General features: G+C 43.2%; 4 protein-coding genes and 1 long non-coding RNA gene across 12 annotated transcripts in view; 4 read left to right on the forward strand and 1 right to left on the reverse strand.

Moving 5' to 3' along the window:
- lyrm2 (LYR motif containing 2) overlaps window positions 1–6,562 on the forward strand; it is a 43,056-nt gene extending 36,494 nt beyond the window's left edge. For all 3 annotated transcript variants that reach the window (XM_088285778.1, XM_088285777.1, XM_088285776.1), the window contains one exon: window positions 6,171–6,562. In XM_088285778.1, the coding sequence (XP_088141904.1) occupies window positions 6,171–6,251 (81 nt within the window). In that variant the 3' untranslated portion in view covers window positions 6,252–6,562. The remainder of the gene's footprint in view (window positions 1–6,170) is intronic.
- Window positions 6,563–24,051: 17,489 nt separating this feature from the next.
- Window positions 24,052–27,578, reverse strand: LOC148317001 (uncharacterized). Of its 3 annotated transcripts, none has more exons than XM_088285782.1 (3): window positions 27,504–27,578; window positions 27,215–27,281; window positions 24,052–25,808 (listed from the first exon to the last, which is right to left on the reverse strand). In XM_088285782.1, the coding sequence occupies exons 1-3, from the start codon at window positions 27,520–27,522 to the stop codon at window positions 25,259–25,261; spliced, it is 636 nt and encodes a 211-aa protein (XP_088141908.1). In that variant the 5' UTR covers window positions 27,523–27,578; the 3' UTR covers window positions 24,052–25,258. The 3 variants fall into 3 exon arrangements, with proteins under 3 accessions (XP_088141908.1, XP_088141909.1, XP_088141907.1); XM_088285783.1 differs by lacking the exon at window positions 27,504–27,578 and adding an exon at window positions 26,002–26,046 and having other exon boundaries at window positions 27,215–27,479; XM_088285781.1 differs by lacking the exon at window positions 27,504–27,578 and having other exon boundaries at window positions 27,215–27,479.
- Window positions 27,248–89,638, forward strand: cfap206 (cilia and flagella associated protein 206). Its single transcript, XM_088285780.1, has 11 exons — window positions 27,248–27,445; window positions 30,669–30,759; window positions 59,312–59,500; window positions 62,368–62,532; window positions 65,404–65,612; window positions 68,911–69,030; window positions 69,216–69,414; window positions 69,504–69,644; window positions 76,703–76,878; window positions 76,972–77,106; window positions 89,329–89,638. The coding sequence occupies exons 1-11, from the start codon at window positions 27,338–27,340 to the stop codon at window positions 89,548–89,550; spliced, it is 1,755 nt and encodes a 584-aa protein (XP_088141906.1). The 5' UTR covers window positions 27,248–27,337; the 3' UTR covers window positions 89,551–89,638.
- On the forward strand, window positions 80,947–84,664 carry LOC148317003 (uncharacterized). The gene is made up of 3 exons (XR_015840180.1): window positions 80,947–83,781; window positions 84,160–84,213; window positions 84,303–84,664. It is a non-coding gene; the product is annotated as an uncharacterized LOC148317003 (long non-coding RNA).
- Window positions 89,639–102,840: 13,202 nt separating the features above from the next.
- The window catches only part of ube2j1 (ubiquitin-conjugating enzyme E2, J1), an 89,838-nt gene continuing 80,178 nt past the window's right edge, over window positions 102,841–112,500 (forward strand). For 2 of the 4 annotated variants that reach the window (XM_088285449.1, XM_088285451.1), the window contains exons 1-2: window positions 102,844–103,222; window positions 111,772–111,845. In XM_088285449.1, coding sequence (XP_088141575.1) covers window positions 103,186–103,222; window positions 111,772–111,845 — 111 coding nt within the window. In that variant the 5' untranslated portion in view covers window positions 102,844–103,185. Of the gene's footprint in view, window positions 103,223–111,771; window positions 111,846–112,500 lie in introns of all 4 variants that reach the window. The other 2 variants (XM_088285452.1, XM_088285450.1) reach the window with 2 other exon arrangements.

Genomic DNA, 112,500 nt, shown 5'->3' on the forward strand with positions numbered 1-112,500 from the left:
GTTGAAAAGTCTGGATGTGGGAACAATTTCATATTACTCTTGACACACGGCTATGCTCGTGTGTCACTCTTGTGACTTTTCCAATCAATGAATTAGGCAGCCAGGATTTGCCATCTGCCAATTTGCTGATCCTGTCCTCAGCAATGTTTGCACCTTTGTTCTCCCAATGTGTGCGTTCAATTAGTGGTGCCTTTTTCCCTGGCGTGAGATCAAATTGTCAAGTTGATTTGCTGCGTGTGTGTGTGTGTGTGTTCATTTCCCTTTTATTAGTGCTGTGCCGACCTTGAGGTCATGACTTGGGCAGCAGCCTTGCTGCATTGTCAGCGAGGCAGTATTCAATTGTAATTGTATCATTTTCTGTTAAGAGAATTTTGCATTTACAAATAACTATTTAGACATGCTTTATGCACAACTTTTCTTTTCCTGTTGTGGTTTTAAAGCCCTTGTTTGCCCAATGTCGACAGAACACATGAACATTTATCTTGACTGTCAGTCCACATTGTAACCATACAACTCATACAAGATGGGAAACCCCAAATTTTGATTAGCTCACACCCGCCTACGCTCTTCCTGCTTATCCTAACAATTTCTCGCTTACAAGTTATCTGTTGGTATCACACTGCTAATACTCCCATCGCATAAAAGTCAGTGTGATTTCAGCCTGTGACCTTGGTTCTCAAGCACTTCTACATCTTATCAGTCTGGAATGTGCACCTGGTCTGCGTCTTACAAGTCTGATTTTCTCCAGTCGGGAGAAAAAAGAAAAAGGAAAAAAAAGTGTCCAATAAGGTCAAGTCGCGGTTTGGTGATAATTTGGACGGCTCCACAGTCGTGTGGCGCCTTCTAGATGGTGCGGGGAAAAAATGACGTAGGGCTGAAACGCACCGCACCTTATCAGTGTAATGTGTCCCTGTGACAATTAGGTCGCCGTGCAATGTGAATGTGGTGGGAAAAAAAGAATGTCATTTTTTTGATTCCTTAAAGCAGCAGTGAAGGCTCTTGATCACACTCTGACGTGGTTCTCGCCACGGAATCGAATTGTTGTGACTAATATGCAAATGAATTCACTTTGCCCTGGTTCCTGCAGTAACCCAGGCTAATGAAGTCATTTTTTGCAGTCACTGTTTGCTCAAATGGCTCATTATAATTTGGTAGTGCGTTAAGATGCTTTGTCGATACAATCTTGTAGTGTATCTTCACAAGGTCCAACATACACAACCCATTTTATGGCCATGACGATATTGTTGCTCTGAAGATTACCAAGGCTTGTTGGACCTCCCTAACACATAAATTTCATCCCTGAGAGGCACTGGGCCTCAACTTTATCTCCGAAGGGTCAGGGATTTAATAGGGGTCACTGAGGCGTCCCAAGGAAGGTGTTTACAGAAAAGTGGTCTGGCAATATCTTTTTTTTTTTCTTCTTTTTGCTTATCACTGACAATGTGCCCTTTTAAAGTTTTGACGTTTGTTTAAATTCGCCCTTGCTTATTGATTCTATTAAAGTCCAATTGTGTCAGTGTATCACGGCCTAATAAGTAAAACGCACGTTGATGTAGAACTCCTTCTACACACACTTTTCATATGTTTGTTTTTTTTATGTGACGTTTGTCCGTTGCTATCACGACTCATCCTGAAAAGTTAATGTTTATAACAAGACTCTCTGCTTCCTCCTTTTTTTTTCCTTCTCCTTCTGCTCAACACGTTCATGCTTTTTGTGCATAATTTAGAATTTTCTCTTCCATTTGACAAGTTGGCCAATTTAAATTAGGTTGTTTTATTTGAAAAGCCTGTAATTCTATTTTTATTTTTCACCTAATCACAAATTTCTTATCACAAAAGTGAACATGTTAATTTTATTTTATTTCCAATTTTTCAAATCTCATTTCACTTCAACCAGTTCCAACTCAAAGTGGACAAGTACACATCAATGTTATTTGTAGTGTCTAATTTCTTCTCTGCTTTAATGAAAATTATAGCCCTTCTAGTCAAATTTTTCCCTGTGTCATTTATATCTCTGCATCTCATTCCATTTCTGGTCTACCTTAATACAAACATCATCAACTGAAATATGAAATATAAAATATTTATTTCTTCAATTCACCAAAAATCAGAATCTAATTCCTATCCTCCTTCTCTCATTCAAATGACACATTTTTTAATCACTAAACTCTCTCTCTGGCCTTCTTCTCCTCACTTGGGACCTCTTCACAGAGCTGTTTCTTCAACACACTCATGATTTACGACCACACCTCCTCTTTGCCTCCTGTCAAACCTTTCCTCTGACCTTTCCTAATTTCCAAATTCACTGTAGCCTTGCCAAAACCACTCAAAACTATCAATGTGTCGAATCAAAAATGACAAAATCAGGAAACACCTATGCTCTTGCAAAGGTTTCTCATGTTCACTTTCAAAAGCATCATTCAATTGTTAAGTTTTCATAACACCTACTTCTCCCTTTCTGAAGGAGACACAAGTATACAATTAAGTAAAAACCATGATCAAAATGATATACCTTGTCTGGTGGATCATGTAAGTATAAATTGTGTCATCACTATTTTTTTCTGTAAATTAATCACATCCCCACAACTTGCGCTCTCATTGTTCTGTAAAAATAAAACTAAGTTCAATTCATGCAACCAACTCAGTGTCCTTCTGGGTACTTCAACCACACCGGTTCTAATTCTGTTACTCTATTCAGTTTTCCACTTGCAAATCTGACTATGACACCTTTCTCACTTGCCCTATCATTTGGAATTGATTTATTATAAGCAATCCTACATGCACCAGTGTCCCATAAAAAAGGTAATTGGTGACCCATTTACCAATACGGTTATTTCAGCTCAGTTCATCAACTCATCAAAGGCCAATATCTCTTGTAAATTTAGGAGGACCTCTTCATCTAGAAACTCTCATGGCAATCTCTTGCTATATGGCCTTCTTTACCACAACGCCAACAGCCTGATGTATTTCGCCTGTTTGCTTCTCTTCTTCCTCCTCTCTGTCGTCTGTTCCCGTCGTAAAAGTCATTTTATTTTATTTTCAAATTGGAATAAATGTCTGTTCCCTTTTATTGATTTCTTTTTGTAAATATTTGAATTATTTTCCTCAATAAGATCTCATCACTCCTAAGTAGCCTTTCGTTGGTTACTAATCATTGATTCCATTTTATCTTTACTTCATCAATCCTTTTACCACAATTCCAACCACTTTTATCACTCTCCCTGACATTTAGACACACAGACAGACACACAGACATATACATGGGCCCACAAAACGACACACACAGTTCTCAACACTGAACAACTACAGACAAGAAGAACATGTTAGTAATAACAGCAACACAATCCATCCTTATCTTTGGCCAATGATAAATTCTTCAATTCAACTACTATCTCTCTATTGAACTTTATTTATGCCAATGGATCCCAAATCCACTATTTATTCAATTAAATATCTCCTAAATTTATATATGCGCAGATTTCTCAATCCTTTTAGAGTTCTTCTTTGTCCTGTCTATGATTATTAATTCTGGCGGTACTGTGTAGTACCTTTTGTGAGTGTTTAACTAACCTCTGAATTTATATTAAATGTATTTAATTTTCCATTTAACCTAAATCTTTAATTTATTTTATTAAGATCCTGTTTTTTGTTTTTCTTCACATGCGTCCAATCCTTACACTGCAGCATATTTCTGGGTTTCATTTTACTACCTAATATCCCCATTTTAGAAAATTTGGACCAGTTTGTCAACACCTAGGGTGTTCTAAAAACTGGTTTCTCATCAGTAGGACAGCAACTCAAATTTCCTGTTGTGGTAATTCTCACTTCAACCTTTTCAGGTGGAGAATTCTTGCCTTTGCCTCCACACCAGTCTGCTGTTTATATATTATATATTACATGGGATAAAATACCAAATGGTATTTGTAATCCCCAATCACACCATTCACTCACTTTGCATACAGTTTTTCGCAAACATTCAAGCAAAATGTACATTGCACGTCCACTAATGTGTTTTTTCCCCTTTCTTATCTTCAGCTTTCTTTCTTCCATCAGCGCACTTCTTACTGCTTCGAAATTCGCCGGATCTTTCAGACGCGGCTTAAAATCATATTTCCTCACCCACTCCAGAAATTGGCAACAATCCGGGTCATACCGGTTCATAAACTTAACATCTGAATTTGCTTTCAACTCTTTGCCACGTTTTGACCCATTTTCCATTGTTGTCTGAAGTCCGCTATCTTTACTCACGCACACACAATCCCCCACACTATCACCGCTGCTCATCGCACACAGCTGCGCAGCCCCTCATTCACACACACTTCTCAGTCAAACGAGCAGTCTGCTTACCAAAGAAATTCAAATAAGAACCACCGAAAATAATGCCTTATTACTCCCTAAATTTAATGTGAAATTGTGAGTAGACCTTCTCGAGGTTTTTTTACATACCGAGGAACTTCTCTAGGCTGTCTTATTTTTTTTTCTTCTCTTCAATTTGCTCAGTTTCTCAACGAGTTATGGCCTAATTCGCTACCAATTTTTTTTTTTTCTTTTTTCGACACCGAGGAACACTACTCAATTTGTTCACCGTGCTATCCGTATCTCTTCAATTTGCTCAGTTTCTCAACGAGTTAAGGCCTAATTCGCTACCAATTTGTTTTTTTTCTTTCAATGAGTTATGGCCTAGTTTGCTACCGATTCTTTTTATATAACTCCTTGGACTAGCACGATGCAGTTTATTTTAACCGTACTGACTAAACGGTTAAGGCCCGGCCTCCGCGCGCGCTGTCTCACTCACCTCTTTCACTCCCCTTCCAATTGTTTTAACATTTTAAAATTTTAAAATGGTGGTACAAAATAATTTGAAAAACAATTCCTGGTTTCCCCATGATCAGCCTTGTCCGATAGGGAACCGACATCGGGCGGGCGGCCGAAGCGGAGTTTGGAGACCTTGCTTCCTCAATGGAGAAGCGCTGGCTCCAGTTTGCGGTGTCCGATGTCTCGCGACGGTCGCCGTCCGGATGTGGCTCCTGGGTGATCTGCACCAAATAAATGTCAGGTTTAAAATGCCCTGACGCCTTTCTTAGACTGAAAATAACTTACTAAAGGTGGCAGAAAACCAGAGCAAACCAGTTAAAGTTTTGTTTTTCACCATTCACGAATAGGGAGAACGAGCCAGGAGGAAACAAGCGTCTTGCTTAGTTCAATCCCTCGCACCCTCTCTCACTCGCTCACCCCCCGCTCGGTCTTTTTATTGAAGTGGCTCATACCTTAGCAGATAATGGGGGTCTGTCTCCAGGGAGACAGGAAAGCAGGCATAAATCACGTGTGAAGGTCAGTCAGGAATTCACACTGAAGCAAGGAAACCGAAACTTAAAGAAAAGCGTAAGTGTGTACGTGTGTGCTAAAGCAATAATGTAAGTGTCTGTGTGTGTGTGTCAAAACAACAACATAAGTGTCTGCGTGTGTGTTAAACATTAATGATACAGGCAGTGTATAAAAACATGATTATAAATACACAAACTCTTTACATATCCTCAGCCCATCTTACAGTAGCACAAAGGGACATCAACGCGACGTTCCATCAGATGCACACGTAACCTGTGTGTGCTAACTAGAGCTAGCTTCTAGACACGATAGTGCCTGTCATAAATGAAATAGGGCAGCACACACAATGTGCTTCCTTTTTCCTTTTAACACCGCTGTGCTGTTGTGAAAGGGGTTTACATCGTATTAAATAATCGTAAGTATGTTGTTTCTTTACAGCAGACACACGATGGAGCGGCTCTGGTTCATATGGCATGCATATCAAAATTAAAGCGTTAACTCAAGATTCATTTGATTTTTTAAATTTACAGGATTAAATATTTTAACTCATTTTATTTACTTCAAAAATGTATTTGCATATCTTGCAAAGCCTATCTATCTATATATATATATATATATATATATATATATATATATATATATAGTCACACACACAACATATGAGGAATGCTTTGTTAAGAAAAATTTAGGTGGGTGCAGTGGTAGCTATTCGGGGCCTAAATAACACTGTTTAGGATGTATTCACTAAAAAGTATGCAATCAAAATTCCGGAGGGACTGATTACACATCCTGATGATGTGCTTCCTACTATGCGCTCATGTTTTTCCTTTTGATTGTTCCAACAGGATGCCATCTGTATGATGATCACACAAGCTAACAACCATCTAGAGGCGCTTCGAAGATCACTGGCTTTGGCTGCTAGCTAAACACTAGCGAAACAAAGAACACCACTAAGGCTACTCATTTCCTGACAACTCAGAACAGATTGAAACCAGTGATTAGACTTCAGGGGTGACTGAACAGGACTTGAGGTTGATTAAACCAGTTATAAATGTTAATATGGAATACATGGTTTAGAACAGTGGTTCTCAATATTTCCTGTCATGCCCCCCCTACCAAGAAGAAAACAATTCGCGCCCCGCCACCACCATTTTTTTTTTTACATTTCGTACTAATGTACATGTTCTTTGTATATTAATGTTAGATTGTCAATAAAATATCCCTTAACCAAGCTAAATTGATAAAAAAAATATCATTTTGAGAACGAATATTGTGAGGATCTCGAAACTCAGTACTGTTGTGCAAATATTGATGAGATGATAAATATTTACTATACGTTTTTGTTTTGTTTGTTTTTTAACTATTAACATGAACAAACCAAACAGTTATTAATACATACATAATATAGAAAAGACAAAAAGAGCCAGGGGGATTTAAAACAAAAATTCTATATAAATAACATAAAGCAACAGTTTTAATGTTTACTATACTTTTTTTTTTTTATGTTTACAATACGTTTGACGTCGAACCTCTTCGTTGTGATGACGTCAGCCATTTCCGTGTTCCAGCCTGAGAGTGTCTGCTAAATTGCTAACGTAGCCGTCGTCTTATTTTATGTTTAGATACGTAATGGTTGCAATACAACATTTCTGTTCATAGCTGCTGTCTCTCCGCCCAAACGCGGTTCGAGTCAGACTTCTGTTAAAAGTCGAGCATACATCGAAGCAGTTCATTTTAGCGATTAACCCGCTCAGCGCCTCCTTGCTCGCCTCTTCGTTTAGCACGTTACTTGTTTACGGAGTCGTTTATTTGCCATCACGTAGCTTGTTGCTTCTGCTGTGCGCGGACTTATATATAGTTCAAATAAAGTCCGTTCTGCTGCGGCGCAAGATAGCTTGGCGTGGTGCATTTAAATAGCGGCGAAAGAAATCACTTCCGGGTCAATGAGCGACAGGGCAACGCTTTTTTTTAATCAGTACTGCGTGACAGGGCGACACTTTTTTTAAACCAGTACTGCGTGAACTAGGGGCACAAACAGCTTTGATGAGCTCAAACTCGTGTTGTCTGAGATCGCCTTTTTCTGGTCCCAAAACTATGCAAAAAAATCATGTTCCCCAGGGTCCCACGCGCCCCCCTCAGCATCGCACTATTTGAGAATCACTGGTTTAGAATTAACATGCACACAGCATGATGCACACACACACACAGGTCAAACATATCAGGGTACCTGATTAATAGTCTTGCAGGAACTGAAAAGGCTTTAGACCATTTTCTTCCCCCCATTAAACCGTCCTAGTGAGGTTCAGTACATGACACTGTTGTTGGACCAGAGGTCATGTCTCATACAGCTGCAGTGCAGTGGAAAATTGCCCTCCAAAATCATTGGCTCACCTATTAAAGTGCTTTAGCTTCTAATATATTTAGTTAGTATAGATCAGAGGTATTCAATTAAAAGTCACAGAGGTCCACGACTAAAATTTCTTCCAATTAAAAGGTCCGAACCAAAGTCCCACTTCCCTTAATGTCTAGCCTATGTTCACATTTTTATATAGTTTCAATATTTAGTCATTTTCAACAGAGCACACTTAAATCCTAAATATTTAGCAATGTTCCCACTAAACACCTTTGCCAGTCAAACAAATATAAGGTGTTTATTTCACATTCAAGAAAATGTGGCTCCAGGAACTTAAGTTTGCCACTTCCAGAAAAAAAACGGTCAAATATCTCCTGCAGAAATATATCAAGTCAGGGTTCGAAGTTAACTTTAAAAACTGCTTGCCCATAGGGCAAGTGCCACTAAAATTTGCCTTGCCCGAGTGGCCAAATTACTTGCCCAACTTGGGCAGGTGACAATTTTTTTTCTCTTGCCCGAAGATTAAATTACCTTGCCCTGAGTGACTTTTTGTATGACAAAGTGTCGAATTACAAATTGCATGAATTTTTTGTTCGGACAGTTCGTGCCTATAAAGAATTAAAAATATGTTACAATCATAAGGGTTGCTTATATAGAAATGTATCATGTATTAACACATTAATTAGGTGTCTGCTGACCCAGGATTATGTTATTCCTTCATGAGTTCTATGTTGCAGACATTGCAGGCATTAAGAAACAGTCAATGAAGCATATGTCCGTAAGGAGCTGGCAGGTAGAACTGATCCTGTGAAAGCTAGACTAAGAATAAAATGTTTATGGTTGTAAAATGTGTGCCACAAATGTAAATAAACATATAATCTGATAAACATAAATTAATCTTGTTTTCATCATCAACCATGAAACCCTGCTCACAACAGCATGTATCATCCTGTGCAGTTATTGAAAATGTTAATTGTAGTTTTAATAATGAACAAATCTGCATGTTAAATTGGGAAAATGATATGACAGCAATCCAGATTATCAATTTTAAGTCCAGGAGAGCCTATTAATTGAGTAATCACATGAGTAAATTATGAGTGTGGGAAATTTGTGTATTCCTTTAAGACCAGTGCCTGTGGTGCTGCCTCCATAAGTTTCATAGCATAAACAGAACACAGTCACTGACACTATGTCAGGTCACATCATGGAGCTAATGAATTAACAGCCAATAATCAAATATCACTCCCTTCCTTACTCACAACTGACTTGTCTACTCAAAAATATTCGAGCTATTTTAGTCATGTCAGAGGAATCCGAAATGTTCGGATTTGAACGAACTCGTCGCCACTTGTAAACATGCGCAGAAGGTAAGAAAACGTCCGGCTGTCAATTTTCGGTCGAAATATCGTAGGTTTTTGTTGTGTTTTTCAAACTTCAAATGAGGATGCATCTACAGCGAGTTCCAATACTGCGGGATTTATTGACGTTCACTTTAACATGACATTCACTGAACTAACTGATCCCCGTAGCGCCCGCCCATTGCCCCCGATAAGGCCAAAGGAACATACCACAACATAACGGGGTGTCTGGGTTAAACCATCACCATACAGTGAATACAAACAGATCACACCACAGTTTTCGTCGAAAATAAAGATATTTGGCTGCATAATTTCACCTTGCCCATGGCCAAATTTCACTTGCCCCGGGCAATCGGGAAGCGGTTAACCGCGAACCCTGCAAGTGCTAAGCATTGAGTTAACATCTTTTACCTTTTTTTCTTAAATCAAAGAGTTATCAGCCTAAAAAAAAACGGAAAGCCTAATTATCCAAGTAAAACAGATCAACATGTTCAGTACACAATCAATAAAAATGTCTGTCCTCATGAAAAACTAATTCAAAATGAGCTTTGACACCACCTTTTCTTTTGAATGTTTTTTTAACTTCTCTTAATGAGAAAAATGATTTTGTGACTGCCCTGCCAGTGACTTAAATCTGGGTTGGAACAGAGTCAAGGCCATTGGGATTTGGTAGATTATTTCACACAACTGGGCTTTGTGTTTTCCTTTAAATAATGTTTGTGCAACCGCATTTAAGCACTCCTCCAAACTTCCTTTTTTATGTTTTCCCCCAAATCCATGATAATTTCAATCACCTTTTTCAATTTGTTTGTGAAGCTTGTATCAGTCACTTGAATAATATATTGTATTTAACGTAAACCCACCAAATATTAAATCTATTTCAATTCCCAGACTGTTGTAAAAGCTTTCTTCGAATATATTCTAGACCGTGGCATCCTCACAGGCATTGCCCCCAGAAACAATTCTCCAACGTATAAATTTTGTTTTGCAGATAATCACCACAATCCAGCAGTGTTGGTTCGCAATAATGTTCTAATGATATGCAGCTAATATAGCACAATATTAGAATTTGGCTTCGCAACATGGGCAAATCATTCCTGAATTAAATAAAATTTAGTTCACTGAGTTCAAATATCTAACTGTGTTTAGGGATTACAAATTAAGACCAAGCTAACGCTCCAATTTTGACCGTTTTTTGACAAATCTTTAAAGCAACCCAAATGAAATCGTAACCCTTTATGATAAAAACAAAAAATAAAAAATCCCAAAACTATAATAACGCAGATACAAAATTAAACAATTTTTTATGGGAAGAATAGGTGCTCTCCAAGACATAGACAGCGGTCTTGGACCGCTGCAGTCTTCACCTCCTATTGTGTCCCGAATGCTTCAATCCACCTCCAGGCCGTGCCCACACTGATTCTGTCAACCTAGGGGAGGGTGTAGAGACAGTAAAAACAATCGCAGCGCTGTGGAGCCGAGCCCCAAATCAGTCGGGCCCTGGGTCCACAACTCCTCAAGCAGAGACACACACACAGAACTACCTCTTCCGAGTGACCCTTCTCTGGAAATTTTGAAATTTAGTGACGTTCCCAAAACCGAAGGATTTGTAGTGGGTGCTGAAGTATGATATCCTGATAGCGACGCGGAGTATTCAACAACTATGGGGCCTAGATCTTTAGTATGATGACGCGCATCGATAGTCAATGTGATTTGTAGCTCAGCGAAAGTAAACAATTCATACCATTTCCGCTGCTCAGGGCCAAGGCACACATGGAGGCAACGCCTGTAGACATAACAAATATATAATTCTAATGCAAGATGTACTCATGACTAAATTTGGATGAACGCATTTTGATAAACCAAATCATGTGTGTGATCACATGTACAATGTAATGTGTCATTTGGTGAATTGAATGGGTGGAGGTTGCTACACCACTCAGACCAGAGCAGGAACAGGGCATACCCACCGCGGGAGGATGGTGAACTAGGTTTCAGAGCTGCCCTCAGATGTTTCAGATCAATTCAGCCACTGGGAAGGCAAGTTCAGTCCCATCCGGAAATGCCACTCGAATTCCAGTGTTCGTTCAGTTTATGGCCGTGACTCAGGCAATCTCGAGAGTCCACAAGGAAGATAGTGTTGTTGCTCACTGGGAGATGAGGAAGAAGCTCACAGCGCGTGGAATATCTCGCTTCAGTATCAAGCACCATCGAAAAATTGTCCATCCACTGTCCCCGGAATGCAGGGACCTGCCAGTCCTCGAACGCTAAAGCTCCGCTGCCTCCTGTCAGGGAATGGGGTACCAGCAGGTTGGTGTCAAGAGTGCGTTGGGAGTGGGTAACGGTGGCGCCCCCTGCGCTGGTGGAGCTCTTTGCGACAGGTATGGCACCGGACCAGAGGATGGCAGATTCCAGAAAGTGGCTCAGTATGGACAGCTCATCACCCAGTGACCCCACACCCCGCAGGAAAAGCACACCCCACTCACAACCCCTGTCTATAACCTCCCCTACCTCTGTTACCGCAATCCCGACCTCGTTGACTGCCCTGCGATGGACAGCCAGTCTGCTGTGGCGCCGCGTCACCCGAACCTTGCCTAGGAGCAGCAGAAGCGGAAGGCGCAGGTGCAGTGGGAGCTGCATGCTGCTGCATTAGCTGCCCCACCTTTTGTTTTTTTTCTCACTTTTTTTATTAGCCCTCTTGGCCTCCTAAACCTGCAAGTACAACAATTTTTAGTAACGCTCCTTAATTCAATCCCATACTTTCCTTTTCTGATGTCGTGTAAAATTATGTAACAAATGCATTCTACTTAGACTGATTAGCAGTTTCTCATTGATGGACTGTTTTGCATGATGTCTGCAACCGGAAGGTACACGCCCTTGAGGACGGCCCACTGGAACAGCTGTGTAATGACGACATTATTGGACGGGTCACTTCCGGAAGGCTCACTCCATCAGCGTCTCGCCCTGGCCACATAGACCAGGCCTGTCTTCCTCTTCCCCACCTGAAAGATACAGCAACATCGGACCCAACAGCGCCAGAAATATCTGATGCACGGCACGTCCAATCTCACCTGAGGTGTCCCCATTCAGCCGATGACCATCATGCTGGTCAGCAGGTCTGGCCTCGGCCTCAAGTGAGGACAGTTCCTGTAAAGTAAATTTTGTCCCGCATGTAACTCTGTAATCCCCTCTACAAAGAACCTACCCTTGCATTAAGTGAGTGATTATTTCATAAAAACAGCGCCACATATCTGACATTAACTTCAAGTATCACTGCTGTGGTGCCGTACTACATGGAAAAGTCTAAATAATCCAACAAAATTTTGCCCTATCCTGGACTGGGTGTGTGTTATCTAGTCGTGCACCCAATGTGAATAATAAAACCTGCTGGGCACATGCGCAGGCTAAAGCAACAACTATATCTTAATCTGTTCCGTGGACCCTAAATTAGAATATCTTATATCTCCCTCCTTGTTGAGGAGAACCTCCGGGATGGGCGTGGTGAGGCGCTATTTGAAGCGTTCTCCGGCCTTCTGGTCACACAGGTCACATGTCACCTCAAACCTGTGGAGAGAACTGGAGGAGTGGCACATGCCAGTGAGAAGGGGTGAATTACCTCCCTTCTGAAACTTACAGTTTTGCATAAATTTTGTGTGATAACGTCAATCTATCGTTCACTTGATGCTTGAATTTAAATACTCCAATCTGTCTCCAATAACAATTTGAAAATCAACACTTGGGAGTGCAATAAGGATTCAGGTTGATCAGGTCTGTCCGCTCATTGCATCCTAAGTACTGTAAGGGCTTGCCGGTGCCCTTAAGCAGGTTTCTTTCCTTAGGCCCGTCCCTTAAACATTCACTCAAACCACATATACGCACAAACACTTTTTCTTTCACACTCTCATTCACCAAAAAGATACTTTCCAATTCCACACAGAGACCCCTCCCTCGGCGCGTCCGCCTTGATTACACTGAGATTTGTGCTGGCAGATCCTTAATTTTGCCTCAATTTAGGCAGCGAATGCCAAAGTTTACCACTGTGTGTTTGTGGATTTTCCCATTCAGTCCCCGTGATGTCGTTTCTCCTATATCTCCAGGATCTCCTGCACCTGTGACGTCAAACACCTCATAGATGTGGATGTTAGCAGTCTGGCATTTATGGAATGCTGTCATGTCCCTTAAAATTTGTCATGTCAGAGTTCGCGTCGTACAGTCATAAAACATCTGTCTTCCACCTTTGTCAGATTTAATACACATCAGTTAATAAATCATCTACAGAACTATTTAATCCAACTTTATATTTGGTAAACTAATCTCCGATCAAGGCTCATATTTTCTTATGGGGAACAAAAACTCCTCTTTATTTACCTTTATTTATGCCAATGGATCCTTAAAAAATTTCTTCATGCCACATAACAAGGAGAATCTAATTAACAATAACCTACAGAGAGTAGGCAGCAAAGAGAGTAAACAAAACTATAATAGACCAAACAACCAGCTATGTTTATCAGCCAAAGGGAACACAGACACACACACACACACACACACACAGTGAAACGAGGACTTGAGTGTCAGAAAAAGAGACAAACTGGGCTGTGAAGGGATGGGTTGTATGGAAACGAACATAGGGGCCGCGGGCCACTCAGGGCCTCAGTGTTTTCCCCTCCTATTTGTCTGGAATTATTAAAGGAAAAAAATATTAACTCAGAAAAATCATAAGTAAAATAAATAATGTTATCCGGCAATAGAACAGGAACATTTTACGTGACCATATTTAGAAAACTACTAAAATAATAGCAGGCCCATATCAATGACAATAGTCTCAAAATAAGTAGTTCTAACTAAACTTGTCAGTTTTCAAACTGTAATATTCAGAACAGTATTCTTAAAACGACTCCACTCTGGATGGCCGCAACCACGTGCTAACCAGCCGAGCCGAGCACCAAGCCACAAGCAAAGTGAGCTCAATCAATAATCTAACAAAACTTGAATAACTTTTGCCATTTTCTTTTTGCCTGGAAACCCCTGACATACATGATTGCCTACAAATATACGCCAAAGGTTCAACAACCAGTTCAATATCACCCTCTACCAATCTTGTCACTTGCACAACCCTCCACAGCATTCAACATCTCCTTTTTCTCACGTGCCTCTCCTTCTTATCCACTTTCACAACCTTTTCTTCCAATTTTATGTTTGCCAATGCTGTCGCCACTGTCGCCAATTGATGCACGCTACATCTGTCCTCCTCCACCATTGCCAATTCTTTTTCCATTTTACCTTTCCGAATCCATTTAGCTTTATCTTTTGCCTCTTTCAATTGTTTGATGTCATTCAACATTTTCCTCTTTCTTTTGCACCTGCTTAGCCAACTTAATCATATCCCATGTGGTCATCCTTTTGTAATTTCAAAAACACCTTCCGATACCTCTTTTTCTCTTTTTTTTTAAAAATCTTTTTCTCCTCAATTCCACTCATTAATTGCGTCTCCAACTTCACATAATGTCCATCAATTTCGTGCCTCACACCATCGCTTTCATACGGTTCATCGGAACCGAGCCCCATATCACAGCTATCTCCACTCCTCCTGAACAATCCACTCCCGTGCGTCCCAGCCAAATATCAAACAAAACAGTCCAAATTATATCACACTGCTTACACTTGCACACAAATTGCGATACGTAAATCCCAGATTTTACACCGTATCAATACCACATGTAGTCCCAGACTATTTTTGTAATAAGTAAATCCCAGAATTTACACCTTATTACGACTTCACGATACGTAAATCCCAGATTTTACACCGTATCAGAACCACAAATTTAGTAATAAGTAAATCGCAGATTTTTACACCTTATTACCGTGATACGTAAATCCCAGATTTTACACCGTATCACCGTGACACATAAATCCCAGATTTTACACCGTGTCACAATCCACAATTTTAATATTTAATGTCCCAATTATCCCCGCTTTCCTCTGTTAAATTTATTTTTCCCCAATTGTGCAGAATTCAGACATGTAGTAACAGGTATTCTGCGTACCTTTTAGATGTGGTACCACCAGAGGAAAACCGGTCTAAGTCGGGATTTCCTTTCCGTTCAACAAGTCGTCACTTGGTGTGGATATGGGTCCCTGACCCTTGGTCCCAGACCCTGTGGTTCTCTTATTTGAAGTTTGTGGATTTCTTTTGTAGTCCTCTCCCTCTCATCACGTCGGGGTCACCAGAAATTGTTGGAATTTTTAACTTTAAATGTACCAAAAGTTTACCAAAATAGTTTGAATCAATTATCTGACTCCATTAATGGTTAACCAAACACGACCTACATTCATCCAACAATTATGCGCGCTCGTTTTTGAGAGAAAGATGACCAGGAACTTCACACGGGAGCGGATTTATTCCTAACAGGAGATCTAATACAAAGGCTGGGGCTCGGTTCCTACCATTACAGTCCTGCGCGTCTCTGTACCCAACAGAAGACGACGACCCCCCCGAGTTGCCCAGGATCATTTATACATTTCAGCAAACAAAGCAAAGATATCCTACTATTCTACTATTGGCTATGTGTCATCTGCAGTTAACTTTAGCTTTCTCTTAGTGGACGTCTTCTGCCCGCATGATGACGTGTCGGCTCGTCCAATCTCACACAACAGCACCTTGGTGTCGGGAAGGCTCTGCGTCAGTACCCCCCGTTATCAGAAGTGCGGCTCGTCCTGTACAAAAAACATCTGCCACCTACGCATTCCACACAGCCTACCCAGACCTTCCTCTGCACATCGAATCACAGCACAATCAGCAAATATCTTTATTGCATTAAACTGAATACATGTAACTTGTAGTCAATCGTATAAAGTCTTTTATAGTCAAATGTATAAAATCCTTTACTCCCATGAGGCCGGTCCTCGGACATCCTCCTCCGAGAGAACACTTCATCCACGACCCGCGAGTGTCTCGGCCAGCGGAGAGATTGTCACAGGTCAGTGGGTGTATACAACAGATAGTAGGAAACTAGAGGTTTCTAGTTTTTGAAGACAAGATAGTATAGATTTAACTTATTTGGAAGACTCGGACAGTACAGAATTAACTGTTGTTTTTTCTGGAAGACAGATTAAGAGAAATCTAAAACTGACCGATGGTTGTGAGTAAAAACACCCAGGAAGTGTTGGGAGTAGAAGCTTAGTATTCGACCCAGATTCAGGCGCTTTGAATTTTTCTCAACACTGAGCAACCATAACTAGACATCTCGAATAATTAAGACCGTCGGAAAGGGCGGCAAAGTTGACCAAGAAAATTAACTGTCCACTTTACAAATCTGAAATAAAAGAAAAATGTTGTTTAGCTGAAATTGATAAAGAACGATAAAATTTAGCGAAAAGTGGCAAGAAAAATATGGATTTTCTGGGAATGTGGACAGCTGTGAAGAATTGGATAGACTTTAGTAAATTGTCTCTTAAAGACAAGCAGAAGAGAAAAGACAACACCCACGGTAACCAGTGGTTTTGTTGCAAATCCCTTCTTGATAGGGCTAGACAAATTTGAGGTTGTAAGACTGCAGAAAAGAAAAAGAAAGCAGATGACGACTTGATAACTACCATCATTAAACTAATTGATTAAGGTCGGAATGTGACACAAACACCACCAAGTCACACTCCGACCACAATTACGGAATTTGATAATGTAATGCCGAAGACACACAAGCAAAATTCTATCCGTCTTTGCCATCATATTATCAAACGACAGATAAAATATCTGAAGAACAAAAAAACAAACAAAAAAAATCATACGAGGCAAATCATGACCCAAACCAATATCAGACCCGTAAAAAGGTTCAATGGGTCAGTGGAGTCGTATTATTAATCCAACCACTCCACTGGTGCCAGACATGAGTTATCAACCGTATGATAATTACCAAATTAAGACCTACCCAATGGTGGAAATGAAGGATACTTTTTGAAACTATTGTCACTAACAACAGGGTCTAAATATGGCGTCATAGTTCAACAGTTTAATCCAAGAGAAAATGATGAACATTGTCAGGTTTGAATGCCCTGACGCTGTTTGGGAGAGCTTAGTTTACTGCAAAACTTAATGAAATTAAAAGGCGACTGGTTGCCAGGAGGAAGCAAGCATGGTTGTTCATTTTTACCGGCCGGCCGGGAGAGAGGCAGACAGAGCAGACAGGCGTCTTGCGCCGTTCAGCTCCGCGCACCCTCTCTCTGACCCCCCCTCCATGCCGCCTCTTCTTTTATTAGAGTTTGAAGCAGACTCATCACGAATCTCCAGGAAACAGAGCTTTAAACTCACAATGAAGGACAGTTTAGACGGAACAAATCTCCAGGAAACAGAAGCTTAAACTCACAAGGTCAGTTTAGACGACCCCAAACCCCAGAAAACAGGAACTTAACTCACAATGAAAGCAAGGAAATAGAAACTAAAGCAAAAATGTGAGTGCGTGTGCTAAAGCAAAAATGCACGTGTGTGTGTGTGTGCGCAATCATTAATGATACAAGTAGTGTATAAAAACATGATTAGAAATACACAAACTGATTACATAAAGTTACTTGAGATTAATGTGATCTTCAGGTTATTTTACAACAGTTCATTCCCTATGAAGAACTGACAAATCCCGACGGCGGACAGTTACGCCGAATTATGGAAAGATGCGCCGACGCGTTCAGAAAAAGCACTGATCCAAAGGAAATTGCGAAGTGCACCCAGTAACCAGAGGAGTCTGGAGATGATTTATTTCACACTGTTTTCAAATTGCACGGCGGGATTCCAGAGGATCAGCGGGAATTGTTTCACTCCCTTCTAAAGTAACACTTTCTGAATCAAGTTTGATAGGAAATTTGTAAACATTTAAATTGGCCGACTTGTCAAATGGAGGAAATCCTAAATCATGCACGAAATTATGAACGTGTCGATCAGAAAAAGAGAGGAAAGGAAGCAGAAAGTCCTGTTATAAACATTAATTTTTCAGGACCGAGTTGTGATAGCGACGGAGGATCACGTGACGTAAAAAACAAACAAAAAAAAAACAAATGTGGAAGAAGATTTTTTTTTTTTTTACTCTACTGGTCGTGAATGAGTTAATATCAGAGTCAATAAGCAGGGGCGAATTGAAACAAACGTCAAAATCTTAAAAGGGAACATTACTATTGGTCGCTACATTTGGAATGGAAGTAGCTCACAATAGAGTCCGATCAGGCAGTGACATGCAACACGTGGTCAGATACAAAGAATGCCCGAGTGCTGACCCCGAGTATACCAAAGTGTTCCTGAAATTGGCTGAACAGAGTGCTAATAAATCACATTTACTAGAAGGGGAAGTGGTGCTTTGCTACTGTTTGCCTGGTGCGCGCAAAGTGAAACCGTTACTTCCTCCTGGCCAGCATCCGCACATCTCACTCGCAAAGTAAGTGACTTACTTAGGCCACAATTTTGACTTAAAAAGGGCGCATTGTCAGTGATAAGCAAAAAGAAAATGTTGCCTGAGCTCTAAAACCAATAACAAATAAGTAAATTATGTTTTTTCTAGGTGTGTGCAATTATTGTCGGCCATGAATTGCAAATTACTCAGAAATCACACAACCATTGCTGGACATCATTTATGACAAGCCAATTACATTGCAGGACAAAAATTGTTTGGACACTTGTGGCTGACAAAGCTTTTTAACTTGTCAAGCATAAACTCATTGATTAAAGATAAAGATAAAGATGTCCTTTATTATTCCCACAATGGGGAAATTTGAAGTGTTACAGCAGCAAAGATATAGATCACACAGAGTCGGCGGCGTAATGTAGCCGTTAATGTATAACATTAGCAGCAGACATTCATAAAAAGCATGCAAATATACACAGTATAAACGTATCTAGTGTAAGGAAACACTCCTAATGCCTGTCCATTATACAGAGGGGGAAACACTGTAATGATAAAAACTACTGAATGATTGAAAATACTGCAATGATAAAGATATTACAATGATAAAAGTACTGTAATGGTGAGAGTACTGAAATGACAGGAAAGTACTGCAATGATAGAAAATACTGCAATGATAAAAGTACTGTAATGGTAAAAGTACTGCAATGATAAAATATACTGCAATGATAAAAGTACTGTAATAGTAAAAGTACTGCAACGATAGAAAAATACTGCAATGATGAAAGTATTGTAATAGTAAAAGTACCGCAATGATAGGAAATACAGTAATTATAAAAGTACTGCAATGATAAAAGTACTGTAATAGTGAACATCCTGCAGTGGTAGAAATACTACAGTGATAGAAGTATTGTCATAAGAATACTGTAATGGTAAACAAAATACATCATTGGTCCATGTTTAAGTACACCCTTGGCTGAAAGTACAGTAGTAGTGTATATTGCATCCTAGGACTGCACAATTGCACTAATGCCCTCCTGTTTGTAGGCCTGACCCAATGTTCTTGTTAAAAAGTCTAACAGCAGTCGGCAGGAAGGAGCGGCGAAATCTCTCTTTGGTACAGCGAGGGTGTAAAAGTCTGTCACTGAAGGAGCTGTAAAGTGTTCTCAGAATGTCATTGAGTGGGTGGGCTGGTTTGTCCAGCATTGATGACAGTTTTGCCATCATCCTCCTGCCCCCCACTGAGTCCACAGAGTCCAGGGAGCAGCCCAGGACAGAGCTGGACCTCCTCACTAGTTTGTTCAGTCTCTTTTTGTCCCGGCCCGAGATGCCTCCTGCCCAGGAGACCACTCCATAGAAGATGACCGGTGAAACCACCGAGTCATAGAAGTTTCTGAGGAGTGTTCCCCGAACGCCAAAGGACCTCAGCCTCCTGAGTAGGAAGAGTCTGCTCTGACCCTTCCTATAGAGAGCATCTGTGTTGTCGCTCCAGTCCAGTTTATTGTTCAGATGAACACCCAGGTACTTGTAAGTTGAGACCCTCTCAACGTCTGTTCCCTGGATATTCACTGGTGCAGGTGGAGAGTGCCGACGCTTGCGGAAATCCACCACCAGCTCTTTGGATTTCCCAGCGTTGATTTGGAGGCGGTTCTGCTGACACCAGTCCACGAACCCCTGCGTAACCCCTCTGTACTCCCGATTGTCACCGTCCGTGATGAGGCCGACAATCGCAGAGTCATCAGAGAACTTCTGCAGGTGACAGGTTGTGGAATTGTATTTATAGTCCGAGGTGTAGAGGGTGAACAGGAAGGGAGCCAGAACAGTTCCCTGCGGCGCTCCCGTGCTGCAGAGGAGCACGTCAGACACACATTCCTGTGTCCTCACGTACTGTGGCCGGTTTGTGAGGTAGTCGTGAATCCATGTGATGAGGTGGTGGGCCACTCCCGCCTGCTCCAGCTTGTCTCCCAATAAGGCGGGCTGGATGGTGTTGAAAGCACTTGAGAAATCAAAGAACATGATCCTCACCGTGCCCCCCGCCTTCTCCAGGTGGAAGAGTGAAGTGTGGAGCAGGTAGATGATGGCATCATCCACACTGATGCCAGGCTGGTATGCAAACTGGAGTGGGTCCATTGTGGAGCTGACCAGGGGGCGCAGATGGATGAGGACCAGTCTCTCCAGGGTCTTCATCAGATGAGACGTCAGCGCCACTGGTCTGAAGTTGCTGAGCTCCTTCGGATGGGGTGTCTTTGGAACCGGAACCAGGCAGGATGTTTTCCACAGCTGGGGGACTCTGCCCAGCTTCAAGCTCAGGTTGAACATGTGCTGGACGATTCCACACAGCTGGTCTGCGCAGGATTTGAGGAGCTGGGAGCTGATCCCATCTGGGCCTGCCGCCTTCCTCGCCTTCATCTTCCTCAGCTGGTTCTTCACCTGAGATGTTGTGAGGAACAAGGCTGAGCAGGAGGAAGTGGTGGTTGTCTGATGAGGCTGGGAACTGGAGCCTGTGGAGAGAGAGAGGGGCGGAGAGGGTCTTGTTCGCAGTGGCAGGAGGGGTGGGTGGGGGCTGCATCAGGGAAGCCTGAGCAGGGTCAGACATTTGATCAAACCTATTGAAAAATAGGTTCAACTCATTTGCCCACTGAAGCCCCCCCCCCTTCTGGGTCTTACCTGGTTGTCCGTGGCCTGAGATGGTCTTCAGGCCCCTCCAGACATCCCTGGCATTGTTCCGCTGCAGTTGTTCTTCCATCCGTATCCTGTAGGACTTTTTCCCCTCTCGGATCCTCCTTCTCAGCTGACGCTGCACTCTCTTCAGCTCGTCCTTGTCGCCTGAAACAAAAGCCCTCTTTTTCTCCTTCAGGAGAGCTTTAATGTCCGGTGTGATCCAGGGTTTGTTGTTGGAGAAACATCTTACAGTCCTGGTGGGAATGGTGTTCTCCATGCAGAAGTTAATATAGTCTGTAACTGTGTCTGTTAGACCATTAATGTCCTCACCGTGAGCTTCGCTGAATACCTCCCACACAGTTGTGTTGAAACAGTCCTTCAAGGCCTCCTCGGCTTCTCCGGACCATCGCTGAACTGTGCGTGTCACAGCTGGCTGCCTGCGGACGAGAGGTTTGTACACAGGCAGGAGAGCAACCAAGTTGTGGTCAGCTTTGCCCAGCGGGGGGAGGGGCAGTGACGTGTACGCCTCCTTGGTGTTGGCATAGAAGAGGTCCAATATTTTATTGTCTCTGGTGTGGCAGGTTACATATTGTGTGAATGAAGGCAGAGAGGAGGAAGGAGAAGCATGATTGAAGTCACCAGAGATAAGGAACAAGGCATTTGGGTACTGTGTTTGTAGCCTGCTCACAGCTGCATTCAGTACATCACAGGCTCTCTCACCGTTAGCAGAGGGTGGCACGTACGCCGCCACCGCGATCACATGACTGAACTCTCGCGGTAAATAGACCGGATGCATGCTAACAGCTATCATCTCAATGTCCCGACTGCAAAGTTGATCCTTAACAGTTATATGCCCAGGGTTACACCATCTATCATTAACAAACACAGCCAGCCCTCCCCCTTTTCTCTTACCGCTCTCCAGTGTCCTGTCCGCGCGTAGTATTTGGAAGCCGTCCAATTCCACGACGGCGTCCGGCGTTAGCTCTGTTAGCCCCGACTCCGTGAACACCAGCAAGCTAGCCTCCCGGACAATCCTCTCGTGCCGGGTTAGCGCTGTTAGCTCGTCCATTTTGTTGGGGAGGGATCGAACATTCCCCATAATAACGGACGGGAGGACGGGGTGATATCGTCTCCTCCTTGCCTGGCGTTTAGCCCCCGCACGACATCCCCGTCTCTTCCTCCTCAGCTCGCGGGGGATATCGGGTCTCGCTCCGGGAGCCCACGCGGGGTTAGCACGGAGTGCTAACAGCTGATCTCTTGTGTACACGATCGATCCGTAGCTCCGAGTTTCGTCTCCGGACACGATCGCGCAAAAAACAGCCCCCAACAGCAGTAAAACCACCGCAAGTTGGATGTCCATTGCTGAGGTGAGGTAAAAATAAAATAAAAAAGGGTAAAGGGAAAAAACACACGAAAAAGGCTGAATAGTGAGCCACGCTGCTGTAAACAGGCAGCCACTCGCGCGGCGCCGGAACCGGAAAATGCTGTATTAGCACAACAAAATTACTATGAACCATTTGAGCAAACAGTGACTGCAAAAAATGGTTTCATGACCCCCGTGTTGCTGCAGAAACACGGAGGAAAATTAAACCAGTTGCCTACTAGTCACAACAATTGGATCCCATGGCCAGAGTGTGTTCAAGCAGTCCTTACCGCTGCTTTAATGGCTGAGGCATCTGCGGAGATTATCTTGCTCCACAAATTAACATTGAAAGTGCCGCACAAAGTCGCGGCCCTTATTTTGGAATAAAAAAATGACATTTTTGTCCACCCCACGACATTCACATTGCACGGCGCCCTGATTGTCACAGGGACACATCACACTCTTAAAGGTGCGATGCGCTCAGCCCGGCATCACTTTTTCCCGCACCAGTAGAAGGCACGTGGAAGCCGCGTCCAAATTACCACCAAACCGCGACCTGACCTCATGCACACTTTTCTCCCGACTGGAGAGAGAGTTTTTTGACGGCCGCAACGGGGTGGGATTTTCTTTAACAACGCAAACCAAAATTTTGTTTCGAGGACACAAAAATCTGTATGTTCAGGACAAGCAGCAGAGTTTTCTGCGCTGATCCGGGCTTGTAAGATGTTTTCTAAAAAACATTTTACAATTTGGACTGACAGCCAAGATTTATGTTCATGTGTTCTGTCGACATTGGGCAAACAGGGGCTTTAAAACCACAAGAAGAAAAGAAGTTGTGCATAAAGCACGTCTAAGTAGCTATTTGTAAATGCGAAGCTCACTTAACAGGAAATGACCCAATTACAATTGGAAACCATGAAAAACATGTTTGACCGGAAAGAGACACAATGACTTGCCAGTGTGTTCTGATCCACAGACAGACCACGTCCGTGTGGGAGACCAAGTCTTCCTCAAGGTGTTGAAACGACCCCGTTGGGACAGTGAACGCTGGGACGACGCTCACCAGGTGATTGCAGTGACCCCTACGGCAGCAAAAGTCGAGGGGCGTGGCGGCTGGATCCACCAGTCGCAGTGGAATCTCCACCACATACACTCCAGTGTACCGACGAAAGACCACAATGGGAAAGAGGGTTTTCCGTGGTAAACACACCCGACTCGGAAAAATGGAGCGAACCACCGGACAGCGACTGGCCACAGCCCTGTCGACCAGATGCGTTATCTACTTCTTTGCAAGGCTGTGCCTGGTGGCAATCAGCGCACAACCTTGAGACTAGGACAGCATCAACGCAGAAAAGTTACCCAGCCGCAGATTGCTGTCTGCACTCGTCTCAAGAAACCAGCAGCTTTCGATTTGCTATTATTTTTTTGGTTATCTTTTTGTTGGCTTCTCGCTTGAGGCATGGGTTTCTACTCTTTTTGCCCAAAGTTACGGAATTTTGGGGTAGTTTTTCTCCCCCATCAAGCGACAGCCTTTGATATTTGAAACGTGATGAAAAGATAAAGATGTCCTTTATTAGTCCCACAATGGGGAAATTTGAAACGCGAGGGATTTGTTAAAGAAATTTAAGTTTGTAATGTTATCAAGTTTCAAACATATACTTACAGTCAGAACGTCACAAACTTAGCAGAAGTGTGAACCAAAAGATGTCTTGGAAACTGAAACTGTTAGAATAAACAGGCAGAGCGTGGGCGAGTGTGATAAAGTCAATGTTCAAGTTTAACATTCTGTATGAGTTGCATATTCAAATTGCTTTGCTGTTGTTGGAATTTTAACTATTATCTGACTCCATTAACCAAACACGACTTACATTCATCCAACAATTATGCGCGCTTGTTTTGAGAGAGAGATGACCAAGAAGCCGGTGATTTCACACGGGGCGGATTTATTCCTAACAGCAGATCTAGTACAAAGTCTGGGGCTCGGTTCCTACCATTACAGCTCTGCGCGTCTCTGTACCCAACAGAAGACCGCCCCCCCGAGTTGACCAGGATCATTTATACATTTCAACAAAACAAAGCAAAGACATCCTACTACTCCTATTTGCTATGTGTCATCTGCAGCTAACTTTAGCTTTCTCTTATTGGATATCTTCACCCCGCAGTATGGCGTGTCGGCTCTTCCCATGGGCGCGCGCCAAGGCAGTTGTTTGTGCGCTCAACTGCCCATGAGACACTGGATCTGTTATTCCGTTTTCACGGTCGACCGTCTGACCATCTCACACAACAGCGCCTTGATGTTTGGAACGTTCTGCGTCAGCACACTCAGTTCTCAGACGTGCGGCTCGTCCTGTACAAAACATCTGCCACCCATGCATTTTACATAGCCTGCCCTGACCTTTTATTGTACATTGAATTAAGCACAATCCGTAAATATCTTTATTGCATTAAACTGAATACATGTAACTTGTAGTCAATTGTATAAAATCCATTATAGCCAAATGTATAAGATCCTTTACTGTGATGCAAAAAAAAACCCACACGGGAGCAGGAAGCTTCAAATATTTCTCTGGGCCTTCTCACTGAAAAGGTCCGGAGGTCTGCTCCTCATGAGTGACAAAGACAATATTGGCTGGTTGATTCATTTGTTCAGGCTTGTTTTGATAGCAACATCCCTGACATTTTTTTTTTAATAATATAGGAACAAGAATTAAAAAGTGCATTTATTCAGTAAAATAAAATCCCTCAATAAATAATAATTTTACATAAAATTGTGTCCCACGAATATTTTATATTCATACTTTGTGAAATGCACTTTTGATTACAAAATAGCACTTAATCTTTTCCTATAAATTTTCCCAAGATGGTAAACAGAATGAGGGGGATCCTTCCGCGACCATTGCTCTTTGCACAATCTCTCTAAATCAGGGTCAGCAACAGAAAAGTCTTTAACACAATTAGCAGATGGGCACTTGCGGACGCTGTATCGGTCCGTCGTGGTGAAGAGGGAGCTGACCAAAAGGCGAAGCTCTCGATTTACCGGTCGATCTACGTTCCTACCCTCACCTATGGTCACAAGCTGTGCGTCGTGACCGAAAGAACAAGATCTCGGATACAAGCGGGCGAAATTAGTTTCCTCCGCAGGGTGTCTGGGCTCTCCCTTAGAGATAGGGTGAGAAGCTCGGCCATCCGGGAGGGACTCAGTGTCGAGCCGCTGCTCCTCCACGTTGAGAGGAGCCAGATGAGGTGGCTCGGGCATCTGATTGGGATGCCTCCTGGACTCCTCCCTGGTGAGGTGTTCCGGGCATGTCCCACCGGCAGGAGGCCCCGAGACGACCCAGGACACGCTGGAGAGACTCCCGGCTGGCCATCTAAGCAAGGTTTATTATTACATATAGGTGTGTCACTACCAGCCAAGTAAAAAAAAAAAAATAATAATTGATGTCTTTAACCGTCAATGGCAGTCAACGTGTTAATATAACCGAATAAACCTTTTTCTGTTTTCTTACTCACCCCACCTCTTTTCAATTGTTTCCTAATTTCTTCACAGTATCTTAGACTTACTTATATGTGTGCGGTCCATCCATGTGATTTTAAAAGTGAGCCATCCTGTAGATTAACACAATAAAAGATCCAATTTATTATAAATGATGTTACATTAATATTCTATTACTTCTGCGTCCGTCCATTCACGTGTTCTGGTCGGCCACGTTTCCTTTTTTTTTTTTAAACCACAAAACATTAAAGAAAACTAAAGTTATATTAATGTGTAACTTTTGTAGAGCATGAAGTGGACCTGTTTTCATGTAGTTGTAGATAGCTGGTTAGAACAAGATGAGGTGGGCATTATATTACATTTTGCTCATTTTTCGTGACGAACCGAATTGCAATCATCAGGGTGTCCGTCAGTGAAGTCTGTCACATGGTCTGTTGGAAGTCTGTTGGTCCGTCCGTCGAGCCCCAAAAAAGCGTCACCAAAACAGGCGTCCATCACTGATTTACGAGTAACTCCCTTACACTCACGGACACTATGAATGATGACCAATCTGACGAACAAAAATCCACTTCCGACAGTGCTTCATCCGTAATTCTTAAAAAGTGTCCCATCGTTAGTCAATCGCCAGCAAAACGGGCGTCTATCAGTCTGAAGGAATGCCCACCTCAGAGAACATGTCTGGCTGGACTTGTTTTCATTTAGTTCTGGAAAGATGGTTGAAACAGGCATGACTTAACATTTGTAAATAAATTAGTTTACTATCAAATGCCCATTTACAGTCTTCTCTTTATTGTGTCATGGTTTGAGGTGTCACAAAAGCAAAACAGACATCTAATTACTGCACTGACAGTCTGACACACAAAAATATCTGATGCGTCACTTGTACAAGACCTATTGTCAGTTCAGTCCTTATTCTTGTCAAAATTTTGCGAACAGGAAAACGGTACAATGTTATCTTTTTTTGTGAAATTTAATTTTGCTGACGAGAGCTGTATACAATTGACTGCAGAAGTTAATTTTCCTTTCTTATATTTTATACTTAATTACATTTCAGTATGTACTTTTTTAAAAGAGTTTAATCAGTAATTAGATTTAGTGACTGTGTGAGTATGCATTATACTAAAGTACAAATAAGGTCAGCGTGTGGGCTGGGTTTGCCATTTCTGGATTACCAAGAATTAACCCTAGTGAATATAAACGGTTCAGAGAATGGATGGGGAAAAAATATTCCTGTTGAATGGCATGAAAGCAATAATAAAATAATAATATGAAACAGTGTACCTGAAGCGCATTCTTCTAGGACATAGTCTGTCTCCGGTCCGGCCGCTGTTGCTTTGGCAACCAATTGCTAACAACACATCAGCACTTGGGTTTAAGCAAGCGACAGTTGTCACGATTATAAATATGGATCGGGCTCTGGTCGAAAGTGTTGTTAAAACCGTCATTCGGGAATTAATACACGAATGTACTGTAAGAGGAGATGCTTTGTCGACCGATATGAACGATTTAAAGGTAAGAACACATTAATTACATTCATGTTGTAGATGACTAGACAATGCCGTTATTTTACCCTGGTTAAATAAATTCATCTACGCGTCTCTGCAATGACGTAGTCCGGTTACGTCCGTTGCTGTGGTGGTCTCTGTGACGACTGCTCGGAAGAGTAACGCCAGCAACTCTTTGAAAAGAGTCGTGTCGCTCGCAGGCGGCGAGCATAAGTAAAAAACAATGCCATAATGCTGAGTTTACAAAGTGGCAAAGACTCAAGAACCCCACAAGGCTTTGAGAGTGCAAAACAGATTATTACACCAATATCTAAAGATGGCAGTTCACTCTCCACAAAGGTAACACTCCTTATAATGCAAATATATTGACCCTAGCATATAAAGAGAGAAAACAGCAACCTAACTGCTTAACTTTGAGCATTCTTCAGATAATTTTTAATCCTTTTTTTCCTCAATCTGGTGTACTTTGGGAGTCTTATACAGAACAAGAAGGTGCACTAAGTAGGTACATTTTGTGGAGTGCATTTTACTCTAAAAAGACATTTGGTTCCAGTAAGCAAAAAAAAAAAATGGTCATATTCTGTGAGAAATTTACTCTGAGAATTTTGTGCTGAATATTTTACTCTCACGAAACGGTGGGCGACTCACAGCGCAGAGATGCAGGGATTGATTCCAGCTCCGGCCTTTCTGTGTGGAGAGTGCATGTTCTCCCCATGCATGCGTGGGTTTCCTCCCACGTTCCAAAACATGCACAGCAGGTTGATTGGACACTCAAAATTGCTCCTAGGTATGAGTGTGAGTAAGGATGGTTGTTTGTCTATGTGTGCCCTCCGATTGGTTGGCAACCAGTTCAGGGTGTAGCCTGCCTACTGCCCAATGATAGCTGGGATAGGCTCCAGCACCCATGAGGCCTGAGTGAGGAAAAGCGGTTCAGAAAATGGGTGGATGGATTTTACTCTCAAATTTTACTCAATATTACTACGACTAAATATTGTCTTGTTAGAGTAAAATGTACACTATGGAATTTATTGTTTATAAAACAACAGCCTAGAGTATTGTTTCTCAAGTGTGGTATGATGCAAGACCGTCTAATACAGAAGTGTTTACTTTTTAAATTTTTTTTACATAAGTACAAATAATGATGGATCAGCCTTAAAAAAACAACATTTTCACTGTACTGGGTAGTGAAACTGCAGTCATTTAAAATCACTAGTAATAATTTTAATGATATGAACTTAAATTGACCATTTGCTAATGAGTTTACTGTTTCAGATAACTAAGAGACAGTTGTCATCACTTTGACCCCTGCGCCGTTCAGTGCTTATATGTGTGTATGTTCTGTGTCCGCAATTATCACTAAATGAGCAGATTGCGTGGGTACAATAATTGTACGCCCAGAAAAAACTGCGAATCGAATTTCCTGACTAATCCAAGGCTTTAAAGTGTATGGAAACCAAAGAAAATTACTCTAAAACCTTTTTTAAGGCCTAAAAAAACAACAAACAAAAAGAAACCCTCAATGTCTTTATGAGCTGGGTCTGCCCACTGGCCATTTGATCCAGCCGGTGCATCACTGGGTCAATGGGGTCACCTTCAGACTCTGAAGATTGTTGCTAAGTATAGGTTGCTCAGTTTTTATTGTTTAACAGAGAAGCAAAATGAATCAGAAGAAAATCCATGATGAGCACACTTAGGTCGAAGGTCACAGATGTGGGTTGATGACATCATACCCACTTTCCCCATGATTTCATTGTCAGTCTGACCCCGCACAAAAGATTATCATAGAGTAATGCTAATTGCATGATAACGTGTATCCATTTGAGAAACTGTTCATTGAGACAAGAAATATTATTGTTCAATAAATGTTAAAATTTGTATAAACCATGTCCCATACACTTTAACGTTTCCATATCTATCAAGTACATATGCATGCTAACAGCAGAGATGTATTTAAAGATCATTGTTTGTGTATGAAGAGACATGCGACACCATTCTGCATTCAAGCGTGCCTGCATTTCCTTATTCTGACAACATGTAACCCGCTCGTCCCAACTGCTACTGGGGCATAACCTTACAAGAGGGGGGGCAATATCACCACCCCTGTAAAAATAATTAGATTGTTAATTTACTATTCAAATCAGCTTAAATAATTGTGGGCTTTTTATGGTGGTGATTTATCAAACCAAAGCGGGTTAACATTCTGACTTCCACGCTGTTCTTTCGTCTGTGGAATTGTGTGTCGTGCTGCACACGTTCGCAACGTTTTATCCGCATGTGCAGAACGCAAGATCTGTGCATATATTATTAGTATTATTGGCAACTTCATGGTATTGTAGGGCATTCTGATGTCCATAAAACTCACTGATGAGCATGAGGGGTGACAAAGCTTTGAATGGGAACTTGCAAGCTACTTTGCACTGATCTTTGCAGCTTTCCCTCACGTCACATATTCTTTTGACAAATCAGTCACACTTTTTATTTTTTTATTTTCACCCCAAACCATGCCTCAAGGATAAATTGTTTTTATTTACCATCGCTACTGCGATGTGTAATAATCTCCAGTTTGCACATTCTTCCATAACTTCTGCAACACTCCTGCAACACTCCCCCCCACTACAACCTTCTGCGACGTGATCCTGGTGGATTTCTTACACCACTGCCTTCTCCTGGTTGATTTATACATGATTTACAATGCAGACAAAGATGATTCTCAGTCATAGGCTGTGTCAGAGCCTACTGTACACTATGGCGCAAAAAAAAAAGGTTAAGACGTATAGATATGTCTTTGGGAGGCGGGGACTAAGTTTTTGAAAACGTATATATGCGTCTAATGCAGTGGTGGGCAAACTTTTTGATTGGCGGGCCACAATGGGTTCTAAAATTTGACAGAGGGGGGCCGGACCAGGAGCAGATGGATGGAGTGTTTTGGTAACCTCACTTCATCGGAGGAAAAAAAAATACATTTCATTTTCAATGAAAGTGAACCAAAGCATTGCAATAATATATATGTCTTTGAAAAACCACAGTATTTAGAAAATAAAACATGAACAAGGTTTATTCATTTCATTTTTTTCAAGTTCGGCAGGCCGGATTAACACGCTTAACGGGCCGCATGTGGCCCCTGGCCGGGCCTTAGTTTGCCCACGCCTGGTCTAATGGATTGAGTGAGTTAAGCCCTTTCCTCACTAAGCGGCATTTTTACAGTATTCTTTTTGTTATATTCCTTACAGCTGTCCATGGAGACACTCACACCCACATGCAGTCCTTCCCTTGACACAATCAAGATGCAAGTGTATTTTGACATGAATTACACTTCTAGACGTAAGTGAATGTGTTTTCTCTGTTGCATGAATGTTTATATATTGACTAGACTTGTGTCAAGTGTAAAGAATACTACATTGTATATAGAACTAATCTAAACTCAAATGATGGCCAATCAACAAGTCTGTTAAACAGAGAAAAGCACCGTATTTTCCAGAACAAGTCCATGTGTTAAATATAACTACTTAAAAAAAGCATCTCAGTATTCTCAGTATGAACTAAAGAATTCTCACTGATCTTAAATGCATACATTGTCATACAATTGATCCAGAAAGTAGTCATTGCGCTTGTGTTAAAGCCGTATTCCAAAATTGATGACTCAATAAAATGGTTTGTTCAGTTCGACACAACACCCCATATAAAGTAACTGCCAGATGTTTGACTAAATATTAAAATAAAAAAACTGATAAAGTACACGTACATAAGTTCACCAGCATTTTAAAATTCACGGAAATTCACTCAAGTGCGTCCTGCTTTCATTGATCAGCCTTCAAATATTCCAGTTGTTCATTGGACATACTGTACCTGCATTTGCAAAAGCATACACACGTGTGTAAATGTAAGTTGGATAATGGTTGCCAATCTAATTATTTGAATGTCTGTAAAGGGGTTCCACGGGTGTCTGTTGTGGGAACACTGTGGTTTTATTTGCATATTAAAGATTTAAATTTTGGTTTAAATTATTGAATTTTTATGTCCTATATCGCCCTTACTTGGGTTATCCTTTTCCATATAAGCCCATTTTCCACTTTTTCCATTCTAACACTAACTTCCCTCATGTCTTCCCACACTACAAGTATAAATTTCTCTTAGGTCTTCCTCAAGGTCTCTTGCCTGGCAGCTCCACTCTCATTATCCTTCTGCCAAATGTACTGAATATCTCTCCTCCGGACGTGTCCAAATCTATCTAACTTTGTCCCCACAACATCTAAATTTGAGCTCATCTGTAATCCAATCCAACCTGGTCATTCTTAAAGTGAGCTTCCACTTCCTCCCTTCTGCCACCTCCAGCTCTGCTTCTTGTCTCTTGCCAATGTCTCTAAGCCGAACATCTGGCTCTTCTATCACATAAGCAGTGTTACAACAGTAAGCTGTACTTTGAAAAAGTCACATAATTGCTTTACTGGTTAATTGATCTTAAAAGTACTGTATCGTAGGTACTTTACCAATTAAATAACTTTAAAACTAATAAAGTTGGATGACAAGTTGCTTTTTAGTTACATTCAACAGCTGCCGATAACACCACCTCGACTGACAAATTATAAGCAGTTTTGCCCAATTTTATTGGAAGTGCATTTTTAAGAGTCATATTTAATAATGAATGTTAATGAACAACAATGTTTCTTGAAGAAAACTGTCAATCTTTCTTGATTTCACTGAACATGAATAACATTTTTTAAATGAAAACAAATATAAATAAAAAGTCTTCTAAGACCTGACGTAACATAAATTAATATTTATAAAATATAAAATGAAGACGTCACGAACTGATGAACCCTTCTCAGAGAAGAGGTAATAAAACCTCTTCTAAGACAAAAAAAGAGTCCTGTTGTGTTTTATTCACTGCCCTGAGAAAGAAATGACCTGGGAATATCTCCCATCTTCCATACTGCTTATCCTGTACCGGGTTGTGTGAGGGTGCTGAAGCCTGTCCCAGCTGACCAGGGGCAAAAGGCACACTACACCCTGAACTGGTCACCAGCCAGTCGCAGGATACACAAAGACACCATCACCGAGTGGGAACCGATCAAAGTCAGTGGGGCTATACCACTGCACCATCAGTGACCGAATAGGAATGTCCACAAGAAAAATAAAGACAGCATTTTTTTGACCAGACAAAGCTATTGGCAAAACTACTAATGGAAAAATGTAACATTTATAATGTACATTGTTTATAAATATAATCAGAGTGGAATATCTAGTTACAAACACATTTGTTTTATGTACCTAGAATACTTCTATTTACAAACTATTTGGGTTATATGAATGGTCGTTTCACGGATGAATGGAGGATCAATGTTGTAATTCTCATGCTATGCACCCATCATTGGCACGTGCATAAGACATTGCTGTGATTTGAAAACTAGTGATACTCCTCCGCGGCTTCATGCTTAAGCCGTTGCATATTTGGGTGGAACTTAGGCCTGCTTCCTTAATTATCCAATCACAAATCGCTAGTGCATTTGTGAAATCGGAAAATCATTACATTTTCGTCAAAAATCTATTCACATATTTTATTCTACAGCATTAATATTATTATATTCTACTCCTCATACTTTTATTATGTGCTACTTTTTCTACATTTCAATCAATTCTCAACATTCCAATTTCAACATATTCCAAAAATTCACAATAGGGGAACATTCATATTTCTCATCCCAAAAATGATTTACTGTATTGTAAAAATTCCTGGTTTTCCCAGAATTTCACATTTTTCACCCAAAAATTCATTTTCAATGTCAAATTAAAAATACAATTATAGTGTCAATTTGAAATGAAATATATTTACTTCTCAATTCATCTAAAACAATTCCCACACAAAAATGTAACATTTTCAGGATTAAAAAAAAACCACCCTTACAAAAAATCTTTCTAATTTGTAAATTTAATTTGTTTTTGACCGATTGAAGTTGTTCCAAATTTCAACTCTTGACCTTTTCCCTACCAATGCAAAAAATACCCACTTAGTAAAGTTTTTCTCATTAAAATACCCAGAAAAGACTTCTGGTGGAGAGGAAAAATGGAGTAAAGGCACGCATTGTGTGCTCCCACTCTGTCTTGATGAATCCTAACTTATTGTGACCCACTTTTTTTAAAATATGGTGCAAGAAAAAAAAACTGAGAAAGAATTATCCACTCGCCTCAGCTAACCAAGTTAGCATGGTAGCGCTCGCTGGCATGCAGGTGGAGCACCGCAAATCCATAGCTTTGGTGATGTCTGCGGTGTTCAAGTCGGCTTTTGCTTCTATGGTAACAAAATTGACTCTCTACAGGCTGTAGTTACAAGCTATCGTGAGCGGATTGTGAGTTTGGAGTCCGGCCTCAACCTAACTGATGACCGCGTTCTAAATTTTGAGGCTATGGTGCCCATGCTAATGTGGAGGCCTGCGCTAAGCTCAGCTCAAAGAGCTCATATCTGGAGGGGCAAAGCCAACGCAATAATATTAGAATTATTGGTCTTCCGGAGTCTTGCAGCCAAACCCCAACTTGGGGGCAAGCACGGGTGATCGCGTCTTTTCATCCATTTTAACTGAAGGAGCTAGTCATCTGAAAACCCCGCGGATGGAAGAACGAGCGGAAGTACAGTGATTCGCCAGTTTGCATCTACGACCAGCTTTGCTCTCCTGGGCGAGGCTCCAAATCACTTAGAAAGACGGTGTTAAAAAACTTTCCACTTCAGTTAAAGAGACTTCTGCCTTTTTGACTTATTTGAATGATTTGTAGTTCTGTGTTTTTTTTTCCGTTTAGTTTTTTCCCCTTCTAAATTGGCATGCCCAGTGACTATTTGTTTTGTTTGCAAGGCGGCTGTATTCGTCTGATGACTATTCTTTTTCAAGCTGCCGCTGGCGACCCAATCTTGTTCACGTAAGGGTGGCTGAACGGACAAAGGGATTATTTTGCTATTTAGGGTTGCTGTCATTGTTATGATTACTGTATTTGTTCATGATTATTTCCTTTTTTTATGTGAATTTTTTATGTTATGATACCATGCTATGGGGATCACTGGAGTCACAGGGGACTTTATTTTTGTTCTTTTCTTTTTTTTTCTTATATTTTATTCAAGAAGTGGGGTCCAAATCTTTGACTGTTTGTGAGAGCAGTAAAGGTTATCAAGAATGTATATAAACTGGGAGCTTCTTGGGGATAGAGAGTGCATTAATTTTTAAAACCTTATATTATCAATTGCATTTGTTTTATTATTTTTTTTACATTTTCCCCTCAATCTTTAGTTTTCTTCGTTCTTCTCTCATGTCCGTCGCACCTATTGTAAGAATCGTTTCTGACAATGCCCCTACCACGGTGGATATAAGTTTTCCAAACTATTCAGTCCTGAATACTATATGGAAGCTTTCCCCATTTTCTTTTGAGCAATTCAGATTTTTAACTTTTTTCCAACAAGAAATTTCCACCAATTTTCAAATAAGTGACACCCCGGACATCCCAAGAGGTGCTTTAGGGGAGGCGTTGTGGTAAATGTCGTTGTTGATGTGCGGGTCTGGCTCAGCACCCCTCCGGACAGGTCGCCAGGCAAGGTTGGCTTGGTGATGGAAAAAACGTCTGACACACACCGGTGGTTGGAAAAAGATTTTATTGATCTCAGCTGATGTCAGAAGTTCCCGAAAGCAAAAAAGGTGTCCCCCTCTCGAGCCTTCCCTTCTTACAGGGAAGGCAAACAAAAGACGTGAATATCTAATTCTCCCTTATTGCATATGCATTCTTATCCTGCTGCCCCTTAACTGAACTTTTCAACAGGCTCCTATGGGTGCGAGGTACGGACCCCCTCGCAGATGCGACTCCTTGGCGTCAGACCCCTTTTCTGTAAACACCTTCCTTGGGGCGTCGATGACCCCTGTTCAAATCCCTGACCCTTCGTAAATTATGTTGAGGCCCGATGCCTCTCAAGACTGTAACTTATGTATTCGGGAGGTCCAACCCAAGCCTTGGTATTCCTAAAAGCAACAATATCGTCATGGCCATAAAATAAATTGTATATGTTAGACCTTGTGAAAATACACTACATAATCCCCCCTTCGAGGCAAACCCAGATTGCCTCGACACTTAGTCAAGATAAAGCAAAAACGGCATCAGCATGAATTCAAAAATCTCATTCCAACATTTTATGCCAATCTCATGTCTACAATTTGAAAACCTATTTGACTAGATCCTAAATGATGCTCAAGGCATGTTACTTAAGGTTAACTTTAGACTAGGAAAAACTACATCTAATAAGGCCAAATCACTCTCTGATGGCACCCTAACACCTCCCACAGGACTACACACATCCGCAAGAATTAAAAAGATCGCCAATCAACCACCCCGGTCGCAGCAAAGTTACCCCTTGAGCAGTAATTCTTTTAGCAAACCGACATTAACATTAAGCAAATTTCGATGCAGTCCATACGGAAGTGTTAGGGATCCACCGAACCTCCGTCGGAAAAAAAACCCTCGTGTAGAGAGTGGGGAAAAAGAGGGAGGTCCTTTCTAACACATCCACAATCCAATCATAACACATCCACAATCCAATCAGGATGAAGGAACACTGTCACAAAGATAATAAACACATGACACAAAGTACAATAGCCGTAAACATCTAAAATGGAAATAAAGGCCAAATGTGACATGCATAAACATGTCTGAGACTGTCTGTGATTAAGGGCTATACAAATAAAATTGACTTGACTTGACAAACATAAGTGAAACAAACTAGTCATGCAGCAAATCCAAACAATATCAAAACATAGTAAAGATTTCCCACCAGCGTCGCGCTTCCTATGCGAGTGTCTGTGTGTGTGTGTATGTGGTGTACAGTCCATTGCACTGATAGAAAAGCACGCCGACAAACAGGACAATACTGGTAAGATTTACTGTCCCATCAACCGTCTGCAGGACCCTGAACAGCTCCACAGTATCCTGCAACAGTAAAACATCTGACAGTAGAAAGTAATGACAATAAACAAGAACCGTCAGTATCATATGTAAAAACACCACACTCAACAAAGACAGTCATGTTCAAAGTAAGACCCGCGGATAGAAATAAATGGACCCATTAAGACAATGATATCCGAACGCATAAGGCTAACGCTATGAACGCAACAAACCAACCATAAATCCCCTTAGACCCCCCTTGGATCCCATCCAACCTCACAACCATATTCAGGACATGACTGACTTGATCGGGTAACACTGTAGGAAAAAACAGATCTGATGTTCGCATCCTACAACACTCATAGGAGTCCTCCTTGTCGCTTGCTCCAAGTGAGGTTCCAATCTGCATCCACCTCCAGTTACACCCCACCTGAAATACAACAAGCAGAAACACTCCACACAAAATGGAGCACCTGAGATGCCAAATGGAATCATTTTCAACAAGAAAAACCGGCACATTCCAGGACGTGGATGGCTCCAAAGCCACTGCAGTCTTCAAGTCAGCCATCGTCTCCGGAATGCCCCCCTTCGCCCCCAAGCTGTACCATCACTGACTCTGTCAAATAGGGGAGGTGTCAGGTTCGTCAATCAGACATAGTATATTTTTAAAGTTTATCTTACCCCCGGTGTTCCGTGCTGTCCCTTCTGGTTCAGTCGGATGGTGACCGAGCCGCGCGTCGGGATGTTCTAGAGAGGCTGACCTCGAGATGAGGGTTTTAAATACTAGTTGCTGTGCACAGTCTTCCTCCAGCCGTCACTGTTCCCTCCGCTCGATCCAGTCACCATCCAGCCCGAACTTTGAAATGTCACAGAAGAATCAGAGACAAAATAGACACGGACACCAAGTGGCAAGAGTCTGGCAGCCAGGAGAGATGATACCCCAGTGATCGGGTCGGATCTCTGAAGCTTACTGCACCCCCCTGGGCCTTTTATTGAGATTCACGAGTTATATCACAATACAGGTTTACACAACAGATCAATGGTATGTTTATTCTGGTCGCAGCTGTTGTTGATCCTGCTCACGTCCGCACTTCTTTCATGTTGATTTTGAGTCGCCTTAACCTGGGTGCAGGTGGCTGTTCCCAGAGTTGTTAGTTAATGTGTGAACCAAAATTAGCAACAAAACCTATACCGTGTAGTTAATGTTGTGCCGTGTGATATCAACTTCTCTTTATTACATTTGTCAATAATTGTTCTTATGTTATTTCTCTGTAGCCACTTCATAAGAATTTCTTTATTATTCTCGACATTCTTCTTTAGCATAGGTGTCGTCGTAGTTGCAGCAGACTTCAGCAAACATCTCTTATCAGGATTCAGCACGATGTTGGTTGCGTCAGCTTTTCTCCTGCATTTCCACTCAAACTGCAAACACTCAAGCATAGTCTACTTCACTAGATTGCAACATGTTATATGCACTACGTATTAAAATAAAGCTGTGTCACGGCAAATGTATAATAACCTCTTAATATAATATAACAGGAGGGTGCAGAGACAGCAAAAAATTGGGGAAGCCGTGGAGCAGAGCCCAACATCAGTCGAACTCTGGGTCCACAACCCCTCCGGCAGAGATGCAAACAGGACTTTCGCTTCCGAGTGACCCATTCCCTGTATAGCATAATGTTGAGAAATTTGGTAATGTTCCAAGACAAAAGAATTTGTAATGGGGCTGAAATACACTACCCTGATAGTGAAACAGAGTATTCAACATCTGAACTGAAACCCGCCAGTCGTCTTTACCATGGGGCCTAAGTCTTTAGTATGATGATGCACACCGACAGTTAATGTGATTTGTGGCAGGCGAACGTAGACCATTCATACCGTCTACTCTGCTCCGGGGCAAGACACACATGCAAGGCAACGCTGGTAGACATTACAAACACATAATCCTAATGTAAGATCCATTTCTCACCCTCGATTTTGGGTGAATGCACACTGGCCAATCAAATCATCATAACTCAGTGTTCAATGCAAAGTACCAATTGGTGGTTTGAATGAGTGGGGGCGGCTACACCATGCAGACCAGAGCAGGAACAGGACATACAAACCACGGGAGGATGGAGACCCTGGTTTCAGAGCCGCCCAGTCTACTGGAACGGAGGAGAGCACAACATATGCTTCCCCCTGTGGATGTGCACAGTCAAATTCAGTCCCATCTGGTAATGCCACTCAAATTCCAGTGTTAGTTTCATATGTGCGGTGTCGGTCCACTGCAGTGACTCGGGCAATCTCGAGAAGTCCGCAAGGGTGACAGTGTTGTTGCTCACTGGGATATGCAGAGGGAGCTTGCAAAGCCTGGAATATCTTGTTCCACCATCAAAACTGTTGTCCATCAACCGTCACCGGAATGCCGGGACCTGCCAGTCCTTGAACGCTGAGGCTCCGCGGGCACCCCGATTGTGGACTGGGGGTCCCAATCTGGTTGAGGAGTCAAGTGTGTTTTGAGAGGCCATGGAAGCGTTGTCAGAGGAGTGGGTAGCGGTGGCGCCCCCTCGCTGGTGGAGCTCTTCGTGACAGGCATGGCACTGGACCACAGGATGGCACCTTTCAGGAAGTGGCTCAGTATGGACAGCTCATCACCCAGTGACCCAACACCCCACAGCAAGGGCACGTCCCACTCACAACCCATGTCTATAACCACTCCTACTTCTGTTACGTGACCTTGTTGACCGGCTGGTGCGGACAACATGCCTGCTGTGGCGCTGCATCACCAGAACCTGGCCCAGGAGCAGCAGAAACGGAAGGCGCCAGCACAGTGGGAGCTGCCTGTATTAGCCGCAGCATTAGCTGCTCCCCCCTCCCTTTTTTTTTTTCCTTTCCATATTCTTTTTCCTTTCCCAATGAATTAGCACTCTTGGCCCTCTGAACCCGCAAATGTACCAATTCTCTTTCTACATCCAAGACAATATTTTCTTTCATCATTCTTTCAAAATGACACGAAAATGTGTGCACTACTCAAACTGATTAGCAGTTTCTCATTGACGGACTATTCCGCATGACGTCAGTAACAGTAACACTTAAACATCTTTACATGCAAAAACAATTATGTGAACAAAATACTGCATCTATCTCCCCCCTTTGACACATGCCCCACATGTGTCAACACAAATACCAATAAAAACAGACAAAACTTAATTCGTTGACCAGCCGTCTCTCCTTCTGGAATGGACACTCACTTGAATGCTGAAACACAACTGGAAACAACTCACACTAACAAAATCACTTCCCATCCAGTAGCTGCTCCCGCAACCTGCTTGACATGGAAACGGCTCTTACAAAATACACCTCAATAAACAAACGACAACAAACCACATCTTACAGATCAAACATCACATAATCTCGGAACTGGAATCAGCAGCGTCCATCCTGTAAATCAGCCTGAATTCATCATGAACAAAATCAATCAACCATGAAAAATAAAGGGTTAGGGTTAAAAATTAACAAATACAGCATGTCATTCTCCCAGAAGGTGATCCACAACCTGCAAAATCAACATAAATCGTATAACCAACACAGCGTCTGCTCCTTTAGCAACAACTGAGCATTCACACTGAAAAGAACAGGTTAAAAAAACAAAACATTTCACCAAGTCACAATTGTCTTTTGGTCTCAGTCTCTGGCACGAATGCCATACATAGAGTCACCGTCCAAGTTTTTTCGTCTCATTGTCAACATCTGTGTCACCCCTCATTCAGTCCAAAGTCATTCACAGTTGGTACAGGTGTGTCCAGCAATATTACCGCAATAGGCCTTCTCCATTTGACTAATTTGGTTGTCAAATGATGCCATCAGCTATTCCACTTCCAAATTATTCGTCCACAAAGATTTGGTCAAGAACTGTCACCGATCAGTCAGTGTATCCCATTTGTTGAACCGCAGAGCATATGCAGTATATACTTCCAGGTGAGAGGAATTTATCCTCTTATCTTGATCACATCATCTCCAACTCTCAATGAACTTTTTCTGGAATATCTTCACACATGCCTCTTTAAGCATGCTACCTTTTATCAATTAAACAATTCACCACATGGTTGGTTGACTCCCATTCTGAATATATATAGTCTAAGTGTATTTTAATGGTGGCCACCCACACACACACGCACACAGACACACCGCAAACTAGTGACTGACACGTTTCCATCCTCTCTCGAACCTTTAATCACATGCAAATGAGTCATTTCACAGAATCAGAGCCAATTTTCTTCAATCAACAGCTCCAATCCACTATTACCAGTATTATTGCTTTCCCCAACTCCTTTCCAACTAATTGTAGTCCAATAGATCAGATGGATATCAATTGCAAGACCTAATTTACCTTGAAAACAACTCCGCCTCCTCATTGACTCTAATCTCCTCAATTTAATCCTAAAATGAATATCAAATTGTATGTTTAAAGTTCTTCCCGTGGCCTTCCAAAATACACCTATAATCCTAGAACATGGTTCAAATCCCCTCTTTGTTTGCTTCAATTGTTAAAAAACCTTAACACCTAAAGTTGTGCTGTATCTTCAAGTTCTTCTGTTTAATACCTCTTGGATTACAACTGTTCTTTTTTCTTCCCACATCTGTGTTTATCTTCTCATTTGTTGTCATCCCGAACCTCTCTTGCAGGTTGTCAAACTCTATTTTGTTTTGTCTTGATTTCTTATTCGTTTATTTAATTATTTGTATTTCCTCAACGTCAATTTACTACGCTCATGCCTCCCCTTTTCTAGTTCATTTTATTGTCTCTTGTGTGTAAATCCTTGGCGCTGTCACATGATCTAAATTACAGTAGTTAAATGTATATAATTTCTTTCTGTTTTGTAACCCCCCCTATAAGATATCTCCAACTTAAAGTTTGTGTTCATTCAAATTCACTGTTCGAGCTGCAAATTGTTCGTTCCTAATCAATCTACTAATGCTTTTTCCTCAAGAATTAATCTGTCTAGTTAACTATGGGAAACCTACAATGTCCCCCCTTTAGTGTTGCCTCAAATGAACAGTTTTTTATTTTATTTTTTTCCTTTTCCCATGCCGCTGTCAACCGAGAAAGTATTGATAGAAATGTATCGCCTAATCATCTGATCAAATCTGGTGACTTATAATTTACCACTGGCTATTTCCAACTGGCTATAACCACTGGCTATATTCAACTCTGCTGCATTAAGTCCCTCTGTTAGTTGTCGCCACGTGTATATTTTCCTTCTAATTTAATTTAATTCCATATGACTGCTACTCTTCTAAGATGTAACTCACGAGTATTTTAAAAATCAGTTGCCCTATACGAATAGTTAAATTGTGTCCTCTTACTAGATTTCGTATAGTTAGATTGAGTGATCGAACAGTCCAGCCTCCTGCAGACTGAATTGAAGACAGCTCAACTTCCATTACATATTCTAAGTTTCCCAATCAGGCCATTTGTACTCTGCTTCTTCTACCCGGGCTTCAGGAACCCAACTCAATGGGGGAGGCTGAGATCCCCCCTTTGAAACCCCTCGTTGTTCACTACCTCAAAGCAAAGGCCGAAGACATTTTCTGTTGGGGTCAGAAAAAGGAGGTGAATGCAGGATTCTGGATCTGCCTGCTAAAATATTTAGACACAATGTTAATTAACATTCTATTTATTAAAAGTCATTAGTTATGGCTAGCCTACCTGTAACTACATTTTCCAATTGGTGGAATTCCATGTTGTATACTCTAGTATTTCTGTAGTGCTGTATGGTTCTGGCCATATTTATCAAACATTATCCTGCCCCTGACCAATTAAATCCCCTAATACCACATGTAACTTACTCAACTTCCCCAAATTCCTTTTCTAACCGTTCTCCTGTCTGCCAAGAAAAGATTTCACTGAATCCCTTCAATAAGCATTAATTTTCCTTCGTTCTTCCTTAAAACGGTTCTCAATTCTCCATTTTGCAATACCTTAATCCTCAAACGTCATTCATTTTCCCAATCGCACATTTCCTTTAAACAGTTCTCAATCCTTCATTCATTCATTATGTAAATTACTCGTCTTCTCATTGGACGCCCTCGTGTGCAAGCCTATCCTAGACGCTCACAGCAGAAAAAGGGGGGGGGGGCTCACTGTTCATACGCCAATCACGCGGCACCCGAGCAACCAGGCTGCCAGGGGTTACGCCCCCTACCAAAGGCTCCAGTTTACCGGCCACTCCTCCCTGCCAATTTACGAGCAAGCAATCTCAAGCCAACGGTAACAGCTCCTACCCCCTGAACTTTCCGCTCGTTACAATTCACTTACGCTTTCCTCCTTACATCTACTCAACCTACTTTACCTCTCAGTCATCTCCTACCCCCTCTTAACTTGCCACTCATCCCAATTCACTTACGCTTTTCCTTCTTGCATCGACTCAACCTACTTTGCCTCTCAGAAATCTCCTATCCCCTAAACTTTCCGCTCATCCTAATTCACTTACGCTTTTCCTACTCAACCTACTTTGCCTCTCAGTCATCTCCTTGTTACATTCAGTGCAATCCTCACAAGGGCTGCAAGTTTGCCCCGCTCGATATTAAACGAGCGACGCACCCCCCAAGTCTGACCCTCACTCCGCACGACCATCGTGTCCGCTCAAGGAGGGCTTGACCAACGTGGATTCGGTGCAGGTTGGCCACCCCCACAACGAACCCGTTCAGCCGACTGTGTCCCCCGCAAGCACGACACTCGGCCACGCGTTCCTCGTTTTGATGGCTTTCTCTCGTGAGTATCACATGTACACAACCCTCTAAGGTTGTCAGCCAACGGCCACACGTGCACGCGCAGCACCCAGACGTGTGCGTGTTTTGGATTTTCTATATGAAGTCATTTTTGTCATCCCTACTTTCTTCATCCTTATATTAATATTATCACATTATAGTTAATGTTATTATCGGTATGTCTCTATTAATTTTCGAAAGCGCTTGTATGTCTTTCTCATTACTTCTGCAGAATTCCAAACATTTCTATCGTGTGCACACATCATTTATCATTTATATACTGGTATACCATTATTAACCCCCTTAATTAGGCCTAATTTCCACGTACTTTCATCTCATCTCTTTATAAACCCTTGCGTACATCCTGCGGACCGCAGCCAGGTTTTTGATTTTGCGTGGCCTTTACCAGAGTGCATTTGATCACCGGATATGTCTCAAACATCGGAATCGAACCAGTTTGACAAGGAACCTCCGTAACATACCAACAACAACAACAGCTCCTGGCTCCGCGCCGTCCACACTGAAGTGCGTCTTGTGCCTCAAATGCTCTCCATGCCACGACGTGCCCAATACTATACGTGGGAGCGCGCTTCTCTACTTCTGTGTGGATTTCTCTCATTCCAACACTGTCCGGACTTATCCTTTCATCTTCTATTTCTCTCTTTCATTTCATCTCTTCACAAACCCCTGCGTACATCCTGTGCCAATACGGGGCAGACCGCAGCCGGGTTTTTGATTTTGCGTGGCCTTTACCAGAACACATTTAATCACCGGGTATGTCTCAAACATTGGAATCGAACCGGTTTGACAAGGGCCCTCCGTAACATACCAACAACAACAACAGCTCCTAGCACCGTGCCGTCCACTGAAGTGCGTCGCGTGCCTCAAATGTGTTCCATGCCACGAAGTGCCCAATACTATACATGGTTGCGCGCTTCTCTTCTTATCTCATAAGTTCGTTTTTTTCAGCCCATAATTTCCTTCTAACCTTACACCCTGGCTAGGGCTTATTTACTACTTTATTGTCTATAGCTCGCTTCTTAACTTCTCAATAGCAGTTTTAGAGTTTTATACTTCTTGTTTCCCATCTCTTTAACCACTAGACCTTTTTTTCTCTTTATCTTCTGCACATTTCTCCCGCGCTAAGCCCATATTTACTTAGTTACTTTCATAACCTTTTTTTTTTTTTTTTTATATTCTTGCATAGTGCGGTTACTTTGACCTCTTCTCATGTCTTAATCCCTACAGTGGCCTTTCCCACTCTAAAATCAAGACATCGGGACAACATTTTCCATGACCAACCAACCAGCAGACTCACACGGACAAGCTCTCTTTAACTGCCCCAAAACCCCCGACCGCTCAGACACAGGCGCCCAACATCCATTGTGAGTAAAAGCATCTCACCTCACGTTCAGCCGGCCGGCTGTTGAACGCCTGCGCCCCAGCACCCGGAGGCCCTCACTGGAGCAAGAATCCTGTTCGTGATGCCAAAAATGTGGTAAATGTCGTTGTTGATGTGTTGGCTTGGTGATGGAAAAAACTTCTGACACACACCGGTGGTTGGAAAAAGATTTTATTGATCTCAGCTGATGTCAGAAGTTCCCAAAAGAAAAAAAGGTGTCCCCCTCTCGAGCCTTCCCTTCTTATAGGGAAGGCAAACAAAAGACATGAATATCTAATTCTCCCTTATTGCATATGCATTCTTATCCTGCTGCCCCTGAACTGAACTTTTCAACAGCCTCCTATGGGTGCCAGGTATGGACCCCCTCGCAGATGCGACTCCTTGGCGTCAGACCCCTTTTCTGTAAACACCTTCCTTGGGGCGTCGATGACCCCTGTTCAAATCCCTGACCCTTCGTAAATAATGTTGAGGCCCGATGCCTCTCAAGACTGTAACTTATGTATTAGGGAGGTCCAACCCAAGCCTTGGTATTCCTAAAAGCAACAATATCGTCATGGCCATAAAATAAGTTGTATATGTTAGACCTTGTGAAAATACACTACAGCGTGCAAAGCATATTTGAAGGGACAAGCTATTTCGTTGACTTCTGTATGCCGCTGGTCTCTCAGATACTCTTTACAATGAACGTCTCAAGCTTCAGGCTGAATATGATCTTTTGACAACAACTAAAGTGGAAGCGATGCTGCCGAGGAATAAATACCATTACTTTGAGACGGCACAAGGCCGGTGGACTTTTTGCTCATCAGACAAGATCTTCAGCCTTCTCTCGGTGGATCTCAAAGATTAGGTCTACAACTGGAGTAGTGTATTTTCACCCTAAATTGAGAAACGATAACTTGTTGGATTTCCACTCAAACCTGTATGAGTAGGAGTGCTCGCCGGGAGATTAGGAGGGTTGTAACCCTCGAGAAAAGCTTGTTTACCCGAGTGTTGATGTTGATGTGGCTGAAGGTCCCCTGATCATGTTGTCGGAGGTACGTGAAGCGATTGTCGCCTTGACTACAATAGCTACTGTAACTTGACCCTCATGATCATATCTTGCCTAAATTTCACACGTTAAACGAGGGTACGCCTGAAGACGCCTACGAACTTATTTTTATCATACTGGGTGTCACCTTCTGTCTAAAAGAAATGTTATTTTTTTCATGTTTTTCTCCCTACGATTAACCAGATTTGCTTGGAAATGGAAAGGGAGGGAGGAGCGATAAGCGAGTAGGACGCAGTCACCCATAGCTCCTGCAGTTTTTTTAATTAAAACTTCATTCTGTCAAAACCTTTCATGAGATAAGTCAAGAAGGTGACGGAATATCGCCCCTCTGAAAAAAAAAGAGACTTGGAAGAAGACAAACACAAAGTCGGACCTCACTGTCGAAGCAGGTCTGACCGACGCCTCAGCCTATAGGGGCCGACCGGAAAACGGATAACAATGAGATACTGGAGGCTATAGCATTGCTTCGCTCAGAGCTAAAGCTTGTTGAGTCCGAGATCTGTCAGAAAATTGAGACCGAGATATCGGAGGTCACGATTACCTTGAGAAAGGAGATAGCAGCCCTGAAAGCCGAAAATGACACAACAATCTCCACATTAAAAACCCAGATGGACTTTCGTGAAAGAGCGAGCAGACTGGCCTCGCGGCACTTCAGACACGATCCAGGATTTGGAAGACAAAGTGAGGAAACTCTTTGGGCAAGTCGAATTTCTCTCAGAAAAATGTCTAGACCTGGAAGGCCGATCAAAACGACAGAATTTGAGAGTGGCCGGAATCAGGGAGGGCAGAGAAGATGGCCAAAAAATAAGGGATTTTGTTGCTCAAATGTTAAAAGAGGTATTGAATCTTGACTGTACACCGGGGATAGACCGAGCCCACAGAGCGCTTCAGAGACGACCCGGGGACAAGGATCGCCCCTGTTACCTTATTGTGAGGATACATCTCTGCCATGTTTACGATGACATAATGCAGCAAGTGATGTCCATTAAAGACCTATTGTACCGAGGCCAGTGCATCCAGATTTTCAGAGATCTCCCACTAGAGGTTGTTCGACAACGGGCGGTACCTCGGACTAATGCTGAGAAAGGAGAATCAATATAAATAGAGCATTTCATGCGGTGCGCTGTTCTTGCACACTCTTGGGGGAAAAAGTGCAGGTGACTATAGTATGCGGTTTTTTTTTCCGGAGGTCACATGCACAGTGTCAGGTTTAATCACCTAAGCATTCTCTTAATACAGACAATAAATAAAGGAAGATAAGAGTTTATCTTTTTACTCGCGAGGAGAACGAACTGAGGTGTGCTCAGTTACATCTCCAACTTCGCTCTAAAGCACATTCCGCCGAGCCCTTTGTTTTATTAGGGAATCCCTAGCTAAACAATGCTTTCTGCCCTAAGGAAGGAAGGGGGGGGGGCAGCACGAACATATAAATATTTCAGATAAGAAAGGAAAAACAGACATCAATGGGAGTCGTTAACTGATTGTAATGGCAGCTTTTAGTGCTCTAGCACAATTGTCTCAGTCCTTTTGTTTCAGAGGTGTGTCTCGGGCACACCTCCTTTGATGTTGCAGCTGTTGATCCAGTCCTCAGGCATTCGCTTCTTGTCATCCATATGGTCAAACATAGGTCACACTGTAGAACAATTCTTTCGCAATACTAATAGAGTAAAATATGGGATAACTTATATACATTCAACCTAACACACAGGTAAGCTGAAGCTGCATAATTATTGTTACAAGGGCTCTTTAGAATCGAAGTATGGCCTAGTTTGTTCAAAGTTATGCGTACGAAAGTGGCAGCCAGTTGAGTAGTGGGGCGTGGTATGAAGGACCCCTATGAAAACGCTTCTGTTGTTGTTTATTTTATATTTTTTCATGGGTGTTAGTTGATATATGGCACATATGTGTGAAATACGTATGGTAATATCTATGTCACATCAAGCTGGGATTTTGTAATCTGTTTGATAAAGGTATAAAACGGGAGGAACCTGCTCATTTCTGTCGTGGTTGCGTTTTTGTCTTGTCCATGTCATGCTTATGTTTTGCTTTGTCCAGCGGGAGTGGGGGCGTTTCTCTCCAGCGCTTCGTTCCGAGTCATGTCGTCACTGGCTAGAGAGACGCACCCTCCAGCCACGCATCTGTAACTCGTCACGCTCATGATTAACAGACTATTTAAGGACACCATGCCGACGACTTGGCGTCGGATTATTCCCATTGCTCATGCTGATGCTCTCAGTTTTGAATTTCTAGACATCTTGGTTTTTCTTCCCGTGATTTGTTCATTGTTCAGCCGTAAGTAATTTCCATGTTTATAGTTATTTATCTTGCTCGTGCTTTTCTCGTGACTCCTTGTCCTTCACAGGCAAGCGATTTTCGTTCTATTTTTGCACCTCGCCTTTTGAAAGCGTTTTTTGTTTGGATCGTTATTTTTCTGGTGCGCTTTCCACCAGCGTCATTTGTTGTACATTCGGTCTTGCGCCTGATTAAATTTTTTTGTTAAATAAATATTGTTGTGAAATTGATTTTTCTGAGTCAGTGTTTTGAAGGATCCTGATCTTTTTCAGTTATTCTGGAAAAACCTAACAGAATAAACCCACCATGGATCCTGCGGACTCAGAAAAAATTTACGAAGCTTTGGCCAGCCGTGGACGAATGGTGGGAGGGCAGGAAACTGAACTTAAAAAAGATAAAGATAAAGATAAAGATGTCCTTTATTAGTCCCACAATGGGGAAATTTGAAGTGTTACAGCAGCAAAGATATAGATCACACAGAGTCGGCGGCGTAATGTAGCCGTTAATGTGTAACATTAGCAGCAGACATTCATAAAAAGCATGCAAATATACACAGTATAAACGTATCTAAGTGTAAGGAAACACTCCTAATGCCTGTCCATTATACAGAGGGGGAAACACTGTAATGATAAAAACTACTGAATGATTGAAAATACTGCAATGATAAAGATATTACACTGATAAAAGTACTGTAATGGTGAGAGTACTGAAATGACAGGAAAGTACTGCAATGATAGAAAATACTGCAATGATAAAAGTACTGTAATGGTAAAAGTACTGCACTGATAAAATATACTGCAATGATAAAAGTACTATAATGGTAGAAGTACTGCAACGATGGAAAAATACTGCAATGATGAAGTATTGTAATAGTAAAAGTACCGCAATGATAGGAAATACCGTAATTATAAAAGTACTGCAATGATAAAAGTACTGTAATAGTGAACATCCTGCAGTGGTAGAAATACTACAGTGATAGAAGTATTGTAATAAGAATACTGTAATGGTAAACAAAATACATCATTGGTCGATGTTTAAGTACACCCTTGGCTGAAAGTAAAGTAGTAGTGTATATTGCATTCTAGGACTGCACAATTGCACTAATGCCCTCCTGTTTGTAGGCCTGACCCAATGTTCTTGTTAAAAAGTCTGACAGCAGTCGGCAGGAAGGAGCGGCGAAATCTCTCTTTGGTACAGCGAGGGTGTAAAAGTCTGTCACTGAAGGAGCTGTAAAGTGTTCTCAGAGTGTCATTGAATGGGTGGGCTGGTTTGTCCAGCATTGATGACAGTTTTGCTGTCATCCTCCTGCCCCCCACTGAGTCCATAGAGTCCAGGGAGCAGCCCAGGACAGAGCTGGCCCTCCTCACCAGTTTGTCCAGTCTCTTTTTGTCTCGGCCCGAGATGCCTCCTGCCCAGGAGACCACTCCATAGAAGATGACTGATGAAACCACCGAGTCATAGAAGTTCCTGAGGAGTGTTCCCCGAACGCCAAAGGACCTCAGCCGCCTGAGTAGGAAGAGTCTGCTCTGACCCTTCCTATAGAGAGCGTCTGTGTTGTCGCTCCAGTCCAGTTTATTGTTCAGATGAACACCCAGGTACTTGTAAGTTGAGACCCTCTCAACGTCTGTTCCCTGGATATTCACTGGTGCAGGTGGAGAGTGCCGACGCTTGCGGAAATCCACCACCAGCTCTTTGGATTTCCCAGCGTTGATTTGGAGGCGGTTCTGCTGACACCAGTCCACGAACCCCTGCGTAACCCCTCTGTACTCCCGATCGTCATCGTCAGTGATGAGGCCGACAATCGCAGAGTCATCAGAGAACTTCTGCAGGTGACAGGTTGTGGAATTGTATTTGTAGTCCGAGGTGTAGAGGGTGAACAGGAAGGGAGCCAGCACAGTTCCCTGCGGCGCTCCCGTGCTGCAGAGGAGCACGTCAGACACACAGTCCTGTGTTCTCACGTACTGTGGCCGGTTTGTGAGGTAGTTGTGAATCCATGTGATGAGGTGGTGGGCCACTCCCGCCTGCTCCAGCTTGTCTCCCAATAAGGCGGGCTGGATGGTGTTGAAAGCACTTGAGAAATCAAAGAACATGATCCTCACCGTGCCCCCCGCCTTCTCCAGGTGGAAGAGTGAAGTGTGGAGCAGGTAGATGATGGCATCATCCACACTGATGCCAGGCTGGTATGCAAACTGGAGTGGGTCCATTGAGGAGCTGACCAGGGGGCGCAGATGGACGAGGACCAGTCTCTCCAGGGTCTTCATCAGATGAGACGTCAGCGCCACTGGTCTGAAGTTGTTGAGCTCCTTCGGATGGGGTGTCTTTGGAACCGGAACCAGGCAGGATGTTTTCCACAGCTGGGGGACTCTGCCCAGCTTCAAGCTCAGGTTGAACATGTGCTGGACGATTCCACACAGCTGGTCTGCGCAGGATTTGAGGAGCTGGGAGCTGATCCCATCTGGGCCTGCCACCTTCCTCGCCTTCATCTTCCTCAGCTGGTTCTTCACCTGAGATGTTGTGAGGAACAAGGCTGAGCAGGAGGAAGTGGTGGTTGTCTGATGAGGCTGGGAACTGGAGCCTGTGGAGAGAGAGAGGGGGAGAGAGGGTCTTGTTCGCAGTGGCAGGAGGGGTGGGTGGGGGCTGCATCAGGGAAGCCTGAGCGGGGTCAGACATTTGATCAAACCTATTGAAAAATAGGTTCAACTCATTTGCCCACTGAAGCCCCCCCCCCCTTCTGGGTCTTACCTGCTTGTCCGTGGCCTGAGATGGTCTTCAGGCCCCTCCAGACATCCCTGGCATTGTTCCGCTGCAGTTGTTCTTCCATCCGCATCCTGTAGGACTTTTTCCCCTCTCGGTTCCTCCTCCTCAGCTGACGCTGCACTCTCTTCAGCTCGTCCTTGTCGCCTGAAACAAAAGCCCTCTTTTTCTCCTTCAGGAGAGCTTTAATGTCCGGTGTGATCCAGGGTTTGTTGTTGGAGAAACATCTTACAGTCCTGGTGGGAATGGTGTTCTCCATGCAGAAGTTAATATAGTCTGTAACTGTGTCTGTTAGACCATTAATGTCCTCACCGTGAGCTTCGCTGAATACCTCCCACACAGTTGTGTTGAAACAGTCCTTCAAGGCCTCCTCGGCTTCTCCGGACCATCGCTGAACTGTGCGTGTCACAGCTGGCTGCCTGCGGACGAGAGGTTTGTACACAGGCAGGAGAGCAACCAAGTTGTGGTCAGCTTTGCCCAGCGGGGGGAGGGGCAGTGACGTGTACGCCTCCTTGGTGTTGGCATAGAAGAGGTCCAATATTTTATTGTCTCTGGTTTGGCATGTTACATATTGTGTGAATGAAGGCAGAGAGGAGGAAGGAGAAGCATGATTGAAGTCACCAGAGATAAGGAACAAGGCATTTGGGTGCTGTGTTTGTAGCCTGCTCACAGCTGCATTCAGTACATCACAGGCTGTCTCACTGTTAGCAGAGGGAGGCACGTACGCCGCCACCGCGATCACATGACTGAACTCTCGCGGTAAATAGACCGGACGCATGCTAACAGCTATCATCTCAATGTCCCGACTGCAAAGTTGATCCTTAACAGTTATATGCCCAGGGTTACACCATCTATCATTAACAAACACAGCCAGCCCTCCCCCTTTTCTCTTACCGCTCTCCAGTGTCCTGTCCGCGCGTAGTATTTGGAAGCCGTCCAATTCCACGACAGCGTCCGGCGTTAGCTCTGTTAGCCACGACTCCGTGAACACCAGCAAGCTAGCCTCCCGGACAATCCTCTCGTGCCGGGTTAGCGCTGTTAGCTCGTCCATTTTGTTGGGGAGGGATCGAACATTCCCTATAATAACGGACGGGAGGACGGGGTGATATCGTCTCCTCCCATGGCATTTAGCCCCCGCACGACATCCCGTCTCTTCCTCCTCAGCTCGCGGGGGATATCGGGTCTCGCTCCGGGAGCCCACGCGGGGTTAGCACGGAGTGCTAACAGCTGATCTCTTGTGTACATGATCGATCCGTAGCTCCGAGTTTCGTCTCCGGACACGATCGCGCAAAAAACAGCCCCCAACAGCAGTAAAACCACCGCAAGTTGGATGTCCATTGCTGAGGTGAGGTAAAAATAAAATAAAAAAGGGTAAAGGGAAAAAACACACGAAAAAGGCTGAATAGTGAGCCACGCTGCTGTAAACAGGCAGCCACTCGCGCGGCGCCAGAACCGGCGTGTGGATCTCCGCAGTGCAGTAGCCCAGCTGGCCCATCGTTACAAGAATTTAGATCCTCGCATAGGTAGTTTGCACTCTCGAGCTTAAAGGAATGTGAGAGTTGGAGCTTGGCGTAGTTCATGGTATGTTGCTGCATCCTGTGTGTGCCTTTGTGGGCAGTTCATCCACCAGTGTAGTCTAATCTTCAATCAACAGCCCCTTATGTATGTTTACGACAGCACCAGAATAGCCTTCATGATGAGTCTATTTACTGGCCAGGCTAGTGCTTGGGCCATGGCCGTGAGCAATGCCCGACCAGACCTCCGGTCTTCTTTCCCTGCCTTTCTGTCGGAGTTTCGGCGTGTTTTTCATCACCCGGTTCGGGGAAAGAAGGCCGGAAGTCAACTATTATCAGCCGGTCTTTGGCCGACTATTCAATTGCTTTCCGCATTTTACCTGCGGAGAGCGGTTATGATGACTGTGCCTCGCGAACCGTGTTTCGCCGTGGAAAAGATGAGCTTGCCGTCCATGATGATACGGCCTCTCTGGAGGAACTCATCCCCCTTGCGATTCTACTGGACTACCACCTGAGAGAGAGACGCACAGAACGAGGAGCAGAGCAGCCCTGCGCATAACCAACGCGCCGCTAGGTCTTAGAGCCCATGCAGCTTGGAGAGGTCGCCTGGATTCGGCCGAACGACAGAGGCGGCTCAGGTCGGGCTCCTGCTTCAATTGTGGCCTACCGGGTCACAACCACCAAACCAAGGTGGACTCTGTAAGTCGGCTACTACCAGCCCCATCGAGCACCATGACTCCGGGAAAGAGATCTCAAGGGCCAAGGACAAATGGACATAAGAAAGGCGATACTAAGAGACTTGAGGTGGACAGGGAGATATTTGGACTTAATGCCAGTATCTGAATTCGAGCCCTTGTCGATTTGGGCGCGGATGATTGTTTCATCAACCGGTCGCTAATTTAGGATGCTCGATCGACGAATTAGAGGAGTGTAAGAGCGTTTGTGATCTTGATGGGCGACTCCTGGCGGATGTTAAGAAGGTAACTCAGCTACTGACCTTAAAATTATCGGGTAATCATGTAGAGAAACTGCGTTTTTTTGTCATGCCCTCCAGAGCAGCTCCGATAGTTCTTGGGTTTACCTGGTTGAAGACTCATAATCCGGTGATAGCGTGGGATAGGCTGTCAATTGAAAATTGGAGTCCTTACTATTATGCTCACTGTTTGCGCTCGGTGGAAGAAGGTCTGAGTCTTTGTGTCACGCCACCTGAAATTATTCGTCTCGATAATGTTCCTGAAGTATATCATGATCTCTGCCACGTTTTCAGCAAAGATCGTGCCCAATCTTTACCTGCGCACCAACCATATGAAATCAAGCTCATCCCTAATTCGTCGCTCCCTTCTGATCGCCTGTATAAGGTATCCCAGCCCAAACAAGCAGCTCTGAAAGAGTATATCACAGACTCCCTTGCGGCGGGATTGATTTGGCCTTCAAAATCCCCGGTGGGATCGGGATTCTTTTTCATAGAAAAGAAAGATAAGACACTACGCCCTTGTATAGACTACAAGGGTCTTAACAATATCACAGTTAAGAATCGCTATCCTCTTCCGTTGCTGGACTCAGCCTTCGCTCCGTTGCAAACCACAACGATGTTTACCAAATTGGACTTGCGCAGTGCTTAACATTTGGTGAGGATCCGCGAGGGAGATGAGAGGTAAACAGCCTATAAAACATCCTTAGGGCACTTCGAATATCTGGTCATGCGTTCCGGGCTGACCGATGCCCTAGCGGTTTTTCAGAGTCTAATCAATGACGTCCTACGAGATATGTTGAACGTCTATTGTTTTCTTTATCTTGACGACAGTTTAATTATCTCGCGTTCCGTAGATGAACACCAACGACACGTCCAGGCCATCTTGCGACGCTTACTAGAAAACAATTTAGACGTCAAAGCCGAAAAGTGTGAGTTCCACAAAGAATCAGTTCAGTTTCTTGGGTTCATAGTTGAGAAGGTGCAAATTAAGGCCGATCCGGCCAAAACCCGGGCCGTGGTAGAGTGGCTGACACCTACCGACCGCCAACAGCTGCAGCGTTTCCTGGGTTTTGCGAACGTTTACCGTCGCTTCATTAAGAATTATATTCACCAAGCATTGCCCCTCACTCGCCTCACCTCTGTTAAGACACCCTTTATGTGGAATCAAGGGGCCGAAACCGCTTTCCGCAATCTCAAACGCACCTTCACGAACCCACCTGCGTTGTATCATCCTAACCCTGATTTTATTTTTGTTGCAGAAGTGGGTGCTTCAGTTCCAGGAGTGGGGGCAGTGTTGTCACAGCGTTCTCCAGTCGACCAGAGACTCCACCCTTGTGCCTTCTTTTCCCGCCGGCTCAGTCCGGTCGAAGCAAACTATGACGTGGGCAATCGGGAACTGTTGCCGGTGGTCCTATCACTGCAAGAATGGAGACACTGGCTGGAGTGCTCCCTAGAACCGTTCACCGTGTACACTGATCATAAGAATCTCTCATACATCCGTACTGTTAAGCGTCTTAACAAGCACGTTGGTCCCTACTGCTGAGCCAATATAACTACACCCTAACATATCGCCCTGGTTCCAAGGAACACAATGCCAGATGCCCTGTCACGCATCCATGATCCGGTGGAGTAGAGGCCCGGACCTGACAACGTGGGGTCAGACCATTGTATGGTGAGATCGATACAGTGGGAATGAGAGCAAAGGATCCAGGGCGTGCAGGACGATGCTGAGATTCTGTCTGGATGCCCAGTGGGACGGTTGTTTGTGCCTCCCCAATTTCGCTCCGAGGTGTTACAGTTGGGCCACTCCTCCAAGGTGGCATGCCATCTCGGGGTCCGTCGTGCCTTCGGGCTCATCGCCCAATGTTTTTGGTGGCCGGAGTTGGGAAGTGATGTCACGGACTTTGTCAAGGCTTGCCCCGCCTGCGTCGCATCAGCCTCCAGCGGGATGGCTGCACCCATTACCGATACCTCCACGACCTTGGTCACACATAGCCCTGGACTTTGCCACTTGACTGCCTGCTTCTTGTGGCAATTCCGTCATACTCTACCATTGTGGACCGCTTCTCCAAGTCCGCTCACTTTGTCGGCCTGTCTAAGCTCCCGTCTGCCCTCGAGACCGCCAACCTGCTTGTGCTTCATGTTTTCAAGTTCCATGGAATCACGTCTGACTTGGTGTCCGACCGAGGTCCACAGTTTGTGTCCCAGGTATGGAAGCGCTTCTGCCGGTCCCTGGGTGCCACGTCTAGTCTGTCACCCAGACACCATCCACAGTCCAATGGTCAGTCGGAAAGGTTCAACCAGGACCTGGAAGCTGCCCTGCGCTGTGTTTGCCTCCATCGCCCGTCATCGTGGGTCGATCATCTGCCCTGGGTGGAGTATGCGCAAAACACCCTAGTTTTATCTGCCACAGGGCGCTCTCCCTTCATGCCCGCCTATGGCTACCAGCCGCCGCTGTTCCCTTCCCAGAAGGTATTGGTGGAGGTTCCATCCGTCCAGCTCCATCTCCGGCGGGCACATCACGTCTGGAAAGAGGCCAGGACAGCTCTGTCTCGCACCGACGAGTGTAATCGGCGGATCGCTGGCTGACGTCGGCGTCCGGCCCCGGTCTACAAGGTGGGCGATAAAGTTTGGCTGTCAACATGCGACCTAAACCTGGCAGGAATGTCCTGCAAACTGGGTCCACGGTTCATAGGACCATTTGAGGTGGAGGTGGTCGTAAATCCGGTGTCAGTCAGGCTCAGACTGCACTCCACCATGAAGATCTATCCTATGTTCCATGTGTCCCTAGTCAAGCCTGCAGCGTCGTGTCCTCTGGCTCCTCCTTCCACTCCGCCGCCTCCTCCGAGGATCATTGCCGGTGGTCCAGTGCACACGGTGCGGTGAATTTTGGACTCTAGGCGCAGTGGCAGGGGGGTCCAGTACCTGGTTGACTGGGAAGGCTATGGTCCAGAGGAGCGTCAGTGGGTCAATTGGGTGAATTAGTATTTCGTGTCTTTCTGAGGCAAGCGGTTTTCGTTCTATTTTTGCTCCTTGCCTTTTGCAAGCGTTTTTTTTTTCGGATCGTTATTTTCCTGGTGTGCTTTTCACCAGCGTCATTTGATGTACTTTGTCGGTCTTGCGCACAATTTTATATATTTTTTTAAAATAAATATTGTTGTGAAATTGATTTTTGTGTGTCAGCCTTTTTAAAGATTCTGATCTTTTCCAGTTATTCTGGAAAAACCTAACAATTTCTATATGTTATTATTTTATTATTATTTCTATTTTCTTTGACTGCATTATCTTTCTTCTCGCCCTTTTTTTTTAATAATAAGCAAGGTTAATAATTACTAAGAGAAAGGGAAAGAAAAGGAAAAAAATGGTTTTGAGTTTAAGATACAACTGTGGAGCTACACTTGGAAGATAGGGTGATTATAATCAAGAATTGGTTGACTGGTGGGTGGCCGAGATTTTGGACTTCTAGGTTGGAGGGCTGGTCCCACTCTCAGGAGTTCAAATACGGAAGGGTTCATGGGTTCATAGCCGTCGTCTTATTTTATATTTCTATACGTAATGGTTGGAATACAACATTTCTGTTCATAGCTGCTGGCTCTCCACCCAAACGCGGTTCGAGTCAGACTTCTGTTAAAGGTCGAGCGTCCATCGAAGCGCTTATTACTCTAATTCATTTTAGCAATTAGTACGCCTAGCGCTGCCTCGTTCGCCGCCTCGTTTAGAATGCTTCTTGTTAGTGGGGTTGTTAACATTGTGCACGGACTTAGATATAATACAAATAAAGCTCATACTGCTGCGGCGCACGATAGCGTGATGGCTAGTATTCAAGTAGCGGCGAAAGAAATTACTTTCGGGACAACAAGCGACAGGGCAATGTTTTTTTTTTTTTAAATCAGGACTGCGAGACCTACTGCGTGAACTAGGGGCACAAAGCACAGCTTTGACGATCTCATATTTATGTTGTTTGAGATTGCAATTTCGGTTCCAAAACCATACATTGTTTAGCCGTACTACAGCGGAAAAAAAGTATATTTCCCAGGGTAACACGTGCCCCCCTCAGCATCGCACCGCGCCCCCCTGGGGCCCCACTATTTGAGAACCACTGGTATAGGCCAACATCAATAAACAGTTTTCCATTCTTTGCCTAGCGGAAAGTGTTTCCAATCATTTTATTTGAAGATGGTGTGCATCCAGTTCATTCTTGGGGTCACAAACAATCCTCCTCCTTTAATGTTAGGGTTATTTCCATCCATCCATAATCTGTTCCGCTTCTCCTCACAAGGTTCACAGGAGTGCTGGACCCTATCCCAGGTGTCTCCGGGCAATAGGCCGGGGACACCCTGCAACCATCCTTGCTCACATTCACACTTTGGGCCAATTTAGAGTGTCCGATCAACCAGCCACGCATGTTTTTTGGAGTGTCGGAGGAAACTGGAGTACCCGGACAAAACCCACGCAGGCACGGGGAGAACATGCAAACTCCACACTGGAAGGCCGGAGCTGGAATCGAACCCATGACTTCTGCACTGTGAGGCCATCGTGCTAACCTGTCGTCCCATGCACACCACTCTCTCTCACCAGCCATCTGATTGGCTGAGGCTGAAGCACTCCCAAAATGCATTGCAGCACTTGGGATATGAATGGCATGAGTGATACATCTTTTGTGTTAATTGTATTTCTTTGTTCCTTGTTTTGGTTGTTTCATTGTTTGCTAGTATGCTGTTCAGTTGATGTTGAGTGCTAGTTTTGGTTTTGATGTGAAACCGTGGCCTGACAGAGTATGGTGACTTTGAGTTGTCACAAAGGCCGGCATTATATCTGAGGGACCGCGTCAGCTAGACTGACAATGACTTTGAATTGACAAAGATGTAGAATGAGGACTTTGATAGATTTGTGGATGAGTTCTGATAAAAAATAACGTAAGTATATTATTAAAAGCTTCAATAAACTACACCCAAACTCAGTTTTGGTCCGGATTGTCTTTTTCAAAAACATACGCCAGCATGAATGTTAGTTTATGTTTCAGTGTACATGCATACTAAGATAAGGTATGTTTTGACATGCCCGTGCCCAATAATACGCTGCAGCCTATGAATATGTTAAATACAGAAAGAGAACTCACTACTGAGACTGCACCCTTTAATACGGTAATTGCCTAGTTCAGATTTTTTTTAAAAAGTGATTCGCCATATTCCAATTCAAATGTTGCAAATGCCTATCTCAAAGTAAAAAAAAGAAATAAAAGATGAGTTTAGCAGTTATTTTATTAGCATGAAGTTGTTATATGTTGTTTTTTTTTTAACAGAATCCAGAACATTTATCAATTTGTTATGGGGTGATACGCGTACAATTTTGTGAGTGGCCAATCCAACTTCGGATAGGGCTGTAACTGAGTGTTTAAAAAAGTGCTGTGAATACTTTCTGAATGCACTGTATTTGCCACTTAAATTTCTCAGTTTTCCCACCATTATATGACTGATTTGCAGCATAAAATGTATCCTCCCATAATAAATCTCATATTATATTTGTTCTTATATGTGTACCGCACGTTAAATAACACTATTTACAACATCTTGGGTGAGTGCAGTAAGTTTTCAATTTCTTAGAGAATAAAGCATTTTGATGTCCATTCATCCATTATCTGTATCGCTTCTCCTCAATAGGGTCGCGGGGGCAGTAGGCGGGGGACACCCTGAACTGGTTGCCAGCCAATTGCATTTTGATCCATATCATTAAATTACATTATCACTGAATTGGTTCTACATTGAAATGTAATTCTAATTCAAATTAATACATACAGCAATGCAAATGATGTAAATGTTTTGTATGTGTTACATGATTCCACATACATGCACATTGCACAATGGGATACTGTACTGACTGTCAGTGTCTTACTTCTTATAATTACTCACAGTCATTCATAAACAAGGAATACATAAATAAATCATTTTGTCATTTATGGTGGGGGTATTTTTCATGGTGATTGTCAGCCTCTTGAATAACACTTGTGTCTGACTTTTTGCATAGCATCATGTAGCCAACAAATATTTTTAACAGTCATGTAGACAGGCAGGTGTGCAGGTGCTCACATGAATTCAGTATTGATAATTCACATTTAAAATGACTCACACACACACAAAACTATTTTCTAAGTTGTCAAAGTCCCGAACTGAGAAATAATTACAGGGCACTGTGGCGGACTCTGATGTCTAATGACTGTATTTTCTACACAGGAGAGTTCCTCAAGGAAATCAACTGGATGTTGGAGACAAGATTAAGCCAAGTGAGCAGGGAGATAACAGACAGCAGAGTGAAAACGAAAGACCAGTTAGATGCTCTTTACCGTAAAATCATCACATTCATCCTGCTAGGCTCTGGAATGGGCTCTCCTTCAGATGTCAGCTCTGTTCAAGAGGCTACAGGTAAGGCAATGGCTAAAGCATTGAATCAGCAAAGGTGATATTAAACACAACAGCGAGTTTGTAGTCAAGGTCACTTAAAGTCCACCGTACACTTGAACAGACTGAACAAATTTGTCGGTGACTGACCGTTGCACACCTACTTCATGTAGGGTCGGTTCAGTTGGTTCAGTGTGTCAGCTTGGGCAGTGATTCTCCACCAGTGTGCCGTGGCACATTAGTGCGCCATGAGAGATCATCAGGTGTGCTGCAGAAAATTATCCAATGTCAATTATTTTGACAAAAATGTACTATTTTCTAGTAGTTTTTGGTATAATATATGTATGGTAACCATATAGAAACAGACAGAAGTAAAATGATCCACTACAGCGGGGGTTCTCAAATGGGGGTAAGTGTACCCTGGGGGTACTTGAAGGAACTGCAGGGGGTCAATAAAACAAACAAACATGCAAAAATCCTTTCAAAATTATTATTGAATTAATTAAATGTTTCAGGAAAATATAAGGTCATGAAATTTGTTTTCAGGAGATTATTTTACTTAATTATTTTAAAAACCCAAATTTTCCCCCAAACTAGAGTGGTTGGACCCAATTTGTCACGTGCCATCTCTCGTTGCCTGTCAATCATTATAAGACGCAAACAATGGAATCGTGGTTGAACCGTAAGTCTTTCAAATCAGGGGCACAATTGCAAAAGAAGGCCAAACCAGAGTCTGCAAAATTCTGGTTGAATGTGGAAGATTATATTTTGTTTGGATAAATATTATTATTTTACTATTTATATTTTATTACGTGCCGTTTTGCATGCGGCATATCATATTCATAAAATTGAGTTAAAATGACAATTGAATCAAAACGAATAATGCAATGTTAACGCTGTGGGTTCTTTCTTGATGAGCTCTCCAAGCGAGGTAAAGAGGCATCTTAAAAATGTGCTTTCCTTTGCCACATCCAATACGGCTGCAGCTTCAACGTACTCAACAAGGCATCTTTGTATATGTGTAACTCCCTCCGCAGGCACGACAAACACAAATGGTTTTCTTTTTGTAACGGGTTTAATGAAGGCGTCTTACTCCATCACATCGTGAAAACTGTACACAAATAAATAATACAATTGACAAGTTACATTCATAAAAACAACAAAGTAACTAATGTCACACACTGAAACAATATAAAAATGAAAAAATACCTTGTTGGCTGCTGCCGCAAAAGAGGGAATGAAAGGGTGAATTATTGAGGTGATCATTTATCCTCCTTGTCTCTATTCTGAAGTGACCGCAGGGTCAAACCAGTTGATCATCTATACACGTGTGGGGCCAAAACCGGGAAGTATTTAAAGGGAAACGGAAGGCAAGGGCGTGTCCTCCAAACAATGCAATACTATGTATATAATTAAATGCAAATACTAATATGTAAATTACTTAACCGCATAAATTAACTATACATATAAATAACTAACAAGGAACAAATAAATTAAATCCATGCCCAATTATGGCTACATTTACAATATGCATTGTCTTATAATAATACCAGTTTGTGGTTGTTGCAATGGAGAGAAAGTGCTATGTGAATACTGTATATGGAGCAAAGAAAGTGCTGTAGGGTATATATTATTAATGATTAGGCGCCTGTATGCATTTCAGCTGCCCCTTTATTGCTGGGCTTTGGTGATGGGTCTGGCTGTAATGCATGTGAAATGTGCTTGAAAATGAAAACAAATATTATGATGTAACTTTATTTGGTGTGTTATGCCCTAATCTCTTCAATTGAGAGGTGTAATTGGTCTTCCTCTTAAAATAATATATACTACTAATACTCTTCTGCCAACATTTCATGCAAACTATTCTGCAAACCATTATTTAAGCTTGTCATTTTATTGTAAAATTGTTTAATATTCTATTTTACTTTGAAACTTGCTTTTGAGGATTATTTTTCTTGTTGGGCAAAAAATTGAGAAAGACATCTCAGAAATGCCAGGATGGCCGAGTGGTCTAAGGCGCCGCGTTCAGGACCCAGTCTCCCCAGGAGGCTTGGGTTCGAATCTCGAATTTCCCCATTGTGGGACTAATAAAGGGAATATTGTTATTGGCTGCCACGATGGCCGGCTGCCACGATGGCCGAGTGGTCTAAGGCGCCGCGTTCCGGACCCAGTCTCCCCAGGAGGCCTGGGTTCGAATCTCGTGGCTGCCAGGATGGCCGAGTGGTCAAAGGCGCCGCGTTCAGGACCCAGTCTCCCCAGGAGGCCTGGGTTTGAATCTCGAATTTCCCCATTGTGGGACTAATAAAGGCATTAAAAAACAAGTCCTTCTTTCTTTAGAAAACTCATTTTTTTCCCTCTTATTGTCCCAGGCCCCTCAAATGAAAATATTTGGAGATCCCTGCATTACGAAAAGTATGAATAGCATAAATATAATAATGGGCCAAAATTAGACACCCCCCTCCCCCCAAAAAAACAAAAAAACAAATGATTGCTCACTTCCTTTTACATCATAACCTATGGCTGCAATGGACTTTTTTGCATGTCTCAGGGTGCTGCTGCTCCCTTCCAATTTTCTAGGTCAAACATACCTTGATTGGATTTTACCTTGATTGTTATTTCTTTGCAAAGTGCATGACAACTTCAGAATCTAAAAATGCAGAATAATAACACATAATAATAATAAACGTACCAATTCATTGTATTAGAATAATAATAATAATAATATCCACAAAAACAATAGGGACCTTGCAGCAGTCGCTGCTCGGGCCCTAACACTAAGAATAATCACGACAAAAACAATAGGGACCTTGGGCCCTAATTGGCCTCACTTTTCCAATAGTTTTTGCGAAATGTATTATGATGGATGTCAACTCACTTTATTCTTGTATCAGCTGCCTTGCAGAGCATTTTTCCATCAACTGAACTGGGAGGATTCATGGTGCTCTTAAAGAGAGACAAGGAGCAGCAGCTCTCAGAGCTCACGATGACTGTCACAGGAATTTGTCTCTTCAACAAAGCCAGCAAGAAAGAAAATGATCTGAAGTTGTCTGAACTAAGTATGATCCAGTATCTATTGGAAGTGGGTCTTAGTATTATCGTATTTTTTAGTTTATAAGTCACATTTTTCAAATAGTTCGGCTAGTCCTGCAACTCAGATTCAGGTGCGACGATACATTAAAATTAGAGCTCGGACTGGCACCCAATATCCCCGTTCTCTAATTGTGTTGGCGTTCTACTGGTGTTTAGCAAATGCTTTTGGTGCATTACCACTGGTGGCCACTTTCTCCAGCATATAATTTACCCTGGACACCTTGAGGAGAAACTCATTTTGGCCGCTTGTATCCAGGATTCTTTCGGTCACCACCCACAGCTCGGGGCCAATAGGTGTAGGTAGAAAGGTAGATTGACTGGTACGTTTAGAGCGTCACTTTACGGCTCAGCTCCCTCTTCACCACGATGGACCGAAACAGACCCAACAGACAGACTGACCAACTGACAAGTACGCGTTGGTTTGGCTTGAAAAAATGTCGAACTGACAAATGACAGACAGGTACACAGGCCCTCTGATGGATGTTGAAGGGCAAAGCGACAAGGTTAAGTAAAATGCTCACCTCTGGTTCTGACAACATGATTGAGATCTTTGAGTAGCACTCGAAAATATACCTTACAGGAGAAATTTTAACATGACCATTGTTGGAATTTAGCTTTAAATCAATGTTAGAATTTAATTTTAAACCAATGTAAACTCAAATTAGTAATCTGACTCCAATTTGTGATTTTACCCAACTCTCACTGATCCAACAATATGCGCGCTCGTTCTGCAATAGAAAGGTATCAGGAAGCCGGCATTTTCACACACGAGTGGATTTATTCCTAACACACAAGTCTACACTTTGGGCTTGGGTCCCTCTCAATACAGCTCTGTTTGTCTCCGCTGTTCAGCAATAATTCATAGACACAATATGCAAATGACACAGAGACAAAGGCATCCTGGTATGATTCTATTGGCTATGTGTCTACTGTAGTTAACTTTAGCTTGCTTTTATTGGTCTTTCTTCAAGTGGTGGATCCTCCTGCTTGTGGTTGAAGGGTCCAGTTTCTTGTCCCCCCCTTCCCCCTCGAGTTATCTGTCTCCGCCAGGCACCAACCAACCAAAAACCTCCCAAACCTTCACATTCTTTCACTTTCTTTGTTCAGCTTCACCAGCCACACACCCAGCATTCCACGGAATAACAGTGACACAAGATGCAGGACATCGAATAAAACTAGCCAGGTTTCAACTCTTCCACTCCTTTTACCATGAAAAACAACCTCATAAACTGGCATTTTTGCCCCAGAGACAGAAAATAATGCAAAAACACCACGGAGAAATCAAGGTATTCAAGTAAAGCGGGCTTTGAGAGTGGCAACAAGATGACAAGAGGACGTTAAGCTGTACATGTTCTAAGCACATTTATGAACGCACCCTTGATTAGGGAACGAGGATTCTGGGTCTGGTCTCATAGTTTGTAAAATAAATTATGCCCCAAAAAAAAAAATATGACTTATACACCGTAGCAACGTATATTAAATATAATATGAAAAATATGGTTATTACCTTGTGGTTTGTGGCTGCGACCTTCATTCAATCCCTCAACCTCAATGGTCTAGCCGAGGAAACTGTTCCATGGGACGTTTCAACGCTTACGACCCAATTTTAATGTAAACCTTCCTCTATTTGCAAATTTACATTCCACATACAGCTCTTTTTTGGGAACCTACCCTCCCACATTTTTGTGCCCTTACGATAAGTGGGTACCACAAGATAGCGCCAAAGCCCTATTTAAGTAGGAATTGGCATCAAGAAATAGGTTGGAACTCTGATTTAACGGACCCCAAGTCACTTTACTCAAAATGCTACTGTGTACAGTAGTTGTTACATGCATTTCCAGGTTGTGCATCGTGACCTTCCCATCAAAGGACATGGAAACCATGGACATTAAGCTTACCGTAGCCATGGGAATGCCAGGTCAAGAAGGGCAAACCTGCCTGTGTATATCTCTGTTTGTTGTTTATTTGAGCACTCATGTTGAACTAATTTATCAAATATGTTATTGATGAGGTGGCACGGTGGCCGACTGGTTAGCAGTCGTGCGTTCGATCCCGGCTCTGGCCTTCCTGTGTGGAGTTTGCATGTTCTCCCCATGCCTGCATGGGTTTCCTCCAGTTACTCTGGTTTCCTCTCACATTCCAAAAACATGCATAGCAAGTTGATTGGACACTCTAAATTGCCCCTTGGTATGAGTGTGAGCGCGGATGGTTGTTTGTCTCTGTGTGCCCTGCAATTGGCTGGCAACCAGTTCAGGGTGTCCCCCGCCTACTGATTGAAGATAGCTGGGATAGGCTCCAGCGCCCCCGCGACCCTAGTGAGGAGAGGTATAGATAATGGATGGATGGATGTTATTGATAATTGATTTTGGTACAGTATTGTTTTATATCAATCCCTTCTCTATGGCATCCAATCGGAATGGAATAGTCAGACTACCTACAATAACAAATAACTTAAAACTCACACCACACAAAATGCTCTACTGCTCTGTGACATTTTATCCACGATTCAAAATTCTTGTCCTACAGTTTAAATTGACATTTTAACCAGACTTTTCATTTTGATTTTATTTATTTGTGTCATGTTGCTGCGTGTAGCCAATGTGGCTAAACAGTATAAAATCTCCTCGCCTCACTAGAGTGTAGTAAGCCATGACATCACTTGTTTTTGTTTCTCCGCTGTCTTGCCACACCAAGAACTAAAATAGTTGTTGACATATCTCATCAAGAGTCCCTGATACACTTTGATTGCGCCTAAATGTTTTACATGTGTATAATTAAATTCAATATGTGTATAATTAAATTCAATTGTTTTGAACTTTTTTCATCACTCCTTGCAGTGCCTGCAGTTCTCTTTGAAGCACTTTCTGTTACCGGTGAAGTCATAGAGAATGAGCTGAGTATCTCCCAGAATTTGGCGTGGAACTACACAGCACTGTTAGAAAAGTATCATGGCAGTCAGCCTGGAGAATATGATGTGTCCCTGGTTCAGCTAACACAAGCACTATACAATGTCAGGCAGTGTGAACATTACCTCCAAATTTTATTGGTGAGCAAAAATTATTTTATCATTGTTGCCTGGATCTGCATGTTGCCAGAGCAATTTCTTATCTGAATCCAGCTTTGTTGCATTTGTGCCTGATCTGCATGTTGCTAGAGCATTTTCTTATCTGAATCCACCTTTGTTGCATTTGTGAATGCCACAAAAGAAGAGTTGATTTTGTCACCAAATTTTGCTGTTATACTCTCGCAAATGTGACGGCAACAACGGCCACATCCTGATTGGTCTGTTTAGCCACATGCTGACATGCTGAGATGATGTACTCAGCTTTCCCCAACTAGGTTCCTCAATACACAAGGTCTCTTTAAGCATATTATGTCACCATGGAGAGAGGATCCACAACACGTAGTTCGTTGCTGCTGCTGCGAAGCAAGCTAGTTTGGCGGCGCGGTTGGTGGTATTTGCACATATATATATATATATATATATATATGTATATATATATATAAAAGGGGTGCAACGATACGTGTATCTGTATTGAATCGTTCGATACAGTGGTCACGGTTCGGTGCGCACTGGATCAAACAATACGCAAAATGTTATGACGATGAGGAGCAACGGTGCCTACTCTGCCTTTTGTATGCTGGATTGGCAGGCGCAGACCCATTCACTGTTACTGCCCCTCCCACATTAATTTTGGCTCAAGATGCACGAGAAGCTCGCTACCGGTTGCAACATGGCTATAAAGCATACCTGAAGCGGAAGAAGCTCCACCAAACTTCACGTATAGTGTTTGGAAGTAATTTAGTTTTCAAGTATGCACCAGACGGAAAGCGTGTCGTGGACTACAACTTCAGCAGTAGGTCGCAAGTGTCACACAATGCTAAAACTACGTCGGTGGAAGTACAACAAACATGGTCACATTTACGCCGACATCACTTCAATGTGATAATGAGTGGAAGGTTCCTGCGCGGACCTATTTCACCAATACTGCAATACCAATACTGCAATTCCTAATTTGTACAACAAAACGAGAGTCAAAATAGCAGCGGCTTTGTCAGCAGCCCCCGCTGCGCCAGCTGACCGTTACGGCACTTAACGTCACTGCAGAGTGGGACATCAAATGCAACGTTATTCAGACACCGCTGCTCCAAAGTCACACGACTGATGATTTAACCAGAAAAGTCTGAAAGAAGTTGCGGAGGATGGAAATTAGTGCACCCAAACGCAACTATACCTGTTTTATTTATTTAATTTAATATATTTTGTAGTTGTACTATGCACTCCAATACATCTTTATTTGTATACAAAGTACAGTGGTTTAAAAAAATAATTTAAGGGATAAAGTGTTTATTTTCTGCCTATTTTGAAAATACAGTCAAGCACCCACGATGATACACTATTGCATTTGGATGAGTTTGTGTTACAATGATTCAAATTTTAAAAACAATGATGTTTCAAATCATATGATATTAAGGAAGAATTGTTTTTTATGTATACTCGACTGATAAATATGAATTGCAGAAAAATATTTTTAATTTAATATATAAAATAAAGAAATGTTCTAATAAATATTTTAGTTTTTTTTTTACATACCATTTATAGCCTGTATCTTTAACCCAAGAGTTTAAGTTCAAGGTCCTGTTTTTGTTTAATAAGTTAATGGTGCTGAATATATACTTCACAAGATAAGTATAGTCTAAATTGTATTTGTTAAGGAGCTGTTTATTTGCCAAATATACTGTAATCTGTTGCTTAGAATGCCCCACAGAAGATGGGTCATTTCTCAGGTAATTCATTTTGTATTCGTACAATATTCTTATTTTTTTTCATGGTGCTGTTTTTTTTAATATGTTGCAAAGTACGCGCAACAGAAAACGAGTCAGGTGTTGCTAAAATAGATTTAATTAAATGAAAAAATGTGTGTGCTTTTGAGTTTAAACAAATGTAAGTAGCTTAAATAAACTATAAGTTAAAAAAAATTTTATCGAAAAAATATCGTACCATGACACTCATGTATCGAACCGAACCGTGAATTATATATATATATATATATATATATATATATATATATATATATATATATATATATATATATATATATATATATATATATATATATATATATATATACACACACACAGCCTTTGCCGCCATTTTTTTAAACATTTTGCATTATAATCAATTGCTCACTCCCACCTCTGTGCATAACTGTGAGAAGGAGAAAAATAGTTAATTGGAGACAATTAACTTTGTAGTGGTGACTCTGCATGCAGCCAGTCAAATTGTACCTTGCTTATCCATATCCCCTCATAAAATAAATTATTTAAAAAAAAAAAAGCTCATTAACAGTGATAGCCAGTATTAGCAGTTAGTGAAACCTCAAGCTTTTCAAAACACCGGTAAATCATCGAAACAGTAACAAAAATCCATGCCTAACCTTATCAATTTGGACTTGGACGTGAGGACGTGCATAAATTTACGCACAGCTTTGTCCATGCGGATACAAAAACCTTGTAGAACAGTGAAACTATAGATGGAAGCGCTATACAGACATCACCAGAAGCCAAAATTAAACAAGGTGTCCATTGTTCAGTGCTTCTCAAATAGTGGGGTGGGCCTCCTGGGGGGGGCACAGTTTAATGCTGAGGGAACATGCGTGTGACCCTGGGGAACATGCTTTTTTTTCGTCATACTACATAGAAGTGTAATTGCACATCCACTTAGCAGTGACGCTCTCAACAACAATGTTATTTCTAGTTGTGGCAGAGAGTGGATGGTAGGATGGGATGGGGGATGCAAAATGTTTTTTTCTCGCTGGGCGGGGCGTAACAGAAAATAATAGAAAAGCACTGCCATAGTTGGAGTCATAGATCGATTGTAGCCATATATATTGAAAGCATCATTTCAAAAAAGTAAAGAATAGTAGACGTGAGAACCTCAAAGATACCGGAGAAGAAAGTTATCAGCTGAATGCAACTGTCAGTTTTCTGTACTATGGATTTGAAGGTACTGGCAGAGAAGGCAAAAACCAGCCAATCGGGAACATAATACTCATCAATACATCTTTTGAAAAAATCTTTTGAAGTCAGATAATGGAGGTTGTATTGTCCACGGATGTGTGATTTTCTCAAGAAATGACAGAATTCAAAATAGACATGTACTCATCTCACAAGCATTACAATAGAGCACGTGGCTAAAATCAGGTACTGTGGAAAGTCACATGGAAATGTTTGCCATGGGAACTCTTGTCTAGTTTTGTTACAGTTTTATTATCTTGGTTAAGTTTTTGATTGTGTCTTGGCCAAAAATATACCTCATATATGGAATTCACTTTTACCACCAGGCTGATTCACGTTTGTGTGCAAAAAGAATTGAAATTCTACAGAAGGACATCTCCTCACAGATATTCCTGCTAAAAACATCTGTGCAGACCAAGACAGCTGTGCCCACCTCAAAGGTTTTTGTAAGTAATTTGCTCTGTCTCTCTCTCTCTCTCTCTCTCTCTATATATATATATATATAATATATATATATATATATATATATAAAATGCCACATTTTAATGAATGAATGCCTAAAAACAATTTTGATTAACCATTCCGTGTTCTCATGTTTTGTTTTGCTTGAAAATGCATCATACTGTTTCAGCCATTGTTCAAGGCCTTGTCCAAACTGTGGTCAGAACTTCAGGATGAGGCAGAGCTTCTGAACATCTTCAACAACATAGCACTCAGTTTGCATTTCTTCCGTACCTCTCACGCCAAGATATTTTCCAAATGTCCTTTGGATAACTTATTGGCGGGAGTAGAAGTGAAAACAGACAAAGAAAGAATGAACGAGCACATAAGTATGGCTGGCATCATACACAAAGGTTCATCCAATGGCAAATAATTTGACCAAAATATCAATTGCAAGCTTAATTGCTTTTTTATACAGGTGAGCGTATTGATCCAGCACAGATTAAGCAGCATGAGTGGCTCCAGCCTGAAACTACTGACAATTTTATTGAGCTGCCTTTGCAGTACAATGGATTCTGTGGCTACACACTTGTTAACAACGATGGACTTATTATTCCAGGTAATGGGTCTTATGGTACTAATGATATCTGAGGAGATGGCCACTCACACGTGATAAGGCCCAGTTACACAGCATTTAACAGAGCAAGGCTGTATTTGCAGGGCTCCAGACTTTTTTTCTTTTTTTTTTTTTTTTAACAACAAGCACATTGGCCCGAACCTGAAAGTTCACGTCCCAGCTAAAAAAAAAATTAGGGCCGCAAATTGACTTGCAGAGTAAATATTCACATTTCCATTCATTTTCATATTATTGACAAATTGGTTGAAGTTTGTCAGGAACAAAAAGCTCTTTAAGAATAATATAAAATTAGAGGTCCGAACAGCTATAAGGGGCCCTTATAGCCCAGGCAACACTAGCTAGCACGTTGGGATACTGGCACATTGGAATAGCCATCAGCAACCCTGCGACCCTGCCTGTATACGTTGACGATCGATTGGATCGGTTTAAGAGCTAAATATATTGTCTGTCTGTTGTGCATTAGCGGCATAATGGTGTGTCTTTGGCTGTGCCACTTATGGATCACGGTAAATATTTTCGATTACCGGTGCGTAGGAAGACTTTTTTTTGGTAATGACTGTATCACCTTAAGACCTCGGTATTATTGCATTTTGGGATGCATACGATTGTGTGAATGTTCTGTTGTTGTAAAGAAAAACCCTTCATAAAAAATAAAAAAGAAAGCTAAATATAAAATACCACCTCCATAAAAAAGACTAAAATGGGGCAAACTATGAAAGGAAATTTAAAATGGCATCCTGTGAGTTTAGAATTAGAATTAGAATTAGAAATCCCTTTATTGTCATTGTACTCAAGTGTGCAACGAGATTAGAGGGCTCCCCTCTCCAGTGCAATACAACAATAATACAGACAAATATATAAATTAGATAAATAAATAAGAGAGTGCAATGGAATTTAGTACTGAATAGGGTATATAAAAACACATCACGATGCTGTTCTGCAAGGTAAGGGTGTTCTCGTGTGTGTGTGAGAGTTCAGAATGGAGATGGCTCTCGGAAAGAAACTGTTTCTCAGTCTATTGGTCCTCGATTTGATGCATCTGTAGCGCCTGCCAGAGGGCAACAGGTCGAACAGGTGTGTGTTTGGGTGGGTATTGTCTTTGACGATGTTGAGAGCCCTTCTGAGGCACCGGGTGGTGTAGATGTCCGACAGTGAGGGGAGAGGGCAGCCAATAATCCTTTGCGCTGTTTTGACTGTCCTCTGGAGCCTCACTCTGTCCGCCTCAGTGCAGCCGCTGTACCAGGTGGAGACACAGTACGTCAACAGGCTCTCGATGGACGAGTGGTAGAAGGCTAGCAGCAGCTTCCTGTCCAGGTTGAATTTCCTGAGGACTCTCAGGAAGTGCAGACGCTGGTGGACCTTCTTTACCACTGCTGTGGTGTTAGAGTAGAATAACAAAATATTGACATAGATAACTTCAGTGCGTGAATATTAATATGCATCCGGAGTTTATGCATGGTAGTTATTAAGCATTTTCTCTTTTATGGTGATGGAGTATGAAACGCAAAATGCCCCATCCCCATCATATAGTATTTCAAATACAGTGAAACCCCGCTACATCGCGGTTCACCTTTCGCGGGTTCAGTGCTTCGCGGGTCTAAAAAATATTCGGGGGCATTGTAGTTTCGCCGAGCAGCACGACGGGGCGCTGGAGCGGTTAGACGGCCGGCGTGCGCCGAAGAAGAGCATGGGCGAAGAAGAGAGTGGACGGAGAAGAGCACGTTCCCCCCGGCACTATCGGGGGCGAGTTTCGCGCGGTTCGGACCGTACCAGAGCTCCAGCCGGCGTGCGTGGCAGTTAAGCCGAAGAGGAACAACTTCCGCCCGGGCACTCGCGCGGCGACATTTCGTTTCGTTCGAGACCGTGCGAGAGCTCCGGAGGAGACGGGCCGGCGTGCGTGGTAGTTAAGCCGAAGAGGAACAACTTTCGCCCGGGCACTCGCGCGGCGACATTTCGTTTCGTTCGGGACCGTGCGAGAGCTCCGGAGGAGACGGGCCGGCGTGCGTGGTAGTTAAGCCGAAGAGGAACACCTTCCGCCCGGGCATGAGGGGAGCGCGAGGCTGTCAGTTATGAATGAATAAATAAATAAATGAAAAATGCCACCTTTCATTTCACAGGGCACACCGGACGGCGTACCAGCAGGTAAAAGTCGAAGTAATTAAATAAGTACAAAAAGAGGTAATTGAATAAATACAAAAATAATGGCTGGGGAATAAAAAAATAATAAGTTTTAATAATAATTTTTTTTTTTTGTTATAACATGAATTTCACTCTCTCTCTCTCTACCCGTATATATATATATATATATATATATATATATATATATCTATATTTTTTTTTTTTAAGCATTTTTGAAGGTGCACCACTACTTCGCACCTATATATATATATATATATATATATACATAGGTGCGAAGTATATATAAGTATTTTATTTCTTTTATTTTTTATTTTTTTTAAGGTGCGCCGCTACTTCGCGGATTTTCAGTTTTCGCGGGTGGTCTCGGTCCCCATTAACCGTGATTTACTGTACTCAAGATTTTTTTCACTGTTGTTGTCCCAGGTCCTAAGATGGTTCAGCCCAAGCCTGAAGTCAGACAGATGAACCCTCTCGGATGAGAGTGCAAAAGTAGGACCCTTGTAAATTTGCAATAATGGGGCAAAATTGAACAATCCAAAATTCATAGCTCAAGTTCGATGACTGCAATGGACTTTCTTGTACGTTTCAGTGTGTTACAGATGTCTACCATCTTTCATAGTGTTAGGTTATATCTACCAGAATTTGATTTTGTTTTTACACTCTAGGTGGTGCAACAGAGCCATTTTGTTTTCATGTCCAAAATATTATAAATAGAGCTGCAAGCAGCTATAAATGGCTATCACAGAACTGGTAATTGTTGGGAGACACACATTGGAGATGGACTACAAAGGGCCAAAAATGGGGATTAAATTGAAAGGAAATTAAAAATGGCCAATTTCTTTTTGAGTTTAAAGTAGGGCTTCAGCCCACGTGCCTCTAACTTTTGCTAGATCTTGGTGGCACGTCGAACCAGGGCTGTTTAGCTAAAAATGGGTAGGGGCTCTTATTGAGCCTTTTATTTTTAAATCGTTCAATAACCTGATAAAATATAGATAAAAATGCTGCTGCCAGGCATGATATTAAGTTTCATGGGTTTTTGTGCAAATTTTGACCCTCAAGTATCGTGTTGTTTTTTAGGTGAAAGGAGCATTGCCCCGCAACAGCGTTTCACGAAAATTCTCAAACTTTGGGTTGCAGCATCATAAAGGCCAAAACACTCTCCTGACCAAATATGATGTATATCTGTGGAACCGCTGGCAAAAAAACAAAACTAATATATCCCTTAACCAGTAGGTGGCGCTACAGTATAGTAAAAATAAGTATGTAGATGTCTTCAGGCATACGGCACGGTGGCCCGACTGGTTAGCACGATGGCCTCACAGTGAGAGACAGCATCGGTCGTGGGTTCGATCCCGGCTCCGGCCATCCTGTGTGGAGTTTGCATGTTCTCCGTACCTGCGTGTGTTTCCTCCCGGTACTCCGGTTTCCTCCCACATTCCAAAAACATGCATGGCAGGTTGATTGAACACTCTAAATTGCCACTAGGAATGAGTGTGATCGCGCATGGTTGTTTGTCTACGTGTGCCCTGCGATTAGCTGGCAACCAGTTCAGGGTGTACCCCCGCCTACTGACCGAAGACAGCTGGGATAGGCTCCAGCACCCCCGCGACCCTAGTGAGGAGAAGCGGTTAAGATAATGGATGGATGGATGTCTTCAGGCATAGACTGTCATCAAATCAGTGCAATTATTAAAAGATACGATCATGTGGGTCAAGTTAAAACAGCTTTGTAGTCAACAGCTTTGTGATGCAGAACTGCAAAGTCGATTTAAAATGGCCGTCTTCCTATTGTGTTTAGCACTTTTTGAAGGTTTTGTCAAGTTACATGACACAAAACTTTCCGACATTTAGGTGAAACGTAAACCCGGGGCAGCTTTGTTAAATAGTGAGCCATTTTCTTTTTAAATTGCATAATATTGTTGTATTGCACTGGAGAGGGGAGCTCTAGAATCTCGTTGCACTCTTGAGTACAATGACAATAAAGGGATTTCTAATTCTAATTCTAATTCTAATAAACTAATATATGATGACTTTGCAAGGGCCTGATATGTGTGGAAAGTTTCAGACAAATACTGTAGTTTTCTTGGCGAATAGTGCATTGTCAAGGCAACACCTAACTTCATGTTGCAATATGATGAAGGCCAAAAACACTCTTTGGAACAAATATAAGTTAAATCTGGTCCAGCTGCATGGAGAAAAACATGAAACAATAAAAAAAATTATTTATTTTACCCAGGAGGTGGTGCAATTACTATGATGAAAAATAAGTTTGTTGATGTCTTCAGGCCTTGACCATTATCAAATTTGAGGAATCTTTTGAAATAATTATCATTTGGGTCAAGTGACAGCAGCTTTTGTAGTCAAGGTGACATTGACCTAAAAAGTAAATAAAAATGGTTGAGTTCCTGTTAGGTTTAGCAAATGGCTCCAAGAGTCTTTTGTAGTTCTTGATCTATTTCATATGCCACCAAATTTTCATAGATGTCGGTGAAATGAACAACCAAGAGTGCAATTAAATTATTGATGATTTTGCCAGGCTTGATATGTGTGGAAAGTTTATGATTTTTCGTTTATATCTGAACCAGGGGTGGTCAAATATTTTGATTGGCGGGCCACTATGGGTTCTAGAATTTCCCAGAGTGGCCGGACCAGGAGCAGATGGATGGAGTGTTTTGGTAACCTCGCCTCATCTGAGAAAAAAATAAAACATTTAGTTTTAAATGAAAGTGAACAAAAGCATTACAAGAAACATGAACAAGGTTTATTCATTTAATTTTTTTCAAGTTCGGCGGGCCGGATTAAAATGTTTAATAACGAACAAACTACGGCATGCATGTGGCCCCCGGGCCATAGTTTGCCCACGCCTGATCTAAACCCTCAATAGCGAACTATGTGTTGCCACAGCAACAACATTTTGCGAAAATGTCAAAGTTAGTGTTTTAAGAAGGGCTAAAAACTCTTCAAAGCAAATATGATGTAGACCCGGTTAATCTGCTAGGAATAAAACATAAATAAGATCAAACATTTACTTCCTTTACCCAGTGGGTAACGCTACCACTAAGATGAAAAATAAGTTTGCAGATGTCCAGACCAATTCAAATGTCAGACATCTTAATAGAAGAAATTATTACGTAAATTTTTAAAGTAAATTCAAAATGCTCGGTTTCGCACAATAAGAGGCATTTTTGCAGGTCTTGGCCTGTTACATGTGAAGTACAAGCCAGGCTGCAATTTTGAATATATTTAGAGTGCGCTAGCACAAGAAATTAATCAGTTCCTCAATTTCAGTGTTGTTTTATTGGGAAACCCAACAGCTTTGGGCGAAAAATCACAAATTTCACACAGATCACGACTCCTTATATACATGTGAAGTAGAAGTTTACTGAATTCTCATGCATGCTTAGAGCGTCAAAAATGTGATCAAAGGCGGGGAAAAAACTAGAGCGGCACGCAGCTCTCGAAAGGGCCCTCGCAACAACAGAGCAACAACCAATTCTCGTCCAGTTACACGGAACTCTCTCTTTTGCTCTCTTTCTCTCCATCTCTCTCTCTCTCTCGCTTTCTCTCTCAACCATGCGAAAAATGTCAAACTGAGTTTTTAAGATCATTAATGTGAAAAACAATTATGAGGTAAACCTGGTTTAACGTGCAAGGAAAAAACATCAAAGAATGAAATATTTACTTCCTTTAGTCAATAGGTGGCCCTACCAATATTATGGAAAATAAGTTTGTAGATGTCTTCAGGCCTGTACTATTATCAAATGTGAGAAATCTGTGAGAAAAAAAGTATTATGTGGATTGTGTGTTACAGCGGCTTCTGTTGTCAAAGTAACGTCAAACTTTAAAGTAAATTCAAAATGCCTGACTTCCTGTGCAGTTTAGCATATGACCTAAGTAGACATACACCAAATCGAGACAGGAGATAAAGCAAACAACCACAGCTTTTGCAAAAGGGGAGACGTTTTCATAGAATTAGGTGAAACGTACATCTAGGTCTGCTTTTTTTTTCTTTTCTTTTTTTTTAAAGCCGAGTGGCAATAAGTATGCCCATACCTGATCAGCCCTTCTTACCTTGGGCAACTCCAGACTGGAAATGAGTCCAACCCCTCTCAAGAGGACTGGTACCAGAGCTGTGCGTGGAGGTGCGCCTGACTATATCTAGTCGGAACTTCTCTGCCTCAAACCCCAGCTCGGCCTCCTTCCCTGCCTGAGAGGTGACATTCCAAGTCCTTCCAAGATCGGACCGTCAGGGTCCCTGCCTGTGCCATCACCTATCTCACAGGGCACCCGACTCCATTGGCCCCTCCATGCAGGTGGTGAGCCGGCTACTTACATGATGCAAGTGGCAACAATTTTTCATCACTGCTTCTGGTGGATTACAGAGGACCACGCACGTCTTCACAAAATGTATTGATAAAAGATGTTATTGAATATGGAATAAATACATACATGCAAAATACGTGCTCTTAATAATTTTCATTTTTGATAAATTTTTTAATGTATGCTCACTATCCTAACCCAACACGTTTGCTTTAAGCAGACAACACAATAACCACACACTGACATTTTTTCCCCCAATGCGAAGGGCTCTCTTGCATAAAAAATCCCATTCAAGGATGCCACAAAACCTTTTTTGAATTATTATGATTTGTAAAACAAAACAAAAAAATCCCCTCTAAAAATACATACAAACTGTCCACTCGCAGGCCACCAGTTGGCGATCCCTGCCGTACTGTATCAAATTTTGCTTTTCCCAAATATGTTAGCTATGGTATGTACATTGAAGCTCTAAGGACCAATGGATGCATTTTTAATCATGTGCAATGTTGCATGCTCTTTTGTCTTCATATCTCCCATTTGAACTAAATAGAAGAAAATCTTCACGTAACATTCTCCTTATAGGAAATCCATACATTGGTGTGCTCAAGTACAAGGAGAAACTGTATGTCTTCGACTCCAAAGAAGCTGCTCTAAAATTTGCCCACAGCCCTGATTACTTCATTGCACTGGTGGTAGAAAAAGCCAAGAGTTCACCTGAACTGATTCAACTTCTCAAACTCCATCAAACTCCATCTTGTGTAAGATAACAATTGTATAAGCCATTGCACTTTGTAAAGTGTTTCTGTGATGGTACTCCCTCATTAAACATTAACATTCTGACTGTTTTTCAGGTTCAAGCTGGAAAGTCACTTCTTGTGAGTAAGTTTGAGAACTGCACTCAGACAGATGTTCACGCCCTGGCAACAAACATTGTGAAATCATATGAATGGAATGAGTGGGAACTCCGGCGTTCAGCTATCAAACTGGTCAGTCAAAGTATTAATTTATTAATATTTTAGACCTGTTATCCAGTCTCGTCACAGGGAAACCAAATTTGTCTGACGTGACTTATGCAATATTTGTCAGCCAGTAAAAGGTTATTTTCAACAAAGTGGGAGAAGTGAGTGTCAGACAAATGCAGGCTTGCCACTCCCGTTATTTAGGCCCCCAATACTAAATCCGAAAGTGCAGTGGTCGTGGGTTCAAATCTGGGCTGTGGCCTTGCTGTGTGGCGTTTGCATGTTCTCACCATGCCTGCAGGAGTTTTAGTCGGATACCCCGGTTTCCTCCCACATTCCAAAATCATGCATGGTGGGTTAATTGAACACTCTAAATTGTTCAAAGGTGTGATTGTTAATGGTTGTTCATTTATGTGTGCAGGGCGATTGGCTAGCGACGAGTTCAGGGTGTTCCCCACCTAATGCCCGAAGGAATCTGGGTTAGGCTTCAGCATACTCACGACTCGGGTGAGGGGAGGTGGTTCCGAAAATAGATGGATATTTCATCCCACCATGCACACTTTTTCATGGTGGTGTTGTAAATACAGAACGTCAAAGAATAATACAGGCTGGTAGTGGCAGTGTAAAATCAATGCTAAAAAAATATTTTTTACATATCAAATGTTCAATCTCATTCACACTTGAGAGAAAAAATATATTTTTCACATCAAATGTTTAACTAAACGGTCCATCAGAATTAAAGAGAACATCAACCCAGTTTGAGCAGCGCTTATTTATATATAGTCGATGTCCGGTGAAAAAGGCCAATGTCTATTTTTTTCCGCATCTTTTATTTTTACATGAATGGGGTTTGTGGTGAATTTCTGTTTCTGGTTACAGACATCCCATTAAAGTGAACATTCTAAAAAAAATACAAATTTGGACAAATGTTTTTTTACAGGACATTGACAATATTTAATATTCATGTCCGGCAGTAACGAGCAACTAAAATAGCTTTAAAAATGGCATTGTAGGCATATGAAAGACAAATCATCTTGAAAACCCTATTAAAGGATATCACAGATTGTTAAATAAAAACATGTGGCATGAGATTTTACGTATTTGGACTGAATTAAACTAATTTATTCACATGCAAGCACAAGGGGAAATTGCAAACTCCACACAGAAGGGTTTGAATTGCCAGATGTGATAACCCTCAGTCACATTATTAAACAAATATATTTTGCATAACACCTTTGTTGAACTACATTTACCCGTTCTCCTTGTGTTAGTTAATAATCCCAATCAGTCAATCACAAGGAACATATAGTGGATGTAGAAGCCCACACACAACTGTTCAAGTGTCACGTTTTTTGCGATAAAGAAAGGAGGCCAAAGATTCATTTCAAAACCCTTTTACACTATTCACCTGACATATAACCTGGACTCATATATTCATCCATTTTTTATTATTAGCATTGTGGCGTTCCGGAGCCTATCCTAGCCATCTTCAGGTAGTAGGCGGGGTACACTCTGAACTGCTTTCCAGCCAATCGCAGGGCACACATAGACAAACAACCATCCGCGCTCACAATCACACTTCGGGGCAATTCAGGGTGTCCAATCAATCTGCCATGCATGTTTTTGGAATCTGGAATGTGAAACCTGAGTACCAGGATGAAACCCATGCAGGCACAGGGAGAACATGCAAACTCCACATAAGAAGGCCATAGCCGGAATCGAACCCTGCACCTCTACAGTGTGAGGTCATCATGCTAACCAGTCATCCGCCGTGCCACGCTTGACGGCTCCATTGGGGGAAAAAAAATCTTTTTCTCTCATGGAAGTAAAAATAACTGATAAAATGGTTGCACTAATGTGCACTCCGTTTTATAACTGGGGATGTTGTTGCATACCGAATTAACAAATCACATTCATGCTCATTTTAATGGGAGTTAGCACACACCTGCAACAACATAAAGTTCTGATGTTCCGGTGTAATGACAATTGTATAGTGACATTTTTGCAGTCAAATCGTAGAACACAAGCCATCGTTCGCAGAGACCTTCCAGAGCATGATGGGAAATCTCATTTTACAAAGGTAACAGTCAAGAGGAGAGTACAAAATAATTTAAGTGCATAAAATATACTAATGAACATAGTGCAGTTATCGAGTGGAGGATATATGGCACATAAGTTAAATACCAGAAATAGGATGCCCCTCCAAATTTGACGAAAACAAGAACACTGTCTAGGGAGTGTGCCATAAGGCGGAAAGCAACAACAAAGGACCTGCAGGAATTTCAGCCAAATACTGGCTGTTTAATACATAGAACAACAATCTCCCGTCGTAAAAGCGTCTGGCAGGGTGACAAGATGTTAACTTTATCTTATAAAGAACGACATCCAAACCTGATTACAATTTCCCAAAACACTTGAAAGCTCCCATCCATTATCCAAATTGTTTGTCCTTACGAGGGTCACGGGTGTACTGGAGACAATTTCAGCTGTCTTTTGGTCAGTAGGCGAGGTAGACCCAGAACTGTTTACCAGCCAATCACAGGGTATGTATATATGAACAACCATGTGTGATGTATTTATTTGTCCTTTCTTTATCCAGGTAAGGCAATTGAATACAGATTCTCAATTGGCATTGCTGCCCTGGCAGCAGACAACCGAGTAAAACCAAGTAAAATAAAAGCAAATACAAATAGACCAAAGTGAGTGTACCTGTGATAACAGGCCACACCATACCTGATCAACTTATCAACTGTACACTGTGCAGATTTCACAGTTAATGACAACCTTATAAACGTGAAAATGGTTGGTTGAAGGGCATTGTCTGTGTCACTGCCCTGTAATCAAAAGAAGACCAGTATTGAGAAGCTAAACACATCTTGATAATTTGTCTTATTTTCCTGTTTTTGGAAATTGCTGCTTCATTCATGAACTCTCTACTGGTGTATGATCGCCATTCTTTACTGGACTTGCGGTGCGGTGTTAGAGGTTCGGGTGCATTCAAGCACGGTTGGGAGAAGACGGAGCTCTTTTCTGTCTCTGCGCTCCCTCCACTGCGTAACCGGTAAACACAGCGGCCAGCTGGCAAGGCAAAAAAGGGAACTAAAATACGCTTCATCCCCTGCTTTTTCCCGAATGAGTGGATGTGGTGCATTTTTGAGTCCTTCTGGACTCCTGCTTGCTACAGGTCATCAGCTGACCCTGGGAGCTTCAGCTGCGCTACCATCCATGCGTCCCACGGTGCGGCGTGGATCTCCAGCTTTTGGGCTTGCCGATCGGAAGAACTAATCACCCCTTCTACTATCACAAAGATAGCAGTGGTAAATGTCCGGTCATAGACAAAACGTTTATTCAGAGGGAACTATTTTTTTCCAATGACCTGGGTTTCCTCTGCCTGATGGAGACTTGGACTAGCACCGGTGAGTGCAGCACGATGCTCTATTGTTACCACCTGTATGTTCTTACTTGGATGCTCAGAGAACTTCAGGTCATGGAGGAACGCGAATATTTTTAAAAACAATTTCATATGTAGTTTATATTCGCCAGATTGATTACCAGCTTCATAAGCACTTTCTTTGAAATTTTTGCTTTCCTAAATTGGCTGAGTTTGGCAGTGAACCATGGCTTGTTGTTGCCGAACCAGTGAAAGGTCTTTGTTGGGACTCACATGTCCTCGCAGAAAGGGATATACAATGTTAGTGTCAGTGTATTCATGCTGGTTGCCAGTTAATTATCAAAGACACCCCAATCAGTGCAATCCAAAGATTCCTGTCGAGCCAGCTTTGCCTCATTGGTCCATCTCTGTGCAGTTTTAACAGCTGGTTGTGTACATTTCAGTCTTTGCCTGTAATTTGGGATTACCGTATTTTCGCACCCAAAAGACGCGCCGAGTCAAAGGGCGCAGTACCAGTGGAGGGTGCTATTTCTGTATTTGTTACATAGATAGAACGCGCCGTCTCATTGGGCGCTAACAGAACCGAGCAACCGAGCAGTCTCGCTGGCTGCTCAGTCGCGCTAGCGTGTTTTTAAAATGGCAGCGGGAGTTCAGTGGTACTTTATTTTAGCTTTTAACAACGTGCTGAAGTTGTCCTCATCCAAAAATGCACCAAGTCCTTGTCTTCTGTATCCAAGATAAACAGCTGGACACTTCGCCATTAAACACGAGAGTCATTATCAGTCTGCCTCGCCATCTCGCTGCGTCGCCGTCTCGCTGCGTTGCCGTCTCGCTGCGGCGGAGCCCTTCAGATGGGATGCCGACACAATGCCGGTGTGAGCAAGTCACTAATCAACAAACGATGTGCGGTCACGGTGTTACATCAAAACTAAAACTATCACCCCAAATCAACTGAATAGCATAAGAGTGTAGGCCTAGCAAAATTCCGCCTCCCAGCCTACCATACAATACCTTAGTTTACATGCATGCACACTAAAACAGAAGATAGCATGGCAAGCGTGGCTAGCTGTTTTGAAAAAGGCAACAGGAGCAAAACTGAGTTTGGTTGTATTTTATTTAACAAGGTACTCACATTAATATTGATCAGTCATCCACAAATCCTTCAAAATCATCGTCTTCCGTATCAGATACAAATAGTTGGGCAAATTCTCCCTCAAACACGCCAGGTTCCCTCTCGTCATTGTCCGATTCTGTGTCGCTGCTGAGCGGCTCCCCGGATGTAATGCCGGCTTTCGCGAAAGCTCTTACAATAGAGCTAGCAGACACGTTCGTCCAAGCAGCTACAATCCACTCGCAAATTGTGGCATAACTTGCTCTTCGCTGTCTCCCAGCCTTTGTGAAGCTGTGTTCGCCCTCCGCCATCCATCGCTCCCACGCAGCACGCAACTTCACTTTGAACGCTCTGTTTATACTAATGTCGAGTGGTTGGAGTTCCTTTGTCAAGCCTGCCGGGATGATGGCAAGCTCTGAGTTCATATGCGTGACTTGACTTTTCACAGCGGGTGTCAGATGGGCACGCATGGAGTCACAGACCAACAGCGACGGTGACGCGTGGTAAAAACCACCGGGTCTCTTTACGTACACCTCACTCAGCCACTCTCTCATTTTGTCCTCGTCCATCCAGCCCTTTTGATTGGCCTTGATGATAACGCCGGCAGGAAACTTCTCTTTAGGCAGCGTCTTCCGCTTAAAAATCACCATAGGTGGCAATTTTTGTCCGTTAGCATGGCAAGCTAGCACAACAGTAAAAGCTGACTTCTCGTGCCCCGTTGTGCGGATTGCTACCGTGCTGAGCCCCTTCTTCTCCACAGTGCGGTTCACCGGGATGTCGAAAGTCAGCGGCACCTCGTCCATGTTGGTGATGTGGCTGGGCTGGATACGTTTGTCTGCAATCTTGTCGCTGCAGTAAGAGCGGAAGGCGACCATCTTCTCCTTGTAATCCTCTGGGAGTTGCTGCGCGACGGTCGTCTTTGCCCGGATGGATAGATGGCGCTGTTTCATAAAACGAAAACACCAAGACGCCCCTCCTTGGAAGATGTTCAATTCGCCAGCAAGCATTACTGCCCTCTGTCGAATGGTGATTGTAGATACGCTTCTCCCAGCTGTTCTCTGAGAAGCAATCCATTGCTCGAGCTGGTCTTCCAACACGGGCCATCTTGCCTTGCATCCACGAAAACTCAGCTTGTAGCTTAAACTGTGCTTCGTAGGAATGTCTCTTCAGTGATGCCATTTTTACTGATCAATTGCCTAAGCAAAAGGCACTGGGGGCGTGCCTTTGTGTTGTGTTGTCTCCCCTCTCACGTCCGCCTGTTGTCCACACCCATCGATCCCCTCTCACGCCCCCCTGCTGTCGTTAGCCACGCCCGCCTTCTCTCTCTATATAAGCGGTGTGCAGGCAGTTAACTCATTTACTCCCTTAGACGTACAAAGACGTCTTTTAATGCAATGGCGCCCTCTACCAAAGACGTATAAGTACGTTTCCTGTCTTTTTTACGTCATAGTGTACATAAGGGTCTGATGCAACCTCTGACTGAGAATCAGCCTTGTCCGCATTGTGAATCATGTAAAAATCACCCAGCAGGGGGCAGAGGTGCAAAAGATCCGCCTTGAATCTGCGCCAGAGTTACAAATGCGGGGCGGGATCCTGGGGTAGACGGTATAAGTTTGGAGAGCGGAGCGGTTGGCAGCAGCATCGGCAGCATTAGCAGCAGTAGTATTAGTAGCGTTAGCAATGAAATCCTCCAAGCAAATGACGATCGAGGAATGCTTTTTTGTAAAAAAAAGCTTCCCAAGTGTACATAAGGGTCTGATGCAACCTCTGACTGAGAATCAGCCTTGTCCGCATTGTGAATCATGTAAAAATCACCCAGCAGGGGGCAGAGGTGCAAAAGATCCGCCTTGAATCTGCGCCAGAGGTACAAATGGGGGGCGGGATCCTGGGGTAGACTTATAAGTGTGGAGAGCAGCGTGGGTAGCAGCAGCATCGGCAGCACTAGCAGCAGTCGCATTAGTAGCGTTAGCAATGAAATCCTCCAAGCAAATGACGATCGAGGAATGCTTTTTTGTAAAAAAAAAGCTTCCTAAAAGCATCAAGGCGATGGAGACGCTTTGGTTGAGAGGATGACGCTTCGTCGTCGTCACAACAAACAGGCGTCTAAAGAGGCTGCGCGTGCCTTGCGGCCTGCATCGCCTGCCTTCGGACAATAGCCAAAGCAGCCGAGAGTCCTCACCAGATCCCCCCGAACGAGGAGGTAAGCGCTCGCAAGTTACCATTGAACATGTGGTTTTACCCCTCATGCTTTTATTGTGCATATCATGCATCTTGCGGGCAGAAAATGTTGCGTAAATGTGCAGTTAGGCGCGAGCTTGCTCGCTGACTTCCTCGTCCGGCCGCCTCTATTGCACAATTACACGCGAGCGTAAGTCCTCGCCGACGAGGAAGTAAACGCTCGCAAGTTACCATTGAACATGTGGTTTTAGCCCTCATGCTTTTATTGTACATATCATGCATCTTGCGGGCAGAAAATGTTGCGTAAATGTGCAGTTACACGCGAGCGTATCTCCTCCCCGACGAGGAAACAACAATACTGAATGGTGTGGTAATCATGCATACTTTCTAAAATTCACAGATTGTGCATCCCGCGGCAAGAAAGTTCCTCCTCGTCTTGTTGGTGTAAAGAAAGGTAAATTATAATATGAAACTTCACACGCCAGCAATAAAATGCAGCAATAAATATATATTTCCAACTGTTTATATTTCTGTAATTTACAGGTTGTGCATCAGGAAGCAGTGGTTCCGGATGGCGTCACACTGGATGGCAACCGAGGAAAATCGACTTTACAGCAACCCCTGGACTACTGAATGCCGCTGCCCATTTGGAGTCTGAGGAGCCAGCTGATTTCCTGCAGCTGTTTCTCACGGATGAGCTTCTGCAGCACATCGCGGATGCCACCAATCACTTCCCAGACAATTATTTTCACACAAACCCCAGTGGACAAACACAAGCTCGCTTATTTGCCACGGACCAGCAAAGCCAGACCACAACGAAAGTGTCGGGTCTGTTTGCGCAAAGGCAAACGGAGTGAAACAAGAATGTGGTGTGAACTATGTTGTGTGCCCTTGCATCAAGGCAACTGTTTTATTTTATATCACACACAAAAAAAGTATGTATGACACTGATGTATTTCATTTTTGTACATAGTTCAACAGTTCAGTCGTTTTGTGTTATGTGCAAATAAATTTATTTTGTTATCAAAAACATATTTTTTGTGCTTTTTTTTGTTATTTTATGGAAGGCATGCATTATTTAGATGTTAGAGGTGTCATAAAAGCCATAAATAATAGTGTCAAAGTTCAAATTATGGTCGAAATGCATCAGTTTACAAAAATATAATTTTCTCTGTTTTCATGAAATTTAGCTATTTTCAAATGCCGATTGCTCAAGAATGGAAAAAGATAGAAACAAACATTTTTTTTCTGTTGAATGAAGAGAGTCTCATCTTTCTTTTAGTGTGCTCCATGTCTATATAGCATTAGAATACAATATTCTGTGGGCCTTGCAATATTAGTCAAAACCCAGGAAAACGCTGGGATTGAGCGGGTTGCTCCAGTGAAAATCGCTGGTATTTAATGAGTTAATGTTCGCCGTCAGCCCAGCGGCGCACTTGGTGCACACAGTGGGCGCTCCACCTCAAAAGGCGCCCTGGCTTTTTTGGACGGCTTTCAGGACTTTAAAGTGCGCCTTATGGGTGCGAAAATACGGTAAGTGTATTTGAGACAATCCCAATGCTGTGTGGGCAACAGACCGATATGACTCTTTTAGTGTTGTGTAGCAATGATCCAGAGTTTTGCCTTCTCTGGTGAAACAATCATTGATGTGCAGCTTGTATCTGGGTTTAGTTGTGCTCTATTAAAATCACGATGAAAGGTGATTCTGGGTGCTTTAGCTCAAGTTGTTTTCTTGTTCAGCCAGTGTTTGTAGCGCCGAGTTAGCATTAGCTTGCGGTGGGATGTACACACCGGTAAATGTGAAGGAGGAGAACTCATGTGGTGAGTAAAATGTCTTACAGTTTAGAAATAGCGACTCCAAGTCCGGGCTGCAGTGTGTGTTGAGCTTCGAGACACCAGTGCACCATTTCTCAATGATATGAAAGTATATTCTGCCACCTTTTGACTTCCCTGCTAGTTCCGTGACACGGTTCGCCCGATGAAGACAGAAGCCAGGTAGCTGGAGCGCGGCGTCCGGGATGTGTTCGTTGAGCCACATTTCAGTGAAGCACAGTGCAGCAGAGCTTGCAAAGGACTGTTTGGTCCTTGTGAGGAGAAGAATCTCATCAATCATTTTTGGTAGAGAACAAAGGTTAGCAAGATGAATGGATGGGAGGGCTGTTTGAAATCCACGCCCTCTGAGCCTGACTCGCACACCGGCTCGCTTCCCCCTCCGGCTTCTCCATGCTCCATAAAGCGCAGTCACTTCGCCAGCAATAATCTCTGAAAAGTTTTTTGGTTCATGTAGGTTAATGAATAAAGTCCAAGAGTAGACTATCTAATCCTTAGCAGCTCTTCTTTCGTGTATGCAACCATTGTAGTGTTGCCAGAAACTAGCGAAAATGACAAAAACATAGAAAATACTAACAAGCGCAACGCCGAGGCGACCAACATGTTAACCTGTGAATCTTCTGAATTTGTATTAATAATGGTTCTTCAGAACGTGTGAAGATTAGAGTCTCTGTCCTCTATCTCATCTTCCATTTACTTTACATCTTCCTCAGCATGTCTTCTTGAGTAATGATGTCTGATTTCCGGAATACGTCAACTTTCTCTGTGCACTCAAGACATGTCGGGGTGCTCCTGAGCTCAACAAAAACAAAAAAAAATCAGTCTCCTGTGCAGGGCTTTGTCAGAAGATTTCATGAGTGGCGAGTCTCGGCCATTGGTTTTGTGGCAATTCGAAATATCGTTGTTGCATGATGCGCATACTACAGCCCATCAAATGCACATAAGCTTTCACATATAGATGTAAACTAAATTTCTGGAGACATGATTAAAATTTTGTTTTTGTGTTTTACGACAATACTGAGCCATATTTACAATTTAATATGTACAAACAGATGAATTAGTGATGGAGTAAAAGGTTTCGCAAACTACACTAAAAGCATTGCCATCAGCTCTCATTCATGGTGAATTGAGAGCTTGGCCTTATTCATTTGGTCGCCTCTCAGAGTCATCTTTTTGATTTGAAGTGTTTATTTTCACACACACATAATGTTGTATGCAAACAAAATACTGCGTTTACAATGTGAAAAATGGACTCCCTCTGAAGCTAAAAGCTTATGAACAGGGATCCAGCACACCACCACCAAACAAAGATTTATCTTGTACTGACGTAATCAATTTGATATGTCATTTACAAGATGTTTACAGTTCTGGGCAACGGCTCATAATTTATATAAAAGAATACAAAAAAACAAAACAAAAAAAAAAAATGCAAATCAAGATTTTTGTGTGGTGCTATAGCAGATATAATGGACCAGTTCATGTACATTTCAACTTAAATGATAACCAACGATAACTCAGTAATCCATGCAAAAGGAAAAAGTTTAACTCTGAGTCATTTGGCTGCAAAATCTTTAGATACATATTTCTCCAGTAGCTTGTGTTTCAGATTTCTTTTAAATATTTTTTTTTTTTTAATTTTATTTCATTATCCAATTCATTCCATATTTGTGGGCCCCTATAACATATACTGAATCGAGTGGATTTTAATTTCCTATATTTCCCTTTCAAGTGCAACCTGTTCCGAGTACTATGTAGGTGAGAGGAAGAGTACAGTGGAATGAGTTCACACCATTTAGTATTCAGCCTGTTAACCACATTATACATTGTACATAGGTTATGAAAGATGTTACATTCTGGAAGCTTTAGGAGACCATACTTTTGGAAGAGGGCATTTGTAGGAGAATTATATTTAGAGTCAGATATTGCCCTTATGGCTTTTTTTGTAATATGAGTAATTTGGCAGTGTATGTAGGGTAAGTATTATTCCAAATAATATTACAATAATTCAGATGAGGCTCAAACAGTGATCGATACAAAGTTAATAATGCCTCGAATGGGAGCAATTGTTTTAGTTTATAAAATAATCCTACTATTTTTGATAGTTTTTTAACCAACTCATCAATATGCTTTTTAAAATTTATAGACTGGTCAATGTGGATTCCTAAGAATTTAGTGGACTCAACTTTGTTAATAAGTCTGCCATCAATAGTTATGTTCAATTCACGATCTCTGTATTTATGTTTATTCATGCTGAAGACAATATAATTTGTTTTGGTGATGTTCAGGGATAACTTGTTACATTTGAACCAAGTATTTACGTTTGATAACTTCTCATTTAAGAGTAGTACAAGTTGATCAATATCTTTATGTGATATAAATAGGTTTGTGTCATCTGCAAAAAGAATTTCATGAATATTGTGCGAACAGAAACCAAAATCATTAATATACACAATAAATAAACGGGGGCCCAGAATGGATCCCTGGGGAACTCCAAATGTGATGTTTTCCAGTCCTGAGTTTTCCCCCTTTACATTTACATATTGTATTCTATCCTGAAGATAGTCCTTGAACCACTGTAGTGCTATACCCCTGACACCATAATGCTCCAACTTCCCATGTAAAGTAGAGTGATCAATCGTATCAAATGCCTCATCGCCCTCACACCCTGACGTCCAAAGCCCTGTAGTGGCCACCCCAAGCTGCCACCCGAGGCAGGCGCCACAACCGCTGCGACTCGAGACCTCTCATTCAAGTGAATTGACACTGCGAGCGGTGCATGTCCTCATAAAAAGTTTTACCCCAAGCTTCACTATTTCATCCAAATGATAGCGTATTAATAAAACACAATAATGTGTACTTAATATACTACATTTCAATGACTTAGCGGGGTCTGGCAGCTCTTACTGTCTCTCTGGCTAGAAAACCAGGAAATGGGTGTGTGCGGTGTAGTTCCTTGCCGTATTTCTAAAAGGAGAAGTGAAGTAAAAGATATTCATTTCAATATGTTTAATGCGGCTACACTAGTCTGAACATGGTATTGAGATTAACTGAGCAACTGTGATGTTATTTTCAGTCGACAGCAAGTGGCAAAATGGCTGCACCTTCATAGGGATAAAAACAGGTGGATTTTGCTTCCTAATTTATATTCCACAAATGCAATATTAATCAGAATACTGTGTGTAGACTTGAGGGGCCACATCGAAGATTATTATTGTAAACAACATTTTTTACTTCACCTTTTTTTTTTTCCGGTTCCGGCGCCGCGCGAGTGGCTGCCCGTAATTTGAGTTTACTCCAATTTGTGACCTTACCCAACTCTCACTCATCCAACACCGTTTACAGCAGCGTGGTTCACTATTGAGCCTTTTTCGTCTCATATTTCCCCATTGTGGGACTATAAAAGGAGATCTTTATCTCTTTAAGAAACGCTTACATCTACATCTGTCAACCACTCAGATGAAAGTGACATCACGGGCCAGGGCCTCATTCAGCTCAGAACCCCCTTGGAGGAGCGGTTCCATTGTGACCGCATGGCCCCAAAAAAGTATAATGGAAAAGCAACCCCTCAGGGCCGAGCGAGGCCATTTCAATGTGGAACCGGTACAGTGATAAAGTATCCTATGGACCATAATGGATCTCTGGCCACGGGTTTAAGACCTCTGTTTGAACATAATCATTGTTCTGTGTGAAATGCTACAAAGCATATTTCGTGACTGATACAGCTATTATATTTTTCTAGGCTGATCTTCGGACAACGGTCACACACTCAACTCAGACCCACCTGAGCCACATGAGACGAGAAAATGACACTCAAACTTGGCTCCCCAAGGAGGTGGGTTGTCAAAGTAAGAGAGATGGTGAGACAGGTGTCCCCAAACCCCAGATATTCCTTGCTGGCTTGAGAGGATGCAGAGGTGGACGAATGGAGAAAATAAACCTTACCCGATCTATTAATGAATAATGGCAAAATTGAGTATTACTAAATTAATAAAAGAATGCCTTGCACTTTTGTGGTCAGGCTGCCTTTATTGTGCTTTTGATAAATTTGAGAATCTAACTGGGGTTGTGGTTTCCAGGCAATGCTGGGTATGGCCACTATTTCTTTGGATATCAGTGCCTACCATTTCCAGTTTTCCTTCTCTCGCTCTCTAAGAAATTCTATTAATTTGGAAAAAAAATTACCGTTTAGCTGCTTAGTTTTGCAGTCCTGTATCCAGAACTGTTTTGTTGTGCAAAGGAGCGTGGTCATATTTATTGGAACTACTGTCAGACATTTTTGCCCGTTTTATCCAGGATATATTTTTTTTGGTCATGGCCCATTAATAATTATAAATATCAATGATCAACATATGAAGGTTAATTACACAACTATGACACACATTGGAATAAATCACACATTTCTATGTAGGAAGAACAGCAACATAACTCAGAGGATTTGCGAATATAATAAAGTATACGGCTATTTAGAATAACTCCAACAGGGCATTAGTTTCCTTTATTCAACAATTAAAAGTGTAAGGGACACATTCTGTACTGATTTTAATACATTGTATCAATAAAATATCCATGTCGCAATGAATGAGTTCTCGAATTGATACATCTGAGTATTTAATGGATTTAGAGTGAAGCTTTGAAACACTTGTGTAGGTGGTGCTAGCGCCACTGCTAAATTGTGAGAAGCAGCACATGATGGAATCAAGCCACATTAGAAAAATTGTATATATGTTATCATTTATTTGCTTACCTTAAATTAGTAGTTTGATAACTGTTACTAGGTTGATAAATTGCTCATGCTCGTTTACTAAGAAAAGGAAGTTGACTGATGACATCACTTCAAGATGACTTCAACCTGCAACTGACTGTAAGAAGTTAAAAGAAGAATCAATACTCAGCACAACTGGGAAAAGAAACCATAAAACTGCTGAGTGCATAAACACATAGCCAAGTGTTTCATAATGTGTGTGTGTCTGTGTGCGTGTGCGTATATATATATATATATATATATATATATATATATATATATATATATATATATGCAAGGCCCAGTGGTAACTTAAACACAGTGTTTTGTTCTGCGCTAAAGACAGCTAATATGGCACAATATTGGCAAAGTATGCAAATTATTTTTAAGTAAATCAAACTGAGTTAACTGAGTTAAATTTTTAGGGATTAATCACCTGAGTTAACGCTTTAATTTTGACAGCCCAAATATATATATATATATATATATATTATATATATTATATATGTACATATATATATTATATATATATATATATATGTGTATATATATATGTACATATATATATTATATATATATATGTATATATATATATATATAGTATATATATATATAGATATATATATAGTATATATATATATATATATAAATATATATATATATATGTATATGTGGTTTGAGTGAATGTTTAAGGGACGGGCCTCAGGAAAGAAACCTGCTTAAGGGTACCGGCAAGCCCTGACAGTACTTAGGATGCAATGGGCGGACAGACCTGATCAACCTGAATCCCTATTGCACTCCCAAGTACTGATTTTCAAATCATTATTGGAGACAGATTGGACTAATTAAATTCAAGCATCAAGTGAATGATTGATTGACGTTATTACACAAAATTTATGCAAAACTGAAAGTTTCAGAAGGGAGGAAATTTACCCCTTCTCGCTTGCAAGTGCCACTCCTCCAGTTCTCTCCACAGGCTTGAGGTGACATGTGACCGGTGTGAACGCTTCAAATAGCGCCTCATCACGCCCATCCCGGAGGTTCTCCTCAACAAGGAGGGAGATATAAGATATTGTAATTTAGGGTCCACAAAAACAGATTAAGATATAGTTGTTGATTTAGCCTGCTCATGTGCCCCGCAGGTTTTATTATTATTCACATTGGGTGCACGAATAGATAACACACACCCAGTCCAGGAAAGGGCAAAATTTTGTTGTATTTCGACTTTTCCATAATATCTGGCACCACAGCGGTGATACTTGAAGTTAATTTCAATTAAGGGGGCGGTGGCGCTGTATTTCATGAAAAATTACTCACTTAACGCAAGGGTAGGTTCTCCGTAGGGGGGGCGCCAGAGTTACATTTGGGACAAAATTTACTTGTCAGGAACTGTCCTTACTTGAGGCCGGAGCCAGACCTACAGACCAGCATGACGGTCACCAGCTGAATGGGGATACCTCAGGTGAGATTGGCCGTGCCGTGCATCAGATATTTCTGGCCCCGTTGGGGCCGATGTTGCTGTGTCTTTCAGGTGGGGAAGGGGGAGACAGGCCTGGTCTATGTGGCTAGGGTGAGACGTGAATGGAGTGAGACTTCCGGCAGTGACCCATCCAATAAAGTCATCATTACACAGCTGTTCCAGTTGGCCGTCCTTAGGGCGTGTCCTTCTGGTTACGGACATCATGTGAAACAGTCCATCAATGAAAAAATGCGAATCAGTCTAAGTAGAACACATTTTTTTACATCATTTTGCACGATATCAGAAAAGGAAAACATGGAATTGGATTAAGGAGCGTTACTAAAAATTGTTGTACTTGCAGGTTTAGGATGCCAAGAGAGATAAAAATATAAAAAAAAAAAAAAAAAAAGGGGGGAGCAGCTAAGGCAGTAGCCGACGCATGCGACTCCCATTGGACCTGCTCCTTCCACTTCCGCTGCTCCTAGGCAAGGTTCGGGTGACGCGGCGCCACAGCAGACAAGCTGTCCGTAGCAGGGCGGGCAACGAGGTCGGGATTGCGGTAACAGAGATAGGGGTGGTTATAGACAGGGGTTGTGAGTGGGGTGTGCGCTTGCTGCGGGGTGTGGGGTCACTGGATGATGAGCTGTCCGTACTGAGCCACTTCCTGAAATCTGCCATCCTGTGGTCTAGCGCCATACCTGTCACAAAGAGCACCACCAGCGCAGGGGGTGCCACCGTTACCCACTCCTCCAACCCGCTGGTACCCCATTCCATGACAGGGGGCCACAAAGCTTCAGCATACGAGGACTGCCAGGTCCCTGCCTTCCTGGGACGGTGGATGGACATGTTTTCGATGGTGCTTGATACTGGGGCGAGCTTTTCCACACTCTGTGAGCTCCTTCCGCATCTCCCAGTGAGCAACAACACTATCCTCCTTGTGGACTCTCAAGATTGCCTGAGTCACAGCCATTGACTGAACGAACACTGGAATTCGAGTGGCATTTGCGGATGGGCCTGAACTTGACACTGCACATCCGTTGGGGGGAGCATATGTGGTGCTCTCCTCCATTTCAGTGGCTGAACTGAAACATCTGAGGGCAGCTCTGAAACCTGGTTCTCCATCCTCCCGCGGTGGGGATGCCCTGTTCATGCTCTGGTCTGAGTGGTGTAGCAACCTCCACCCATACAATTCACCAATTGACCCAGTACATTGTACACTGTACATATGATCGCACATATGATTTGGTTTATCAAAATGCATTCATCCAAATTTAGTCAGAAGTACATCTTGCATTAGGATTATATATTTGTTATGTCTACCGGCGTTGCCTCGCATGCGTGCCTTTTCCCTGAGCAGCGGAAATGGTAGGAATTGTTTACTTTCGCCGAGCCACAAATCACATTGATCGATACGCGTCTTCATACTAAAGAGCTAGGCCCCATAGTTGTTGAATACTCTGCGTCACTATCAGGATATCATATTTCAACACCCACTACAAATTCTTCGGTTTTGGGAATATCACTAAATTTCAAAATTTCACAAGACGGGTCACTCGGGAGAGGTAGCTCTGTGTGCGTCTCTGCCGGAGGGGTTGTGGACACGGGCCCGACTGATTTCGGGCTCTGGTCCACAGCTCCCCCAGTTGTTTTACTGTCTTTACACCCTCCCCCAGTTGAGAGAATCAGAGTTGGCACAGCCTGGAGGTGGACGGAGGCATTCGGGAGACAATAGGAGGTGAAGACTGGAGCGGTCTTGGAGCTGTCTGCGTCTTGGAGAGCACCTATTCTTCCCGTAAAAAATGGTTTAATTTGGTATCTGTGTTATTATAGTTTGGGGATTTTTATTATTATTTTTTTTCATAAATGGGTACTATTTTATTTGGGTTGCTTCAAAGATTTGTTAAAAAAAACGGTCAAAATTTGTCACGATCCATGTGTTATTGTTGCAGCTGGGTGGGCGTGCCCGTCGGCGCGCTACCTCGGGACTCGGCCGCGAGCGAGACGCGCTCACGAGCCACACAGCTGCGACCCATGAAGCTAATGACTCACAGGCTATTTAAGCCAGCCACGGCGACACTCTCACATCGGATTATTGACCGAACTTGCTCTCGCCCATGTGCCTTCGCCTACAGTCTTCGCCCAAGTTTTTCCCCGTGTATGGTCTTTGTAAGTTTTTGATGATTTCTATGTTTCAGCTACGTTTCGGCTCGCTTTTTGTTCTCGCTTCGTGCATTGGCTCTAACCTTACCCTTTTGTGGAAGGACACTCTCGTTTTCGGTTTTCTTGCGTTGCAAGCTTTTTCTGTTCCTCGCTTTGATTTTCCGGGTGTGAGTTCTCTCCACCAGCGCTTTTCGTTCTCGTCTTCTGGCGACGTTAATTATAGATACCAAAGTATTAGTGATAGCAAGTTGTCTTGCCTATTGAGTAATGATTGTGATTTGCCGGTCAAAATAAACCCTTGTGACCCAAACTTTTCCCTTGTCAGCGTTTTAAGAGTCCACCTTCACCGCTTTCCAGCCCTGGCTGGAGAGCAGTCCTCACAGAATAATCCGACCATGGATTCTGCTGACACCGAGAAAATTTATCACGCCTTGACCAGCCAAGGACGCTTAGTCGGCCAACAGGCGACCGAGCTCGCCACCCTGCGCGACGCGGTCGGCCAACTGGCGCACAAGCTCACGAGCTTAGATGCTCGATTGGGTCCCCTGCCCCCCGCCACACCGGTTCCCAACCCGGCCGTCCCCTCTCCCGGGGCTCAGTTCCAGAGTTTCCCATTTAAGGAGCCTAACTTGGCTCACCCCGACCGCTACGGCGGAGAGCCCGGACTTTGCGCCCCGTTCCTCCACCATTGTAGGCTGATCTTTGATCAGCAGCCCCTGATGTACGCCCACGACAGTTCTAGAGTAGCGTTTATGATGAGCCTCCTGACTGGTCAAGCGAGTGCGTGGGCCATGGCCGTGAGCAACGCACGCCCAGAGGTCCGTTCCTCGTTCCCCGCCTTTCTCACGGAATTCCAAAGGGTGTTCCACCACCCTATCCGGGGAAAGGAAGCCGGAGCAGAACTGTTGGACTGTACCCAGGGTTCCCGATCAGTCGCGGACTACTCTATCGCGTTCCGCATCCGAGCAGCCGAGAGCGGATTCGACGACTGCGCCCTGAGGGCTGTGTTCCGGAGGGGTCTGAGCCCGGCTCTAAAGGACGAGCTGGCAGCCCGCGACGACGCAGAGACCCTGGAGGAGCTGATCACCCTGGCCATTCGGCTCGACAACCGCCTGCGTGAGCGTCGTCGAGAGCGAGGGGTGGAGCAGCGCCGCGCCGAGCCGCCGCACTTCCGGGCTCCCGAGTCTACGCCAGTCGACGAGCCCATGCAGATGGGAGCTAGTCGGCTGATGTCCAGCGAACGACGTCGAGAGCAGGAGAGGGGGCAGCGCCGCGCAGACCCTCCACGTCTCCGCGCTCCCGAACGACCATCCTTCGACGAGCCCAAGCAGCCGGGGCCGAGCCGTCCGGATTTCCGCGAGAGGGAGCGGCGGCGCAGCACGGGGGCGTGTTTCTACTGTGGCCTGCAGGGTCATCGAGTAGCAGTGTGCCCGGAGATGATCGGCCGCCGGGAATCGCCTCCTCGCCGCCCAGCGCACTGAGTCCGCGGACTACTCCTCCGCGGCCACGACAGGCCGGCAAGAGCAGCCCGCCCGCGGGGCGGGGAGTCGGGACAGCCACGGTAACCCGCTGAGACTCGAGATGGACGGAGAGATCATCGGCCTCGGCGGGGGTGTCAAGATTCGTGCGCTGATTGACTCAGGAGCAGACGACTGCTTCATTGATGCGGGCTTAGTTGCCCAACTCGGCTGCGTGGTCACCGAGCTTAACAAATCCGAGAGACTTTGTGATCTCGACGAACGTGTTCTGGCTGATATCAGACGGTTAACCGAACCACTCACGTTGAAACTATCGGGCAACCATATTGAAAGACGCTCGTTTTTCGTCATGCCGGCTAGGGCAGCCCCGGTCGTACTAGGGATTCCGTGGCTAGTAGCACACAACCCGGTGATCGACTGGGGTCGTCTCTCCCTCCAAAACTGGAGCCCGTTTTGCTACGCGCATTGCCTACGGTCAGCCGAGGAGGGCTTGCAGGTTAGAGCAGCCCCGGAGAGGGAGGTCGATCTTGACAACGTGCCGCCTATCTACCATGACCTCCGCGCCGTGTTTAGTAAGGAGAGCGCGAAGTCCTTACCCCCACACCGCCCGTATGATTGCGCTATAGATTTGGTGCCTGACCCGGTCCTGCCGTCGGTACGATTGTACAAAGTGTCGCAACCCGAGCAAACTGCTATGAAGGAGTACATAACCGATTCGTTGGCCGCGGGGTTGATTAGACCATCTACATCTCCGGTTGGAGCGGGACTATTCTTCGTAGAAAAGAAAGACAAGTCTCTCCGCCCATGCGTCGACTACAAGGAGTTGAACGCGATCACGGTAAAGAATCGCTATCCATTGCCCTTGCTGGACTCAGCGTTCGCCCCCCTTCAATCCGCAACAATTTTTTCAAAGCTAGACCTTCGCAGCGCATACCACTTGGTCCGCATTAGGGAGGGGGACGAATGGAAAACCGCGTTTAAAACCCCGCTTGGACACTTCGAGTATTTGGTCATGCCCTTTGGGTTATTGAACGCACCGGCAGTTTTTCAAGCACTCATCAACGACGTCCTCAGAGACATGCTCAACGTGTACTGTTTCGTGTACCTAGACGACATACTCATTTTCTCTCGCTCCGCAAAAGAACACCATCAGCACGTGCGCTCAATTCTACAACGACTGTTAGAAAACAAACTGTACGTAAAAGCGGAGAAATGCGAGTTCCACAAAACGTCAGTGTCATTTCTAGGATTTATTGTAGAGAACGGGCAACTAAAGGCCGACCCGGCCAAGACGCGTGCCGTCGTGGAGTGGCCGGTCCCGGCAACCCGAAAGCAGTTACAGCGGTTCTTAGGGTTCGCCAACTTCTACCGACGTTTCATAAAGGACTATAGTCGCCGGGCGTTGCCCCTCACTCGCCTCACCTCTACAAAGATCCGATTCTCATGGAGTAACGAGGCCGAGAAAGCTTTCGCTGATCTTAAAGAAGCATTCACTAATCCGCCTGTATTAAACCACCCTAATACCGATCTCCCCTTTGTTGTAGAGGTGGACGCCTCTGATTCCGGAGTGGGGGCCGTCCTGTCGCAACGATCTCCGGTCGACCAGCGCCTCCACCCCTGCGCCTTCTTCTCCCGTCGCCTCTCCCCAGCGGAAGCGAATTACGACGTGGGAAACCGAGAACTCCTGGCGGTGGTTCTGGCTCTGCAGGAGTGGCGGCACTGGCTGGAGGGCACCCAGTGATACACAGACCACAAGAACCTGTCATACATCCGCCTTATGAAGAGACTGAACCCCCGGCTGTCGAGGTGGGCGCTTATCCTTAGCCGCTTCAACTACACGCTGACGTACCGGCCAGGGGCACGCAACACCAAGCCCGACGCCCTGTCCCGCATCCACGACGCGTGGGAGGACGAGGAGGGGCCGGCGAGCGTGGTGCCCAGCCATCGGCTGGTGGGAGGCCTACAGTGGGAGGTGGAGCGGCGAATCCGGGAGGACCAGGAGAAGAATGGCGCTCCAGCAGATTGCCCCCCTGGGCGACTTTTTGTGCCGCCCCAGCTCCGTTCGGAGGTGATTCAGTGGGGCCATGCCTCCAAATTAGCCTGTCACCCTGGCATACGGCGTACCCTGGGCCTGATCGGGCAACGGTTCTGGTGGCCCTCGCTAAAGAAAGACGTGACGGCGTACATCCAGGCTTGCCCGCCGTGCGCCGCCAGCAAATCTTCGCACCAGCCTCCAGCGGGTCTCCTTCGGCCGCTTCCCATTCCGGCCCGCCCCTGGGCCAACATTGCATTGGACTTCGTCACCGGCCTACCCGCTTCCCGAGGGCACACCGTCATTCTCACCGTGGTGGACCGGTTCTCCAAGGCCGCCCAATTTGTACCCTTACCCAAGCTGCCAACGGCCCTGGAAACGGCCAACCTCCTGGTGCAGCATGTGGTCAAACTCCATGGCATCCCGGACGACCTGGTATCCGACCGAGGCCCGCAGTTCATCTCCCGGGTGTGGAAGCGGTTCTGTCAGTGCCTGGGGGCGACATCCAGCCTCTCCTCGGGATACCACCCACAGACAAACGGGCAGTCGGAACGCGCAAACCAGGACCTTGAAACCGCACTCCGATGTGTTTGCCTGGACCAGCCGTCTACCTGGGTCGATCACCTGCCATGGATCGAATACGCCCATAATACCCTGGTTTCCTCGGCGACGGGCCAGTCGCCATTCCAGACGGCCTACGGATACCAACCTCCGCTGTTCCCAACTCAAGCTGGTACCGAAGAGGTTCCCTCGATCCAGCAGCACCTGAAACGGGCGCATCGGGCATGGAGAGAGGCCCGGGCCGCCCTGTCACGCACAACGCAGCGGAACCAGCGCATCGCGGATCGTCGCCGCCGCCCGGCCCCAGGGTACAAGATCAGCGACAAGGTATGGCTGTCTACACGCGACCTTAACCTGGCGGGGTCGTCCCGCAAGCTGGACCCGCGTTTCGTGGGCCCCTTCAAAGTCTCGGCCATCATTAACCCGGTCTCCGTTCGCCTTAAGCTGCCTCCCACCATGAAGATACACCCGGTTTTCCACGTCTCGCTCATCAAGCCGGCTCCTACCTGCCCTCTGGTGCCACCTACCGCCCCGCCACCACCTCCGAGGATCATCGACGGCGATCCTGTCTACACCGTGAAGGAGATCTTGGACTCCAGGCGCAGGGGAAGGGGGTTTCAGTACCTGGTCGACTGGGAAGGCTACGGTCCAGAGGAGCGGCAATGGATCCCCCGCTCCTGGGTCATGTGTCCATCTCTGCTTCGCGATTACCACCACGCCAACCCGTCGAAACCAGGTAGTCCGCCAAGGGGCGTCCATTGAGGGGGGGGGTACTGTCACGATCCATGTGTTATTGTTGCAGCTGGGTGGGCGTGCCCGTCGGCGCGCTACCTCGGGACTCGGCCGCGAGCGAGACGCGCTCACGAGCCACACAGCTGCGACCCATGAAGCTAATGACTCACAGGCTATTTAAGCCAGCCACGCCGACACTCTCACGTCGGATTATTGACCGAACTTGCTCTCGCCCATGTGCCTTCGCCTACAGTCTTCGCCCAAGTTTTTCCCCGTGTATGGTCTTTGTAAGTTTTTGATGATTTCTATGTTTCAGCTACGTTTCGGCTCGCTTTTTGTTCTCGCTTCGTGCATTGGCTCTAACCTTAACCTTTTGTGGAAGGACACTCTCGTTTTCGGTTTTCTTGCGTTGCAAGCTTTTTCTGTTCCTCGCTTTGATTTTCCGGGTGTGAGTTCTCTCCACCAGCGCTTTTCGTTCTCGTCTTCTGGCGACGTTAATTATAGATACCAAAGTATTAGTGATAGCAAGTTGTCTTGCCTATTGAGTAATGATTGTGATTTGCCGGTCAAAATAAACCCTTGTGACCCAAACTTTTCCCTTGTCAGCGTTTTAAGAGTCCACCTTCACCGCTTTCCAGCCCTGGCTGGAGAGCGGTCCTCACAAAATTGGAGCGTTAGCTCGGGGCTTAATTTGTAATCTCTAAACAGTTATATATTTGAACTCAGTAAACTAAATTTTATTTAATTCAGGAATAATTTGCCCATCTTGCAAAGCCAAATTCTAACATTGTGCCAGAGTAGCTGGATATCATTAGGACATTATTGCGAACAAACACTGCTGGATTGCGGTGATTATCGGCAAAACTAAATGTATACATTGGAAAATTGTTTCTGGGGGCAAATGCCTGTGAGGATGCCACTGTCTAGATTATATTCAAAGAAAGCTATTACAACAGTCTGGGAATTGAAACAGATATAGATATAAAATTTGGTGGGTCTACGTTAATTACAATATATTATTCGAGTGACTGAAACAAGCTTCACAAACAAGTTGAAAAAGGTGATTGAGTGCAATCAATTATGGCAGTGTTGCGATTATTTAGTTAAGAAATTTAATCGCGGGACGGCACTAGTTAATTTGTTACTTTTTGATGTCTGATATAACTTTGATTGGGATCGACCCCACTAGCGGGTGGGGTCGACAGGGGGGTTGCGTTTTCATTTTCATGGTAAGATATTTTTTCGGCCTCATTTAATGAGGCCGACAGGGGGATTGAAGGATTCTATTACGATTACTGGCATTATTTTAAACACATGCGGGACAGAATGTCGATAATTAAAGTTATCAGGTTCATATTTACTGAATATTTTAAACATTGATGAAACAAGATGCATTTATCAAATGAAAGTAGAAGCACAGGCCACAAGAATGACTGGGATTGTAGTCCTGACGTTTACTGATTTATTATATTATTCTCATATGCTAAATTTATAGTACTTAGTTTAAATTTGTGAACTTTATTGAAATTCTCAGTAGTGAGAATAGATTTGCGCACAAAGCATTTCCATGAGCTGCCCTCACATTCACAGCACTTCATGGACAAATACGACGAAGCACATTCTCCACATTGGCTGTAGAGGGAAACATACCAAATTGGGCACTGGGGGACTCACATAGACGCTATCAAAAGAAAAACACATTCCAAAAGACATAACAATTGGAGATCGCAGCACATGCACATACGAATACACACACACAGACATATACATACACCTGCACATACACGTGCACATACACTAGCACATACAGAGGCACATAAACAGTGAAACCCCGCTACTTCGCGGTTCACCTTTCGCGGGTTCAGTGCTTCGCGGGTCTAAAAAAAATATTCAAAAATTAAAAACTTTTTTGCCCGGGCACGATCGGGGCTCTCCATTCGCTCCGCTCCGCGGGGGCATTGTAGTTTTGCCGAGCGGCACGACGGGGCGCTGGAGCGGTTAGACGGCCGGCGTGCGCCGAAGAAGAGCGTGGGCGAAGAGGAGAGTGGACGAAGAAGAGCAAGTTCCCCCGGGCACGATCGGGGGCGACGTTTCGCGCGGATCGGACCGTACCAGAGCTCCGGCCGGCGTGCGTGGCAGTTAAGTCGAAGAGGAGCACCTTCCGCCCGGGCACGAGCGGGGCGACATTTCGCTCCGTTCGGGACCGTACGAGAGCTCCGGAGGAGGCCGGCCGGCGTGCGTGGCAGTTAAGCCGAAGAGGAGCACCTTCCGCCCGGGGCACGAGCGGGGCGAAATGAAACCGAGTTCAACCGAACGGAGACACGCTTCGGGGGAGCAGGTCCGGCGTGCGTGACAATTAAGCCGAAGAGGAGCACCTCTTCCGCCCGGGCACGAGCGGAGCGCGAGGCTGTCAGTTATGAATGAATGAATAAATAAATGAAGAATGCCACCTTTCATTTCACTGTCATGATCCGTGCCTGTCATGCCGCGTGTGTTTTTGTTTTTTCAGCTGTGTGGGCGTTCCTCCAGTGATCGTCTCGCGCCATGCCGTCAGCTGCTGCGAGACGCACCCACCAGCCCCGCACCGTATTCCCATTCACTCACTGATTACACTCACTATATAATCCACCTACACTGACTACCTGGCGTCGGATTGTTATCCTACTTACTCATGCTCCCGTACTTCGATCGTTATCTTGTTCAAGTGTTTATTGTTGTCGTGTTTTTCTTTCAGCTACAGCTCGGCTCGTTTTCTGTTCTCTTTTTCTGTCGATGATTGGTCTCCTCTTATCCTTCCGTGGTAAGCAATCTTCGTTCGTCATTCCTTGCCTTTTGCGAGCGTTTTTCGTTCTATAGTTATTCCCTTTTCCTGGTGTGAGTGTTCCACCAGCGCTTTACGTTCTTTCTGCAGATAGATTGGTATTATATATATTATAGCCGATAGACCATCATAGTCTTAGATTTTAATTGGATATTGACTATATTGTGATTATAATAAATATCTTTGTATCACCACCTTTTTTCCCGTGTCTGCGTTTGGAGAGTCCTGCTCAATCCTCCAGCTCTGCTGGAGGATCATAACATTCACAGGGCACCCCGGACGGCGTACCAGCAGGTAAAAGTCGGGGTTTCACTGTACATACACCTGCACCTACACATGCACATACACACACATATACACACATACACTTGCACATACACACGCACACATGCACACCGACAAGATTACAGAAGAATGCCAGCGGAGGGACGGCCCGCCGGAGAAGGCCAGCCTTGGCGTGCCAGTCTAAGGGACCAGACGGGAATCGACCATCATCAACTATCCAGACGATGACTAACCTGGGGAAAACCTTCCCTTGGACGTGGACCCGTGCCGTGGGAGGGAGCGAGGACGACCGATTCAACCTACATTACCCATGACATAAAAAACTGAAGCTGGGCTGAAAGATGGCGCGCATTTTTCGACCGTGCTTGCCCGAGTGCAGTTTCTCGTGAGATTAAGAAAAAGCCGCCCAGATATCTGTCTTTGTACTATTTCCTGAACTCCAGAAATTGAAGAAACAAAATATCGGAACTCTAATCAGTTGTTGAGTCTTTACTTGACCCTTTTCTTCTTGAGCACAAAAAACAAACACGCATTGGTGTAAGTTTGGCTTTTAAAGGTTGATTTACTACTTCTCATTTCCACGGTGACTCGACTCCAACACTGTTATATAGAATGTAAATGGTATAGTAGTCATTTGGTATAGCCTCGCGGGCCAAATTTAGCCCATGGGCCAGAGTTTGACACCTATGATCAAAACGGAAACATCTTTACAGAATTTTTTTCTTGAACCACACTCCAGCAAGATGTTTTGTTCTCAGATGATGTACAGCTAATATTGTACAATATTTGCAAAATACGCAAGTAATTTCTTAAGTAAATCAAACTGTTAAAATATGTGTGTGTGTGTGTGAGAGAGAGTGACAATGAGTAAACGAGGGACATTAACTTGTACCCTTTATCGGCTGTCGCTTCATGGAATTCAGTTCCGATGCTTGCATTATTTCATAGGCCGATTGGCCACATTCAAAATGGCGGACATGACGACGCAGGGATTATCTAGTCAGTCTAGCTTTATGTGGTGTCTAGTATTTAGGTCTATAGGTCTATGTTACATCGTGTCAATATTGTGGGCTCCACCTACTTTACAGTTTTGTCTTTGTCGTCACCCAAACGACTTCGGATTTTTTAAAATACAGATTTAAAACTCAGTTTGAAAACAAACCATATATTGAGCATAGTTCGTTTAGGTCGGTGCCTGAGTGTATGCGAAAGGGATCGACCCGACCAGGCTTTCAGCTGAGCAAATAGCTAAATTTCGGATGACCCAAACGTTGTCGGCTGATCATTAAATAGCGAATTAATATATTAATCTTCTTTCAAGTGCTTTATGGTTATGGAGAGTAAATACAACCTCAAGAGTCCAGGTAAGTTCCATGATCACGTCCACACAGTGTGCTACTCCACTTTGAGTTCACGGTTAAAATTTCAAACAACCGGTTTGTTTGTATATTGTTCCTGAAAATTGTAGACATCAGTGAGTGAATGTGCATCTTTCATGCGACTCTGAAGTTACCTCCTTTTTTGGCCCGCTACCCGTCGTTCACTATTAATCCCGCACTATGTAGTAGGGTACTCATACCGATTGGCGCTAACTCCTTACTAATCGTCGTTTATCACGTGACCACCGTACTCGTCTTGGTAGAGCGTCTGCTTAACGTCTCCGACTATTTATTGAGAATGAAAATGTCCAAAGGCCTTATTTTCGGCAGCAGTTGTCGGCCCGATGACGTCAATTCTGGCGCGACTCGACTGCAAGCAAAAAAACAATCGTAGGCTTGGGCCGTCGACGTATTCAAAGGGTCCTATTCATGTGGCCTCCGAACATTGACCGTGGCCAATTTGGACAGGCCAAATGTTAAGTTTGACACCTCATGTGGTCGAGTTGCGGTCGAGTAAATAAAGTTGTGTTGTATTGTATTGTATTGTATTACAGTGAACCCTCGGTTCTCGCGGTTAATGGGGACCAAGACCACCCGCAAAAACTGAAAAAACGCGAAGTAGCGGCGCACCTTCAAAAATGCTTAAAAAAATATACAATATATATAATAAATATAAATAAATAAATATATATATATATATATATATATATATATATATATATATATATATATATATATATATATATATATACGGGTAGAGAGAGAGAGAGAGAGAGAGAGAGTGAAATTCATGTTATCACAAAAAAAACAAATTAATATTAAAACGTATTATTTTTTTATTCCCCAGCCATTCTTTTTGTATTTATTTAATTACTCCGACTTTTACCTGCTGGTACGCCATCCGGTGTGCCCTGTGAAATGAAAGGTGGCATTCTTTATTTATTTATTTATTTATTCATTTATTCATTCATAACTGACAGCCTCGCGCTCCGCTGGTGCCCGGGCGGAAGGTGCTCCAATTCGGCTTAACTGTGACGCACGCCCGCCCTCCTCCTCCGGAGCTTCCATTCGGTTAAACTTAGGGGCCGCTTGGCACCGCCCGTGCCCGGGGAAGGTGCTCCTCTACGGCTTAACTGCCACGCACGCTGGCCGGAGCTCTGGTACGGTCCGAACCGCGCGAAACGTCGCCACCGATCGTGTCCGGGGGAACGTGCTCTTCTTCGTCCACTCTCCTCTTCGCCCACGCTCTTCTTCGGCGCACGCCAACCGTCTAACCGCTCCAGCGCCCCGTCGTGCCGCTCGGCGAAACTACAATGCCCCCGAAAATTTTTTAGACCCGCGAAGCACTGAACCCGCGAAAGGTGAACCGCGAAGTAGCGAGGGTTCACTGTATTTTTTCCATCTGGAGGATGAAATATTTAGCTAACAATAACAAATTGTTTAACACATGCATTGTCCTTCAAAATGAGACCAAAACCAAAACTTCCTCTGAAAGAGGAATAGAAAGAACGATTTTTGTTGAGATCCAGTCCAGAAGGTCCTTGCAGAAAGCCGTTGTGTAAGTACATTTAAAGGAAAGATGAACAGTAGCTTCAATATCGCATTCACAGAAAATGCAATTGTTGTAATCAATGCCAAATGTCCATCTTAGCAGCTCATTGGATGCATAAATGTTGCTTAAAAATATTAAGTAGACTTTTTTTTTTTAATTTGGGACTGATAACTTTTCTTTAGAGAATCAGACTCAGAAATCCCTTTATTGTCATTGTACACAAGTGTGCAACGAGATTAGAGGCAAGTGTGCAACGAGAGTAGATTTATGTCAGATTGTTAAAATAACTGGATAACGGAGTTCCGATTTGATCTAATTGAAAAAAGAGTATCAGTTTTGGGAAAGGCGCCACATCTTGTTTGTTTTTTCCTGAGTCAAAAGGTCATTGTTTTCAAATTGGAGAATATTCAAATCTCTCATATAAAATTGTCAATCTATGTTTTGAACCAACAATTTGATTGGTTTTATCACTCTGTAAAACTTTGCTTGTGTACAAGATAAACCATATTTGGGACAAAAGTTTGCATGAGACAGCAAGTTCCCTCTGTCATCAAGTAGTTGGGTAATTGACCAAATATTTTTTTCCTTCCAATGTCGCAAGAATAGAGACTTGCCTTTGCAGAGCACATATCTATTGTTCCATATAGGAATACTATGCGGACTAAAGTTGAAAGTGTGTAGTAACTTCCAGCACAAAAGCGCTAGTTAATGAAATGGAGACAGTTAGACTGGTAATCTTAGTCACACGTAAGGATTAACGATCATCGAGAAAGGAAGCACGTTGTGGGTGATGCCTTTTTAAAAATTACTGCCATGTTCACACACATGCATACACAGGTGTGTGTTTGATGTCCACGGACACGATGTCCTTTTTGCTATGCTAACATATTGTAACGTCTAATATGGATTAAGGAGGCATTATTCAGTGAACTAACGTTTTTTAACAACCAAAACAATGTGCGTATTCCATGTTCGACATCGAAGGAGCGATGTGTTCAGGAACAACTAGGAAATTCTACTACTCAAAGTAGCATAACACGACATGATTGCCACTAGCCCTCGTCATAATTGTAAAACACAATTGTTTTTTGTTATATACTGTTATAGTACTAACAAAAGATAATTAAAAAATAAGTTCCTCCTCACATTTAAAGATTTGTTTCCCTTTTGCATTCATTGTGTAGACCAATTTACTACTATCAAATTACCCATATTCCTGAACAAAAACAAAATGTTTCGGATAAAGGTGAAATGAAAACAAAATTAAAAACCAATACCAGCGGCAATTTTAGTTTTCTTCAGCACAGTGCTCCTGTGTTACTCCTCTGATTTCACTACCTACTATGTTTCAAAAAAATGCCAAGAAGAGGGAAATTTGGTCGTATTTCTTTTTTTTATCTATAGTTTCATTGTATTAATACAACTCTGCATTGTGGTAGTATTGGTTTCATTTTAAAATGCACTAAACAATTGCAACCAAAAACTCTGCTCAGTTTTTACCTCGTTCTTCTATCCATTTGGACCTCGACTGAATATATGGTCCTTGAGCTTTATGTTCATAAAGGCAATCCAATTAAGATTTTAAGTATACAAGTTGTATTATATTCTTTTCTGTTAGAGTTGTGCTCAGAGCTGGGAAGTACAATACGGTTGTGCAGATGATGTAGGACTATCATCTGCACGACAACTGTCAAAAAGGACTGTCATCTCTAATGTCTGATTTTATTTTTTTTTTGGGGGGGGGGTTGGAACAACAGACAAATAATATATATTTTTTGCGCTGCTTGCATTAGGGCTGCACGATATTGGAAAAAAATGACATTGCAATTTTTGGGGAGGCTGCGATGTACATTGCAATATTGAAACGAGAAAAATTTCACCAGGTGACTCAAATAGCTCTGTTTGGGAAGACTTTGCTTTGTTTATTATACAGCTCTGGGATGGCCACTTGATAGAAATACGTTGACTAATTAGCAGGGAGCGTGAGCAAGACGGTCTGTGTAGTCCCAACAATGTAGAGTATAGTATAGAGTCCTGCTTTTACGAAACAAACCAAAAGTTTCCGTCTTCTAAAAAAAAAAAAAAAAAAAAAAGAAAAGAAACCGCACGTCCTACGATGTGACTATTGCGCATGCGCACATTGCAATCGCAATCGCTATGTTCAAACCGCATATCGTGCAGGCCTAACTTGCATGCACCCATTCTTCAGCGTTTGTCAGCAGGATTTGAAAGGCGCAAAATTCAGCTGCAGGCATTTCGAATTTTGCAAAGTGAGCAGCTCATAATTTGTGGCGTCCATGTGATTCTTTAATGTAACAAACAGACAAGCATAAAGGGCATTCTTCACCATTCAGTGTAATTTGTACCAGGCTTTCAACTGATTTTCTTTGAATGAGTAGGTAAGCTTGTCCAGTGTAATTGTAAAATGATTAATTTAAAAATATTTGTTTACTTGAGAGCTTAGTGTTTGATGCCCACATGCTTCACGGTGGCATTCAACAATCTCTTGCGAACAAAGGGCCGAGTTAAGAATTTGGACTTATTCATAGCATACTGCAAAAAGGTTTGATTTTATGCATGTGTGCGGTTATAGCGAGGAACACCTTTCTTATATCAATTACTGTGCAGACGTGGCTGTGTCAAAGCAGGTTTTCTGATACTCAAAAGTGTAAAACTGTGAAAATCAGACATAAAATACAATTACAAAACGTATAACCAAATTGCACATCACATCGAGCTGTATAAACAACAAAATAAGCGTCCTAGACACCATCTTAACTATTCTCTTGCTCGTGAGTAGCAAACTACCAACAACAATGCTACGGCCAGTTTGACAATTGCAGACGGCTAATATACATCAAAACTAAATAATTCCGTTGTTACACACAAGTGAATTATACGCACCGGCGATGCAACCTTGAAATAAAAGACATTCCGATCTCTCTGGACGGCAGAGAATGTGCGTCGTTGTTGTCTGTATGCTATACTGCCGGTCGCTTCTGCATTGTAAAAAAAAAGGCACATTAGTTGCAGTTACAGTAGTTTAACCTCTAATGTCCGGGCTTTACCATCTTTTGAAGGAAACACCTGTGTTATGAGTGCAAGAGGCCATTCGTTTCTAGGTATTCGACTGTCCTTGAGCACAACTGTACTCCCTGGGGAGATGTTCGGTTGGGTAGACTGCCACTTGCGGCGTGGCTGCAGTGTAGGCAAATACTCCTTTCTCCATTTGTCCCAAAAGGTGTTTGACAGCTGTTGGACCTGGCGCCACTGACACTTGTAGAGGTCCGACACCGAGAAGTTGCCTGCTGGTGCTTGAAGGGAGGTTCCTTTCTGAGTGAGCAAGGTAGCCGGAGTTAGAATGAGTGGGTCACTCGGGTCAGCTGACACGGGAACATTGGGCCCTGCATTTATAATGGCTGATACCTCTGCCATAAAGGTGACAAGAACCTCGTGAGTGAGTTTAGTGTTCTTGAGTTGGAAAAACATAGTGTCCAATATTCTCTGTGGAAGACCGATCATCCTTTCCCACGACTCACCAAAATGGGAAGCATAAGGTGGATTAAAAGTCCATGTACAACCTTGTTCTTTCAAGTAAGCTTGTACAGCCGTATTTTCCATGTTCGAGGGGATTTTGAGTTCTTTGCATGCACTGGCAAAAGTTTGTGCCCCGATCAGAGCGAATCGTTTTTACAGGTCCTCTAATAGCCAGAAACCGTCAAAGTGCATTTACAAAACTTGCCGTGTCTAGTGACTCAACTACCTCAATGGGGACTGCTCTTGTACTTAAGCATGTGAAAATGACGGCCCACCTTTTGTTTTGGATAAGGTGTCCGCGGGTTCTCGTCAAAGAAACAAACCATGGGCCAAACACATCTATGCCCACGTTTGTGAATGGAGGGTCAGTTGAGATACGGTCTGGAGGAAGGTTCGCCATTTTCTGTGTACTTAGAGGAGTTCTGAGACGTTTGCAAGTGACACAATGGAAGATGATTGTGCTAACCTTTCTGTTGACTCCAACAATCCACCATCCTGCAGCACGAACCACTCCTTCTGTGAACAAACGACCTTGGTGACGGGTTTGTTCATGGTAGTGTCTAATGAGAAGCGTTGAAATATGATGGTGACCAGTGTTGGAATTTAGCTTTATATCAATGTTAGAATTTAACTTTAACCCAATGTAAACTCAAATTAGTAATCTGACTCCAATTTGCGACCTTACCCAACTCTCACTCATCCAACAATATGCGCGCTCGTTCTGCAATAGAAAGGTATCAGGAAGCCGGCATTTTCACGCACAAGTGGGTTTATTCCCAATACACAGATTTCTACATGGCACCTGGGTCTCGGGTCCCTCTCAATACAACTCTACACCTCTCTTGCCACCAGCGAATGTACTCTACCTCCGAGTTGCCCAGTAATGATTCATACTATACAATATGCAAATGGAACAGAGACAAAGGCATCCTGGCATGATTCTATTGGCTATGTGTATCCTGCAGTTAACTTTAGCTTGCTCTCATTGGTCTTTCTTCTCCCGCCGAATCCCGTGGCGACTCCTCCTGGTTGTGCTTTGTTCATCTCGGCTTTCCCCTCCTTCTGGTGATCCTGCAACATTCCATCCTTGCACAACCCCCGCAACCCCCATTCTGTTGCTTATGCTCCCACACACAGTTTCACCCCCACACACACTCTCAGCATTTTACAGTATCACATTTTCATACACTGGATGCAGCAACATCTAATGAACTATGTTAAGCTCAAACTCTTATATTCCTTTAATAGTCAAATGTATGAAATCCTTTAAGTGTAACCGAAGTTTAGACCATGCTAATGACAAGACCCTCAGGAGAGGAATGCAGGAAGATTGGATCACAGCTGCACCACAGGAGGTGTGAACGAGACCCCTCTGAAACAATGGACTTCCATGCCGGGATCACAAAAGTGGCTCCTAGCAGTCTACCCTTTGTTCTGTTTAGATTGACTGCCATGATTACATTATCCTTTACCAGGAATGATGATGAGGTTCTTTTCGTTTTCGTTGATGCTTGAGTTAGTAATGCGACCGCCTACTCGGAGGAGTCCATTTGTATCCAAGCAGGGATCCAAGTTCTTTAAAGGACTGGTTTTAGAAAGTTCGTCTCGTCTATGTGTACACTTGATCTCTTCAACATACATGTCCTGTTGCACTGCTTGGATGGCAACATTTTGGGCTTGATTAAGCTCAGTTAGAGTGGGTCCTGTTTTACAGTAGTGCCAGCCACGGCATTGTTTAGGCCCACGAGGGGATGAGTTGAAATTGTGACTGATGTGCAAGAGACGAGCGAGTGCACGAATGAGTGGAAAACTTTGAAAACTGTGAGAGCCAAGTTGTTTAGTGCTGGCATTGGTTTTAAGTGTGGACACTTGAGGTCTGACTTCTGCATCAGTGTTAGGATCACCAAGGTCATGAGCGTCATTAGCAGATTTTTGACTCTGGAACAGAATGTCTGGGCCAGTGAGCCAGTTAGTAAGAGGCAGTTGATACACAGTAACTGGACGAGTAGCGTAATGTACGGGGTTCTGACTACTGACTATGTAATGCCACTGGCTTGGCTGGGATGACCTGCGGATTCTGTTGACACGGTTGCTAACGTAGACTTAAAATCTATGTGTTTCATTGTGAATATAACCCAAGACAACTTTACTGTCTGAGTAAAATGTAGTGTTGACTAACTCAAGGTCAAGTTCATCTGAAATTAGACCTGCGAGCTGTACTGCTCACACAGCGGCACTAAGCTCCAATCTTGGTATGATCTGATCTGGGCGTGGTGCTAACTTTGATTTGCCCATAACAAAGCCAACATGACAGTCTCCCTCTGCGTCTGTAACTTTTAGATAGGCTACTGCTGCAATTGCCATGGTCGACGCGTCGGAGAAAACACACAGCTCATTTTTTAGAGCACTAGAAGGGGAAATGTCTGTATACACTCTTGGGATTGACAGATCAGACAACTGTTTAAGTGAGTCTTTCCAAAGTGACCAAATTTCTTCCATTTCCGGCGGCAATGGAGCATCCCAATCGCCATTTTCAACAGGAAGCTCACGGAGGATATACTTTCCCTGAATAGTGACTGGCGCTACAAAGCCTAATGGATCATAAAGGCTGTTTATTGTCGATAAAACGCCACGTCTGGTAAAGGGCTTAGTCTTATCTGATGTTCTGAAGGTAAAACAATCCCTCTTAATGTCCCAAAGAATGCCTAGACTACGCTTCAAAGTCTAAGTCTTTCAGATCTATTTCTTATATCAATGACTGCAGACGTGGCTGTGTCAAAGCAGGTTTACTGATACTCAAAAGTGTAAAACTATGAAAATCAGACATAAAATACAATTACAAAATGTATAAACAAATTGCATATCACATCGTGTTGTATAAACAACGAAATAAGCGTCCTAAACGCCATCTTAACTATTCTCTTGTTCGTGAGTAGCAAACTACAAACAACAATGCTACGGCCAGTTTGACAATTGCAGACGGCTAATGTACATCAAAACTAAATAATTCCGTTGTTACACTCAAGTGAATTATACGCACCGGCGATGCAACCTTGAAATAAAAGAAATTGCAATCTCTTAGGACGGCAGAGAATGTGTGTAGTCGTCTGTATGCTATACTGCCGGTCGCTTCCGCATTGTAAAAAAAAAAGGCATTAGTTGCAGTTACCTGCGATTTCCGCTAGAGGGCACCAAAGGCATTTCAATAATAATTCAAACAGTACAGAACACTGATACATTGAAACAAATACAACAACTTTCACTGCGTAACAGAACAGCATGTATTTATTTTTTTACCTGGTCTTGAACAAGTTCATTTTTAGCTCTCATGTCACACTTCTGGAATATGTTTTCTGATAATCAGCCAACCATATATACAATAAATTGAACATCTGCTGACCGGAACTGACATTCATATTTGTTTGTCTTTGTTTTATTGGGCCAGCTGTGAAAAGGTTGATGAAAGAGGCTGCTGAATTGAGAGATCCCACAGAGCACTACCATGCCCAGCCACTGGAAGTAAGTTTATTATGTATGGATATAGAAATTGATAATAAACTCAGTAAACACTTTTTACTTAAAATTTTATAAATACTCACCTGTGGTTGATTTATTTTATTTTTATTTATTATATATTTTTTTGTTTATTAAACTTAAGCTTAAAGTTCTAGTACGAAGTAATTTCAGAAAATGCCAAATTAAACCTATTTGTGTCAAGTAATTACACGTAATACAAACAATAAAGCATGAAAAAACATTTTTTATTTTGTATTTATAATTAAGGAGTGGCCATTTTATATTTTAAACAGCTGTTTTTTCATGGGTATGGTTTGATCTAATCACAAATACTAATAAAGGCACGTCACTGATAGGCGCCCCGCTACTCTGTGACTGTCACCGGTGCCACCCCACCCCACTGCCCGCTGCGCGTACACAAAGAGACAGAGTCGAGTGCTCGAGCACTCGAGTAGGCGAGCGGCGAGTGTTTACAATTCAAACGTCTGATGATGCTAAAGATGGAGAAGCAAAATAGAAAGTGCTCAGGGGCACAAAACCAAAAAGAAAGTGGGAGAGGGAGAAAGATTATAAATGCATGAAAACCAGCTTTTCAAAGTGGTTAAAAGACTAGGGAACTTGTGATGTGTCAGCATAGAATGTCTGCTGCTGGCCCAGA

The sequence above is a fragment of the Idiotropiscis lumnitzeri genome, chromosome 21 (genome assembly GCF_059441095.1).
Source record: "Idiotropiscis lumnitzeri isolate Australia: NSW breed Sydney's pygmy pipehorse chromosome 21, RoL_Ilum_1.0, whole genome shotgun sequence".
NCBI lineage: Eukaryota > Metazoa > Chordata > Actinopteri > Syngnathiformes > Syngnathidae > Idiotropiscis > Idiotropiscis lumnitzeri.

Coding starts and splice junctions, on each gene's coding strand:
- cfap206 (XM_088285780.1), top strand. CDS start 27,338: ATGGATCGGGCTCTGGTCGAAAGTGTTGTTAAAACCGTCATTCGGGAA. Junction 27,446..30,668: donor CCGATATGAACGATTTAAAG/GTAAGAACACAT, acceptor TATTCCTTACAG/CTGTCCATGGAGACACTCAC. Junction 59,501..62,367: donor CTCTGTTCAAGAGGCTACAG/GTAAGGCAATGG, acceptor TTCTTGTATCAG/CTGCCTTGCAGAGCATTTTT.
- LOC148317001 (XM_088285781.1), bottom strand. CDS start 27,378: ATGACGGTTTTAACAACACTTTCGACCAGAGCCCGATCCATATTTATA. Junction 25,809..27,214: donor CCTAGAAGAATGCGCTTCAG/GTACACTGTTTC, acceptor AACCTTGCTTAG/ATGGCCAGCCGGGAGTCTCT.